The 144179-nt window shown below is 38.8% G+C and overlaps 5 protein-coding genes across 10 annotated transcripts in view; 4 read left to right on the plus strand and 1 right to left on the minus strand.

Annotated features, from left to right (window-relative positions):
* The first annotated feature begins 1967 nt into the window (after window positions 1-1967).
* tdrd12 (tudor domain containing 12) lies at window positions 1968-65628 on the plus strand. Its single transcript, XM_067380399.1, has 36 exons — window positions 1968-2012; window positions 13406-13506; window positions 13918-13964; window positions 15092-15256; window positions 22018-22154; window positions 29125-29244; window positions 29339-29394; window positions 29479-29564; window positions 29658-29889; window positions 31638-31732; window positions 31845-31930; window positions 35735-35774; window positions 35863-35906; window positions 36129-36209; window positions 36344-36404; window positions 36475-36582; window positions 36865-37050; window positions 37883-38036; window positions 38132-38259; window positions 40734-40925; window positions 41989-42117; window positions 44440-44557; window positions 45003-45142; window positions 45224-45441; window positions 45527-45608; window positions 56645-56826; window positions 57389-57596; window positions 57673-57765; window positions 57837-58012; window positions 58967-59152; window positions 61870-61919; window positions 62023-62116; window positions 62195-62308; window positions 62461-62614; window positions 62725-62785; window positions 65184-65628. The coding sequence occupies exons 3-36, from the start codon at window positions 13941-13943 to the stop codon at window positions 65255-65257; spliced, it is 4074 nt and encodes a 1357-aa protein (XP_067236500.1). The 5' UTR covers window positions 1968-2012; window positions 13406-13506; window positions 13918-13940; the 3' UTR covers window positions 65258-65628.
* A 1456-nt stretch (window positions 65629-67084) lies between these two features.
* Window positions 67085-83641, plus strand: afg3l1 (AFG3-like AAA ATPase 1). The gene is made up of 16 exons (XM_067379818.1): window positions 67085-67321; window positions 67932-68022; window positions 68097-68185; window positions 70501-70650; window positions 70787-70861; window positions 70938-71062; window positions 75430-75700; window positions 75779-75916; window positions 76000-76153; window positions 76316-76423; window positions 79770-79895; window positions 80117-80227; window positions 80614-80729; window positions 80850-81050; window positions 82421-82615; window positions 83020-83641. Exons 1-16 carry the CDS (start codon window positions 67211-67213, stop codon window positions 83242-83244), a joined length of 2286 nt encoding a protein of 761 aa, XP_067235919.1. The 5' UTR covers window positions 67085-67210; the 3' UTR covers window positions 83245-83641.
* Window positions 83642-86210: 2569 nt separating this feature from the next.
* On the minus strand, window positions 86211-99936 carry dbndd1 (dysbindin domain containing 1). Its single transcript, XM_067380580.1, has 4 exons — window positions 99881-99936; window positions 90491-90637; window positions 90078-90215; window positions 86211-86383 (listed from the first exon to the last, which is right to left on the minus strand). Exons 1-4 carry the CDS (start codon window positions 99909-99911, stop codon window positions 86211-86213), a joined length of 489 nt encoding a protein of 162 aa, XP_067236681.1. The 5' UTR covers window positions 99912-99936.
* Window positions 99937-112799: 12863 nt separating this feature from the next.
* On the plus strand, window positions 112800-133932 carry nfat5a (nuclear factor of activated T cells 5a). 4 transcript variants are annotated; one of them, XM_067379743.1, is made up of 13 exons: window positions 112800-112814; window positions 120357-120482; window positions 123478-124063; window positions 124176-124359; window positions 124455-124645; window positions 124743-124915; window positions 125016-125150; window positions 125411-125463; window positions 125565-125697; window positions 127607-127681; window positions 127835-127944; window positions 128093-130364; window positions 131109-133932. In XM_067379743.1, the coding sequence occupies exons 2-13, from the start codon at window positions 120425-120427 to the stop codon at window positions 131327-131329; spliced, it is 4191 nt and encodes a 1396-aa protein (XP_067235844.1). In that variant the 5' UTR covers window positions 112800-112814; window positions 120357-120424; the 3' UTR covers window positions 131330-133932. The 4 variants fall into 4 exon arrangements, with proteins under 4 accessions (XP_067235844.1, XP_067235843.1, XP_067235845.1 ...); XM_067379742.1 differs by having other exon boundaries at window positions 112808-113098; XM_067379744.1 differs by lacking the exons at window positions 112800-112814; window positions 120357-120482 and adding exons at window positions 122620-122645; window positions 122875-122937.
* Window positions 133933-142036: 8104 nt separating this feature from the next.
* hprt1l (hypoxanthine phosphoribosyltransferase 1, like) overlaps window positions 142037-144179 on the plus strand; it is a 9574-nt gene continuing 7431 nt past the window's right edge. For 2 of the 3 annotated variants that reach the window (XM_067379275.1, XM_067379277.1), the window contains exons 1-3: window positions 142037-142404; window positions 143634-143740; window positions 144072-144179. The exon at window positions 144072-144179 is cut by the window's right edge and continues 76 nt beyond it. In XM_067379275.1, the coding sequence (XP_067235376.1) occupies window positions 142387-142404; window positions 143634-143740; window positions 144072-144179 (233 nt within the window). In that variant the 5' untranslated portion in view covers window positions 142037-142386. The remainder of the gene's footprint in view (window positions 142405-143633; window positions 143741-144071) is intronic. The other variant, XM_067379276.1, reaches the window with a different exon arrangement.

The raw sequence follows: 144179 nt of genomic DNA on the forward strand, positions 1-144179 counted from the left end.
TAATTCATGAAAATGTCACAAAGATTATCAGGGGTACAATGAAATGTTTTTAATCATCATCATCTTAAATATCAAGTGTATTGTTTGTTCATCACTTAACATTTTGAGAAAATAGTTCGCCCAAAAGTCATGCCTTCTATGGAGTCTAAAAAGTGTTTTAAATAAAATGAAAGCATTTGACTAGAGAGCATTTTATTGGACAACAAATACAGCCAAAGATGATGTCACTAATATTCAGGGAAAGATTGTACATCTTAAATCTTAAATTTTTTTTTGGGTGGAGTACACTAGCATTACCTTTAGATTAGCTTAAAAACTAATAAACATAAAAGCCAAATAAACAATCAATATTTCGTATCTTTATATTAGTAAACATGACATCCTACCATCAGAATATACAAGGACATTTTGATTTTTATAATTAAACTAATATCCAAAAGCCAGGTCAATATACTGGACAGAGCACTTTTACAGATATTTATTATTTGAACACAAATCTGCTGCGTCATGTCGCGAAGACCCGCCCCCTTACTGCTGCTATTCCGACAGGCCACATCTCGAGCAAAGAGGACACTGACAACATGTCGACAGACAAGACAGAGCAGGTTACTTTTGATATGATACAAAGTCTTAAATATTTATCATTTTTAAAGAAATTTAAACAATAAATACCGTTTTGTGGGTCTTTAACGTGTCATGACATCGACTCCGCCGCTCGTGAACCTCTCATCTCTTCCTACTAACGTTAGTTCATTTATAGCATCAAATTAACATGAATGAACACCAGAAGAAATGTTGTTTCAAAACACGTCAGTAGACACCATTTCAAGTTCAAGTCCACTGACATTAATCCACTTGACTGTTTTTTAGGACATAACGACGGATTCTGCGTTATGATTGGTTAGATCGCCTGTCAATCATGCGCACACATCTATATTGTGTCATTTTTGTCACGCTGAACAACAATTAATTACTGTAATTAATTGCATTATTGTAAGGGTAGGTTTATGGTTGGGTTAGGTGTAAACGTTAATAAAACAATCTGATAAGTAGCTAAATTAATTGATTGTTATTTTATGGCGATATTTGGCGTCATTTCCGGCCGTAAACGCCTTGAGTCTGCAGCGGTCAGGTGGTACAGCGGCACACACAGGAGCTCTCAGAAAATCTCCATCTCACAAACTGTAATTACGAGCTCTACGAGGACGTGAACGCTTTTTACATGTTTAAACCTCGAAACGAAGTAATTTCAACCCATATGCTTAAAGAAGATCATTTATATAGGCCAATATCTGCTGCACCTGAATCTGTTCAAGTGATTGCGTCACTGATTGCACGTCACGCCAACGGCTCGAGCATTTCACAACAAGCCGTCGAGAGGTAAGAATCGTTTGCGTATTTTATGCATAAATGGGCATGTTTTTACACTACACGACAGTTATTAACACGATGATAGCCTACATACAGCCATATGTGTCGTTATAAAGCGGAACAGCAGACAAAACATACATCGTTAAGGCCCGTTCACACCATGAACGATAACTGTATCGTTCTTTTTATTATAGGTGCAAGAGTTTTATTTCTTTAAAGTAAGATGGATTCTGATTAGCTGTCAATGTTCGTATCGTTAATCAACAGGAAAAAATCAATCTGAAAGTGATTCCACTGATTAGTGATTTGAGAAACGAAGCTTTTCAAAGCTTCGAATCAATTGAACCAATTGCTTCGTAGAATGATTCACTGTTTCGAAGCGTTCGAAGCGCCACACGCTGGTGACCCCTGCTGGTCAGAGCAGTGTAAATACAACAAACTCGGGCCAAACATCCATAAAAACAGCTTTAACAAACCCACTGCAAATGTTTTATTGAAATGCAAATGCAATTAACTAATCATCTAATAAAATTAAATGTCAAGTGTATGTATGTGTTCTTTTATCAGTTTTTAGGGCTTGTTTTTGTTTGTTCCATGGACGGCTCATCTAAACAGACCAATAAGAGACTATAACTACTAGGGTAAGTGTACCTATTAAAGGAGTGGTTACGTGGTTTTTTTCTAGGCTTGATTGTGTTTTTTGGGCACAGTTTAACATGTCTTAATGCTTCATTTTTTTGAAAACGCTGTATTTTTCATATATTTTACCTTTATTCTACACCTCTGTTTCCACTGTCATATGAACGGCTCGTTTGACTTCCTGCTTCTATGAAGCCACTCCCTCCAAAATACGCAGTGTACTCAGATTAGTCAGCAGGTTGGTAACTGGCCCAGTCTATCGTGATTCGCTGAAGTGTCCAGAAATGCCACGCCCCTTACCATCCATTATTACGCGCTTAGACGGAATGTAAATAATAGCGCCTATATTGCTGTATCAAATTGAGCCGAATCAGACCCAGATGAAGAGGGTCAGGCAGAACCTCTCCAATCGCGGCTTTTAAAGGACGTTTATGAATGGTACTTCATTTAGTATTTGTGTCAAAGTGTTTAGATGCTGTCACTGCTGTTTGTTAGCTTTCAATATACAGTTTTATCCTGATTAAAGCTTTACTGTAGCCGAATACATGACTGAGTAGTCGCATTTTTGTAAAGGTATCTTTTAATTTATAGCATGAACAACTAGGGCTGCACGATTAATCGCATGTGTTTGTCATGCGTGTCTCATCAGTAAAGCCGGTTCTGTGATTAGCGGTAAATGTCCATCACCTGCTTTCAAATGGAGCGGCACTTAATATACAGAGCCGTAGTTCGCGGACAAGCTACGCAATATCGCGTTCATAATCGAAGGTGATTCATCTGCGATTATGAACGCGATATTGCGTAGCTTGTCTGCGAACTACGGCTCTGTATATTAAGTGCCGCTCTCAATAATTTAAATTTTTCCTGTGAAACAATTTCTTCATGGCTTAAAATAGCTTGAATGTAACTCTACACCCTTGCTTCATTTAGTATACGTGGATCTGTGAATATGCTAATTAGCCCCGCCTCCACTCACTCACACAAGCTCAGAGATCCAGTCTGTCGACTTACTGAGGTAAACGCTGCACAATGGTATTGCTCTTTACAACGTCGACACCGGTTAGGGCTGTGCAATTAATCGTGTTTTCGATTTTGATTTTGCCTTCCAACGATTATGAATACAAGATAATCAAGGTAAAACGATTACCGTACCACTGCCATCTTCCGTCCAGCGCAACTTTCTTTCTTTTACAGGGGTGCACTTTCATACCTTCCAAACTTAACATCCAAATCAAATGAATAAGAGTTATGTAAAATGCAGTCTGCTGTTGCTAAATTGTGGGACGTTCTTGAGATTAATCAGTGCAATTAAAGTACATTAAGGTGGAACGCAAAGTATACTATGGGCTTCAGACACGCGCATAAACAGTCAAATAGACTACGCACAAATGTAACAAAATGCCATTTCGGTAAATATCCTCGTAAATGCAGTCGGTTAGGTCTTAAAGTCCTTGTAAAGTCAATTCTGAGAATTCTTTCTAAATACTTTATAAATGTTACAAATCTATTGCTGAAACACATTACAAAGACTGTGAATTGTGTAATGCTTAATTGTGAAGTTAGAGCGTTAAACAGTTTTTCATCAAGTCTCTGCTCAGGATTTTTTGGGCGGAGTTAAAACAGGGGTCTGATGACGCACTTAGACCCCCGAGCATAGCCCGCCCCTACAACTATATAACTGTCGATGACGCATAAAGTGGCTGGGTGGTTAATAACACATTTTTCTACGGTGTGACAAACTCAGAACACATACTTTAAAATGACTTTACAGGGACTTTAAGTGAACACTGAGAGTGCGCGTGTGTAACGGTAGGTCTATATTGGATCCGTGCGGCTCTTAACCCTTTAAGACCTGAAGGCTTTTTTAGAGTTTTTTTTTTCTTTTTTTCCCCTGAGCGACACACAAAAGTAAAGACTCATAACTCCAAAACTCTAGCAAGGAGAGTCAAAAGGTAGGTATCATTTGATAGAAAACGCTTTTATTTTCTTAAAATTTAAAATTACATTACATTTGGACATTTTCTTCCTGAGAAACAGCTGATAAGACAAAAAATATATATAATTTTTATTAAAATTATTCTTTTTTTTTTTTTTTATTTGACATGGAATAACTCAGGAACACAAGATAGGGCTGTGACAGTGGCAAATTTTTACTACCGCGGTGGTAACACCAACAACCGCTGGTGTTGCGGTGGTGTGGTCCGAAGTGGGGGCGGGGTTTGTATTTTTATATATATATATAATAGAGAGAGGTTGCCTTAGACTTGCGTTTCGCTGTCATTTTGATGGACAGGATCGTAAAAAAAAAAAAATCCATCATGATCAATAATTACCTGACATTTTAATTTTTATATATTTTAATAAGACATTTAATTCACAAACTTACAAGATAAGCAAATAGGCATAGGCTTGCATTTATTTATACTATGAAAAGTTGATCAAAGACAAGCTGCGTCACTTTCAGTTTTCATCTTGAACTATTGTCAGGGATTGTGAGTGAATGCGATCATCCTCTACTACCGTACAGAATGAAATAAACATGAATGAAAATAAAAAAAATATGTTGAAAGATACAGTAGCTTACCAAAATCTGTATCACGTCAGTTCAATCCGTGTTGCAAACAATGTCACGTAACGTTATACCTCAAAGTCATTCGTTGACCATTAACTTATAGTCAGCAAGAAAAATAAAAAAACGTAAGCATGCATAAGTAACTTTATCATTATACAATTTACTTAAACTGGGTGCTCGTCTGTGTGTAATCAAGTGCATCGTTTTCATTTTATTCTGGACACAACTCACGCTCTGCTGCCACACTGGAGCACGCTCACAACCTACTGGACAGGCGTGGAAATTACAACAAGCTTGCATACAAACTACATAATCTGTCAAAATGAGAGATATAAATATATATATGAAGTCACACTACCGCTGGTGACACTCCACGACCGCGGTGGCACGGTTGTCATGCCTACCGTCACAGCCCTACAATAAGGTCGCTAAAAATTATTTTTTTGGTGATGCTCTCCTACATGTGAGCTGCATCTGGTTAAAATTTCGTGGTGATTGCATAAAGAATAGTTTGAAAAATTGTTCATTTTTTCCGCAGCCAGGTGGCGCTAATGGGCGGTAAACGCCGGTTTAGAGGTGCTTCTCAGCAATCTTTAGGAGTTTTTCAAAATGGTTAGATGCATTAAAAAGATGAGATTCTAAGCTTTAAAATGATATCTATTTTGTGTTATTCCACGTTGGAAAACGAACATGGATGGGTCCGGGAACATTGGATACATACTGCATCCCAGAGAGATGAGACATGTTTTTAGCCAAGTATGTTAAATCATTCCGTGAGTAATATCTTTGAATCCAAAATCAATATAATATATTGCGTTGATCACTTTTAATCCTGAGAATCTGCTTTAAATATTGATGTGCAATTTTTTTATGATTGTGCATATTTCATGAAGTTATGAGCACGTGAAATATACATACTTGTATTCAGTTAGCGGCTGTGCTATTTTTGTTGTAAACGCATATTACTCAGACTCATTAGAGGGTGAAAATAACGCAACAGATTGGTTAGCAGGTTGGTAGCTGGCCCAGTGTATCGTGATTCGCTGAAGCGTCCGGAAATGCCCCTTACCATTTGTAGTTAATTGTGCTCCAGTGGAAATGTAAATAATGGCGTCTTATGTTGCTGTATCAAATTGAGCCGAATCAGACCCAGATTAGTGTTGTCACGGTACCAAAATTCAAGTAGTCGGTACCGATACTATGAGAATTTTATGGTTCTCGGTACCAATTTCGGTACCACAGCAAAATCTGTTGGAACTATTTTAATATTTTATATAGCCTATTTTACAAACTAAAATTAAATATTTTTTGGAGTGTGTGTTTGTTTGTGTGTGCATATGCGACCTCAATGAAATAAATTTTGAAAAAATAAATAAAAAAATGCTCAAACATCCACATACTGTTGAAAAAAACAGCATATGCTGGAAGAGTTTGAAGATTTTGAAGCTGGTATGCTGGTCCAGGACCAGCATATGCTTTTTTTTCAACAGGGGTAAAAGACGTGCGTGTTTATTTTAACAACACATACAGCCTGTAAAACTATGAAATAAATATCGGTAAATAATGGTAACCTAAATAATAAAAAAGTTAAATATTATTTCAAAAAGCATTCGTTTTTTATTTCCACACAAATATGCGTCATATAGCCAAAGTTCCGTTATTATAGTCTTTGATAAAGCTGCGCTTTGAGGAAAGAGACCATTTCTCTTTAATAAAATTTTCATATTATCTCCTGAGGTAAAAGGTCTGAAGAGCGAGTTTTATCCTCAGCAGGGGCAAGACGTTCAGGCTATGTTCGATTTTATGCTGCCAGAGAAAACGAAACTAAAAATCACCAGCGTGTGTGAAACGCGCTATACAAATAAACTTGACGCGCATTATAAAGTCTAATTACAAGTACAAACTGTTATATAGAAATTGACGCACAAGCAAAAAGGTTTCTGTCCTACAGTGTTCAATGCGAATACAATAGGCCTAAATGCGAACGAAAGAAACGTTTATAATCCCCTGCGTGAATGAAGATTTGGGAAAAGAAAGATTCCATGTGGAATAAATAATGGAATATTGTTAAATTCTCTAATAATCATAAATCGCGATCGCAATTTGGAAAACAGAATATGAAGCTTAAATGTATGGACTCATGTAGGGATGTCCAGATCCGATCACGTGATCGGAAATCAGGCCTGATCATGTGGTTTCAGACTTGATCGGAATCGGACGTTACCTCCCGATCAGGACTCGGATATGTATAAGGAGTGCCACAGTTCTCCACTTACGGTTCGGTACGCCCTTGCACCGCGGTCAATCTCAAAATGAAGACGCATCTATTGGTTAATATGGTTTGTTTAAAATAGCAACGTGGAAAACAGACAGAGTTCAGATAATGTACGTTTCAGTCGATGGATGCACAAAACGTTACAACAACGATAATCAGAAAGCATGGATAAAACAGTCACTCTTTGTAAACTGTTGAGTGCGAGTGCCGTCTGCTCTCATGTCCAGTCATTTACGCCGTCATCACCCAGGTGTTGATACAGGTGAGACCTGAACCGCACACGTTGCTATCTGTGTTTAAACTAAACTCATTTAAGCCTTGCTGATTTAAACCTTCAAGAACAAGACGCGAAAGAGAGCTCGCGCGCTGTGAGAAGATTTGCGTGCGCTCATCCGAAGCGCACACGCGCTTATTCCAGTCAGCGCACAAATACTGAGTTCTCTTTCAAGTCTTGCGCTTCAGCGGAAAAATTCATACAAAAATTGTCAACATGACCGTCTTAGCGAGTATCCTAGCAAACATAGTCAGTTATGTCTTAAGTGAACGTATATAAGTCGAGCAAGACAGCGCATGTTAGTATATGTACTGGATCGTGCATGTCTTAAAGGGGAAAAAAAACTATTCCTGCTGCCTGTATTTAATGTTAAATAAAACAACAAATAACAAAGAAATCACTCACTGTTTTGTAACTTCAATGATTCATCTTTATTTATTTTATACAATAAAGATAATATGCAGTGATATTTTATATTTGATTACTTTATCCATTTTCTGTACGTGAAAATTACTGTAAGATACCTGAAAAACCTGAAAAGCACTGTTCCTGGATCTGTTTTTTCGCTGCTCTTTATTCTTTATGTATAATAGAAGTATCGGATCGAGACTCTGTATCGGTAGATACTCAAAATCAAATGACTCGGACTCAAGGGCAAAAAACGTGATCGGGACATCCCTAGACTCATGCGATATATCGTGCAGCCCTAATTCAGACTGCACGATTTTAGCCCCGATTTTGGCTCGCCGACAGGTTTTGAGAAATCGCCGACAAATGCCCGAAATCACAGGCAAATCGGAGCTCGTTCAAGCGAGTCACAATCACGCAGTGTGAATGAGCAAAGACGCGATCTGAATCGCAGACGAGTCGCCGACGCCCGTGAGATATTTGGCATGCTAAATATCTGGACCTGTCGGTGATTCTAAATCCTGCAGTGTGAAAAGTGTTCTGACTGAAAACTACATCGGCGATGACCAACGGCCAATGAGAGAGCAAGATACAGAGCAGCGGGGAGTTCGGGGAGAAGTTATAGACCACAATATCAGCAATATCAATATCACAGTGGGTCTCATTCATGAAACATTGGTAAATATACGAGTAAATATGCGAGTGATTTGCGCGTAAAGAGACCTTCCCGAAAACTCTTCTCCTGATTCACAAATACTTCGTAAACGTCAGAAGTGATGTGTGTGTGTGAAATGTGTGTGTGTTAATGAATTCCAATCAGTCGTAAATGGGGTGCACGCTCATTCTCAATTACCATAAATCCCGCCCATTAAATCCGACTGACAACTATATGGGCATCATATTATGACACCAAACGAAGGATGTTGGCCATTTTATAGGAAACAATTTCCATAACAAATAAAGCTGCAGTAGGTAACTTTTGTAAAAATGTATTTTTTACATATTTGTTAAACCTGTCATTATGTCCTGACAGTAGAATATGAGACGGATAATCTGTGAATAAATCAAGCTCCTCTGGCTCCTCCCAGTGGTCCTATTGCCATTTGCAGAAATACACCGCTCCCGGTAAGAACCAACCAATCAGAGCCAGGAGGAGTGTCTTAGCAGTGTCAATCAAGCTCGTGTGCGCGCTGATCACACTCCTATCATGCACACAGCCATAGTGCACAGCGTGTACAGGTGTTCAAATTCAAGATTACCGGTGTGCAGCAGCTTTGCTTATGGCGGACAAACAATCCAGTTTTGTACATATAATACCCCATAAAGTGCGTATCATATGCACGCGAAAAACTCATTTTGGCGTATATATTCTACGAGATTACAAACTCGTACTATTGATACGCATTTTCGTGTGATCGGGCTCTAAGTCATGATATGCAGTTTTAAGATTTTTTTCAGGCGAGAATGTGCTGGTTTAAAGCTGAAATTTGTGGTTAATTGATAAAGATAGCGCCTTTCTGACAATTTGATCTGACGTTGTCGTTGTTTTGAGATCCAGGCGATCACGGACTCTCAGCGCTCATGTGCCCAGCCGAGAGCAGCCTTTCCTCGGCTAATCCTTCTGACGTTTGCCGCTGGCTCCATTTTAGCTGAGGGCAACGTGACGTTTCATAAATTTATATATGGCTATTTAACTTTTGTATCATACTAAAGCGCTGATTTTGTACGCTTGACTGAATTGTTTGCTTTATTTCTTATTGTATATTTTTATACCTTTTATAATGACTATTATTGAACATTAAAAAAAACATTTAACAAAAAGAGAAGGTTGTGTTTTATGTTAAAGCCTATTTCATTTCATTCAATCGGAGTATGCACAAATAGTATTACATTTAATATGTTTGAAATGTAAACGAAAAGAGGCAGGGTTGTTTAATATTTCGTTTTGTTATAAATATAAGCAGACATTGCAGATAATTAATCACTCGTTGCCTGAGGCTATTAATGTTTTTGTTTGTTTCTCTAAATAAAATGAAAAGAGGCAGAGTGGTTTAATAACAAATTTTGTTTTATTCTTGGCTAAAATATACATACAGAGATAACCGGAGAAGCCAGTTATTTGCGTACTGTAACATTACCGTTATATTATCTTACCAGCTATTTATTACTTATAGAAATAGTGCATATACGTCATGTAGTTACATTACATGTATTGCAAAATACGTAATGTTTTGAGGACCAAGTTTGTAGTCAAAGTATGGGAAGGCCATAGTCAATTTAAATCATATTGTTGACGTTTTGTTCGTATCAGTGAATGTGCTATAACTGTTTATCCGCCGTCATCGGTCCTGCTTGCTTACCAGCCTGCGCGTTCACGGCAGGCTCCGTTGTGATGGGGGAGGAGCTGTGGAGGGAGGGCTGTAGCGCAGCAGAGAGCAAGGGGGAGTGACCTAAGTCAACGTTTTCTAAAAACTCCCTACTGCAGCTTTAAGGGGCCATTAGTTTGCCCAGCCCTATTGAAATCACTTATTTGATTAAAGTGCTCCGTTTGCAGATATTACTGGCTCTCACAATAAAAGTAAAAAGAAAAAATGTATGTAATTACTATATATAATATTTTTTCAAAATGCTGTGTAATGTACCTTATTAAGGTGAATTAAAATAGAGCCTTATTAATGAGCAAAACATTCGGATGTTAAACGCACTATTTACGTGTGGCTGGGAGCAGGTGTAGATTTCTTTCGTACCAACTAAAATTTGGAAAATACGAACATTTTAATGAATCCGAAAATTTACGCCAGAATCACTTTACACACGATTTACACAAAAATTCGTTCTGCTTTTGTTTCATGAATGAGACCCAATATCTCCCCAACCATTTCCTCTTCAATATTCCTCTTTTCTTTTTCTTGTTTTCGCTGCAAATCAGCACACAGGCAATTCGTACTGCAAGCTTCTTGCAGGCTACCATTTTTAATAATAAACCCAGTCTCACATGAGAACTCTGGTCTTGCATGCGTGATATTGTGTTGTTTCCTTGTCACATCTCGCGTGTGTTTGTGAAACGTAGTTTGCGTGGCAGAGTTGTCGGCCATTCTTCCTATCGTAAAGTCAGTGTGCAGTGTGACACCGTCTGTTGCCGATCCATCGTGCAGTGTGAACACAGCAGCGACTGAATGCTGGCCAACTTTTGTAGTTTTAATAAGGATTAATCCATATTTAATGTATACAGTGTTATTTTACATTTGATTACTTTATTCAATTTCTGTTGGGTATTACTAATCTGAATACCGCTGTTCTTCCTGAAAAAGCTAAAGCACTGTTGATTTCATTTGCATTTTTATTTTGATGTATTTGTATTAGTCAATATTAACTTAAGTGCTGTATAAAAGCAATCTCGCACATTTCGCCACTTCTTTGTCACCATCTCAGGAACGACACAAGTTGCCACGCAAAAACTAGCAATGACATTTTTGTATCAGTTCGGGCTGTGTGATATAACGATATTATCGTATATCGATGATATCTTGCAAGTATCGTGATGCTAATAATAAAAGTCAGTTGCCAGACGATAATTGCCAATATCGAGAAAAAAATTACAAATATATTTAACAGTCCCATAGTTACCACATTTATTCAGTTTGAGAAACAAAATGTGCGTAACAGCCAGAGGTCACGTTAGACTTTCGCACTGTTCGTCATTTTGACGGACCAGATAGTAAAAATTGTCACATTCAATTATTTCCCATAATTTTAATGTTTATATTTTAATAAGACGTTTAATAGTCTCTTTCGTCCACATCTTCATTTTTATTCACGATCTTACAGGATAAGCAAATAGGCCTAGGTTATGCATTTATATATATTATGAAAAGAAAGTTGAACAAAGACTGTGCGTCACATTTCATAAACTTGATAGTCAGCAAAACAAAATGAACTGGAATAGAAACTTAATTAAGTATAAGTATTATAACTTTATTATCACAAAATGGACTTGTTGTGTTTGTGTTCAGGGGACAGGCAGCTAGCAGATAGTGAGGAGATGTTTGCTGTATATGACAAAAAATGTTTTGGCCTAAAAACGTGTGACATCACTTAGAGTACCTTTTTAAGAGATTAACAAAATGAAAGAAAAAAATGGTGTGACAAGTAGTAGCCTATATGCTGAGTTTTGATTTTATTTTTGCGATGATGTCCACATAAACATGTTCAAGGAAAAGGAAAGTGAAATGGCTGAAAGTGGTACCTGTTTTCTTTATTTAAAAAAAACAAACTTTTTTTGTTTTTGTGAGTGTACACTGATAAAATTAGACTCTTTAAGTTTATGTATGAACATAAGTTGTATTTTAAGGTCACTGGTGTAAGGAAGCAGTTAAAGTGATCATGCCGGCGCCTCGGGCTCACACAAATCAATTCTAGCACTGCTCGACATCGTAGCCTGTTTCTTATCGAAATAAAGTGAAACATAACAACAAAGCTAATGTTTTATATTAAAGCACAAACTAAGAAAAGAAAAACAACCTTTAACCTGTGCTGTAATATCACACAAGGTAAATAAGAGGATGACTTCTAGTGGAAAGGACAATAATATGTTCAGTGTTTGTGGAAATAAATATGGGAAAAAGATTGATTCGTTGCTTTTGAGAATTGATATCCAGTGTTAATTTTGACAGCAAATTTTGATTTAGTTTTAGTCATAGTCTTTTGACTAAAATGCCGTTTAGTTTTAGTCATATTTTAGTCATCGGAAATTGTTTTAGTTTTAGTCTAGTTTTAGTTGACTAAATATCATAAGATTTTAGTTAAATTGTAATGCATAAAGCATTTCTCTAACAATACACAGATCCTATACACTGATAGAGGTACATCTGATATTCCCTAAACTGTTTGTTCACCCAACTGTACTTTGCTCGCCAGAGTGGACAGTTTTTGACCGTTCAAGTGCAAAAAGACACGAAAGAGCAAAATTCAGCATATGTCACACTTATCATTGAGGTACTATAGTTTTTGTTGAAAATTTGATTAGATTTGATTTTTAGTTTTAGATTTAGATTAATTTTTTTTGTTTGTCTTTTAGTTTTTGCTTTTAAATGTCTGTTTTTATTTAATTTAATACCTCAGGTTAAGGTAAAGCTTAGAAACTAGATGAAATAAAATAAGTTTACATACGTTTTAGCCTATTGTAGTAGCAGGCTACTAATGAGGGAGATAAATATGCATTCTTACAACCTACAGCACATTACCATATAAACATAGTGTAGTAAACATTGTCGTAATTCATCAATATTAATTTATAAGCAATCTCTTGGCATAAATGTGCGCTATTCATTAATTGTGAAGCAGTCACATGTGCTGCTGCACGAGCCTGTAGAGGGCGCAACAGTGCCGCGTTTCCCGCGGTTAGATCAGCACATTACACTTCAAATGTGCGCATCTTCCACACAGGACAGCGTTCCTGACTGGATATCTTCCCAAATCGTCCCTCTCTTTCATTTTCGTCTCGTTTTTATTCATTGACGAATATTAGAGTAGATTTTAGTCATAGTTTTAGTCATTCAAAACACATTTTTATTTAGTCATCGTCTCGTTTTCATCCGTGAAAAAATAACGTTGATGAAAATCGACAAATTATTCATCAACGAAATTAACACTGTTGATATCGAATCAACCACATTTAAAAAAAAAAAAAAAAAAAGATTAATCAAATTTATTTATTTATTTTTGCCCAGCCCTACAATCAATTCTCCATGGGCAAAGTCAAGTCCCGCCCTACATTTGTTCTTATTTTAGAAGCCGAAGTCACAACAGGGAAGAAAAGATGATCGCAACTTCTGTTTCTTGCTGACTTTTTTTTTTCTTCATACAGGTTTCCCAGACATTTCTTTAAACTGCCGTTGTTCAGCAAATAGATAGTCCAATCCCAAACTCACGGCACTGGTTGAATCAGAAGTTGACTACAAACAAGCAGTGAGTGCGAGGAAAAAGTGCAGTGAAAAATTTACTGCACCCCATGAAAAGTGTTTTTTCCTTCAAAACAATCCACAGAAACTATTCGAACCATATTCATGGGTGAACGTCATTTAATTTAATAAAGAGAATTTTTATTAAAAAAAATAATCTACAGAAATTGGCTTGTGGGGCACCCCTACATTCATTGCCCTCTTTTGCAGAATATTTTTTTTGTTTATTGTTTCATTCTTTTTCATCGACTAGAAGAAAGAATTTCATATTCTGTGTGAAGGGGGGGAAAAAAACCCTGCTTTTCATGTGATGTACTTAATATTTCACAGCACTGAACACCAGCTGTGCTTCATACACTGCCATTACATTTTCTGTCATGTTGATTAATTTTGTCTTATTTTTTTCACTCTGTTGCAGATTTTGCTGGGGAAATCAGAGAAATGTTAGAAATACAAATAATCAAGGTAGAGCACTACATGACAGCAGATGTTTCTGTCATACATATATTTACTATCATTGAAATACTATTATCATTTTTATTCATATGTTTTGTTTATATTTTTATATATCTTCTGATTTATTTTAATTTTAGCTAGATTTATTTTAGTACATGAATATAAATTAAATGAAAATGACAAATGTTTTATTTTTATTTTTTTTTTTGCATTTTATTTCAGATCAAGTTAATTTATGGTTTTATCAATAACCCTGATAGTTACACTCTTGCTGTGATGTGAAATATGTAACGCCGTAATTAATATGTAAGTGTAATAATTGTTACAAGAAGGACTGGGTGACCCCTTCAAAAAGAGTTTTGACAACATATGCATTTCTATTTATGTATTTGCACTGAAGTGGCTTACATTTTTCCAATTAGATCAAGTTGTTATTTGTGGGTAGAAAAAATTAAATGTATTATTGAAATAGTGCAGTATTATTGCTTATTTATATTGGCTTGTTTATAATAACTTATTTATAATTTAATTATTTATAATTACATTTTCTTTTTTCTTTTCTTAATAGGTTTTTATACATGAAAATATAGTCTTTATATTTTTGGAAGGACAGTCCCTTTCAAAGCAGTCATCACATTTGGGGTCCTTGGCATCACAAAAAAAGATGTTTTGTCCAAAAGAAAAAACCTCATGTACAAAAGACCCGATTTGACTCATTAAAATCATTGCATTAAACAAATGGGTTATCTGTAATGGCAACAAATGTATGTTCACATGCACTAATTTTCATCAATGCAATAATTAATTCAGTCTGATTTCAAATTATTTCAAATGAGTTATATCAACCCTAATCATTGCAATCCATTTGTTTACATGTGAAATGTATTCAGAACAAAACTTCAGCGTGTACGCAGTGCGTCAGTCAGTGTTTAGTCACCATGTCAGATTATTTCAGGTCTACAGCACACCTTCCACTCCAAACTACATTTATTTAAGGTCGAGCTCATACGGATTGATGCGCTTACATGAAGGCGTTTCTGTCTGATTGAGACATTAGTTCAAGAATTTTTTGCTTTGCATAAATGTAGCTATTGATGAACATGATGAAACTGAAAGCTGTCTGTGTTTTTTGTCAGATTGAAGACCCAGGATGTCTGTGGGCTCGAGTGCTGAAAGGACCAGGCATTCAACCGGACAATCCAGAGGAATATGAGCAGCTGAGGGTGAAAATGAACCTCTTCTACCATGAGGTCGACCTGGACATCCAAAAACTAAAGCCTGCTGAACTGAAGGAGGGGCTGGTATGTCATGTCAGATCATGAATATGTATTGATAATATCTATGATTCTTTTTTTGGAGGTTGACTTGTCCTGCGGTTTAAAATGCTGCTCTACCAGTCAAAAGTTGGGACATGACTACTCATTCTTTAATATTAGGGTTCCCACGAATTCAAGGCCTGGGAAGTCTGTGAAAACAAACATGGGTATTTGAAAGTTCTTGAATTAATCTAAAACTAAATTGTTATAATATGATGCTATTACAATAATTGGCCTTAAAGGTGCCCTTTAACCCTCTGGAGTCTGAGGCTGATTTGGGGCCTGGAGAACTTTTGACATGCCCTGACATTTGTGCTTTTTTCAGTTGTTCATAAACATATTAATGGAAAAAGTGTCATTACACTGTATTCAGCACAAACTAGGCTACAATAATATGTGAGGAACATGTATGTACATGTTTGTGTTTTTGAAGGAATAACATTTATGCGTGGTTGTTGAAAAAACAAAAAACTTAAGTCACTGAAATAAGGCCAAAAAAAGTATAATAAATCTGTGTTCATAAGACTTTAGGGTATTGGAGGTTGTAGACTAGAGTTTTTGCTTCAAAATTATGTAAAAATTATGCTGCCTACTCCTTCATATTTAACAATATATTGATTGTTTTTGTAAGACACTTTTTGCCAAGAAACACAGTATGCGAGGAGGCGTGAATCACCACTGAAAATGGGCCATTCTCACCTGAGAAGACAAAAGAATTGGATAGTAATGAGCTGAAATGACTTGCATATTAATGAGGCATTTCAGTCAGGTAGGCTGTGAAAAAAAACCTTCTGTGATGTCTCAAGCTCATTATGATATATGAAACATACAGAAAAATATTATTACAATATAAAGTAATGGTTTTATATTATACTTTAAAATATAATGTATTTCTGTGATGCAAAGAGTCTGAATATAGGCTTTTAGTTTAAAAGCATGCACATTTGGAGAAATATTGGATTCTCATATGCTTATGTCAATTTTCTATACAGAGGAGTTATATTTCTTTAATATTCATTGTCATTACTATGAGCACTGGTGTTTTCAATTCATCCTTGAAGTCGGAGGGCGCTCTGTGCATTTTAGTCCACAAATTCATCTAAAAGAAGAAGAGGCTATTCCATGAATGGAGTTTCCAATACATACAGCAGCAGGAGGGCGCTAAAGAAACAAAAACTCATCTAAACTTCATCTGTAGAAGACAAGTAAACAGGAAGTAACTGCATGTCTTCTAGAGATCGCTAACCATGACTTTTACATCCAGATAAACACTTTTCAAGACAATAAATACACGATTGAGATAATAAATGCATGTATTGACTGAATTAGCGTCTGAATAGCGCTGGCTCCGTGGGCGTGGCCGCATTAGCAGATAATGAGCTGAATCACGGATTTCTGACATGGCTCTCTTTTCATACAGATTACATAAACAAAGAAGGTTTGTTTTCGATTTGACTTACATGATTTAAAACCTGACATCTTAACGTTTTTTTAGACATAAGTGTAATTTTTTTGTCATTAGTATTCACTAAGTTACAGTTCATTTTCTGAGAACTATCAGATTGGAGTTCGTTCAGAGGGAGAGGAGAAATCACGCATCATGTTAGTTTTCTTTATTTTACAAAAAGCACAAAATTCTGTTTTTACTCTGAGTGTACACAAATGAAAGAAGATATTCCACAGATTAAAATGGTGTATAACTCTTAATTGTATGTGCAACATTGACGGAGTATTTTGAGTCTCTTTCACACTGATAAGAAAAAAACCACGGTGGTATCGCCGGCGATACCGTCAGACCTCAGAGTGTTAATATATATAGATGTATATAGATGTATTAATATATATATAGATGAAATATAAGTCCTAGGTGTCCCCTGAATGTGTCTGTGAAGTTTCAGCTCAAAATACCCCATAGATTTTTTTTTTTTTAATTCATTTTTTAAACTGCCTATTTTGGGGCATAATTAGAAATGAGCCGATTCAGGGTGTGTGGCCCTTTAAATCTCGTGCTCCACGCCCCAAGAGCTTGCGCTTGCCTTAAACAGCATAAACAAAGTTCACACAGCTAATATAACCATCACAATGGGTCTGCAAAGTGTTTGCCATGCAGCATGTCTAATCGCGTAAGTACAGTGTTTATTTTGATGTTTACATTGATTCTGAATGAGTTTGAGGCTGTGCTCCGTGGCTAACAGCTAATGCTACACTGTTGGAGAGATTTATAAAGAATGAAGTTGTGTTTATGAATTATACAGACTGCAAGTGTTTAAAAATGAAAATAACAACAGTCTTGTCTCCGTCAATACAGTAAGAAACGATGGTAACTTTAACCACATTTAACAGTACATTAGCAACATGCTAACGAAACGTTTAGAAAGAAAATTTACAAATATCACTAAAAATATCATGATATCATGAATCATGTCAGTTATTATTGCTCCATCTGCCATTTTTCGCTATTGTTCTTGCTGCTTACCTAGTCTGATGATTCAGCTGTGCACAGATCCAGACGTTCTGCCCTTGTCTAATGCCTTTCATAATGTTGGGAACATGGGCTGGCATACGCAAAAATTGGGGGCGTACACCCCGACTGTTACGTAACATTGGTGTTATGTTGAGATTCGCCTGTTCTTCGGAGGTCTTTTAAACAAATGAGATTTATATAAGAAGGAGGAAACAATGGAGTTTGAGACTCACTGTATGTTATTTCCATGTACTGAACTCTTGTTATTCAACTATGCCGAGGTAAATTCAATTTTTGAATCTAGGGCACCTTTAACCGCACTTCTGACTGGGGGGAGGAGTGTGAAAAAACTTGAAAAAAGTGGCTTGAGCAGATTGGGCTGTTTTTATCAGCGTTTTAGGTCGAGGTTTAGGTACCATTTGGTATGTTCTATGTTCAGGGGAAAATGGACTATTGTCGAATAAAAATATAGAAAATAAGAACCATTAAAGGTGCCCTAGATTCAAAAATTGAATTTACCTCGGCATAGTTGAATAACAAGAGTTCAGTACATGGAAATGACATACAGTGAGTCTCAAACTCCATTGCTTCCTCCTCCTTATATAAATCTCATTTGTTTAAAAGACCTCCGAAGAACAGGCAAATCTCAACATAACACTGAGTGTTACGTAACAGCCGGGATCATTAATATATACGCCCCCAATATTTGCATATGCCAGCTCATGTTCAAGGCATTACACAAGGGCAGCCAGTATTAACGTCTGGATCTGTGCACAGCTGGATCATCAGACTAGATAAGCAAGCAAGTACAATAGCGAAAAATGGCAGATGAAGCAATAATAACTGACATGATCCATGATAGCATGATATTTTTAGTGATATTTGTAAACTGTCTTTCTAAATGTTTCGTTAGCATGTTGCTAATGTACTGTTAAATGTGGTTAAAGTTACCATCGTTTCTTACTGTTTTCACGGAGACAAGACTCGTTATTTTCATTTTTAAACACTTGCAGTCTGTATAATTCATAAACACAACTTCATTCTTTATAAATCTCTCCAACAGTGTATAACGTTAGCTTTAGCCATGGAGCACTATCAAACTCATTCAGAATCAAATGTAAACATCAAAATAAACACTGTACTTGCGCAATTAGACATGCTGCATGACGAACACTTTGTAAAGATCCATTTTGAGGGTCATATTAGCTGTGTGAACTTTTTTTATGTTGTTTAAGGCAAGCGTGAGCTCTTGGGGCGTGGAGCACCAGATTTAAAGGGCCACACACCCTGAATCAGCGCATTTCTAATTATGCCCCAAAATAGGCAGTTAAAAAAATTATAAAAAAAAAATGTATGGGGTATTTTGAGCTGAAACTTCAGACACATTCAGGGTCTTTAAAAAAAAGTTCTAGGGCACCTTTAATCAAAATACAAGCAACAGCACAAATAAATACAGTAGAGCAAAGATTCACAGTTACACATGCGTTGTATTTCTCAAACTGTTTTAAGTTCAATTAAGACATAACTGATTATGCTTGCTAGAATACTCGCCAAGATGGGCATGTTGACATAATTTTTGTGTGAATTTGTCTGTTCAAGCCCAAGACTTGAAAGAAGTATTTGTGCGCTATCTGAGATGAGTGCAGAGATGCATCTTCTCACAGCACGCTCAAGTTCTCTTTTTTGTTTTGCTCTTAAATGTTTAAAGAGTTTAGTTTAAACACAGATAGCTGCATGTGCTGTTCAGGCCTCACTTATCAACACCCGGCTGATGATGGCAAAGTGACACTCGCAGTGTACCAAGTTTACAAAGAGTGACTGTTTAGTCCATGCTTTGTGATCATTGCTATTGTTGTAATGTATTGGGAAGCCAGAATACGTATCCATCGACTGAAACATACATTATCCAAACTCTGTCTGTTTTAACCGTTGCTATTTTCAAAAACAAATATTATAGATACTTCATCAGATCTGAGATAAACCGCGGTGCAAGTGCATGCCAAACCGTGGGTGGAGGACAGTACGATTCGATTTTATTTATAAATGAGAACCATTACACCCCTAGTGCCAGGGAAGTGCACATTCAATGATGCTTGGCTCAGTATTGAGCTGCATAAAAAATGGTTAAAGGTGCTACAGAGGATCTTTTCGTCAACTGAGAAACCAAAGACTGTTAGTGAGTTTTTTTTTAAATGAGCGTATGCGTAAGAACAAAACTCGTGCACGAGTATTGGAACACGAGTGTTTACCACCGACATTCACTGTGTCATGTTAGTGGATTCATTATGTCGGACTCACCGCAGGTAACTCATAATCTGCAGTTGTTACTCCTGTCTCTGGACAAAAACATTGCATGCAGCGCCTGTGGAGTGTGGAAAGTTACTGGAGCGCGCAGCCGCGCACGTCTCTCACAAGGAACGTCACGGCAGTGATTGACAAGCCAGAGGGCCAATTGTTGACGCGATGATCGCGTAAACGATTCGCTGATGTTTTTAAGGCCCTACCTCGTGCACAGATGATGTATATTATTATTCCTTTCAGTGCACCTAATAGTCTTTTAAGCATTTTTGCAATATTACTTGAAACTGTCTTTACTAACTGATAAAACAAAACATCCTCTTCAGCACCTTTAATCAAAGTTCCAACGAATAATGCTGTTATGTCAAAAATGATGGAAGACCAGGGCTGGGTGCAGTTCAGTCTTTAATGAATAAAGTAAATAGTCCTCACAGAGTAACAAGAACACAAATAACTGGCATTAAACAGAGCTAGAACTGAAATAGCCAGACGAATGGATCAAAGGAAATCTACAAACTTCCACGAGGACAGAGGCAGGGACCCCGAGATGCTTTCAGCCAGTCAGTAATAATGAAGACAGTAGTCAGGGTGAACAGCCAAGGGCGAGCGCAGAACGGGTACTCTGCAAACATGCACAGCTGGATAATACACAGTCCAATGGCAGTATAACTCACAGCAAAAAATGACTTCACTCTTCTAGGATAAGACAGGACAGGTAAACAAACGTATCTACACGAAAGGACATTGAATAATCCGACAACAAGACAGGGCAAGGAAGAGGGAATAAGAAGCAGAGACAATCAAGAGGGAAAAAGGGACAGGTGAAGAGAGGGGAACGAAAGGGGAACCAGCTGAAAGAGATAATGAGCGGAGAAGTGGAAGTGTGTGTGAGAGTGTGTGACCACAAGAGGGAGACAGAGACTGGAGAAAAGGCCAGGATCATGACAAATGCCTAATAAAGTAGTCTTTAGAAGCTGTTTACAGAGGTCACTGGGAAACCAATATATTTCTGCTGTTCCCTAAGTGCCATCTACTGTCAGAGATGGAAATTGCATTTTCATTCAACGAGTCTCCATTTTTTTTTTTTTGTTGAGACCAATGTGAAGTTCGACACATATTCAATTAATCCTATTTTAAATGAATGTTTATATCGTTAATCATTTTGAGTCATCCATTTTCTTAAAAAAAAATGGTTTTAAGGTTGAAATACTGTTGAAATCATCATTTTTACAGTCATTTTATGGTTAAAGTGAAAATGATTCCATGATTTACTCACCCTCAAGCCATCCTAGGTGTACATGACTATCTTCTTTCAGACGAACACAATCAGAGATATATTTAAAAATATCCTTAGTTCTCCAAGGTTTATAGTGGTTGTGAATGGGGGGGAACGTTTAAAACAAGGAAATGCATCCATCCATAATCGAAGTAATCCGTATTACTCCAGTGGGTTAAGAAAGGCCTTTTGAAGCGAAGCGAGGGGTAAGACATATTTCATATAATATATTGCTCTAAACATGACCCAACACCATGTATGCACACATTTCATCATGTCTTCAAATGAAATAGACATGCGCAAATAAGGAGACTGATTCAGCCTTACGTCTGATCATCATCACTTCGGGACACTTTAAGATCACGAGAAGGATAAAAAGTCAAGTATGTCTTTTTGACTAGTGGTGTTTACACAATTTAGCCAATTCTTTTATAATTCTGAATGCAAATTTTACTTCATTGTAAGTGGGAGGAACACATGAAATATTTGTAAATTTTAATATTTGTACTTTCAAAAGTCATTCGTCACACCACAAGACTGTTTACAAGATTTAAATGAAGCAGTGAAGAAAAATGGAATTAAAAAAAAAAGTGACACATTACATCTCCAAGTTATTTTTATTTATATGAATATAAATATAAAATGAAACTCCATTTGAAAGAAGGCTGTTTGATTTTCTAACGTTAGTCTCTCTCTGTGTCTCCTCAGGTGTGTGTGGTGTTCAGTCAGGCTCTGAAGAGCTGGTGTCGCGCCGTGGTCGAGTCTGTCATGGAGGGGACGCTGGACGCTCAGGCCTGGTGTTTGTTAGTAGACCATGGAGATCACATCATCGTCAGAGCGGATGAGTATGAAGCATTTTATACAGGGTCCTTGTGGGCACTTAAAATGCTTTAAACAGAGTTTTATCTAGTTTAAGGTCATAAAAATCTTATGATATAACAGGAGTCTTACCATTTTAAGGGGTCTTAAATTTGGGGACAGAAAAACAGGAGTCGTGAGATGGCCTAATATTATTATTAAGACAATGATTTAAAGGATTAGTTCATATATTAGTTCATATATTCATATACGGAAAAAACGGAACTGGTGCCACGTTCGTTCTGTAAGTTGAATAGGGAAGGTGTAAGGCATACAGCCCTAAGCTTTTTGAAGAATACGGAAGGCGGTTTTGGCAGAAGCACTTGCAAGGCAAGCATTTGTGTTTATAAAGCATATACAGTTGTATTTTTAGAAAATGGCCGATCGTTTTGCTAAATAAGACAATTAGTCCTCGTCTGGTAAACCTTAATTTCTTTTGACTGAAGAAATAAGGACATGGACATCTTGGGGGAATTATCATATGCAGTATAAGACAACAATACTTGAGCAATGTAAAAGGTTTTGACACAAACTCAATTGACTGGATTCCCTCCTGTATGATTTCATAAATATCTTACATGTACATCAGGGATGGGTCAAGTGCCGAGGGCCAACATTTTTTGTCCTTTAATACCAGGGGGCCAGATTATTAATCCACACTTGCTCCTTTTACACAATCTTACTTAATTTACTTTAAGGGAATTCAAGGGAAATCAATGTATAATTAATGTAATTTGTTTTTAAAGATTTTATTAACTGTAAAACTTGTGCAATTTTGCTAATACAAATGGTCAACTTTGTTTTCAGCTGACAAGCAATGCACGTCCTGATATTGCTGAGTTACATGTGTTCCTGGGTCAACATATTTTGTTGATCCTGGAACAACATTCTAGTCTGAATTTAGTTTTAACCCTATTCCTACCCCTAAACCTAACCCTACCCATAAGTTATCCCAAAAATCAGAGGGAAAAGATAGATGAATAACACTGATGTAGAAGCACCAATTCATGATTTTAAGCCTAAACTTGACATAATCTGTAAACTTGTCCCTCAAATCTAATCTTTTATTAAACCTATTTGCTTTTATTTATCCATGCTGATCTAATCCCACCAGTATGGTTTTGTTTTCCGTTGTGGGTCTGATCTTTGGTCGTTGTCTTAGTAATGCAAGAGTTTACACACGATATGCGATGGAAACGGTGACCGCGTTATGTAGGAAGATCAGTTATTTCTTTTAATTGTATGATTAATTTGTGTTTGCGTTGCTCAAATATCATGTTTAGCAAGGTATTTAGTTTAACAAGGGTTTAGTATTAACATTATAATCTGAACGCAATCTTTACATTACTTGCTTTTCAAAAGTTTTAAAATTGATCATCCCAGTGATCCAGCGGGTCATATTTAAAGGCATTGATGTACATGATTTATGAGCTTTTGATCATAGAAATAAAAACTGTAAATAAATAGTTTTCTTTTAGTCTTAAGTGCAACCATAATTAAAGTACTCTCTCAATATTCAAAGTGCAAATAGAGACCAAATTTTTCGTCAATCATGATACAGAGTTGAGAGATGGTTACAACTACACAGCCCAGTCTAACATAGCTTTCATATTGGGAGATATTTGCATGCATCAGGGAGCTGCTTTCAAAATGCAGAGTATTGAATGCAAGAACTGGAAACTGGGATGTTTTCAGCTTCCAAGAATTGTGTACAGATTCTTGCAACATGGGGCCTTGCATTATCATGCTGCAACATGAGGTGATGGTCGTGGATGAATGGCACAACAATGGGCCTCAGGATCTCGTCACGGTATCTCTGTGCATTCAAAATGCCATCAATAAAATGCACCTGTGTTCGTTATGCATAACATAAGCCTGCCCATACAATAACCCCACCGCCACCATGGGCCACTCGATCCACAACGCTGACATCAGCAAAACGCTCGCCCACACAATGCCATACATGCTGTCTGCCATCTGCCCTGTACAGTGAAAACCGGGATTCACCTGTGAAGAGAACGCCTCTCCAAAGTGCCAGACGCCATCAAATGTTAGCATTTGCCCACCTGACGAACTGCAGTCAGGTCGAGACCCCGATGAGGATGACGAGCAGATGAGCTTCCCTGAGACGGTTTCTGACAATTGGTTTGCGTAACCAAAAAATTTCTGCACAAACTGTTGCAGAAGCTGTCCGGGTGGCTGGTCTCAGACGATCTTGGAGGTGAAGATGCTGGATGTGGAGGTCCTGGGCTGATGTGGTTACACATGGTCTGCGGTTGTGAGGCCGGTTGGATGTACTGCCAAATTCTCTGAAACTCCTTTGGAGACGGCTTATGGTAGAGAAATGAACATTCAGTTCACGGGCAACAGCTCTGGTGGGCATTCCTGCAGTCAGCATGCCAATTACACGCTCCCTCAAAACTTGCAACATCTGTGGCATTGTGCTGTGTGATAAAACTGCACATTTTAGAGTGGCCTTTTATTGTGGCCAGCCTAAGGCACACCTGTGCAATAATCATGCTGTCTAATCAGCATCTTGATATACCACACCTGTGAGGTGGATGGATTATCTCAGCAAAGGAGAAGTGCTCACTAACACAGATTTGTGAACAATATTTGAGAGAAATAGGCCTTTTGTGTACATAGAAAGGCTTAGATCTTTGAGTACAGCTCATGAAAAATGGGGACAAAAACAAAAAGTGTTGCATATATTTATTTATTTATTTATATATAATATATTTATTTATTATATTTATTTATTATATATATATATATATATATATATATATATATATATATATATATTTATATATATATATATATATATATATATATATATATATATATTAGTATTCACAATAGAACATAGATAACAAATGTTTAAATTGAGAAATTTTACAATTTTATGCACAAAATGAGCTCATTTCAAATTTGCTGCCTGCTACAGGTCTCAAAATAGTTGGGACGGGGGCATGTTTACCATGGTGTAGCATCTCTTCTTTTCAAAAAAGTTTGAAGATGTCTGGGCAAAGAGGTTATGAGTTTCTGCAGTTTTGGTGTTGAAATTTGGTCCAATTCCTGCCTGATATAGGCTTCCAGCTGCTGAAGAGTTTGTGGTCGTCTTTGTATTTTTCGTTTAACCCCTTAAGCCCTGAGGGTTTTTTTTTTTTTTTCTCTCTGAGTGACACACAAGAAAGTAAAGACTCATGACTCCAAAACTGTAACAAGGAGAGTCAAAAGGTTGGTATCATTTGAAAGGAAACTATAAATTTAATAAAAAAAAAAATAAAAAAAAAATATATAACATATATAAAAAAAAATATATAAAAAATATATAACATATAATATATAATATATAACAAATACATTTAGGGCATTCTTATGCTGAGAAACTTAAAAAAAAGTGAGGGGGGGGGGTGGAATTAATTTACATCTTTCTGATTTAAAATTGAATATCTCATGAAGGAAATATGGTAGCAAGTTAATTCCTTTTTTTTTTTTTTTTTTTTTTTTTGGGGTTTTTTTTTTCCACTATGTGAGCTGTATCTAGATAAAATTTCACGGTAGTTGCATGAAGAAATCAAGAGTTATAGAATTTTGAACAAAGGTAGGCATTTTGAACGTTTTTGTTTTTCTGAGTGACATGCACAAAAATGATTCATAATTTCAAATCTCTAGCAAGGAGGCTCAAAAGGTTGGTATCGTTTTGAAAAATCTTTTTACATTTTTAAATAAAAATAAAATATAAATTTGGACATTTTCATGCTGAGAAACTGCTGAGAAATTCAAAAAAAGTTTGCTCGATTTTAAAAAATTGTACAAACATTTCATATTTGACATGCAATAACTCTGAGAGGAAATAAGGTAGGAAGACTTTTTTGGTGATGTTCACCTATATGTGAACTGTATCTGGTCATCGTTCATTGTGATCCGATAATGAAATCAAGAGTTAGAGCATTTGGAACCAAGGTAGCCTTTTTTGTTTATCCATTGGCGCCCCCTGATGGGCATTTTTAAAAACTCTTCTTTCATGTGAAGTAACTCATGCCAAACACATCGGCTTATTTTGATCTTGGGAGAATCTATTGTAAGTAATGATGTGCCATTTTCTACAATCTGTGCATGTTTCATCTAAGTTATAAGCTGAAATATCAAATGATAGCTACATTATAGCTTCAGTTAGCATCTGTGCGCCTGTGGGATTTTGTCAATATTGCATGATCAATATCTCGTGATCGGCTTATTGGATTATGATGTTGGATTCATTTTAATCGTGAGAATCTTTTGAAAAGTCCAATTTTCCACAATCGGAGCATGTTTCATGAAGTGATGAGAAACGTGAGAAATACAGCATCTGTTTATTTACATATGGGTCTTGCGGGGCTTTACATACAAAAACTCGCTCAAATTTAGTCAAAGCCCAAAACAATTATACTTGTATTCTACACCACATGACATGTAACACATGATTATCTGAGCTGTATGATGCTTTTGACACATTAGAGTACATAATGAAAGAAATATTTACTAAATTATGAATTGTTTTTCAGCAAATAACTCTGCAGTACTTGGGAGTTAATCATATTTGCTACATTCATTGTAAAAATTCAGACTAAGCTTTCAAATGTCACCTATTATTTTTTTTTTATTTTTTTTTTATAAGCTAGGTGGCACCCTCGGGTGGTACACTCTGTTTTCGAGTGATAACTCAGCACTGGTTAAGAGTTGAACAAAATGAGTTTCTAAGCTTTAAAATGGTACCTATTTTGTGTTATTCCTGTCAGTGGATGCACCAAATGTTCTCTACAGGTGAAAGATCTGGACTGCAGGCAAGCCAATTCAGCACCCGGACTCTTCTACGACGAAGCCATGCTGTTGTAATAGCTGCAGTATGTGGATTTGCATTGTCTTGCTGAAATACACCAGGCCTTCCCTGAAATGGGTGTTGTCTGGAGGGGAGCATATGTTGCTCTAAAACCTTTATACACCTTTCAGCATTCAGTGCCTTCCAAAACATGCAAGCTGCCCATACCATGTGTACTTATGCACCCCCATAAATTAGAGATGCTGGCTTTTGAACTGTACGCTGATAACGCACTCCCTCCTCTTCAGCCCGGAGGACATGGCATCCGTGATTTCCAACAAGAATGTCAAATTTGGACTTGTCTGACCATAGAATACTTTTCCACTTTGAAACAGTCCAATTTAAATGAGCCTTGGCCCACAGGACGCAACAGGGCTTCTGGACCATGTTCACATATGGCTTCCTTTTTGCATGATAGAGCTTTAGTTGGCATCTACAGATGGCACGACGGATTGTGTTTACCGGCAGTGGTTTCTGGAAGTATTTCTGGGCCCATTTAGTAATGTCATTGACACAATCATGCCAATGAGTGATGCAGTGTCATCTGAGGGCCCGAAGACCACGGGCATCCAATAAAGGTCTTCGGTCTTGTCCCTTACGCACAGAGATTTCTCCAGTTTCTCTGAATCTTTTGATGATGTTATGCACTGTATGATGACATTTGCAAAGCCTTTGCAATTTGACGTTGAGGAACATTGTTTTAAAGTATTCCACAATCTTTTTATGTACTGTTTCACTGCCCATCTTTACTTCTGAGAGAATCTGCCTCTCTAAGACATCTCTTTTATAGCTAGTCATGTTACAGACCTGATATCAATTAACTTAATTAGTTGCTAGACGTTCTTCCAGCTGAATCCTTTTTTTTTTTTTTTATTTTTTTTTTTTAGCCATTTGTTGCCCCCGTGCCAACTTTTGAGACCTGTAGCAGGCATCAAATTTGAAATGAGCTCATTTACTGGATAGAAGTGTAACATTTCTGTTTAAACATTTGTTATCTGTGTTCTAATGTGAATAAAATATTGGCTCATTTGATTTGAAAGTCTTCTAGTTTTCATTTTAAATTTAAAAATTTTAAAAACATCCCAATGGAATTCTGTGTGTGTAATTATATTGTTTTATATATAAGTATACAGTGTTAACTAGTATCAGCACAATCTGGTTATTGTCTTTCCTTGAACATGTTATGATTTGAGCCAAATTTAGTATCTGTTGACATCCAATTTGTATTAATATATTTGATTGCATATTGAATGCGCCAGAAATGCTCTTCCAAATCCTCATAAATTTCTCAGTCTTTTTTTTTTTTTGGGGGCCTGAGTGACATCAGAATGGTCAGAATTCCTTGTACGGGCACTTCTCCCGGAAGAGCGCACGCGCACACAACCATAAGGATCGGCACTTATGGTTTCATAAACAAGGCCCAGTTCTGCACTGGATTTACAGATCGTTTGAAACTGAAAGATATAGCGGTCACAGCGATAATGATCCCGGTCATGAGTCCGAGCCGCAGGTGTTGAGGAACGGGTGTTGTTGGCAATAGGCGCCTAAGTGCATATAATGCAAACATGAACGTAGTGAATGCATAAATTCATTATTCATCATTCACTATATGCTATATTCATTATAGTGGTTCATGAGTTCTCCATGGATAATGCGATGGTGTGCTGTGTGTGTTTAAATACATCTGTTTAGCTGACCATTGATAGCTTGCAGACGATCTCTACACAAAAGCTGCGCGTGCTCGTCACTCTTTAGCTCTGCTCACACGGCACGCCTCCAGGCGCATGGCTGTTTTCGGAAAGACTTGGTACAGCCCTTTTAATGGGTTTGTTCTGTTTTGACATATGGTATTAATTTTATTTCTGCAGGTCTTAAGTCTTACGGTCTAATTTTAAAAACTGCAGATACCCTGCTATAGTTTCATTTACATCCAGTCTTACAACTCGTGTTGTGAAACCTGGTTGCTTTCACTTAGTGTGAGGATGTGATGCATTTCATAACTCTCTGTAAAGCACTGTTGACAGAGTTTCATTTATGAATTACACTAGTTTAAATCTGTACTCTTCATAATATCCCTGAATGATTTTGCTCAGTGTAAGAACTCCTCTTGAGAAGTTCCTGCAGCTTCCCTTCAGAGTCAGATGCTTTAAACTGGCAGGAATCCGTCCCATGACTCTACAGGTGCCGATCTCTGAAGACATGGCCGAGCTTGTGTAAGTCAGCTGCCCTAAAGAAAGCTTTGGCATTAATGTATTGCACTCGCATGCATTCTGATGCTCTGTTTTTTTGTTTTGTGTCTGATCTCAGTCCATCTTCAACATGGGACAGCTCTGCCACAAAATACTTGCACAATCTATTACAAGGTAAGAGTGTGCTGTGGTTATTCAGCATTTCCTCCTGTTTAATGGGAGTATTGTGTGGTTTTCAAGTGCTCTGTCTGTTTCTAGTGTCGACTCTTGTCGAAGCCGTTCTGTGTGAAACGCATGCAGGCTGTTCTGCCGTTGAACTCTACTTGACTGTCAATGATACAAAGGTAAAATACAAAGTCGAAACATCCTCAAAACACAAACTCAGATTAATGAGGTGGACTGCAGCTGCTAAGTGCCAATCCACTGTCATTGAACAGATCTGTGTGAATCATGAGCTTGTGGCCAAGAAGTTTGCCTGCTTCATAAGTGAGAAGTCCAGTGTGCCGGAAGGGACCAGAAATGGAGATCGAGCTCCTGTCAGCCTGGCGTGGGACATTTACTCCAGCCCTCGTCAGCTCTTAGAGATGAAAGGCTGCTGCCCAGTCAAAGCACCGCCGCTGGATATTCTCCTCAGAAAAGAGCGGAAAGATGAGCTACATCCACAGACAGGTCAAGGGTTTTTTTTGTTGTTTTTTAAATACTGTTTTTGAAAAGTCTTCTGCTCACCAAGGCTGCATTTATTTGATCAATACAGTAAAAACAGTAATATTGTGAAATATCACAACCTAAAATAGCGGTTTTCTTAGTGAATATATATTAAAATGTAGTTTTATGCTTTTTTTTTTTTTCAGCATGATTACTCCAGTCTTCAGGGTCACATGATCCTTCAGAAATCATTTAATCATTTTTGTTCAGGGTCCTTTGAATAAAGTTAACAGAACAGCATCAATTTGAAATGAATCATTTGTAACAATATAAATGTCTATACTCTCTATTGATCAACTTAATGCATCCTTTACTTTATTATCCACGTAGTGGAAAATTGTCTCTGGCTTCACAGTACATCACCACATAAATACACAGAAGAAAAAACATGCAATACACAATTTATAGGGGGGAAAAATATCAGTCATTAATTTAAAACTATGACAGCACTGGGCATGAAGGATAATTGTTAAACTTTCCTTGTCACTTGTGGTTGCCTATAGCATTGTGTTACTTCTGGGGTGCAGCTTTGCTGCTGACCCAGTGATTCACTTGTGCATACTCATCTTTTTTTTGTGTGTGTGTGTGTGTGTGTTTTTGTGTTGTATTGTGTTACTTAGTAACTTAACGAATAGGAAAACAAAATACAATAAAAAAAACATGTTTATTATGAAAATGTCAAGTAAAAGGCTTTAAAGATAGTTGAGGATGAGTTTCACCCTCTTTTTGGCGAGTTTCAACTGTTGCCATCAGGGAAACCAATGCTATAGGCAACCATGAGTGACAAGGAAAGTTTACCAATTATCCTTCATGCCCAGTGCTGTCCTAGTTTTAAATGAATGACTGATGTTCTTTTTTTTTTTTCCCCTATAAATCCCTGATGGCAACAGTTGAAACTCGCCATAAAGAGGGTAAAGGTGGTTAAAGGGGGGTGTAATGCAATTTCACGTATTCTGACTGACTTACACTGTTAAAGAGTTGGATTCTCATGCTAAACATGGCCAAAGTTTCAAAACACGAGTTGGATGTATGACGGAGTATTTCTGTGCCAAATACAATCTTTCCGGATTCGGATAAGTTTGAGTTTTTCTCGAGTATGGCCTTGTATCATGTAAAAAAGGGAGGAATTCCTTGTATGGGCACTTCTCCCTGGTAAGTGTGCGCACATAGATCAACCAGAGCAAGAGCACGCGCAAGTGCGTATAAAGTTAAAAACAAACATTTTTATTCCCTTTTTATTTGTCGCAGCTTGCAGACGATTACTATGCAAAAGCTGCGCACACCCGTGACTCGTTAGCTTCGCCCACGGTACGCCTCCAGGAGCTCTGCGTTTTTCAGAAAGAGATGCAATACTACTCTATAGGAACTCAAGATTAACGTGATTGGTGGAAACGTGTGTTATGTACCCATTAAATTATTAGAAAATAATGCTACGCAAAGCGGAGTGGCCATTACACCTCATGTGTGCATGATTTTCTAACAATTCAACGTGGCCCGTCAATCATTATCTCTCTCTCGCTCTCTCTAGTGATATACAGTGTATACTTGAGTCCTAATATTAAATTGAATGAATTACTTTTATAAATAAAATTGATTAATTGCATAAGCATTGTTTTCTTTGTAATGAATCACACTAGAATCACGTTAATTTGGCAGCCCTGGTTAGTGAATGTCTTGAAAGGTGCTCATATTACTTTGTGTTTCTCCTTTAGAAACGGAGCAGAAGAAACCACCGGTGTCGGAGGAAATGCCGTCTCAGGTTAAACCTCGAGTCCATAAACTGACCCGCAATGCCGGATCTGATACTGTAAGTGTCCATTTATAACACTGTGAGCAATCAGATTCAGTTTTATAGTGGCACCAGTGGTGTCAAAATGACTAGAGCCCTGTTTAACCTTGACGTTTGTGGTTTGATTCAGATTGGCAGAGGATGGAGGATCAGAGTCGAGGCCACTGACATTATCACAGATGAAACGTCTGCGCCGGCCGACATGAACAAGTCTCAGTGAGATTGTCATCTGAATTTGGTTCCTTCTGACTTAATAGCTCATAACTCATATATAGTTTTAGATTGCATATTTGAGTTTGGATTGACACCTGACTTAACTAAATAGATCTGGGACCGTATGTATAAAACCTCAGAAATGCTCTTAAGAGCAATCTTAAGTTTTGATTTAAGTGTCAAAAAATTCTTAGTAAAGAGTAGGAGTTTTCTAAGAGTAGGAGACTTTTATAAAGAAGCTAAAAGCAACTTTACTAAAAGTGTAAGACGGATTCTTAAGTGCTGACTTAAGTGTTGTGAACTAAGGACTACAATAGCCGCGTTTCCACTGCCAGGCCAAAGGTGGGCGTGCTACTGCGCGCCAGGGCCGGTCGCGTTTCCACTGTCACTTCCGGGGCTTGATCGTGCCTCTTCGGTGCTTCCTCGGTGCCAAAAGCATGGGTTTTTCAGCCCGCCAAAAACCTTGGTCCAAAGCGGGCCAGCTGCTGGCCGCGGTTGAGGTGAAAGGCGGAGCTAATCGTTGTCAGGTGATGGTCTACACGCTGAAATGCGTTGGGTTGGGTTGTGTGATGTTTGATCAAGGGAGGTGTGTTTAAGGGCGGAGCTAGCGGACCGACAGTGGAAACGCAACTTGATTTTGGCCTCGGTGCCTAAGGTCTGTGGCCATAGGCCCAGCCCGGCACACTGTTAGCCCTGGCTCGCACTGGCCCGACAGTGGAAAAGAGGCTATTGATGTCAACTCAAAATGGCCACCCTCTACCTCCTGAATCAGCCAATAGTGAGCCTGGAAGGATGAAGTCACAGCAGCACAATACCAATCATTTAATATTATATAAAACGATAAAAAGAAAAACACAAACGTTTTAATATTTACATTTATTTAAAAGCAATAGTTTTGCATTGTGCAAAATTATCACAAATTAGTATTGATGGTGTGGAATATTTTTCTATTGGTATATGTCTCCTCATTTACAGTTAGTGCAATGATGTGTCATGAGTTCATCAACGGCTCCAACAACTGCAGGAAAACCCACAGTCAACATAAAAGTGGCTTGCTTTTGCCACATGGTTTGATGGTCAGATGGAAAGTCAATGAACTGCCATAGAGTAGTGGCCAAATGTGATGTCTAAGTCCAGCCATATGAAAACTGACATCTTCAACCTTAATTCAAATATTTTAAAAAATGTGTTAAAAGATGGAAGCATATCTTGTAGCTGTGCTTGGAGTCAATTGTTTCATGTGTGATAGTGAAATGAAATTTCAAATTATGTTTGGCCAGTCTGTCATACAAGGAAATTATGAACACATGCAAAAACAAAAGGACCAATGATATATTAAAAACTGATGATGTTGTAGTCAATGTCATATTTTAAAACATTTAAATAATATAAAAATAAAAATGTTTTCCTCATATTTTGATGGTTTAAGCAAAATTGTAGTGTCATTATGACTAGGCAAGCGCTTTAAGAAGCTTTGATTCCTTCTCATGTGAGTAACACTGGGTTTTGATTGTCTGGAGCTGCTGTGCTGTTAGCTATGAACAACGGACACTTTTTCTCACTTATTTACTCTTGTGTACTGTACGTTAATTTTTTTTTTTTGTGCTTTCTTGTCGTTCGTTCATCTGCGCTTTATTTTTCGTGAAGCATTTTGTTTCGCGTCAGCTGTGATAAACACACATCCACTCTCAATACATGTGTAACAGTGGCTAGATAGTGAGAGTTTTGCAGGTAAACTACAGCACACTGATGCCCGCTAGAGAATGAGGTGTTTAATGTTATTGCATTCGCCTCACATGACAGCAGTGATCGGGCCGGGGTTCGAGACCGACTCAGTGCAGGGTGGTTAGGATTGGAGTGTGAGTTTTGGAGGCGAAGCAATGAAGAGAGGGGTGGGTTTGTTTGGGTTGATTTCAAATATCAACAGTGTTCAACAACGAATTTGAGAAATCGCATACAACACCTTTAAATGTATTAATGCATTAAACACATTAATTACAGTTTAAGTAATATTTATTAAATTGAAAGTTATTACATTTCTTATTGGGTCAGTTACAAAAAGAATTGACAATCAAGTTTATATCATTTTATCAACTTCATGTTATCATATAACTTCATATCTTTATTGGAGAGCATGTATCTCCTCTTCGTTGCTGCAATCTTGATACTTCTAACTAGGTTAGGAGACCTCTGCAGCTTTCCTAAATAATTTAGGAGCTGAGACCTAGTCTTGACACTTGTGAATCTTTATGAATCACACTTATTCTTAAGCCTAAGAATAAGAGTAAAATTATGTCATTCTTAGAATTTTGACACACTTGAGACTAAAATTGTACTCTGAGTGGCTTTATACATATGGCCCAGATTTGTGTTGGCCCGGCCGCTGAGCCAGAGAGCCGTTGTCATGTATAGGTATGAAAGGCTTCACGAAGTCTTTTCAACCACACAGTATCGTCATTTAATATTGTCTGACAATCATTCATATTATCACAGAAGTACTGGGATAAAAGATTATAGTTCAGATATAAACACTGATGTCTACGGAGCTCCTAAAGGGATGTGATGGGATGGGAGAAAATTATTATTATTATTATTATTTTTAAATCTTTTGCGTTCCCTCGCAAAGATATTTGCATTGACTCGCAAAACTTTTGCGTTCCCAGAGCAGTAATGTATGAACTGAATTTGGTGACAGCACAGTGTTACAGTGAAGTTATTTAGTATTTTTCATAATATAAAATCAGCAAAAGGGTTTTGGGTTTTGCAGTTTTCAGACGGTCCCTTCAGACGTGTATCTCCGCCGCCTCATAGAGACCAATTTATTATAAAACACATTTGAGGAAAATTGGGTTGTTGTAGCTTGTTGTCTAGGTTACTATGATTGGAAGTAGCTGCATTTGTGTTTTAACAACGTTTAGCTCATGAGTTATTAATCCAGGAAGCTCAAATCTGTGAATATATTGCCAAATTTACTGAACTGCTTGACATAAGCACTCACTGACTGCATTTCTTTATATTTGAGTCCAACAAGTTCAAGCTCTAAGAGCTGCGCATTATTTGTGTGCATTATTAACGTATGGAGCTGACTGAAACACTACTGCCAGCCAGCGGGACATTAAAGAGGAAGTCTTTGTCCGAGCTCACAGCAAGGGAATGATAACAACTTTGCGTGGGAACGCAATAGATTTAAAAAAAAAAAAAAAAAAAATTCCTCCCATCCCAATTTTTTTTCCACCAGCACGTAAAATTTTCTCCCTTCCCAATTATTTTTTTTTCCACCACCACCTCCCTTTAGGGGCTCTGTAGATGTCTACAGTAGTGATCAAAATAAGTAAATCCACCTTTAGAAAGAAACTTGACCCTTTAAGTGATTGAATCAGGTACATCATTACACCAGTAGGTGGCGACAAGTTCATTAAAAATGTTTATTAAATTATTCATTCAAGAAATTTGCTTAATGCTGATTCATCCAGTGATGAAACGTGTTTTCAATGAGTCATTGAATCATTCATTCAAACCATTTTTTTTTAATAATTTATTCAAATAGAAACTTGGCTGCAGTAATTAAAATTCAGTCAGAATCTCTAGTAAATTACATGTTATTTTGTTTAGTTTTAGGTTCAGAATTTTCAAATAGAGAATCAATCTCTATTTGAAAAAACAAAACAAAAAAAAAACAACAAAACTTGATTCTCAATTTATCCAGAATCGTGCAGCTCTAATACAGTAATTTAATTAACTAGCCAATAAATAGTTTAGTTAATAATATAATGTCAAGTAATATCAAAAAATGTTTTCTTTTCACAGATACATGAAGTTTAAATTACATTCAAAGCTGGTTCCTGAAGTAAGCACTGATGTGTCCATTTCAATGTTTTGCATTTTGAGCGAATAAATGAGTGGTTGTAAAAGGAAATGCTTTTTAATACTTTCAGTCTGTTGAAGAAAAGCAGCACAGTCCTGATCAGACTGAAGAAAAAAACATCGCTTTGACACCAGCGGCGAGTCCAGAATCATGGTAAGACCAAACACACTTTTCTCTTCAGGTTTTTGAACACAAGAGCACGTCTGACTGGAGTCAAGTGAATCTGAAACCAGACGGATTATGCTGGGCTTTCTGGAGACAATTAGTCATTCTGCAGCTCACAAAGCTGATTTTAAAAATGTAGTTTTGCACATGTGTGTGTGTGTATCTTCATAGTGCCAGTGGCTCCTCAGAGGAGCAGAACATGGCAGCTCTCTCACAAGAGCCAAGTCTTGATGATCAGCTGGCCTCTGCAAGGTAGGCTTTACATTACTGATCTTACTAAACAAAACTTGTCTAGAACATGTCAGTCATTTTCTCTCAATCTAATTTATCTCTCCTTTTTCATGAAGAAATGTTTCCCTCATTTGTGTATATCCTATTTTGGACAGACTCATGCAGTTTCTGAACCCTGATCCACTCAATCCAGACCAAGAATCTCTTGATGCCAAAGTAAGAGCCTCATTGTTTTATCATGATCATATGTATTGTATTATGTAATCTGGCCTGTGCTTTTCCACAGGTTGCGCGCTGTGATCCGGGTCACTCTGGAGTTTTAGTGCACTCCCCACTTCGTATTACACCCTGCAGTAACCTGACACGAGCACCCATCACTGAGCAATTCAGAAAGGTCAGTCTGTGCCTTAATGCAATGGATAATCCAATACGAATGTTTGCAGTATTTGACACTTTTTTTTTTTCTTTTTTTTTTTTTTTTTACTGCAAAGTGCTATGGCCATAAGTCCAACTTATTTAACTTTGTTTTGTGAGTGTTGAAAAATGGAAAAATATGAAGTATATATGACTTTTAACATTTGTATTAGAGGATGTGGGACAGTATTAATGATTTTAATATGAGATACTTTTACCGGTTGTATCTGATTGTTACATTTGTTTTGTTTTTTCCTTTTAGTTCCTGCTGTGGAAGAAGTATAATGGGCCGAATGTAGCGGAGAGTTACTGTTGGCCCGCTGTGGCGCGGGGGTTTGACACAGTGCTGGTGTCGCACAGTGGTGACAATCCTCTGTCCTATATTCCTCCTCTGCTGATGCTGTTACAGATGGTTTCTGTCACCTCCAGTCTCGCTGCTCGCACTGGGGTGAGATTCACTGCTCTATTACTGCTCAGAGAAGAAAAACGTTTAGTTACGGGTTCATTGGTCCCTATGGAGCAGCTCTGTGTCTGGGCTCAGTGGGCCCTATGGTGAAGCTCCACCGTCAGTCTTGGCCCATCCAATCAAAGGTGGACACTGCAGTAAATACACATGTAAAATGTGCCCAATGCTGCTTGTGATTTTGTCACTCAAACCACTTTCAGAAGTGGTAATAAGCATCATTGTTGAGTAAGCAACATGGAATAATGCCAAAACAGAGGTTTTATATTTTGCTGACTTTGGCTTGAAGACAATAAGATTAGAGTGTAGTACATTTGGAAAAGCCCATATGCATAAGACTTCATCTTAGATCTCTTGTATGGTAGAGCTTCACGTCTGGGCTCACTGGTCCCTGTGGTGCAGCTCCATGTCTGGGCTCAACAGGCCCTGTGATCCACCATCAGTCTTGGGGTTTTTCATCTCAAGTGAAAACCGCCCAAAATAAATGTGTAAAGTGGCCAAAGCTTCTTGTGATTTAGTCACTCAAACCTCTTTCAGAGGTCGTCAGAAACATCAAATATGTAGGATAAACAAAATAGAATGATACCAAAATTAAGGTTTAAATTTGACTTAGGTCATATGGCTTGAGAAGAAAATAAGTTTGGCGTATTGTATTTGAAAAAACCCATGTATGTATTTTATTTTTATATATAATATAGAGAGAGAGAGATTTCCATCTCAGAGCACACAGTTCTAAACTCTCTATTCCTCTGATCCACTTGTCATGATCTGATCCCAGTTTTGCTGCTACATCTTCATTTTCTGTGTTTGTCTGCAGCCTGTAGCCGTGATTCTGTGTCCGGGCTGGGAGAAAGTTCAGACGGTGCTGGAGCTCCTGGAGGACAGTAGAGCAACTCAAAATCTCCATCCCACAAGTGTGCTGCTGGGCATGGACCAGGATGAGCCCAAGAAGTTCAAGATCCAGAGGAACTGTGAGTGTGTTTCTGAGAGATGTTGAGTGTGAGGCATCTGGATGAAAACCAAAAGTTTTGAGGCTATTGTGTCTGTGTTTGTGATGCTATTAAAGGTCAGTTGCTGGTGACAACACCGTTTACCATGATGAGACTGCTGGATGCTCAGTGCTTCCTTTTCCTGAGACTGTGTCACCTGGTGCTGGACGAGGCTGATGTCCTTTATTCACAAGCACCTGAGCAGGTGACACGAAAGAGAGTGCACATTTTTTTTCCATTGATTCAGACCAAATTGGTCCCACTTTATATTAGGTGTCTTTAGTGACTATGTATTTGCTTTTTGTGTTCATGTTGTATTGCAAAATATGGTTACACTTTACTTTGTTGTGCTTGTTACAGTGTAATTATACATTTATGGACTGAGTAATATTATTTACATACTTGCAGATTAGATTAACCCAGCTTAGGGGTTTGGTTTTGGCTTAGTCGCATGTAATTGTGCATAATTTGTTACTAGTTATTACTACAGGAAGTATCTGTTATGTGTAACAAGTACATTGTGTTAAAAAAAAAAAAAAAAAAGTGGGTAGCCATTTATTTTACAGTCCAGTTCTACATATATATACTATGTAATTAATATAGGAATGTTTATAGGAATGTACAGGTACTAAACCTAACTGTAACCCATGAAGTTACCTTATATTACCCAGTACTATCTTAGGTAAGTGTGCTGTAAGTACACATACTGTAAAATAAAGTGTAACCCAAATCACTTGTGCTGCTGTTAAGGTGGATACAGGTAAGGTTAGGACAGGTTTGGTAGTATGGGGAGTAGGGCTGCAACTAACGATTATTTCAATAATCGATTAATCTGTCGATTATTTTTGCGATTAATCGATGAATCGGAGGGGAAAAAACATTAATTTCCAACCTTTTATTCAAAAACAGAAATGACAGTGCAAATTCACAGTGCAAAAAAATCCTCAGAACGTGCAAAAACAGGTTGCTCTTTTAACATCCCTGAGCTGTTAAAGTAAAAAAACAACAAATGGACTAACACAAAAAACATACACATGAATGCTTTACATCTGCCAAATATATAGGGCTTTTTTTTTTTTTAAATAAATTGCACAAAAAGATGTATAATTTAGTTTAGCTTAAGATGGCCAAGTGCTATAAAAAACTTTAAAACGAAACTTAAAGTATAACAAACACAAATATATTTGTCAACAATAACCGATATAGGGCAAAGCACAGACTAAATACATGACAACAGATCAGTGTTAATTTTGACAGCAAATTTTGATTTAGTTTTAGTCATGGTCTTTTGGATTTTCACGTTCGCAATTGAAATGTATGCCACTGATAAGCATTGTAAATGTAGTATTACAGCAGGTCTCCTCTCGTGCGTCCTCCTCACTGGACGAGGCAATATCACTTTTGTTTCACTTTCAGATATCTATTTTATAGATGCCATCAATGCTTTTATCTTTCTAGATGTAATTACCAAAATCAAAGCAGTCCATAAACCTTAAATCCTCACGAAAACTTCGGTCAAGCCAGCTCGCGCGTCAACCTGAGAGATCAGCCTCCTTACCTTCAAGTGTCAAATTCTCGGTTTATGAATGGACGGTTTGACTTGATTGACATTCGGGCATGATTTATATACCATCGACCTGTCCTAAAACGTTAGCACGCTTTGATCGATTGTTTGGAGATCGCGTGTTTCTCCGTTCGAAGCGCATTTCCTGTTCTTCACATTCGCAACAAAACAGTTGATTATTTATGAACGAAAGCGTGAAAAAACGTGAAAATGGTCTCATTTGAAAGAAAATATCCAAAGCTAAAAGATGATATAGTGTGACTGATTGAAGCAGCCCGTATCAAAAGTGTGGGGGTCGATTTCTGTCTTTTCAAAACTGCGGGGGTCCTGACAACGGCACGCCTGCTCAGAACAACGTCACGGGTCTCTCCGATGGTCTTTCCTCTACCTCCGCTATTTATTTATTTTTGCTCTGCTCTGCTTCTCGCTCAACTGCGCGTTTTTATACTCAAACATCTCCGCGTCTCATTGAGAGGCTTAATAGTCGCGCGACACAACGAATCGATAATGAAATTCGTTGCCAACTCTTTTAATCGAATTTTATGGATTTTATCGATTCATTGTTGCAGCCCTTATGGGGAGGTTTAAGGGTGTATTAAATGGTAAAGGAAGGTCAACAGTGTAATTACATGAAGGCATTTTAAATGCAGTACAATGTAAAAAATATGTACACAATAATTGCATTGTAACCAATTAATTTAAGTGTTTTAGTACATAGTAGTTAAAGACACTAAGAAGATCTATTGTTTAACTTTCTTTAGTGTGTAATGTTGCTGTTTGAGCATGACAAAGTCCCTCCAGCAGGATTTATTCTCTATATCAGTGTCACTGTTTCTGAACTCTGAAACACCTCTATTGTAGCCTTGAGTTTTCTTCCGGGAACAAACGCATCACAATATTCCTCATTTAAATAATTAATAGGCAAAATAAAGGGGCAGAGTCTGGTTGAGTTATATTCTAGTTGAGAATGAGGAAATGAACATTCAAGCATGAAAACCTGTTCTAGTAGAGCCCAGAAATGAGACTTTGTTCAAAACAAAACTGAGGGTCCCACTTTATATTAAAGAGGACCTTCTGTGCCCTTTTACAATGTTTTTGTCTCATCTCTTGTGAAGATGTCCGTGATCCTGAAGCACTTCCAGAAGGTAGTGTCTGGGGAGGAGAGGTCCTCGTGCCCCAGGCAAATCGTCGCAGTGGGCAGCCGCTGGAGCGCCGGAATAGAGGCTCTGGTCCGAGAGCACATGATTTGCCCCTCCATCATCATCACCGTGATGGAGGAGGCTGCTCTGTACGGCAGGGTACATCAGGTCAGTCCTCACTAGACGTGCTGGTATACGGCAATACGATATATATGTATCGCGATAATGAATATGTGAATATGTATATTATTGTGGGCACTTCAAAATACCGTGAATAATTTATTAAAAATTTTTAGAATGCATTTTAAGAGTACTTTACCCATCTGTTTCAAATGCACAACAGTGCTCTGTTTAAATCAGTGCACGTGCCTCTTTGACAAACCAAATGTGCATGAGAAACACATGGTGAGTTGAGATGCGCTGAATGAAAACGCACTTTCACTCTCTGAAATGCAGCGGTTACCCCGGAAACCCCTTGAACAAAGCAACTGTGCTACAGCTACTACAGTATTTAAATTTTTTACAAGCCATTCCGATTTTTATATTCGCTATCGTGTTCATCACAGCACCAAATGCTTGAAGACTTAAGGCGATTTTTATTTTTTATTTTTAAACTTAAACATTTACTTTAATCTGGACTACAACATTATTTAACTTTAGTTAATTCATTAGTTAACATAAACTGACACTGAGAAATACTTCTAAAGAATGTATTAGTCTTTTAACATTTTAATAACACTTCATTAAAATAAAAAGTTGTAACTATTATTTACTGGACCTGAGCTTACATTAACTAACATTTGTATTTTTAACTAACTTTAACAAAGAATAATAACTTGTGTAACAAATGTAGTTATTGCTCATTGTTAATGTTAATGCGTTAACTAATGTTAACTAATGAGACTCTATTGTAAAGTGTTAACTATTGTTCTTTATAATTCTTTAGACTTAAAAAAAATTATAAAGTAAACAAATTTTTCAAATAGATTAGTGCATTGCTTTATTGTATTTGAGTTATTTTTGTTACAAGAAAGTTATTAAACCTGTTATAGTATGACAACTTTTTTTGCAGCTTCAATTTCAATATCGTGATAATACCGTATACCATGATAAAAGCTTCAGCAGTTATCACAACATGAAAATTTGATAGTCACATGCCTAGTCCTCACAAACAGAGGTATTTCTGTCCTGTCCTCTGTAAGCTCTGACGTCCGCTCTGTTTCACATTCAGAGGGTCCAGCTCTGTCTGGACTGTGATAAGATCTCCGTTCTGCTCGGATCTCTGGACTTCCACCCGCCCAAACCACAGAAAACCCTCATCATTACCAACTGTGCCGAGGAGACCGAGCATGTGTATAAGGTAAAGAATTCCACCATTCACAGTGAAGGATGTGTAAGAATCACAGGGCTTAAAGATTTCCGGCACCGTGCTGGACTCCTGCATGCAGCGTTTGGCTGCAGGAAAAAAAAAAAGATAGTCCTACATTAAAATATAAATAAATAAATAAAATGTTAATATCACGTTCGAGTTCATAAGTTCGCCCACCAATGGTATGAGAGGAGGAACAGCTTTCGCTCTCAACCAAACTAACATTACTAGCCAATCAGAAGTAGAATGGGGCGGGTCTTGGAAAATGTGTGGTTGACAGATCCAGCTGCAACCGAGTCCTACTAACTCAGGGGGAAGATTGAAGTGAAAAGCACAATAAACCTCGCAATAATCGAAAATTTGCTGCTTTTTCATAGACTGAAGTAAGACCATAGATGCCTCTCGAGCTGTGTCTCTTTCTTGGCACTCTGTGGTGTGACGGATCGTTGTAACGCTTCAGTTCTCGCTGAGAGCACATGAACCGATCATTTACTAGTTACAACACAAAATAAACATGAATGAGCATTTTGCACTATAGGCTATTGCATATTCATATATTCATTGTATTTGTACTTAACATGTGCTTCAGTATTGAATGTATAAATCTGTTTTATGACAGCCACCATTTAAATGTTTAGACGGGCACACATTTAACGACTAGCTAAAACATTATAAGACTGTGCTCAACATACAGTGATTGTTTCCTGCAACGGAAACAGATGCCCAATAACAAAGGTGCCCAATAACGTTCTTTAACAAGATGTAATATAAGTCTAAGGTGTCCCCTGAATGTGTCTGTGAAGTTTCAGCTCAAAATACCCCATAGATTTTTTTAAATTAATTTTTTTAACTGCCTATTTTGGGGCACCATTAACAATGCACTGATTTACACTCGGCGCCGCCCCTTTAAGACGCGTGCTCCCTGCCACACGAGCTGTCGACTATATTACAGCGCATTTACAAAGTTCACACAGCCAATATAACCCTCAAATGGATCTTTACAAGATGTCCGTCATGCATGCTGTAAATTATGTGAGTAAAGTATTTATTTGGATGTTAAAGTTTTATTCTGAATGAATTTGAGACTGTCCTCTGTGGCTAACGGCTAACACTACACTGTTGGAGAGATTTATAAAGAATGAAGTTGTGTTTATGAATTATACAGACTGCAAGTGTTTAATAATGAAAATAACAACAGTCTTGTCTCCGTGAATACAGTAAGAAACAATGGTAACTTTAACCACATTTAACAGTACATTAGCAACATGCTAACAAAACATTTAGAAAGACAATTTACAAATATCACTAAAAATATCATGTTATCATGGATCATGTCAGTTATTATTGCTCCATCTGCCATTTTTCGCTGTTGTTCTTGCTTACCTAGTCTGATGATTCAGCTGTGCACAGATCCAGACGTTAATACTGACTGCCCTTGTGTAATGCCTTGAACATGAGCTGGCATATGCAAATATTGGGTGCGTACATATTAATAATCCCGACTGTTACGTAACACTCAGTGTTATGTTGAGATTCGCCTGTTCTTCAGAGGTCGTTTAAACAAATGAGATTTATATAAGAAGGAGGAAACAATGGAGTTTGAGACTCACTGTATGTCATTTCCATGTACTGAACTCTTGTTATTCAACTATGCCAAGTTAAATTCAAATTTTGAATCTAGGGCACCTTTAAATACTTACACATGGAATTTGAACACAGACTGTAATCACAGACTGAACGCAACTGGCTCTGAGTGGACGCGTTTGAGTGCGATCAGTCATAAGTATCAATTTACATTCATAATCGGCCTTACAATCATTAAGTGTGTGCACGGCTTTAACGATACATTAAAAAACAATTTTTTTTTTTTTTTTTTTTTTTTTTTGCAAATGGTGTTTTTTTCCATTTATGTTCTTCATATTGTAGTGAGTAATCTTTCTTGGTATTGCTGTTTCAAATAGCCCACTATAATCTGGAGTCTGTCAAGGGTTAATGGCAATGGCAGATACATTACTATAGTGTCAAGGAAAATAATTTTCAAATAATGTGCTTATTTTTTATTTATTTTTTTTCTTTAACCTGTGCAATCAACCAATCAGATTACAGATATTGAATCATCCCTTTGTGGTGACAAAAATATAAATTTTGCTTTTATCCTCTACATTACAGATTGATTTCTTGAGAGGTTGTCCATCTTCTGGCAGTTTAAATGTTTGCTAGTTGAGATTATGGCAATATATTGAACCACCAATGTAATGCTGATTGGCTCTTGCATCTGATGTATTTTCCCATCATGCACCATCTGTCATTCAGGCTGTGGTCAACACTGCCGTATTCACACTGAAAGCTCATGAAGATGTGACGGACCAGTTCGAGTTTGTCATTGATCAGTGGAGGAAAGACATCGGCCATGGAACGCAAGTCATTCTGGGTAAGTATGTCATTTGACATTTAGCTGTCAAACTAAATGGCCTAAGATGTCACTGTTTTTCATCTGTTTTTCAATCTTGCATTCTCTGTAGCCAAGAAGGTTTTCATGACGTAAATAAAACATTCCCTCTGGCATCCTTTACCTGCTATAAATAGTCTATATATGTCCTATCCCTTGTTTATTGTTTGGTAAACATAAGCCATGAATCTCAGAAAAAAATTAAAATAAAATAATTGAATTATTTAAAAATATAAAAAATTGTAAGGAAAATGCATTAGGTTGTTACAAAAACCTGCCTGCAATGTTCTGGGAAGATTCGCTGATGGTTACAAAAAATAGAACCTACAGAAAATGTTCTTAGAACTTTTGTTCCAAACAGGACCATGTGCTGATAGTAGGAAACATTCAGTGTTTGCTTCATGTCTGACTCTCATTCCTCCTCCAGTTACCACCAACGACTGCCTCAAGGCTCTTGGTATCAGGGACGCCACGTGCGTTGTCCATTACGGATTTCCCAGTACCCCTAAGCTGTTCGGCAGCCGCCTCTTCTGCATGTCTGAGAATTTCAGAAGCCTTCCAGACGTGGTGCTTGCATTGGTTTGTCATTCCTGTATTTAATTTAGTGATAGGATGGTGATGTAACGATGGCTGTGACGTCCTGTGCAGGATCCCGGCGAGAGCTGGTCTCCTGCAGCTCAGTCCGTGCTGCTGCTGTCGGAGCAGAACGCCCGTCACGTGTGCGGTGTTCTGCGCTACCTGAGGAGAGCCGGGGCTCTCCTGCCGCCCGAGCTGCTACAGTTTGCTCTGGGCGTCCAGCAGGCCAAAGAGGAGCAGAAGACGGACAGACCCCTCTGCTGCTCGCTCAAGAGCTTCGGCTTCTGCAGGTCTCTGCATCAAACACCATGTTTACATCATCTGTGAGTGTGAACGTCTGCTGCTGATTTACAAATGTATTCTTCCTCTTTACAGGGACAGCACAGTTTGTCCAGATAGACACATGATCAACAAATCCCTGGATCATCCAAAGCACCCGGACACTGGCACTGTAATGGTCAGTTCAAAACAGAAAATCACAAATATATCTGGTTTTGGGCCATATGGTTTGAGACAATACATGGATGAAATCCTGTCATTTTCAATTTTATGTCGAATGTCATGGAATTTGGTAATTTTTGGCCCCGTTTACACTCGTGTATCTTTGTCGTTTACATTATGCCAGCATTTTCAAACCTTGTAGACGGAGAGTTTCAAAAACACTTCTGACCCCGTTTTAGTTTGAAAACACCAGCGTTGTTTCAGTATAAACGGACCAATGGAGAGTTTTGAAAATAATGGCGTAGCTGGTCACGTTCGCTCTGCGTATCCTTGATGACCTTGTAAACAATAACATGGAGACTGAACTGCAATCTTTGCAGGCTTTGTTGTCATTTTTAGCTGTGTACATGAGCAAGAGGCAACTGTTTACACTTATACACATGCCCAGTGTGCATGAATGGTCATGGGACGTGGGTTTTCAGTTATGTAGTGTAGACGGAGATCGTTTCTGAAAAGCTGTGGAAACGCCATTGTAGACGAGGATCGTTTTCATTTTAAAACACTGTTTTAAAACAAAAACGCACTAGTGTAACAGACGGGCTTCACTCCAGTAGTGCTCTCCAGCTCAGTCCCAGTGTCTCTCAGTCAGCAGTCCCTCTCTCTCTCACACACTCCTGCTTCTCCTGGTGTTTTATCCTGTCTCCGTGCCAATTACTGGAATTAGAAACGGGTGTTCGTTATTTACAATTAACAAATTAAGATATTTCTGTTGAAATCCGATGGCTCAGAAAGGCCTCCATAGCCAGCAATGACATTTCCTCTCTCAAGACCCATAAAAGGTACTAAAGACGTCGTTACAAAGTCCATCTCACTGCAGTGGTTCTACAATCATTTTATGAAGCGACGAGAATAGATTTTGTGCACAAAAAAACTAAATAACGTATATAGTGATGGGCCGATTTCAAAACCCTGCTTCCTGAAGCGTTATGAATCATTGTATCGACTGACAGGACTCTGTGAACTGCAGCGCAAACTAAGATGGCGGCGCCCATCTCGCGTTATAGATCAAGATAAAGATCATTTATAAAGGCTTTTAAACGACAAAACACACTCACTTACACATATTTGAGGATCGGAATATCAGATAGTTGATACATGGTAAGCAAGTTTGTGAATATTTTAAATAAACAAGGAAAAACAAAATAATAGCGATCCACCTGTCATACAGTGTTATTGTTGCTGCGCTCAGCGCTAGTGACACGCAAGACGCGCCGCTATGGAAACATTAAAGGCAAACGTTCTAAAATAACGGTTGCATTAAAAAAAAAAACTCACTCTGGGGGACAGTTAAAATATTTTAAACTCACGCTCGAAGGAGAGAAAGCAAAAACAGCTCCTTATAAAGAAATGAAAATGTTATATAGCTTACAGGGAATCCAAAGTGCACCCAAACACCAGACCTGTTGGTTATTTGGACGATCTTCTATTTCTGGTCTGTTAAACCTTTACAGTCTGTGTTAAACACATTAGCCATTTTGCAAAGAGCCTTCAGCACGTACTGAGTGAGTGAGCGCCTGCCTGAGTAGCCACATGTAAATCAGACGCTCCAGACGCCCCAGACGCGTTCGGTTTGAACGCAGCATAACAAACGTATAAGTTGGTGTTTTTTTTTCTTCGGGGGTGTCAGGGGCATTGCCTGTTACGTCGTTTGGGTTATTGGGCTACCTTGTTGAACGCATAACGTGAAGATGAACGAAGGTCTTATGGGTGTCAAACGACATGAGGGTAAGTAATTATTTAAAGAATTTTCATTTTTGGGTGAACTAACCCTTTAATTATTCTTAATGTTACATTACTAAAATCAAAAGAACTTATTTAATGGATCTGAGATAAAACTAACAATGATCAGTTGTATTTCTTAACTAACATTAACAAAAAATAGCACTTTCTGTAACAAATGTAGCTATTGCTCAATCTTAGTTAATGCATTAAATAATGAAACCTTATTGTAAAGTGTTACCTGTTCTTTATAGCCTAATTCTTTTGCACTTTAATATCTGTTTGAAAATTTTATTTCAAATTAGTGGTGGGCATAGATATATATATTTTTTTATCTAGATTAATTTCACTGTAATCTTGGACTTAATATAGATTAAAATGGCTGATTTGAATTCTGCCGAAGGCATTCAGAATATGTGTGCTACCCAAATAATGACTAAAAGTAAGTCTTTGAGAACGGGTTTGTAACAATCTTGAACTGTCACATTAGGTGCCCTGGTAAATGTAGATCCACTACCTGACACTAGGGGCAGTGTGGCCCTGATTGCTGTAGTATATCAGCAACGTAGAGGTAGAAGAAGTAAGATTGGTTTGGTGCTACAGCATGGTGGATGGTGTCTGCAACCCACTCTTATGAGTCCTGACTGGGAATCTTTGGGGATTTTCTGCTCAGTCAATGTAAGGTGTTGTTTTTGCTTTTGTGTTTTTATGTATAGTTGTTTGTTTTGTTTTCATTTATATATGAGCTGATGTCGATTTTGTTTGCTTATTTGTAGAAGGACTCTTTAGTCTTTATGAACAATACAAAGGTGGATTATTCACCAAAAAGGCCCCTTTACCTCAGGAATTGTTGCCTTCAACTTCCTTGTGATTTCATGAGGCGCTAGGGGAAATGTATGCTGGTATGCTTGGGCACTTGTTGGATTATACCTGACTGGTTCAACTCACATCACTTCAAGATTTTTACTCCCTGGACTTCAGCTGCAAGGACTTCAACATTGCGAACTATCCAGATAAGTTACCATGTCACTTGGGAAGGGTGTTTATTTACACATGATCCTTCCCAGTGGTTAAATGATCTGACTCCAGTGGTTACTTGCTTACGGGTGATTTCATAACCTGATATTGATGATTGAATGTGTTCATTGTTTTTCTCTTTTACAAATTATATATACTTTTGCATCTACTGGTTGCCTTACTGAGTATTTTTGATTTTCATGGATCTTTTGCTGATGGTCCCTCCCTCATATAAATCTTGTGACAGTTTAGCTTAAAATACTAGGCCAAGTGTTACAAAGTGGCGCCCGAACAGGGACCTGAAGGCGTTTATAATCTTTGGTGATCAGTGTATGCTTTGAATACGTCAGTATGGCAGGTGAGGCTGCTCTGGGAGAGGATGGATTTGGTCCTGAACCAGATTTCTCATTGGAGACATTTACTACTCGAAGAGACCCATTTGGTGAGATGATTCACACGTTCAGCAGCTTATACATTGATTCTGGTGAAGAGGAGGAAAAGATCTGTGATGATGTACAGGAAACATTTCCACCTCCACCACCGCTTGAGGTTGAAAGTGAGGATAAATCGGCTACACCCACAATGACGTCAATGACAGTAGAGAGGCTATCAGAACGACTAACTACACTCGAAGGCTGCTGGGAAGAGAGCAAACGGAGGATGATTGAGTGTGTTTCTCAAGAGATGTTGGATGCCAAGTTTCAAGCCTTGAGGGATAAAATTAACTATCGTTTTGATAGAGAGAGAGATAGAATGAAGGAACAGCTGGAACTAGCAGTAAGGGATTTGGGACAATCCATGATAGACTGTTTGAAACGGAGAGATGCACAAATTGACCAATAATTAAAATCTATCAATGCTAGCTTATCTAACTCCAGACAGACAGTTCCTAATTGCTCTACCCCATATTCAGCTTCTCAAAACCAAACTTATAGTGTACAGAACATTCCCTCAGTATGTCCAGAAAGTCATACTTCCTTGCAGTACAATCCTCCAGTAAAACTAGAGTTTCCCAGCTTTTGTGAAGCGCAGGAAGAGGATCCTGTAAACTTCATTGAGCGGTGCGAGGAGTACTTTGCAGTGCGACCTCTCAGTGATGCGGAAATTATGGCTGCGTTGACTGCTGTGCTCAAAGGCACTGCTAAGGACTGGTGGATGGTGGAACGGCAACATGTGAGGAGTTGGAAGCAGTTTCGAGAAGTCTTCTTACAGTCCTTCTTAAGTGAAGACTATGAAGAAGTAGCAATTAGAAGATTGCAAGAAAGGAAACAAAAGGGGAAGGAATGTATTCGAGACTTTGCTTACCAGTACCGAGCGCTGTGTATGAAATGGAAAAGTGAGATGAGTGAAAGAGACATTGTCCATGCTATATTAAGAAACTGTAACCCTCGGCTAGCTAGTCTGTTAAGAGGGACAGTGAAGGATGTTGGTGAACTGGTAAGAATTGGCACGCAAATTGAAAGAGATTTTGAAGAGTCAAAGAGATATTGGAGTCAAGTTAATACAGCTGATCAGAAAAAGAAAGTTCAGTCAACTCACTGTCTCCAAGTAGGACCTTCTCGTACCAATACCAGTATGTTACAACCTTTTCCTAACTTGGCTCTAACTGAAATCAAGACTGTCAACATCCCCATTATTCTCCAAGACCGGTACTGTTCAGCGATGATAGACACGGGTAGTACACTCTCCCTCATTCAAAAGTCAACTTGGGAACAGATCAGCAAGAATGAGCCATATCAGCCATGCGGTGGTCAGGCATTCCTTCTCGCCAATGGACAGCAGCAGACTGCAATTGGAAGGGTGACTTGGAAATGTGAGGTCCAGGGACGTAAGATGGAGCTAACGTTATACATAATGAATGATACAGATTTGACCGTGCCAATCATCCTAGGGATGGACTTCCTGATGGATTCTGGATTGACTTTGGACTTCCAGAGATCAAAGTACATCATACCTGCCAGTGAAGGAAGAACTGAAGAAGCGTTTCCTTTCTCTCCACATGGACCCCAAGCAACAGTAAATTTTTATATAGCCTTACCCATCCCTCTTACATCCAGTGAAACCCATCTATCCATCCGAAAACTGGTTCAACAGGCTAATACTAGTGGTCAGTTCAAAACCGAATTGGAGAAGTTAATGTTGCAATGGCCTGCAATATGCACACATGAAATAGGGCATTCCAACCTGGTAAAACACCAAATTCTCATAATTGATGAAGTTCCTGTCAGGAAACGCCCATATAAAGTGTCTGTAGACAAGCAGCAGTTCATTGAATCTGAAATAAATGATCTGCTGACTAAGAAGATTGTCAGGCCATCAACTTCTCCGTGGGCAGCACCTGTTGTAGTAGTGCCAAAGAAGGATGGTAGTTCAAGACTGTGTGTGGACTATCGTGGTTTGAACGCAAAAACCTACCTCGATGCCTACCCTATGCCCCAAATTCAAGATATTCTTGAATCTTTGCATGGTGCCGCAATATTTAGTACACTTGACCTGAAAAGTGGATACTGGCAAGTGGAAATGGCACCTGACAGCATCCAGAAAACTGCCTTCGTCACTTCATCTGGGCTATATGAATTTTGTCGTCTTCCGTTTGGGCTCAAAAATGCTGCTGCAACGTTCCAGAGACTGATGGAACAGGCTCTAAGAGAACTCAAAGGCAAGTGCTGTTTCATCTACATTGATGACGTTGTAGTGTTCTCCAAGAATGAGGAAGATCATCTCTGCCACCTACAGCAAGTTTTTCATTGTCTCCATAAAGCCGGTCTAACCCTCAACCTGAGTAAGTGTAACTTTATGCAGCAGACTCTCACCTTCTTAGGTCACATTGTGTCAAGCAGTGGGATAAAAACAGATCCAGCAAAAGTGGAGGCAGTCACTTCTTTCCCAACCCCTCAGTCACTCAAGGATGTACAGCGCTTTCTGGGGCTTGCTGGTTGGTATCACCACTATATTGCACATTTCTCTGAGAAAGCTGCCCCACTTCATGCACTGAAACAAAAAAAATCTACTTGGTTGTGGTCAGAACAATGCCAACATGCATTCAACACTATAAAACAGGATTTAACCCAAGCACCCGTGTTGAAACCCCTGATTTCAGTAAACCTTTCACAGTACAAACGGATGCTAGTGAGGTTGGGTTAGGTGCGGTACTCACTCAGGAGATGGCAGGTGAAGAAAAGGTCATTGCCTATGCTTCACGCTTACTACGAGGAGCAGAGAAAGCCTACTCTGTCTCTGAAAAAGAGTGTTTGGCTGTAATTTGGGCTGTGGAAAAGTGGAGGCCATATTTGGAGGGGCGTTCATTTACAGTTATTACAGACCATGCAGCACTGACATGGGTGTTCCAACACCCAAAGCCGTCATCACGTCTCACCCGTTGGACATTAAGGTTACAAGGGTTTCACTTTACAATAAAATATCGTAAAGGCCAATGCAATGTGGTGCCTGACATCTTGTCCAGAGTTCATAACCATACTCAGGAAATGATTGCAGTAATAAAACCCACCGACGTGTTACCAAATAACATGGAAGTGGATCTAGCACAAATTGCCAATGATCAACAAAGAGACCCAGAGTTACAAGAATTGATTCAAGAGACACAGTGCAAGGATGTTGCTGATCCTAACCGCATCCATTACGTGATGCAGAATGGTTTTCTCTTTCGTAGCCTACCAAAAGGACAAGGACAAAAACTCCAACTGATGATTCCATCCAGTCAACGTGAAGCTCTGTTACATTATGCACATGACAGTCCCCTTAGTGGACACCTGGGGAGATTGAAAACTCTTCTAAAACTACTCGACATAGCATATTGGCCGAACGTGAGAAATGATGTGTGGAAGTATTGCAAGGAATGTACCATCTGTCAAAAATACAAACCTGCAATAACCAAGTTGTCTGGTCATCTCCAATCAACGCCTGTCGTCGAACCTGGGCATATGTTAGGGGTGGACTTAATGGGACCTTTCCCTAAGAGCAGTAAACAAAATGAATACCTCCTTGTGGTTGTTGACTATTGCTCTAAATGGGTAGAAATGTTTCCATTACGGAAAGCCAAGACACCGCAAATAGCTCGGATTCTTGTGGAGGAGATTTTCACCAGGTGGGGCACGCCTACGTATTTGGTGTCGGATAGAGGAGTACAATTTACATCTCAACTACTCAGTGCAGTCTGCAAACAATGGGGGTTATCCAGAGATTGACAACTGCTTATCACCCCCAAACCAACCTTACAGAAAGGGTTAACCGCAATCTCAAAACAATGATTGCCTCTTATGTCGGTGACCAACATCGACTATGGGACAAGTGGCTTGCAGAATTTCGTTTTGCCCTCAATACAGCATGGCACGAGAGCACTGGGTTTACACCTGCAGAGGTTGCATTGGGGCGAAAATTGAAGGGACCCATAGAAAGAGCCATCCACAAACCACCTGATCCAGACAATCCTACTTACTCCCTTATCGACAGACAACAGCAGCTCCGCAACGTGGTGAAGGCAAATGTTGAAAGAGCCCAAGATAAACAGAGGAGATACTACAATCAACGGCATAAATCAGTTCAGTTTCAGGTGGGAGATGTGGTGTGGGTCCGAACCCATCCTCTTTCCAGAGCTAACGAAGGGTATATGGCTAAGTTGGCAGCAAAATGGAAAGGCCCGGCAAGAGTAGTAAAAGTACTTGGACCTGTTAATTGTTCTTTGAGGTACATTGATGATCCTAATGTTGTAGAAACTGTACATGTTCAAAATATGAAGCCATGTTATGGTTTTAGTCAACCTTCTTCTGAGGGGGAGGGTATGTAACAATCTTGAACTGTCACATTAGGTGCCCTGGTAAATGTAGATCCACTACCTGACACTAGGGGCAGTGTGGCCCTGATTGCTGTAGTATATCAGCAACGTAGAGGTAGAAGAAGTAAGATTGGTTTGGTGCTACAGCATGGTGGATGGTGTCTGCAACCCACTCTTATGAGTCCTGACTGGGAATCTTTGGGGATTTTCTGCTCAGTCAATGTAAGGTGTTGTTTTTGCTTTTGTGTTTTTATGTATAGTTGTTTGTTTTGTTTTCATTTATATATGAGCTGATGTCGATTTTGTTTGCTTATTTGTAGAAGGACTCTTTAGTCTTTATGAACAATACAAAGGTGGATTATTCACCAAAAAGGCCCCTTTACCTCAGGAATTGTTGCCTTCAACTTCCTTGTGATTTCATGAGGCGCTAGGGGAAATGTATGCTGGTATGCTTGGGCACTTGTTGGATTATACCTGACTGGTTCAACTCACATCACTTCAAGATTTTTACTCCCTGGACTTCAGCTGCAAGGACTTCAACATTGCGAACTATCCAGATAAGTTACCATGTCACTTGGGAAGGGTGTTTATTTACACATGATCCTTCCCAGTGGTTAAATGATCTGACTCCAGTGGTTACTTGCTTACGGGTGATTTCATAACCTGATATTGATGATTGAATGTGTTCATTGTTTTTCTCTTTTACAAATTATATATACTTTTGCATCTACTGGTTGCCTTACTGAGTATTTTTGATTTTCATGGATCTTTTGCTGATGGTCCCTCCCTCATATAAATCTTGTGACCGTTTAGCTTAAAATACTAGGCCAAGTGTTACAGGTTTCTCAAGCCAGGTGGTGCATTAAACCAGGATCAAACATAGTAGTTTGACGACGACTCTTCCCCTGCGCTACATCAGTGCTTGGCCCTGCATCTTCCGCATTAGCTAAGGGATGCTTTGCGTTTAGGTGGTACTTGAGACTGGAAGAACTCCTACAGTAAACTAATTCCGCATTGCACAAGGTGCAAACAACCTTAGTCTTGTTGAGGTTTCCATTGGGAAGCTTCTTAAAAATAAATTTTCCCTGAAGCAAACCCGGCGGCTTCATAGCTGCATCCATGTTAGCACGTCACGTTTGATGTGGTAATTTCACAGTAGGCATACACACAGGTTCGAAGACTCGTTCTCGCCCCCTACAGTGCAATTTGGCTAGGTATACATCTGCGCTAAAATATCAAGGTGAAAGTCATCATAGCTTGCGTAGTATAGACCCAGCTCCCAACCCAACTTTGAGATTAGATTAACGGCAATATTTTTTTTTTTTATCGCCCGATAAGAGTCTCGCGTTAACGCTGATAACGGCCCACCACTACTTCAAATACAATAATAAAATACACAAATATAGTCATTCAGTTTTTTTTGTTATAAAAAAAGAGTTCTTAAACCTGTTCTTCTGACAACACTTTTTTTTTTGCAACTTATTTCAATATCGTGATAAAAGCTTCAGTAATTAATCGCAAATTTGAAAATTTGATGCCGTCACATGCCTACTTGAAGGAATTGACAAGTATCCTTCTCAAAATCATAATCATTAATAATAAATACAATTTATTAAAGCATTATTTTAAAGGAATTTGTTTTCATCCATGTTTTAATTTAATTTATGTAGTAAACTTCTCTTGTACAGCTAGTTGGCAAATTAGTGAATTAGAATTGCTATATTTCCACTTCATTACATGTTAAGATTCAATTGTTTTGTTCTATTAATTATTAAATTATTAAATCAGGTTTTATGAAATAATTTGACTACCACAGGTTTTGAAACCTTTTTTTTTTTTTTTTGACAGGCAAGCAACTGTTAGAATACATTCATCGACCAAAAAAACGAATTGTTATAGCTCAGCACAGTCTTATTGTTTGAATCTCTTGTTTTCTTGATTTACTGCGAGTATAACATGTTTGTACATGCCTCAGAAACAATGCTGTTTTGTCACGCGGCTAACATAACCACAGTAACAGTAATACAGCATTTTCTCCTTCATATAATATATTTTAAAATGAATTGTATGCCATTTAGCAATAAGTCGTCCAGCTTTTATTAATAAAATTCTAATATCGATCTATCTTACTGTAGTGTGCAACAAGTGTCTCATTGCAAGTGAACACACAGAGTAACATTATAACATAACTTTCTACACATTCAAACATATTTTAGTATAATTATTTTGACCAAGTAAAACAGCACTGCATTACCCACAATTTTAACTGGTCAGATAAAGTGACTTGTATGAGTAGTAATTCAGCGCTCGCAGCCGTTTGTTAGAATGAAACAAAATTAAGTGAATTTAAGTGATTAAACGTAACTGTAACAAAGTTCAGGGAAGGAGGAAGACATTACACGTAATTTTAATAATGTACTTTTAATCATAAAAAACACTAGCAAAAGCGTCAGACTGCAGCATACAAGCATAATAAAACAGCAAGGTAAAATATCACAGTAACATTAATAAAACTTTAATACATTATCTCATCCATGAACATGATTTCTGCCCGAGTCACGTCAGATTCCTTTCCATCAGCTGTGGAGGTGAAGATATATTTACATGACATTACATTTACATTTATGCATTTGGCAGACGCTTTTATCCAAAGCGACTTACATTGCATTATACTATACATTTGTATCTGAGTATGTGCAATCCCTGGGATCGAACCCATGACCTTGGCATTGCTAGTGCCATGCTCTAACCACTGAGCTACAGTAAAGCTGTAGCTCAACTCCCATGATTCCACTCTCATTCATGCATCATCAAGCTACGCATTTGTTTTGAATGAGCAACCTCTAGTGGTGAAAATTACATATTGTGCCTTTAAAACAAACAAAAAAAATTAAATAAAATGGAAAACATTATTTAAAAAAAAATAATCCAAAAACTAAAAATTCAAGTCTTTTACCAGCACTGGAATGATTTGCACTGTTTATTTCACCGTTTGTCCATGTTTCAGAAGGGTGGTGTGTCCTGCTTTGGCTTTGTTTGGAAATATTTCTGTTGGCAAAACAAAAACAGAGCAGAAAAATTGTCTAAAATGATTTTTTTTTTTTTTTTACGCTAAAAGTCATGCTTTTATTCTGAGGATCAGCGCAGCTTCAATGTGTTTGCATTTATAGCTCCAAATGTGCTTTAAGTGAGCAATTGTAATGCATCTTGGGTGTTTACAGCTGCCTTTGAATGAGTTTAAGTGCCTCAGATCACTGAAAACACATTTACATCAGATATAAGGGCGTTTGCAAGAGTTTACAGTCTCTGTTCTTCTGACTCTGTCATGTTGAAAATTTTCAGCTCGTCATGTTTTTCAGTAGGAGTAATTATTTATTCTGGACTTTTTTTGATCGATTTCAACGTGTTACAGTTTCACTTCTGCCAGTGGTTCACAGCAAAATGTTTCTCCCAAATCTCAAAAGGTTTTGCCTCTGCTCATAAAGACGGCGAACGTGTATTCTGGCCGTATCGTGAGCCAGAAAGACGACAGTTACGAGGCTCTCGCTGCTCAAATGAATGCACACTATGCTGGAGAGAGACGCTGTGCTGTGGAAGTGCTGAAGGGACAACTGTACGCCATTCAGGAGGAGAGCGTCTATAACCGGTACTGACGCCCTCTGCTGGAACACTTGATGCGCACTCCTCATTCTGGAGACATTTACGCCATACTTCATCATATACTAATACTGCCATTCAGCAAGGATGCATTAGATTGATCAACAGTGACTGTAAAGACGTTTATAATGTTACAAAAGATCCTAAGAATCCTGAAAAATAAAATGCATCACGGTTTCCACAAAAATATGAATTGGCAAAAACTCTTTAACATTGAGGATTAAACAAACTGTTATTAATAACTGAGCAACTTGATGATCACATTAGTGTGATTTCTGAAGGATCATGTGACACTGAAGGCTGGAGTGATCAGCTTTGATCACTGGATATAAATTATTTATATATTTACATAGAAAACAGTTTTTACATTGTAATATTTCATTATTTTGCTGTATTTTTTTATCAAATGTATGCAACCTTAGTGAGCAGAAGGGACTTCCTTCCTACATTCCTTACCGACCCTCTTAACTTCTGAAGGGTGGTGTATGTAAATGAATAAATTCCATGAATGTTTATGGGAAATGATTGTTTGATTGTACATCCGGTTGCAGTGTGCGTGTGATTGAGGTGCCGGATAAAGGAGAGCAGCTGTTCAGCAGCGTCATTGCCTGCTTCATCGATGAGGGCCGCACACAGGAAGTGAAGTCACACCAGCTGCTCCAGCTTCCCGCTCCGTTCCAGGATCTGCCAGACCAGGCTGTAGAGATCATCCTGTGCAGGGTTCAGCCCATCGACGGGGAGGTGGACTGGAACCCCAAGGTCTCGACAGTCCCGCCAACATCTCTTCAGTTTGTACATGAACGACTGTTTAAAACAGAGCGATGTCTGTGTTCAGGTGACCAGAGCCGTGAGTCAGAAGATCAGAGGGAAGCTGCATCAGGCCAGGGTCGTGATGAGTGTGGGAAACACTGTCTGGGTTGATCCGATGGTAGGTGTTCATCAGGTTTGCTGGTCCACTCCAGTCCGAAAGTGTTTCTAGTGCTTGTTCTCTTCACGCAGGTGCGTATGACGCGAGTGCCGGGTCTGAAGACCTACATCAACGAGTATAACGTCCACACTGAGATCCTGGCCTCTGGGTTTGGCGTCAATAATCCTCAACACGTGGACCTGCTTAAGAGGGTTTTCCAAGGAGACCAGGACTACAACATGCTGGATCAGAACCTGACAGACAACAGGTGTACAGGATTTCCCTAAGTATTAAACACTAAACCCATGGAAACTGTACTTTAAATCTTTTCAGTAGGCCCCTCCCCCTAGTGGGTGTGTCATGTTTCTCATTTGACATTTTACTGCACTATTTTATATTCAAATCTTTTTCTAATCTTGACAAAACACAGATGTGCGACTCAAGCTTATTCTGTTCTGTGATAGAAGTGATATTGAGACAGAAATGTTGGCTAAACAAAATCATACAGGAACTTCAATTTTTGTGATAACTTTAGATTTGGAACACAACTTTATTAGACATGTCACTTTTTTTTCTCTCCAGAACCTTTCTTTAGTAGTAATCTACTACTGTAACTAACTCTTTGACGCTTCAAAAACTCCATAAAGAGATTGGAAAACTAATCCATATGAATGAGGCTTTTACTCCTGTAAACATTGATCAGCAAACATAAGATTCCAGAAGCTGCGTAACACATGAGAAAGAACATTAGTTACGCAGCATGCAGAGGTTTGTTCTTGTGCATTATTCAGGTTCAGTTCTGTATGTTCGCTGATCAATGTTTACATGCGAGTAAAAGCCTAAATTAAATCTGTTCATCATAACAAGCGATTGATTCTCTTCAGAAAATTTGGACTAAACGGCTCGATTCATATGGATAAGTTTAATAACCTCTTTATGAAGTTTTTGAAGCATCAAAGTGGTAGTTGCAAAGGCAGTCAATGGAAGGCAATTTAAAAGCATTCTGTCATCAAAAATATCTTAATTTGTGTTCTGAAGATGAAGTATAATAACAATAAAGTACGTTATATCAGTTACTACCACCAGTTACTACTATCTATTCTTTCAGTTTCTTGTACACACATATATTGTCATTATATTTTAAATATATATATATATATATGTATGTATATATGTGTGTTTAAAGTACCCACTTTAAAGTGCTATTGTTTTGCTCTGGCAGGTGTGAGAGCCATTCGTTATCCTCAGAGAAGAGTCTTGCGGTCACAGATGACCTGATGACCAGCAGGATGAAGGATGTAGTCAGCGCTCATAATTCCATGCGCTTCATCCAGAGCCCTCAGATCAGCAGTGCTGTCCTGAGCAACGGAGATAGGGAGCCTTCAGAGGACAGCAGCAGCGTCATCAGGCTAGTCTCTATTAGCCCAACATTGAGATTGACTTCTGCTAGCTGCTTTTCTTAGTTAAAACAATTAAATTGGCACAAATCTTTTGCTATGCGTTTGATAACGCACAGGCGAGTACCAGAAGCTATATATCACGGCACATTAAAGAGCACCAAAACGGTATTTATTGCTTGAATTTCTTAATGAAATGGCCAGAATTTGAAATCTGAGACTTTGTTCCATATCAAAAGTAACACAAAGCTTTAAGCCTATTGTGATTTATTGGGTGGGAGGCGCACTACTACTGTTTATTCATCAACAGCATATAGCCTACCAAAAGATCCACTGGGATTTACGAATCGATATTGGTCTGAATGTGACCAAAACAGCAAGGAGACATTTTAATTGTTTATTAATAAAGTAATGATTTCTGAATCAGTGTCGGCGGCAAAGATGAAGTTGACATTACTGACTCCTCATAGTGGACGTGCCTAGAGAGAGAATGCACATTTCATTCAGTTTATTCTATATATACAGAGTAGCCTATTTCTTTTAGTTTTTAATTTCATTTTCGTTAAAGTAGATATTTAAAGCTTTCTATAAATATTTTTCTCATGTCTCTGAGGCAAGTAGCCGCTGAGTTTCGGTTCATTTAGCCTGTAAGACGCCATGTCATGATTATATTGTCTGCTATATTTGCTTCTTATTTATTTCCAGGCAACTGGTTAAAGCTGCAGTCCGCAACTTTTTTTGGTTAAAAATGATCCAAAATCAACTTTTGAACAAGTACATAACCAGCCAGTGTTCAAAATTATCTCATTATCTTGTCTCGATTCACAACAGTAAGCTTGTAATAATGTTTTATAATAAGAGCGACATGGTGGATTTCGGTGGGAAATTCGAGCATGCAGCAGTTCATCTGTGCGTCATTACGTCACGTCCGTAAACAAAGGAAGGAGTCCAGGCTAATCTGTTTTATCACGTGAGGACGCTGCCGGTAGCGGCACATTTATATAGCCTGTTCTCACAGCAGCTGAAATAATTAAACTTATCATTTTGATGGCGGATTGTAATCCAGAAAGGTTCAAATGTCAATCATCAATGACAACTGGAGATTCACCCGTAGACAAAAAGCAAAAGACTTTGGACTGTGGAGTGGCTACAGAAATTGAAATCTACAGGTAACTCTAATACACACTAAATACACACAGTCACACAATGCTGATGATGTTAACAATAACAATTTGAGAACAGTATAACAGTAATAATAATTTGCACGGTTTGGCGTGATCCGAGCTAAGCGATCGTTAGGTTTAATCATCATTGGCAGCATGATTTATTGTAGGCCTAATGCTTTTTTCCTCAGTTGGTCAGAACAAAAGTGGCAGAAATGTTACTTACTTGTTCAGATGATATTTTCCAGTGAAAATTCTTATATTGGTAATACTTTCAAGTCATAGAATCTGTGATTCTGAAGTTCAGTATCCACACCGGTGCGGTGACCGTCAGCGCGGATGAATCTAATGTTTGCTGTCAAACTGTGCCGAAGCACAACTCACGCACAGATAACTGTTCAACATATGACTGCAATCACATGTTTCAAACAGGGATGGCGACAAAGAGGAAAAATTGCGGACAGCAGCTTTAATGAAACATTGATTAAAATTAAGATACAGTTTTTACAAAATGAAATTCACATTAAAGAAAGGCTTTCTACAAAACAAAACTTAATAAAGTGGTCAAAATCATGTCTGACACACTCCATGTCTCCCGACATACTGCGCATCTTATGATGCATCTTACTCATGCTCTTCACTTTTCATAATCAAATAGATGAATTTAAAACATAACATAGGACTATTTAAACATAAATATGAAACTATTATCTTTAATGGCTTCCAACACGTAGCCTAGTAGAGTACAGAGAAATTTTAATTTTCATATTTTAATTATAATAACACATTTAATTGTTTTTATTTTTGTTCACATATAAAAGCAATTAAATGTGTTGTTGTAATTAAAATATGAACATTAAAATGACGGGTAATAATAGATTGACTTTTTTCTGTATTTTATATGGATTTCTGTATTTTTTTTTCCGATCTTAACCCTCAGGTTGAGAGAGTCAGGTTTCCCCAAAAATGCTAGTTAACATTAAAGTCAGTCAGTTTTAGTCTGATGCAATACTCACCCAGGGTATAACTGCTTCCCCCATTTTTTTTTTTTTTTTTTTTTTTTGCCTACCATGTTACACTTGTGGTCTTCCTGGTCAAAAATGACCAGCCTACAAAAAAATGATTATAAATCTCATGCTATATTATCACCAAATATTGTATTCAATCTTTTTGTCAATTCATTTTCTTTCAGTTAGGACAGGTTTGTATTTGTTTTAAGCTGACTGATTGTGGGCCTCATTGATCTGAGCTCAAAAAATGAGCATCCATTGAAAAAGAAAAAAAATAAGAGAAACATTTAGTGTTCAGAAGCATGTCCATGTCTTCTGATTTAAGTCTCATGACTTGGACATGGAAAAAAAAACATTTTAGCCAATAACGTGAGTTCAAGACTGATTCATGAGTCTTTCTCATGCTGATTCATTAAAATCAGACTACACTGGTTACAAAAATTGTATTGTTCCAGTTTTTTTTAATGGAAATGGTTCTGAATATGAACTGACTCCCAGTTTTTGTTTTGTAATGACTCACTTTCTTCTTTTTTTTTCTTTTTTCCCCTCTTTCAGCCCCGATCTGAATGGATTCTCAACTCTGAAGGGGACCAGCTCTGAAACAGGCATGTTCATGTTCAGTCGGCTGTAAGCAGTGGTTTAAAGTGAACTAGTCTGTTCATTAGCATTTGTAGTAATACTTGGTTTTTGTCTACATTGATAATGCAGAAAAAGTTGAAGCCCTGAATGTCAACGAATTACAGACTGTTAATAAACTGCAGAGTTTCCATAATCCAGCCATTTTCTCATTCCAGCCTTCCAGGTGAGTCACATGTCCTGAAATGTGTGTGAACATTCAGCCACAGCATCTGTTTATTTCTCATATCAGTGTTTCCTGCAGTTTTCACCCGCAGATCAAGTGGTTTCAGAGGGGTGAGTTTGTGACCGTCTGCGTGAAGCTCATCAATCCAGTGATGCAGAAGTGTGAATTCAACTCTGACACCGTCATTTACAGGTCACATGATTACACTGTGTTCAGTCATTTTACTGTTGGAAGAAGCGTATTGACACAATGTCGTTTTACTGTCTGTAATGAAGAAACCAAATGTTTTTCTGACACCGTAGTATGGTGTGTTATGGGGATTTTTTGATGCATTTTGATCTCAGTGGGTACGTGAATGACCGCCATTACTACGCAAAGCTTGAGCTGTTCGGTGACATCATCGCAGAGAGATGCTCATGGGAAATCAAGTGCAATGAGCCCGTGATGAAGTTGATGAAAAAGGAAAAGCAGGACTGGAGGACGCTCCTCAAACATAAGGCATCTAGATCTCATTCAGAGCGTTTACAATACATTAATCATGCTGTATTATGTGGAATCAAACTGATGCCGATGACTTGCGATGAATAATTTTTAAACTCTCTCCACAGAGTGCCTTTGTCAGCTATGAGTTTGACTACATTGATGAGGCTCGTGTTTCTCCAGTAAACGGTGAGGAATACATACAGGTGCTGGTCATATAATTAGAATATCATCAAAAAGTTGATTTATTTCACTAATTCCATTCAGAAAGTGAAACTTGTATATTATATTCATTCATTACACACAGACTGATATATTTCAAATGTTTATTTATTTTCATTTTGATGATTATAACAAATAAGGAAAATCCTAAATTCAGTATCTCAGAAAATTAGAATATTACTTAAGACCAATACAAAGAAAGGATTTTTAGAAATCTTGGCCAACTGAAAAGTATGAACATGAAAAGTATGAGCATGTACAGCACTCAGTACTTAGTTGGGGCTCCTTTTGCCTGAATTACTGCAGCAATGCGGCGTGGCATGGAGTCGATCAGTCTGTGGCACTGCTCAGGTGTTATGAGAGCCCAGGTTGCTCTGATAGTGGCCTTCAGCTCTTCTGCATTGTTGGGTCTGGCATATCGCATCTTCCTCTTCACAATACCCTATAGATTTTCTATGGGGTTAAGGTCAGGTGAGTTTGCTGGCCAATTAAGAACAGGGATACCATGGTCCTTAAACCAGGTACTGGTAGCTTTGGCACTGTGTACAGGTGCCAAGTCCTGTTGGAAAATGAAATCTGCATCTCCATAAAGTTGGTCAGCAGCAGGAAGCATGAAGTGCTCTAAAACATAACTTTGGACCACTCAGCAGCAGTCCAGTCCTTTTTGTCTTTAGCCTAGGCGAGACGCTTCTGACACTGTCTGTTGTTCAAGAGTGGCTTGACACAAGGAATGCGACAGCTGAAACCCATGTCTTGCATACATCTGTGTGTAGTGGTTCTTGAAGCACTGACTCCAGCTGCAGTCCACACTTTGTGAATCTCCCCTACATTTTTTAATGGGTTTTGTTTCACAATCCTCTCCAGGGTGCGGTTATCCCTATTGCTTGTACACTTTTTTTCTACCACATCTTTTCCTTCCCTTCGCCTCTCTATTAATGTGCTTGGACACAGAGCTCTGTGAACAGCCAGCCTCTTTTGCAATGACCTTTTGTGTCTTTCCCTCCTTGTGCAAGGTGTCAATGGTCGCTTTTTGGACAACTGTCAAGTCAGCAGTCTTCCCCATGATTGTGTAGCCTACAGAACTAGACTGAGAGTCCATTTAAAGGCCTTTGCAGGGTTTTGAGTTAATTAGCTGATTAGAGTGTGGCACCAGGTGTCTTCAATATTGAACCTTTTCACAATATTCTAATTTTCTGAGATACTTAATTTGGGATTTTCCTTAGTTGTCAGTTATAATCATCAAAATTAAAAGAAATAAACATTTGAAATATATTAGTCTGTGTGTAATGAATGAATATAATATAAAAGTTTCACATTTTGAATGGAATTAATGAAATAAATCACCTTTTTGATGATATTCTAATTATATGACCAGCACCTGTATGTCTGATTGGTTTAACCCTCAATAGCTCAGTTTTGCCCAAGAGTTTTAAGTGTCACTTTTTTTTCTAGTTGTTTTAATGAAATATCACTGATGTCCCTGAAGTAGCTATGATAAAATGACACTTTATGAAGGGAATTTAGGTTATTTAGATCTTATTTCCCCCTGCTCTGTGTTTGGGTCTTTCTCATTCATTTCATGTTTTTTGTTTCAGATTGTAAAAAGTCACTAAGTTTTGAACCACTCAGATTGAGAAAAGCATTACAAAATTTCTGCTTCTATTTTGAAAGCGATGAGATTGCCCGCATCCGAGCTCACATTCTCCTCCTTCGTTATTTTACCGTCTGATTAACGTACTGTTTAAATTTATACAGAATTGTTAAAGGAAGTAAATGCTATACGAAAAAGTATCATAGCTTTTACTCAAAAGAAAGGCACACTCTATAATGTTTTCTAATCTACTGTCAGCATTCAGCAAATATGTCTTTATAACATTTATACAAATCTTTGAATTTCTAATAAACATTAGATTAGATATTCATTAGTCTCAGAACATCCAGCTGTGAGATCTTCTGAAATGTAGACCGCATATAAAAATATTACTGTGTGTAACAGTTTAAAATTAGCCCTAACTAGTCTTTATTTATATATAAAAAAAAAAAAAAGTGATGTCAAATCGATTAATCGCATCTAACATAAGCCATATATTAGATAATTGTATAAAATAATCCAGAAAACAGCACAAACACGGCAGAGATGTCAAATTTAGTGGCTGGAATTAGCTGAGGTGACGGCAGCAGCGGCAAACCTGTCACTCAGTGTTTTCTGGAGCCGTTAGATAAGTTAATCTTCCACTCCTCACTTCACACGCGTCACGTGACCAATCCTGAACGTTTGAATATGCAGAAGTGCAGATGAGGGTTGCTGTGCAGTAGTTCAGTGAACACCTGTGCAGTCATGTGAGCGGTGTTTGTTGTCCCTCAGGGCACTCGTTCCTGGCTGAGGTGGGAGAGGACGGCTGTTTCGTCAGCTCCGAGAGCGGCAGCGACAGCGACTGACACGACGGGCCTCAAATACTATACATTAACTGAGCACATCTGCCTCCACATCAGTTTGGAGCAAAACTACATCTATTTCCCTGTCTGTTGACCAATAATAATGATGATAATAATAATAATAATAATAGTTTTGTGTGTGTGTGTGTTATGAGTCCCACGGCTGTCTTCTGAAGGGCTTCTTTGAGTTACGCTAGTTTTGTTAACAGTATATCTACTTGAACATCAACATTGTTGTGAAGCGCTGCTTTGCTTGCAGTGCATAAAGTGTTTTTGTTTGTGTTCTTTGATATGGATATTTAAGTTTATTGTAAATTTTCATAAATTACTACACTGTCTAATAATATGCATGTTCTTTGATGCAATAAAGTCACACCAAGCATACGGTTTCTTTCATGGCTTGTGAACTTGGTCTCAATGAAACGGAAGTAGCCAAAAATCTTTTCTTTTTGTACATCTGAGTGAAACGGTTTATCAAAAAAATAAGTTAATAAAAATGTAGGGTGGGGCTTAGTTCTCTCAATCGGTTGTTGATTGGATGGAGGCAGATCTGATTGGTGAGGTAAGGGGGCGGGGTTTAAGCCGACTAAATGATTGGCTTCACCAGATTGAGTCGAAGTTTTGATTATGAGATAAATAAATTGCATGGTTGAATCATTCACTGCATACCCTAAAAATTCTGGGTTAAAAACAACCCAGTGGTTGGGTTAAATGTTTGTCCAACCTGCTGAGCAATTTTATTTAACTCAACTTAAAATGAACACAAAATATGTTGGAAAGTAAAAATCAGACACAATTACTAGAGACAACAATAACCAAAAGGTGAACATTTAAGCAATTTAATAAATGCTTAGTTTATTATTTATTAACACATTAATAAATGTTAATTTCCAACATATTTTGGGTTCATTTTAAGCCAGACATATAGTCATTTTAAACAGTAGTTGAGTTAAATAAAATTGCCCAGCAGGTTGGTCAAACATTTAACCCAACCACTGGGTTGTTTTTAACCCAGCATTTTTTTAGCGTGTAAGATCAATAAAATGTGCTTAGAAAAATGAATGGATAAATGGTTAAAGTATTGCTTCTGCACCCTGAAAGCTCTTGAACATAGTGGTTTATTACTATAATTGTTATTTTAACCTTTATTAAGCCTCTTAAAATAAGGAACAGGCACCGTCTTTAATCATATATTGAAAGGGGAATAATACAAAAAGAAAAACAAATACCGAGATATGTCAAAGGAAATTATAAAAAATAATTAAACATTGTCATTTACTTGAGTAATTTAGACATTTTTAACAATTTTATACATTTTTCGGCATTTTAAGGTAATTCCTTGTTTCATAAGAGGATGCGCTTTAATTTCATGTGACAGAATTGAAACGGACCAGTAGAAAAGCTGTTTTAAGAGTTCCTGATGGGGCGTGGCGTAACGTGCTCAAGTGGGCTCTGATTGGTCAGTTGGTACTCCTTTTGAAGCAGAACCATGGAGGAAGAGAAGATTTCCACGTGATTGACATGACCAATCAAATCTTTATGATCAGCTACGGGGCGGTGCTTGCTCTTGACCGGTCACGCCCTCACGGTATGTACTGCACACAAGGACCCCAAGTCGCCTTTTACTGCCTGTTCAAGAGTAAATTTATTTTATCCATGTGTACATATATATATATATATATATATATATATATATATATATATATCACTAAAATAATTATAACATTCAAAACCTATTTAATACGTGAACACAACTTATTTCTCCTAGAAAAAGTATTATTATTATTTTAATTTTTAGTAATACTCTGGAAATCTTTTTCAGGCGTCATGCAGAGGTGGCCCGTGGGGTCCTGCTGGTGGAAATGTCATTCAGTGTAGCAGTTACTCAACTCATGTCATGGAGAGCGAGCATCAGTTGAGCTGAGAGTGTGTCGTGATCGCTGAAGTGTGGCTCTCATGGCAGCGCTGCTCTCCGCTGCTGCTGCTGCTTCTGCGCGCTGCGGGTCCAGAGCGTTACTGCGCCTCAGCGCTCGAGCCGCGGGGAGAACCAGCGCCGCTCATCCGCGGGTCAGACTCACTCACACACACATGATTGTGCTTCATCACACTGATCTCAGATCAGATGTGCTGTTTGTTCTGTCTTCTGCATTATCTGATACCTATATATGAGACTTATTTTGTGTGTGATATATAATATGTAAGTGTGTGTGTATGTATAATATATATTATTACGTATAATATGTAATTGTGTGTGTGTGTGTGTGTGTGTGTGTGTGTGTGTGTGTGTACTTGTTTTTGTGAAATATCAGGACACAAATGTGTATAATGACATGGGTATGACATAGGTATTACAAAAAGAGGTGAAATATGAGGACATTCAGCATGTCCCCACTTTTCAAAAGGCTTATAAATCACACAGAATGAGTTTTTGTGAGAAAGTAAAAGTGTGCACAGTTTCCTGTGAGGGTTAGGTTTAGGGGTAGGGGTAGTGTAGGGGGATAGAAAATACGGTTTGTACAGTATAAAAACCATTACGCCTATGGAATGTCCCCACATTTCACAAAAACAAGTATGTGTGTGTGTGTGTGTGTGTATGATGTAACAAATAACTGTCAAGGTGAGGTAACTGCTAGGTATGTTTCATTGATTTATGACTCATAATTCCTTCTTTTCTTAGTTTTTAGCTCTGAACCACATTAGACCAGTCACATCCATAGGGATTCACTACATATTCCCATTCTTGCGTTACTCCACTGACGCTCCTAAAGGTAAGATAAGAGCAGGTGGCTGGACAGAGTCATTTTCTCCAGAATAATCATTCACAGAGCATCTTCTTCCTCAGATGGTAAAGCAAGCGGACCAGAGCCACGGCCGGGAGGAGGAGGAGGAAGGAAAGGAGGGAGGAAAGACTGGAAGAGTCGACTGCTACAGGTAAACCCTCAAACCTCCTTCTGAAGCTCACCAAAACTTTATTATTTTAAATGACTCTATTAAACTTACACACATGATCTGTAGATATTAGTGCTGTCAATCGGTTACAAAAAATCAACTAATTAACTGCACATTTTTTCTGTAATTAAAAACATTGGAGTTTGTAATATTTTTTTATATTGTAATAATTTCAGTTAATCTCCAAATTAATGTAGGAACACCTTAAAGTCAGTATATTTTAAATATTTGTTTGATGGCATCTTTTTATGAATGAAGGCCAGTTTCACTGATACTAATACTGTACTGATGTTTCAGTGAAACTGATATTTTTTAAAACATTAATTATAGACATTCAACATTACAGTACAACTGAAAGTTATTAATTTCAACATTTATTAGGCTTTAAAAACTAACTTTTAATTTAAGTGAACTTAAAACAATCTTCACATAAACCCATAATAATGTTATAATTACCTGTGGAAATATACAGCAGTTGAATAAAGTTATCAAACATTTTACAGTCTTCACTGCATAAATGATAAATTAAATATAGATTAATCCTCATTAAAGCTACAGTTTTCTTTGTTCTTTGATGACCATTAATGACAGACATCACACCAGCTGGTTTATTAGGCTGCTGTCACTTTAAGAGCTGTCGCTGCCGAACATGACGCGCATCTCATTTTCTCACAACTTATTTAAAACTGCTCTAATGAGGATACTCCACAAAACTGGCATTTTGGCATAATTCTGTGTTATTGTTTGCGTGAAAGAGAACTGGATACTGGCGCGCGTCTTTCTGTCACATGAGTTGTGTGTGTGTCACATGACACGACATTCACAGACAGCGCGTTCTCGTTTGTCTTGTGGCGCTTGAATGGTTTAAAATCATTAGCATTAATAAAAGTGTGATTATATAATGCAATGCTAGATTATGATGGAAAACATGGATGCTGCGTTAAATATTTTTAATGCGTTAAGGCCCGTTCACACCAAGAACGATAACTATAAAGATAACATTAAAGATATAGTTCTAAAAATTGTATAAAATAAATAAATAAATAAAACAAGAATAGTACTGTCCACACCACATATATAACACCATCATTGGGATCACTTTCAGAATGATTTTTTTCCAGCTGATGAACAATAAAACACTGACAGCCAATCCAAATCCATTCTAATTTAAAGACTCACACATTTAAAATGGCAGACGTCATTGCGGAGAAGTTAATCGCCGAGGTCTAGAAAAATCCACCACCGTTTGACGAGTCAAACCCCCTTTTCAAGGATACTTTAAAGAAAATGGATATATGGAAAACAATCGGTCGTACCCTCGGAATAAATTGCGAGAAATATTAAGGATGAGATCATAATGCCAGACTAGCAAACAGTGTAACATAAAATTCCCTCAGTTATCCAGCGCTAGTTTCGACAACATTGTCTTGTTTCTTTTGAAGTTGCAGTGAAAAGACTAGGTGTTGTTTTCATTCCACTATATTAACTTCGTCAGCTAAACTCACTGTTAGATTAGATCGATTACACTAGCTATTCACTCGAAACATAGCATGCTGAGGACATCTGCTGGTTAAAGCTGTGTAAATGCAACAAGAACTGCAAAAGCATGTTATACACACATTAAAACCGCAGTACGTGAGCTTAGAATAAACAGACCGTTATCATTCCTTGGTGTGGATATCGTTATACTTACCTTTATAGTTATCGTTATTGGTGTGAACAGGCCTTTAGACTGAAAGAATGAATCACATGCGTTAACACTAATTTTGACGCTGCCGTTCAAAAGTTTGGGATCGATAAGATTTTAGTGTTTTTGAAAGGAGTCTCTTCTGCTCATCAAAGCTGCATTTATTTGATTAAAAAAGTAAGAATGTGAAATATTATTAGTAATTTAAAATAACTTCAATTTGAGTATACAGAGCTGATTTTTGGAATCTTTTGTAACTATATAAAGTTCTTTACTGTCACTTTTGATCAATTGAATGCATCCTTGCTGAATAAAAGTAGTAATTTCTTCAATTCAAAAAATATTTTACTGATTTTTATGTTTTATATATTTATATATTTAAACTATTATGTGAAGTAATCTTGATGTTTTTTCATCACATTAATGAGAATTAAAATGTTCAACCTCTTGAAATAGTAATTGGTTTCTTTATACAAAGTATTATGTATTTGTTTTTGAGGGGGTGAATATGTTGACAAAATATATCCCATGAAAACAGTAGAATTGCACAGAAGACACATGAGCTGACTGGAAACGTGTGAGTTGAACATGTTTCTGCTCCATCATTCAGGGAGATGTGCCATGGGACGACAAGGACTTCCGCTATATCTTGATGACGATGGGAGGCGTTGCGTCCGTCCTGCTGTACCTCTACCTCAGAGATCCGGGCAGAGAGATCACCTGGAAGGATTTTGTCCATCGGTATCTGGACAGAGGACTGGTGAGAATGATTTAAGAGTCCGTTCTCAATAGCTGATAGAAGTGTGAAGAACGTTGGCAGTATATTGTGTGTTTTTCTCGATAATAAACTCATTTGACAGCACACACAGTGAAGTGTCATTGTCTGCTCTGCACAGGTTGAGCGTTTAGAGGTCGTGAACAAGCAGTTCGTCAGGGTCATCCTGGTCCCCGGGGCCGACTCGTCTGAAGCAGTAAGTGGTGATGATTTGCTGTACAGTAGCCTGTGTATTTGTGCTCTGGCACTGATGTGCACTTGTTTGCCTTCAGAGCTACGTGTGGTTTAACATTGGCAGCGTGGACACGTTTGAGAGGAATCTGGAAGCCGCTCACTATGAGTTGGGCCTGGAGCCGTCGCACAGAGCAGCGGTCATCTACACCTCTGAGAGTGACGGGTGAGTCACCGACCGCTCCTGCCTGCTGTTACAATCTGTGTGTGTGTCGGCGATGCTCGATTAATGGACTATATGCACGGAGCGTTCTTTAGAACTTCCGCATTAATATAAGCCAGCTGGAAAACTTCCGGTGAGATGTCATGTGCTGGTGTGTTGAGCATCAGTAGTGTAATACTTAGTTTATAATCAGAATATAGTCACTTAAATAGTGTGGCATAGCATTAATTTAGTTATTCAAACGCAAGACAGCATAAAAAATAAATAAATAAAGACGTACCTCATTGTTCCTCCTCGGGTAAATTCAATTCATCCATCAGTTTTCACAATTTTAAGTGGAAAAAAAGCTTCAAAAATTGAATATTTATTGTGCACTTTAGTTAGATTAATTGAATAAAATGTGTTTTTACAAGTGTGCTGAAATCATTGATCTTGTGCTGCACTGACTGACAGCTGCTGTGATTATCATTCACAAGAAAAGTTATTGTTTTTCATGAGATTTTTTGTGTATTTCATACTTCACATTGACAAATGTATTTTAAACCTAGTTATTTTATAATGTTTAATATTTAGTCAAAAACGAAGTGAAAAACGTTTAGAGGAAATGGCTGACATGTGCGCAAATAAATGCTACTTTGCCGCCATCTGCTGGTTATAGTGGTAATTATTGTCTTTTATATTTTTAAATGAGTGTTTTCTATCAAATGTTGAATTTCCTACATTTTTAAACGTTCGGTTTTACAATGGGGACAATCTCAGAAGGATGAACAAATAATGTTTGCGGTCATCACATTAAAAATAACATTTGAAGTGCTGGGGAAAAATAATGTGTGTGTGTGTCTAATTACAGACGCGGCGTTTTTAAACTTTCCCGATAGCTTCGTCTTTATTGAAATCAGTAAAACTGGTTTATTGGCAAACTAGTTAAATGTGATAACTGCATTAATACATGAATACAACATTAAAAAGTCAACCACTGATGGTTTTGTGTCGATGTACAGCGAGTACATAAAGAACAGCTAACAGTTCACCACAAATGCCCGAGCTGTCTTAACGACAACCAGGAAGTAACCGTGCATATAGTCCGTTGTTAAAAGATGGCGATCTTGATTCAAACTCTCATGTGATCTTATTCCTAAATGACAGCAATTCGGCTCTGACTATTAAACCTTTTGAAAAGTACGATCACAGTGAACATTCAGATCTGCGTTCTGATCCAGAGAGAGCAGTTGTCATGTAAGATATGAGACGGCTTCACAAAGAGTCAACCTCACAGTATCAGTATTTCTGTCTTACAATAATTCAGATTATCACAGAAGTACTGGAATAAAAGTTTATAGTTCGAATATAAACACTGATGTCTACGGCAGCGATAAAAATAGAGTAAATCACCTTGTGAAAGAAACTTGACCCTTTAAATAAAGATTGTATCGGGTACATTGTTACACCAGTAGGTGGTGACAAGTGACTGTTAGAAATGTATGTCATTGAATCAGTCATTCTGGAGATTCGTATAAAAATGCTGATTCATCCAGTAATGAAACAAGTGAAGTCTTTATGAGTGAGTGGATTTTTTTTTTTTTTCTGAATAATTCAAATTAATTAAACATTTTTAAATTGGCTGCAGCAATTAACATTTTGTCAGAACCTCTAGTAAATTACATGTTGTCTGCTCAGTAAGAATCGTGATCACTATATGTAGTGATTTTTACTTTGTCCATCCAAGGACGTGAAGTAAAATAGGGATTGGTGCTCACGTCACCGCTGATGTTGTGATTTTTGGATCACACGTCTCTTAAGGTGTGGTTATGAGTACATCAGATGACCACTTCACCCCTAGTTCAGGACACCAGTCAAGGTGTTTTACCCTGGCAGTATGAGAACACTCTCAACAGGGGCTTTCATTCATTTAGAATTAACGTAAAGTGGTCAGCTGATTTATCTGAAAGATTGGTGATATTGCTAACTTGTAGAGCCTCTTCTGTATTATCAGCACAAGGAAGACACAAGTGTAATAAAATACATTTTATTAACAAAAAGATAAACAAGAATAACTAACACAACTACTAAATGAATACCATGAATGATAAAGGAATAAAGTGCATAAGATACAAAGAATACAAGCGATTAAGTTGAGTGTGGCTATGGAAGAGTTACGTTATCTTATGGAAAGATAAACTGTTTCGCCGAAAATAATAAGGTGGAGAACCTTATTATGCGCTAAACAAATAAACGAGAGATTATTTGTTATTGACTAACATCAGCAATATTACATCTAATGGGAATTAGGAAATTATATACTGATAAAATACAACAATGCCGAGGTCTCTGAAAAGAGGTTTGGTTTAGTGATATTTACGTTCCACTTGGTCGAGTCTGATGACGTCTTCCACTGGTTGTGCGGGGTGACAATGCAGTGGGGAGAGGAGCCAGAATCTGTTTCAACAGTCTTGAACACGAAGCTCTGTGGGATGCTGATCTCCTGGAGCACCAAAGGGTCCTAAAATCTGGAACACGCAGATGAGGCGCTGGTGTAGGTGCAGAAGGTCCTTAATCTGGAACACGCAGACAAAGGTACCTTGGATTGAAGGTTTGCTCTCCTGAGCTTAACCTTGTTGCAGATGTCGTCACTGTCTCTCTGGACGGAAACTCTGAACGTAGTGTTTGTCTCTTTCCTCACAAGCTGGAGGCTCAGATCATGGGATCTGTTGTTGTCCCTCTGGATGGACCAGAGGCTCAGAACGGTGTTGTTATCTACTCTGTCTTTCACACAGTGTGGCCCACCCTTCTCTCTCCTGTGGAACTCATAAAGCACAAAGTTGGAAGTCTTTACAGTGTCTTTAAAGTTTACCAATGCATTTCTCACTTTCCAAACCACCATCAAAATACCTTTGGAAATATTCTAAACAAATGGAGACTAAACATAATGGAAAAAGATTGAACATTAACAGCTGAATTTGCGTCAGAGGTTGCACTACAAATGGCTGGAATGTGCTGTTCTCTTTGTGAGCTTTGGTTTGGAGTGGCTGAAATGCATCTTTATGCACAACTGCCTGCCTGCATGGAGAGCTTCTTGAGACTCCAGAGACATGGATAAATAAACAAACAAACATTTTCTTAGAAAAACTAAAATCTGAATGTTTATTGTACAGAAATCTTACTGATTTGTCTCTTGCATAATAATTTGGAATGCAGTGTACACACACACACACACACGTTCAAAGTTTTGGCGTCTGTAAGATTTTGTAATGTCTTTGAAAGTCAAGTCCTCTTTATTCTCATAGCTCTTTATACAATACAGATTGTTTTTAAAGCAGCTTCACTGCAATAAACAGGAAAATAACAGAATCAATGATGCAAACATCATCACATATGAGACATTCAAATTCTGCTGTAAAGCAGCTCAAACTTTTGAACAGCAGTATATAGTAATATATTTATAAAAAGTAATACTTTTTTAATTGCCTTTTCTTTATGATGCATTTGGCCAAAGGCCGCATATTAAATGTGTGTTTTTTTTTTTTTTTTGGTTTTTTTTAGAAGAAGAAGAATTTACTGTGAATAGAAACTGAAAGCAGTCCAAAACATAGCACATCAGATAATAGGCCTATATTTCTATAATTACATCACAACCGTTGTGATTTGACCACATTCTCACATCCATGCCTTGTAAAATTTAATGAAAAAACACCATTTCATTGCTAATTTTCCTCGCACTTCAAACTTTGTACCCTGGCTAAGGGTGTCCAGCAGATGCCACTGCAAGCTCATGCAGCGCTGGCAGTGCGTGTATTAGGAAATGTAACATTCTGCCATTTATTTAGCAATTGTTTAAGGCCATTTAGTGATTTCAGTCATCATACAGTAACCAGCAACAACCATGCCTTCCTTTTCTCATCAATGACACGAGACGCAGTGAATTTTCTTTTTTTTTTTTTAAATGCTTCTTTCTCTGACACACTGCTGGCATGTTTGCTGCCCTCTCACTCCACACTGGTTCATCAAAAACCATTGTTCATCAAAAGTCATTGTTCGGTAAAATGTAATCACTTAATGGGGCCAACACCGAAAGTGCTTTTATTTGGCTTTTTTTGGCCGAATAATTTCGGTGGCCAAACATCCCTAATAAAAACTCACCAACACATTCTCACCTGTGAAATATTATCTCATTTTGTCTGTAATTTTATATCTCAGCATTTTTATAATGTTATGGCGTTTTGGAAATTGTATTTGTTATTGTGAGTAATGAGCGGAGTCTGAAAATGTTGACCATTCCAAGATGGCGGAGGCTTTCAGCAGTCTAGAGCAGTAATAAATAAATAATATTAAACTTAGCTAATATATGGTAATATGTCTTCCTCTTTCACCAGATCTTTTCTGATGAGTTTCATTCCCACCTTGCTTTTAATTGGCTTCTTGCTTTTCACTCTGCGACGTGGGCCAATGGGAGGAGGGATGGGCGGAGGAAGGGGTGGGCCCTTCAGCATGAGCGAATCCACCGCCAAGATGATGAAGGACAGTATAGACATCAAATTTAAGGATGTGGCTGGATGTGAAGAAGCCAAGGTGGAGATCATGGAGTTTGTCAATTTCCTAAAGAACCCAAAACAATACCTGGATTTGGGTGCTAAGATCCCTAAGGTACGACCTGACCGGAGGAAAACAAGCCGGTTGTTGTTGGCACCCCGTCATTATTGATCCTCCTCTGTGTTTCTTCAGGGTGCTGTGTTGACCGGTCCTCCAGGAACAGGTAAAACGCTGCTGGCTAAAGCTACTGCCGGAGAAGCAAACGTTCCCTTCATTACAGTCAATGGCTCCGAGTTTCTCGAGATGTTCGTTGGCGTCGGTCCAGCCAGAGTAAGTCTGAGCAGTGAACTATTGATTTTTAAATGATTGTAGATTCCGGTACAGTACTTACTTTCATTTCTGTTTTTCTCTAGGTGAGAGACATGTTTGCGATGGCGAGGAAGAACGCCCCATGCATCCTCTTCATCGATGAGATTGATGCGGTGGGGAGGAAGAGGGGAGGTGGGAATTTCGGCGGGCAGAGTGAACAGGAGAACACACTCAATCAGCTTTTGGTGGAAATGGATGGTAAGCGGTCCAAAGATGAGAACTTTAATAAGAGCTGATTTTGAAATATTGGATATCTTATATTTAGTTTTTTATAAATTCTTTTGAGATCTTGACTTGTCTTTAACCTGAAAAATCCTTTAAAGATGCCAAATCAGCAGTGTAACTTATTTGTTTTTACAGGTTTCAATACAAGTACAAATGTTGTAGTTCTGGCTGGTACAAACAGACCTGATGTGCTTGACCCTGCATTGATGCGGCCAGGCAGGTTTGACAGACAGATTTTCTTGGGTAAGAACTTTTTCATTTACATTTTGTTCAGTGCCACAGAATGAAAAGTTTTATATACAGGGTATCCGCGGGGCATTAAAAACCATTAAAAGTCATTAAATGCATTTTGTTAAAAATAAGGCCTTAAATGGCATTAAAAAGCATTACATTTTTTAGATAGTTTTGAAGAAAAATAATACTACCAGTTTATATTGAATATAGCCTTCATGATTAATAACTTTGATTTGCTGTCGCAAAATATGTACATTGGTGTGATACGCACACGGAACCAGTTTGGTAATTGCCTCCGGCTGGTGCAAAATTGTTGTAACGCCGGTTTGGGCAGCGGCGGGCTGGGACCTGGAGACGGAAAGCTGCTTCAGTGTTTCCAATTTAGAGACTTTTCAGACACCTTTTACGACTTTTTTCCAAGAAAGCCATTGTGACGAATAGGGCTGGGCAATATATCGAATGCTTTTGTCACGCGCATTTCGTCAGTAAAGCCGGTTCCCTGATTGCCGCTAAATCGCCATCACCTGCTTTCAAATGGAGCGGCATTTAATAGACAGAGCCGTAGTTCACTGACAACTCATGCAATATCACGTTCAATATCGATATGAATCGCCGTCGATATTGAACGCGATATTGCTTGGCTTATCAGTGATCTACGGCTCTGTCTATTAAATAGCGCTCCATTTGAAAGCAGGTGATGGCGATTTAGCGGCAATCAGGGAACCGGCTTTACTGACGAAAGGCGCGTAACAAAAGCATTCGATACATCGCCCAGCCCTAGTGACGAATATACTTGTTCACCCAATCTAGCTTTCGAGACCCACAGGTACTGCCGCACGAGCGTGAGATTTTGCTCTCTCTGCATCTGTTATTCAGTGAGTGACTGAGGAGCAGCGCATTCAGTTGAGGGTGTGCGCTCTGTCAGAGAACAAATAAAAGAGATACTGTTGCTTCTAACCTGAGTGATCATTTTATGCGTACATATAGCCAAAATCACAGCAAATGTCTTTATCTTATGTGTATGGGGATTTTGTCAGACAACGTCTCGATTGTAAATCAGGATTTAGCGCTGGGCTCGACACCAATGCTTGTCAGTTAGTCCGGGATGTGTACTTTTTGAAGGGGCAAGTGAAAGAGAATTTTACTTGCCTGGCTGGACAAGGACTTGATTAAAACGTCAATTAAAAAAAAAAAAAAAAAAACGCACAAGTGACTGATTTTATTACATTTTTACATTTAGTGTTGGTGGCAAACCATAGTGGATAATAATAGGCTGTATAATGTAATGATGATAACAAGGTTACGCTGTTGAGGCTTGCGCACCATCTCAAGGAGAAATGGAAACATGAGCGAAGCACACACAAAAAGAAACTCGGTTGAACATACTGCGGTAAAAAGTTTTTATAACTTGATACAGTTAAGCAAAATCACAAGATCAGGAATGCTGTTTTCCTAAACAGCCTACCATCACGATTAAAAACGTGACACTGATTTCATACAGTTCAGTTAACAAATAGTTCATATTAAGTCACTTACATTTTAGAAGGAACATTGACTGTTTTTCAGAGTCAAAGTTTATTTATAAAGGACTTTTTTTAAAATGACAAGTGTTTATCAAAGTGCTGTACATACAAAAAAAAAAAAAGAAAAAAAGAAAAACATTCAATAATACAAACAGTCAGCACCATAAAAGAAAAGCACTAAGACTCTTACATAGCATCGAACGCCAGACTATAAAAATAAGTTTTTAGGCCAGATTTAAAGACCTCAAGTGTTTGAACCTGTCTGATGTAGAGAGGCAAACTGTTCCAGAGGTTCGGGGCTGCCACTCCAAAGGCTCTATCACGCCTGTACCCCTTTTTGTTCTATTTCAGCAGCAAAATAGTTTCAAACAAAGATCACAGCAGAACCATAGCAACACTCACCCTGGATCCCAATGTGCATACTATCCACCCTAAATAGTATTGAATATTACTAATGTCACATACTACTTAGGGAGGATAGAATGCACATTGAGACGCAGGCTCAGCCTCGTTTTAGTTACTGAATGATTCTGCGTTTTGAACGAATCGGTTGATTCAAAGACCCATTCATAAACAACTGCCTCATTCTTGAATGAATCAGCCATTGGAATGAATCGTTTGAATGAATGACTCAATGACTTGCTAATTAAGATGGTTACTTGACGCCACCTACTGGTGGTTTAATTAAATTTTTAAAAGAATCATTTCCACCCCAACATTTCTTACAATCTCATAACATTATATAATACAGCTGTAATTTTTTTTATTGTAAATTTGTAAATGATTTCATTTGATTGGTAACAGCCCTTAGTGTCTTATTCCAATTAAATTTATTGATCGAATTTAAGAATTTAAAAAGAAAAATGAATCATACATTTTACATGAATCATACAAGATAGGGGGGGGGGGGGTCACAAATCTATCACAAATATGCAATGTTCTGAAAGGATATTGCTTCATAATTTTAGATTTATATGTACACCACAAAAGCAACCTTTTTACTCGTACAAGTGAATGACAAGGCTTAATGTTGAGCCCTGTGTAATCTTAATGGGTTGTGTTTCAGTCATGTTGTCTGACAACAAAACCAGAAAAACATACAGATGAAACAATTTTATTTAGAATTTGACTGTATTAAAATATATTATGTGAGCAAAAAGGGTAGCAGCAGAGAAGCAAACAAATGTAAAGGGCTGACACTTGGCAGAATGCGAATACAACAATGACATGATGAATTTTCTAATTGCCGTATGACGTCATCTATCGACATTTAGCGACATATATATGGCATTAAAAAATAAAAAATTGGCATTAAAAAGCATTAAATTATATTTAATGAAACTTGCAGAAAACCTGATATAACAATTAGCGGTCAACTTCTATATCACCTCAGCTGTTTTTTGGCATTTTTTTATTATGTTTTTCTGTTGGAAGTGTCTGTCTTTTATTTTAACAGCACCTGAACCTTTTTTTTGAGAAAGCTAGCGTCTGACCTCTCATTCTCCATTATATTACAGTGTTTAATAGTTCTGTCTACTACATCATTAGAACTGTTAAACAAAGAAAATAAACAATACATTACAAAAAGTATTATATAATTTGCTATAACCATTGGCGTTTAAACTGTCTGCATTCAGCAAACATATTTATATCATTTTAAACAAGTCTTTGAGTTTCCAATAAATATTTACTTCTATGAACCTCACAAACTTCAGCAAATCCAGCTGTTGGATCCTTTGAAATGACCGCTAATAAAATTCTTGTGCAGTGGGCTTAGAACAAATAAGTTCCACTGAAGAGTGTCTAAGGCTTGTGTTCTGTCAATCCTTCAGGACCTCCTGATATTAAGGGTCGAGCATCCATATTCCGAGTGCACCTGCGGCCCCTCAAGCTGAACCCCAATCTGGACCGTGATGCAATTGCAAGGAAGATGGCAGCTGCCACACCTGGGTTCACTGGTGAGTGAGTGACGATTTAGTTCGATGCTAATTTTCCTATTCTTTTCAATAACTGTGCATGCCAAAGCAGGAAAATTATACGTTGTATGGTAATTATATATTTGAAATTCATGTTTGGGAGTAGGCTGATGGGGTTGATATGATAATTAAGTAATCACAAGTGTTGCCATAATATTGCTGTGTTATTGCTACGTAAAGGCACTGAATTTTCTCTCCTCCAGGTGCTGATATTGCAAATGTCTGTAATGAAGCAGCTCTCATTGCTGCTAGACATCTGAATGAATTCATCAATGTTAAGCATTTTGAGCAGGCCATCGACCGAGTCATCGGAGGTAAAGAAATGCAGAATATCCTTCATACATCCTACTAACTGATACTTGTGATCTACATGTTCAGATCTGTTGCCAAAATAACAGCACAGGATATAAGAAAAAAACTGCTCTAACTGCAGTCATATAATTCCTTAGACAGATTAGTGACGTCTGCAGTGGTGTACCTCAGGGTTCAGTCCTGGGTCCCATTCATTTTTTTTTTTTAATCTCCATGCTTCCTTCCATCAGACAACGCAAAGTAGGGATATGAACTTACTTGAATAATTCTCTCCTCTTTAGTGGAGCTGTAGCTGAAGCTTTGCGTATATCATTTCTTGAATCGGCTTATGCAGCTTTAACTAAAGTTTCAAATCAAATTTTTGAAATTTTGTGCTCTCATCTTTCAGGGCTGGAGAAGAAGACTCAGGTGTTACAACCCACTGAGAAAAAGACAGTAGCCTATCATGAAGCAGGACATGCTGTAGTGGGCTGGTTTCTGCAACATGCTGACCCTTTGCTCAAGGTGAGGACCCTAAATGTAGTTTTATAGTTCAGTATAAATTCAGTCATTCGTCTGTACATTGTTTTATTGAAATGTATTGGATTCGTTCACTTCTTGTTATCCCCTAAATGTGTGTTCCAGGTTTCCATAATTCCAAGAGGTAAAGGCCTGGGCTATGCACAGTACCTTCCGAAAGAGCAGTATTTATATACACGGGAGCAGCTATTTGACAGGATGTGTATGATGCTGGGTGGGCGCGTCGCCGAGCAGGTGTTTTTTGGTAAGATCACGACTGGGGCTCAAGACGACCTTAAGAAGATCACGCAGTCAGCGTATGCTCAGGTAGAGAGATTGTGCTTTCTTTGTGTGCTACAGAATTTGCTATAGAGTCATTATGCAATGATTTTCTAATGTTTTCTATTTAGCAGAAGCTTTCATCCAAAGCAATGTACAATACACTTACAGAACAGTCCATTTTTAATAGAGCTGAAACAAACTGCCAGAAGTATGAATCACTCGATGAATTGATGAATCACTTTAACAATCATTAAAATTGTTAGCAGATTAAAGGTGCAATATGTAATATTTTTGCAGTAAAATATCCAAAAACCACTAGGACAGTGTTATATATTTTGTTCACTTGAGTACTTACAATATCCCAAAAGTTTGCAACTATTTGTAAATCATGAGGGAAAAAAAGCAATTTTAACCAAGGCTCCGGGACGTGTGGGGAGTCGCCTGTCAATGTCGTCATACCCGCGTTACCCTCGGTTTCGCTTTAATGCTTTACATGTTTTAATAGACAAGGTAACAACTGTTTTGATATATTTATATTTATAGACAGAAAACTAATTGTTGTTATACAGTTCAACACATTTAGTGTTTTTTAGTAATTTTCTTGATTTTTTTTTTTTTTTTTTTTTTTTTTTTTTTTTGTGAGTACCATGCTTTACCATGCCTCAGAGAAAAACACTATTTTGTGAAGTAGTTGCATGCCATTTATCAACACAAGCCATCCAGTATTTAATATGATATTGTATTGCTATGATATTGTATCATATTAAATGATTAAATTATATCATAATATATATTGTATATGATATTGTAAAATCGATCTAGCAGTGTGTAACAGTGTCTCACAGCAGCCGCCGAGCGAACGCACAGAGTAACGTTATAACATCATTTTCAACACACTCAAATGTATCTAATATGATAAACAGAGCTGTGTTTCCTCATACTCATGACCGGAAAAGCAGAAGCGACGACTGTGTCATAATAAAAGTCCCGCTGCTCGTGAGGCGTGTGTTGATCAATCGCTCCAGCTCCTCGTTCAGCTCCACAACACTCGCTCCTGTTCTGCTTCATACTACAGTAACGTTAATAATCACATCCATGAACATGATTTCTTCCCGAGTCATATCCCGATTCTTTTGCACCGTCCATTGATGTGAAGACCACATGTCCCAAGATTCCTCACTCAAACTTGGCATCATCAAGCTACGCCTTTGTTTTGAATAGGCCTCTAGCGACCTCTAGCAGACAGAAAATATTACATATTGCATCTTTAACAAAACCATTGTTAATGCAATCATTAAACAACACAGTGGTGATAGCTCATTGATTGCTTCTTGCAGGTTTCAACCTACTTTTTGGTTACTAGCCAAATCACACTACCTTTATTTGACAATTTTCTTCCGCTACTTTTCTCACAGATTGTGCAGTTTGGCATGAGTGAGAAAGTAGGGCAGGTGTCATTTGACCTGCCCCGGCAAGGTGAGATGGTTCTGGAGAAGCCTTACAGCGAGGCTACGGCAGAACTCATTGATAAGGAGGTCAGAGATCTGGTCGACCGGGCCTTTAACAGAACACTGGAACTCGTCACTGAGAAACGAGAGCAGGTGGATATGGTGAGAACAACTTGCCGCCTGATGTTATTTTATCCTGGAAAACAGTTGTGCTTCAACCTACGCTTGGATTTATAACTTTAAATGGAGAGAAAGCATATCTAGTGGCCATTACAAAAGTTTGATATCAGAGATATCACAACTTCTGACCTGCGGAGTGCCTCAGGGTTCAGTCCTTGGTCCTACTATTTTTCTCATTTACTTGCTTTCTTCCTTTAAATAATGCAACATGGCAGTGTAATCTTTAACAGTTAAGTTGAGGTCACTTAGCTGTACCACAAAGCAGAGTTTTTAGTTCATACGAAGAGATTTATAGCCGTCATTTGAGTGAAGCTAAGCTTTCAAAGTGACATTCTGTTTAAAATTGTATTGATTGAATGCAAATATGCGTTTGTTTTTGTGAATAGGTTGGTAAGCGTTTGCTGGAAAAAGAAGTTCTAGACAAAGCTGATATGATAGAGTTGCTGGGACCCAGGCCATTTGAGGAGAAGTCCACATATGAGGAGTTTGTGGAGGGCACTGGCAGCTTTGAGGAAGATACAAGTCTTCCGGAAGGGTTGAAGGACTGGAACCAAGAGAGAGAAGAAATACAGGAGGAGCCTCCAGCTTCACAGGAAAAACAGGCTGCTTAAAATAAACACAGCCCTCAAAATACTTTCCACCTGCCTCTGATACTTGCCTTACTATAGAAAATTGGTGGGAAAGTCTTCTTGGCTTGATAAAAGATTTGTGAATTTTGTTGGTATTTTCACTTTCCTTGTTAATTAAAATCAGGGGGATTTTATTGAATTTGAAAATTCCTTTAACTATGCCGGGTAAACTTTAACACCCAACACCACGAGCTCTTTATGGCACATCTGCAACTCAGAATTGTATTAGGTATTTCTTTTATCCTTCGATTTCTGCCATTATATCATAAACTATATTCTATCCTTTTATGTACTCTTCCTCTTAATAGAAGTGGAAGAAACTGTATATTTGTACAATTTTCATTTGTGTGTTCTAAGAAAAAAAAATGTTTTGAAAAAGAAATTATTTAATTAAATTAAAGGATTCCTTTCATAAATTTTTTTCCCTTGAGGTCCATGTTAGTCAAGGTTTCTCACCAACAACAGTCCTTATATTTTCACCTTTTTTCTGACCCTTAGAATTATTTAGGTAATTTATGCAGCTTGTATCTTAGTGCATCCTTGTATACATATTTATGATATATTTATATTCATGTCTATTTTTACAGCATCTAATCTACAGAAAGGTTTCAGCATTTAAAAGAGTTTTGTTATATTGTATTTCTAGGCCCTATACTGACACCAGCAGAAGTAGGGCATAGCTAGATGATTTATCACAATTCCCCTTCCAAGCATTCTGTTCATCAGGGACACTCCCATTTTAGATGGGTGAGATTTAGCCAAGATTCTTAGCCCAGAATCAGTGCTATCTAAAATATGTTTTGAGCTACAAATCTTATTACTATTTGAGGTTGTTAAAGAATATCCACAAACTTAAGTTGGGCTTTTATTCTCTGTCATACTTTATGACAGGCTTCTACTCAGACAAAAGCTCTATTTGTTGCACCATTCTTTAGACCGAAAGGCGAACCTTTTAATCTGCAGATCACGTGCAGGCTTCTGTATCCTGCTTTAGTGTCTGCATGACCAGTGCTGTCCATATAATGTCTGTTAAAGTAAATTGTACCACACTGCCTCCATTTAGAGCTAATTGGCAGGTTGTTGTGTCACAAGATCTGCTTTCTACAGTACATAGATACAGTAAAGTAGATCGGGGAAAGAAAGGGAAGAAAAACAGCCTGATCTTTGACATTTTTCACATTTATTCCTGTTAGATTTTTGTCCTCGAATTGTCAAACTGTTAATGGTTCTGGTAGTTTGTACATTTCTTCTCCAATGTGACCCTGTGTATAGATCATGCTTGACATCATTGAACCCTGTAATAACCCTGGTAACATATACAGTACAGCTTTTTGATAGGTGCATGAGTCCAGCAGTTTCCAACAAACTTTTACTTTTGATGATTTTCATTTGAACTGCCCACCCAATGGCTTCCTTCTCTTTTAGGATTATTTGTGAATCAGGTATATTTTAAGACACAATTTTTTGCTGTGCACCAGTGATCACAAATGAGGCCTTTGATGATGTCTTGATGTAAAATTGTTAAATTAATGACATTTAATGATACAGAGCTGTTAAAAACATATTGCTAAAAGATTATTATCCCTTACATCCATTCAAATGCAACTTTTTCAATTGCTATACTCTAAGTTAGGCCAGAAACATACTACGCAAGTATGCAAACTCAGAATTCTTGTGTGGTTCTGTTGTGCATAATGTGTGTTCTTGTTACTTTGGCTGTGACAAACCTCAGTACTCAATGGGGAGAAGGTTACTTTCAGAAAGTTGGTCGAAATGAAAATAACATGTTCAGCAGTATTCTCTTAAACTGCTGCACATTGATGTAGGTAATGATTCTCAACCCTATTCACATTTTGGATAACGTGTAAATAAAAGTAATGTGGTTATATTAGATGTGTATTTTTTCCTGATAAAGTACGCATCTAGTATAGCCAAATTATTATTTTTGGATTTACATTGAGCAACAGATATTTGTGAGTGCCAGGACCGGAATTGAGAACCACTGACCTAACTGAAGTCTTCAGGATTACTAGAAAACTCCAGGTAGTTGTGGATATTTTTAATATAGGCTTTTTAAAAGATAAAAATCAATGTGAGTTCCTGGATGTGGGATTTTATTTCTTCTATGCAATAGGATCCACCTACAATTGTTTAGGTGTGAAGCAGGTTGGTTCTAAAGTCGGCTAGAAGGTGTCCCTACAGAAGCAGGACCGGACGCTTTTGCTTTATGCTAATACCCATCCCAAACCACCTTGCTTCAATGTTGAGAATGCAACACATAATTGTACTGGAATATGATTTGCGTTCTGACAAATTTTGAAACTGAATGATGCATGAAATTGAGATGATGAAGCTTGTCTGTGTTCATGTACTTGCGTAGAGTATGTTTTAGGCCTTTGTTTCTGGGTCTCACACTTTCATGCAGAATCTCCTCAAAGGACACTTCTGTTGGAAATCCTTGTAACTGCTCTCTGTTCCTTCACACAGACATGTCCTGAACTACACTGTAGGTTCTCTGAATGCGTCTCATCACAGTTGCTTCCTCAACACATTGCTTTGTTCCTTAAACAGTTCCTTGATGATTCAAATCAGTTGCTCCTTAGATTCACATTGCTGGAGCTGGTGTGGTCCATAAATGCTACATCTTGCTTCAAGTTCTCCATATGCAGTAGTCACATGGAGAAGATTGAAAGTGACTAGGTCCCAAAGAGGCATCCCAAAATCCTGGTTGGATGAAGTCTGTTCCATCTGGAGGAAGAGCCTACACTTATCCCAGCTTATTGGAGCTGTCTTCTTGCCCATAATGAACAAGGGGATTGCATTATCTTTAATTGGGATCACCATGTCCTTTGATCCCAAAGGTTCCCCGTCTCCTTGCTTGAGAAGGAACCTCCACTCTCCAGACAAGGGCTTTGTTCTCTACCTAAGCCCCTGTAGCTGCCCCTGACTCAAGGCTGCTGGGATTGCGAACGCTCTATCTTCAGCATTGGCTCTGTGTTTTCGGAGTCACTGTGGTGCTTTCGATCTCTCGGCTGTTGTTCCCCTTTTCCACCGCGGGTCCAGGAGGGCGAACGGACGTAACCGGTGTGTGGAAATCTAGGCAACGGCGGCTGATGGCGATCTGTGGGGTGAACTTACAAAACCAACCAATGAAAAACAACTTCATAACCACTCACAACAATGATGTGGCTATAATTCTGTTCCAAAACCTAGTATGCTGCTTACCTAGGTGGCATTTTAATGCACCATATGTCCATTCATGACATGGAGGCTGCTCCAACTGTTAAGCAGCAAGGGTTATAACAGGGGTGACCAGTCCTGTTCCTGTAGATCTGCCTAACTGCAGGGCTTAGATCTAACCCTGATCAAACAGACCTTTCTGTAATTATCAAGTGCTTCTGAAGATCTTAATTAGCTGGTTCCGTTGTGTTTGATAAGGGCTGGCGCTGAACTTTGCAGGAAGTTTGATCTCCAGCAAAAGGATTGGGCACCTCTGGTTTATATGTTGTCTTCCAAGTTGCCTTGTTTTGGCCTAATACTTAAGTACTTTACACGTTCACATAAGCATTTCAACCCACCCTTTGACACAAATGTCTTGCACTGATTTGACCTCCATATGAAAAGCACTAGTACAGGGCTAGCAAAACGGCTTCTGTAGGGTTACCATGCTGCAGAGTTTAGCTCCAACCCTAAGCAAACACATCTGAACAAGCTAATCATGTTCAGGATTACTTGAGAATTACAGGCAGGTGTGTCGAGCAGGTTTGGAACTGAAGTCTGCAGGAAGGTAGCCCTGCAGAAGCAGGGATGGCTACCCCTGCATTAGTGGGTAGCATCATAAAAGGGTGGTTAAGGCACCCTTTCATGGAAGGCCAGAGTCCAGTTTAATTCCAGACCCAATTAAACACCTGAACCAGCAAATCAAGGTCTTCAGGATCACTAGAAACTTCCAAGGAAGTGTTCAAGGCAGGTTGAAGCTGAACTTTGCAAGACGTTGACCCTCCAGTAGCAGGATTGATCACCCCTGGTTTTAGGGAAAGGGCATACATAACATTTCCATTTTAATTTCATCATATGTCTTTGCTTTGTTGTGTACAACTTGAAAGGTTATTGGCAACATTGAAACTGTTTGACCTGTAGACAGTGTTGTCAGGGGTAGGAGGATCAGTGATCAGTCACAGGGTTGCTGCCTATGAAGAGCTCTTTAAACCAGTCACTTATGAGGTTACATGATGGTTAGGCTGCTGCTTTAGGCGGTAGACAGCAAAGCAGCTCACTAGATTTTGGAATAGAGTTCATATGATTCACGTCTATTTGACTTCTTACTGAAAAGGATTTGCAGTAGCAAAGCAACCATTTTCAATGAGATCTGTCAATCTGAGGCAACATGAGCAACAGATTCTTTTGGTGTTCATTTAAAGTTCATTACCATGCAAATGCATAATGATACAGTGAGGCAACTACTAATATAGTTGGATACAACAGTTAATTCGGAATGCCAACTAACAACCACACATAAAAATATGAGGTGACCTTTGGTTTATTCGCTGTCATTGTGAACACCTCTCGGCATCCATTTTAAACACTGGCAACACTTAAATGGGCCAAGACAAATGTTAATCACATAACTTGGAGACCAGACAGCATAAAATGTAAGGGTTCTAGGTAATGCTAATATGAATTGAAGTGGAGAGTGGTGCTGACATTGCCTCATAGTTAATATTTAATATGTACACATTTGTGCACTTCAGCTCAGAACTTAATCAAATAATAATGTGCTCACTGTAGAATTCCATGGAACTGACTGTACATGTAGCCAAGTATTCAACATTCTCTACTGAAAATATTATCCATCTGTTTTTTTGTCTTGTGAACATCCAGTGAACATTCTGTCATAGACAATAGAGTGCTGCTGGAATGAGTCCTAAAACAGAAAATGGCTAGCATTTTTATACATCCGGTTCCCTTGTCCCAAAGTCAATGGATTTTGAGGGAGGGGTTCTAGCAGACCAATCACAGCGCTTGTGATCCGTGTAAAATTGACGCGTTGTTACATTTTTGGAGCTACATGCTACATATAGCATGTGATATAACAACAGCGTAAGTTCAACACTGAAGTATAAATCAGCCTTTAAGCACATTCAGTCATCATCGGACCGGTTGAATTCTTGGGGATTTCTGGGAGACGTGTGTGTTGCTATCTTTAATGGTCCCCCTGGAAACAAAGTCGTCATGACACCCAACCCCCTCATGGAAGCTGTTGTGTTTACAACTGTGACAATGAGCGCTTATCAGGATCAACTAAATGCTGGGTTTTCAAAAGTATGTGAAGTTCACAGCATAGGGCAATAGCCCTGCAGAGTTTTAACCCTGCTTCAACACATAGCCTATTCACTATTTTCCCTACATTATTTCATTAATATACAAGTGAGTGAATTCAGACACTGAGTGTGCTGGAGAGGCAGCCATTTGCATATGCTTTCTGTTTAATAAACATTTGAATCTAAACAAACTGGCAGCTCCAGTAGTAATGAAAAGATGTGTCTTGAACACGTTCATTATCGAAGGCGTTTCATCTGCGATAATGAACGCGATATTGCGTAGCATGTCGGTGAACTACGGTTCTGTCTATTAAATGCCGCTCCATTTGAAAGCAGGTGATGCCGATTTAGCGGTAATCAGGAAACGGGCTTTACTGACGAAATGCGCGTGACAATCTCATATGCGATATATCGCCCAGCCCTACATTGTGCGTACATCAGTTGTACACTCATTGTTGCGATGAATTATGGGATTGAAAGAGTGCAATCGATAACGTCCACTTTGTTTTTGGACACCACTACAAATGGCTGTCCCCTCAAATAGTGCCCTATTTAAGGGTATAGGGGCGATTTCCGACACAGCCCTGTCATTTTCAAATAAGGATTTGATTAGCTGAATCAGGTGTGTTTAATTACGGTTGAAGCTAAACTCTGGAAGGCTGTGGCCCTCCAGGAACTGAGTTTTGTACCAGTGGCATAAACCTTTTAAAATGTGTCCGAGAGTTTTACACGGTGGACTGTTATTGCAGGGACTAGTGTTGTGAAAAGAACCGACTTCGGTACCAAGTCGATACTGAAATTTTAAAAATGTGAGGCTTTGAGCGCTTTTGAATGGATTTGTAAACACCTCTGATTGGTCATTGTGTTTACGCGCTCATCTGATGTATATGTGATTGGCTTCAATGATCGACGCTTCAAAAACATGTTGTAAATACACAAAAATGACGCTCTTTGCCGAGCGCTTGCACAGATACACATGGGAACGTTTGAAAGCAGGCATCTTCCGTGTGCTTTCAAACGCTCTTGTGCGTTGATCATTGTAGCCAATCACAGACATATCAGATGAGTGTGTGAACATAACAGCCAATCAGAGGTGTTTACAAATCCGCTCAACAGCGTACAAAGCATCACATTTTTAAAATTCCAGTACTGGGTGGCAAAATCTGTACTTTTGACAACACTAGCAGGGACATTGACTTTACATTTTCATGCCCCTAAACATGACACTGAACAAAATGGACTATGATTGGTTGCTTTACATGTCGATTAGATGGCCTCTGGGCGGTCCTTGGTCAATAGAGTCCAGACCTTCTGCCGCCAGTCTGAAGTTCTGGCTATGTGAGACTAGGGTGATGTTAACTTCCAGGTTGGTGTTATCCCTGCAGCACTCTATTTCTCTTTTGAGGACTGGAATGATTTAGCATTGACTTACTAAATAATTATTTAATTTTAAACCTCCTGATAAAAAATCTGTGACTCGCTGGGGAAACTCACTCGCTGGGGATTCTGTATGATTCTCCTCATCTGAGTCAGCAAACACCTCTCCCAGCTCCTGGTCAGACATGTCTGTGAGCTCCGTCAGGTCCAGGAGGTCAAAGTGTACCTCCAGAGAGGACACACTGCTGAGAGGCTCTGAGATCAAGCAGAGGACATCAGAATGTAACTACATCACTAAGAGCAATGAGACTTTTACCATCATAAATTGACGTGTACTATTGGTCGAATCTAAAGCAAATATGTCTGGCTCATATATCTAGGTCAATGTTAATGTTAAGGTCAATTGTAGTGAAAATGCTGTGAAAAAAATCATAATGGTCTTATAATTTCTGTTGCACAAAATCAAATTATTTTGATTAGGAGTGGAATTTGACCCAGATGTGTTCTTGAGAGGTCACCATTTTACTCACGTCGTTTCTCTGTGATCAGCACCTGGCTGCCATGATGGGCCGGGGTACCAACATGCTCTCCTGAGGCATTGTGGGATGCCTCACTGGTGAGACTGGCAGAGCTGGAAGACTTCAGAAGCTTCTGGAACTCTCGGTCTCGAAGTGGCTCTAAAGATATTTTTTAAATATAGAACAGAAAGGTTTTATAACCTTACTGTACAATGCATATCTAATGTACAGTAAATATACACATAGAAATATATAAAAGAAAAAGAAATTTATAATGCATCTGTTTTGCTGAGAAAAAAAAATGTAGTAGTGTTTGCCCATTGCCACAATATTAGTGTATTCTAGGTGGTAACCAGGTCATTGCTATGCAGTTGCTAGGGTGTTCTGAGTGGTTGTTACTGCACTGCTATGGAATTGCAGAGGGTTTTGGGTACTTGTGAACACAATATTTGCAAGGGTGTTCTGCTTTGTGGTAGTCTGAGCATTGCTATGTGGTTGCTAGGGTGTTCTCCATGTCTCGTTCTCTAATGGGGTTTGCCAGTGGTTGCCAAAGAAGTGAAACAGAAGATGCTTGTGTTTCACTGACTGTTTAAAGAGCTTGCAGCCATCTATTGATTTCTTGCCGCAGTAGTCAAAGCAGACAAGCATTTTATGGTTGAAGGCAGTTCAATTACACACATGGGACATGAAAACAAGTGGACAATATGATCTACCTCTGTATTTTTGGAGCACAAACATTTTACCCTCCATTAATTTTAATAAAACATATTAACCAAATTATTTGGGGTAAAATATTTTTTCTTTTTGTATTAATTATTTATTCAAGGGGTCATATGATGCCACTTTTACAAGATGTAAAATAAGTCTCTGATGTCCCCAGAGTGTGTATGTGAAGTTTAAGCTCAAAATACCCCACAGATAATTTTTTATAGCATGTTAAATTTGTCACTTTTTGAGGGTATCCCTTTAAATGCAAATGAGCTGCTGCTCACAAGAAGAGGGCGGAGTTTCAAGAGCTCAAGGTAGCAGCTCTGATTACCTCAGACAGACTCACTGAAAATGTCAGAAAGTTTCAAACCGGAGTCGGACAATTATGGAGAGACTCAAGAAGTAGTGACAACATGTAGAATGCATCAGGACATTTCTGAAAGATTAGTTGATGAATTTATGTAGCTTTTGTGGAGTTAACTATCTTAAAGTCATTGATTAGCATATTTTGTCATGATAATCTATAAACCGCTCATGTGGGAACTGTTGTAAGATCCTACAGAGCTAGAGAATATATGCTGCATGAAGATAGAACAAGTATAGTTTAGTTTAAAGGTGCCCTAGATTGTTTTTTTAAAAGATGTAATATAAGTCCTAGGTGTCCCCTGAATGTGTCTGTGAAGTTTCAGCTCAAAATACCCCATAGATTTTTTTTTAATTAATTTTTTTAACTGCCTATATTGGGGCATCATTAACTATGCACTGATTTTTTCAGCACGGCCCCTTTAAGAGATGTGTTCACTCTGCCCCACGAGCTCTCGACTATACATTGAATAAACAAAGTTCACACAGCTAATATAACCCTCAAATGGATCTTTACAAGATGTTCGTCATGCATGCTGTATGCATGCTTCGAATTATGTGAGTAAAGTATTTATTTAGATGGTTACGTTTGATTCTGTGTGAGTTTGAGGCTATGCTCTGTGGCTAACGGCTATTGCTACACTGTTGGAGAGATTTATAAAGAATGAAGTTGTGTTTATGAATTATACAGACTGCAAGTGTTTAATAATGAAAATAGCAACGACTCTCGTCTCCGTGAATACGGTAAGAAACAATGGTAACTAACCACATTTAACAGTACATTAGCAACATGCTAACAAAACATTTAGAAAGACAATTTACAAAAATCACTAAAAATATCATGTTATCATGAATCATGTCAGTTATTATTGCTCCATCTGCCATTTTTTACTATTGTTCTTGCTTGCTTACCTAGTCTGATGATTCAGCTGTGCACAGATCCAGGCGTTAATACTGACTTTCCTTGTGTAATGATTCCAATTATGCAAATATTTGGGTCATACATATTAATGATCCCGACTGTTACATAACAGTCGGTGTTATGTTGAGATCCGAGTGTTTTCCGGAAGTCTTTTAAACAAATGAGATTTACATAAGAAGGAGGAAACAATGGAGTTTGAGACTCACTGTATGTCATTCCCATGTACTGAACTCTTGTTATTCAACTATGCTGAGGTAAATTCAAATTCTGATTCTAGGGCACCTTTAATTACGGTTATAACTTATGATATCATCTTGCTTTTATGACATGCTATTGCATTTGTGTTACATACTGCAATAACATGGTCTCACCCCCTTTGTTGCATGTTCTCGGGGGCGGGTTTATGTACATTTTAGTGTTAGTGATGTCACTTACCTGGGAAGAAGCTTGTTGTAGTCCCTACCAGCCGTTTATTGTAGTCCTTAAACAGAAATATCTCCCTCTGTAAAAGAAAATATCTCCCTTTGCATTGAAATTGAGCGCTGTAACTTTGCAGATACTCTTTATGCTCAAACAGCAACATTACACACTAACTAAAGTTAAAAAAGTGAAATCATAAACAACCCCCCCTTTAAAATTTGTATTAATTATTTTTGCTCTTAAAGGTGCCCTAGAATTAAAAAAAATTAATTTACCTTGGCATAGTTAAATAACAAGAGTTCAGTACATGGAAAAGACATACAGTGAGTCTCAAACTCCATTGTTTCCTCCTTCTTATATAAATCTCAACATAACACCGACTGTTACGTAACTGTCATGATCACCGTCTGTTCCTGTCAGTTCCCGGACTACATCTCCCATCATCCTCTCTGCCACTCACCTGCACACACTTCACACTAATCACCAATCACCACATCCAGCTGCAGCTCATTACACGGACTATAAAAGACTCATACACACACCACCTCACTGCTAGGTCTTGTTTTCCCTGTGTTGCATTACCAAGCGTTATATCCTGTCTGCCTGTCCTGTGTTACCGTTCCTGCCTGTTTCCTGTTTGTTGACCCGTTGCTGCCTGTCCTGACCATCGCCTGCACCCTGACTACGATTCTGCCTGTTCCTTGTTGTTCCCGTTTGCTCCCGTTTGACCCTGCCTGTATGACAACGCTCACTGTAAATAAAGCTTTGCATTTGGATCCCTACCTGAGTCCCGCATTCGTTACAGAAGACCTAGCCCTACCCAGGTCCAGCAAGCTTTGTGAGCGTTCCCGTCTCGGCAATATGAATCCATCTGCTCAGTTGATGTGTCTCCGTCAAGGAGACAGAGCATTAGAGGATTATGTCAAGGAGTTTATCGGACTGGCACAGTTAACGTGTTTTGATGAGGTATGTCTCATGATCTTTTTCCGAGGAGGACTGTCTCATCCGCTGTGTTCCGTCATGCCGTTTCACGATCCCAGGTGGTCGTTGGAGCAATATATTGTCCTCGCATTGCAGCTGAGTGGTTCTAGTTTTACCGTGGGTGTCGCGGAGGAACACGACACCACGTTGCATCACGTAATGGCTGCCGCTAAAGAGGACATTCACAAGATGGCGTCAACAACAACAACGCCAGTTCATACCCCCGCTGATCGCCCAGAGTCAAGTCACGTCTTCGCTGATCACCCAGAGCAATGTCACGCCTTCGTTGATCGCCCAGAGCAATGTCACGTCGCCGCTGATCGCCCAGAGCACCGTCATGCCTTCGCAGATCGCCCAGAGCAATGTCACGCCTTCGCAGATCGCCCAGAGCAACGTCACGCCTTCGCTGATCGCCCAGAGCAACGTCACGCCTTCGCTGATCGCCCAGAGCAATGTCACGTCGCCGCTGATCGCTCAGAGCCACGTCACGTCTCTAGATCAGTCAGAGAACGTCAAGGATTACGTTCCAGTGTGGTTGACCCACCGCTGGTTTCAGCACGGGCGGCTGGTATTCCCAAGCATACACCAGCCGTCTCATTCTCAATCCCGCCGGCCGCGCCGCTCTCAATCCCGCCGGCCGCATCGCAATCAAGCCCGCCTGTTTCAACGCACTCAAGCCCGTCTGTTTCAACGCACTCAAGCCCGTCTGTTTCAACGCACTCAAGCCCGTCTGTTTCAACGCACTCAAGCCCGTCTGTTTCAACGCACTCAAGCCCGTCTGTTTCAACGCACTCAAGCCCGTCTGTTTCAACGCACTCAAGCCCGTCTGTTTCAACGCACTCAAGCTCGTCTGTTTCAACGCACTCAAGCTCGTCTGTTTCAACGCACTCAAGCTCGTCTGTTTCAACGCACTCAAGCTCGTCTGTTTCAACGCACTCAAGCTCGTCTGTTTCAACGCACTCAAGCTCGTCTGTTTCAACGCACTCAAGCTCGTCTGTTTCAACGCACTCAAGCTCGTCTGTTTCAACGCACTCAAGCTCGTCTGTTTCAACGCACTCAAGCTCGTCTGTTTCAACGCACTCAAGCTCGTCTGTTTCAACGCACTCAAGCTCGTCTGTTTCAACGCACTCAAGCTCGTCTGTTTCAACGCACTCAAGCTCGTCTGTTTCAACGCACTCAAGCTCGTCTGTTTCAACGCACTCAAGTTCGAGTCCGCCGGTTGCTACGCACTCAAACTCTCTGGATGCGATGGACGAGATGGCCATTTCGCCAGTGCCCACGGGCAAGATGGCCGCCCTTTCGGTGTCTGGAATAGAAGGGGTTGTTCCAGCCATTGAGTCCGCTCCAGCCAGTGAGTCTGCTCCAGCACAGCCTGCTCTCCTGGTCTGTCCTGTCTTGGCCCAGAGGGCTGTGCTCACTTTTTATGTCTTGGCTGTCCTGCGTGCATTGATGAACTCAAGCTCTATGGACTTTGGAACAGTCTGCCAGCCCGAGCAGCCCGCTGTTGTCTCAGAGCCATCCGCTGTCGTGCCAGAGCAGCCCGAGTCGCCAGCTGTCGTCCCAGAGCAGCTCCAGCCTGAGCCTGCTGCCATCGCTGAGCTGTCCACTCTTCTTGATACGGCCATGGAGGCCGTCACCGAGCTGTCCGCTCTCCCTGATATGACCACTGAGCACCCTTGGTCAGCCCTGCTGCCGCCGCCCAGGCCGCCTGCACTGCCGCTGCCACCGCCCAAGCATTCTGCCCTGCTGGTGCCATCCAGGCCTTCGGTCCACGAACCTGCGACGGGCCCCGCTGAAATCCCCAAGAACTTTTTGGGGGGGGGCAGTATACCTAGGGGTGGGGAGCTTGTGGGTGGGGACCCTGCTCAACCATGGCCATTAAGGGCCTCTGAACTGTTATGGCCATCTTTGAACTGCAAATTATTATGGCCTTTAATGGACTCTGACCCGCTGGGGTCACCGATAGACCCTGACCTGCCGTGGCCGCCCGAGCCACCTGACCTGCCGTGGCCGCCCGAGCCTCCTGACCCGCCGTGGCCGCCCGAGGCTCCTGGACCTGCATTGGGGACCCCGTTTCTGTCTGCATGCAGGTCTCCAATGCACCCACCCTCCCTCCCTCCCTAGCTGTTCCTTTTACGCCGCGAGGACGCGCCTTCCGGGAGGGGGGCGTTATGTCATGATCACCGTCTGTTCCTGTCAGTTCCCGGACTACATCTCCCATCATCCTCTCTGCCACTCACCTGCACACACTTCACACTAATCACCAATCACCACATCCAGCTGCAGCTCATTACACGGACTATAAAAGACTCATACACACACCACCTCACTGCTAGGTCTTGTTTTCCCTGTGTTGCATTACCAAGCGTTATATCCTGTCTGCCTGTCCTGTGTTACCGTTCCTGCCTGTTTCCTGTTTGTTGACCCGTTGCTGCCTGTCCTGACCATCGCCTGCACCCTGACTACGATTCTGCCTGTTCCTTGTTGTTCCCGTTTGCTCCCGTTTGACCCTGCCTGTATGACAACGCTCACTGTAAATAAAGCTTTGCATTTGGATCCCTACCTGAGTCCCGCATTCGTTACAGTAACAGTCGGGATCATTAATATATACGCCCCCAATATTTGCATATGCCAGCTCATATTCAAGGCATTACACAAGGGCAGCCAGTATTAACGTCTGGATCTGTGCACAGCTGAATCATCAGACTAGGTAAGCAAGCAAGAACAATAGCGAAAAATGGCAGATGGAGCAATAATAACTGACATGATTCATGATATCATGATATTTTTACTGATATTTGTAAATTGTCTTTCTAAATGTTTCGTTAGCATGTTGCTAATGTACTGTTAAATGTGGTTAAATTTACTATCGTTTCTTACTGTATTCACGGAGACAAGAGCCGTCGCTATTTTCATTTTTAAACACTTGCAGTCTGTATAATTCATAAACACAACTTCATTCTTTATAAATCTCTCCAACAGTGTAGCATTAGCTGTTAGCCACGGAGCATAGCCTCAAATTCATTCAGAATCAAATGTAAACATCCAAATAAACACTGTACTTACGCGATTAGACATGCTGCATGACGAACACTTTGTAAAGATCCATTTTGAGGGTTATATTAGCTGTGTGAACTTTGTTTATGCTGTTTAAGGCAAGCGCAAGCTCCGGGGGCGGGGGAGCATGAGAATTTAAAGGGACCGCAGCCTGAATCAGCGCATATTTAATGATGCCCCAAAATAGGCAGTTAAAAAAATGAATAAAAAAAAAATCTATGGGGTATTTTGAGCTGAAACTTCACAGACACATTCAGGGGACACCTTAAACTTATATTACATCTTTTGAAAACACGTTCGGCATCTTTAATACTATTTTATTTTATTGTGTATTTTTATAAAATTATAGAACTTATTACTCCAAAACTGTCTATATCTCAATACATAATGTAGATAAATATTTAAAGTTCTCCTATATTATGCTTTTCTGAATATTACCTTTCATGCAGTATAATATAGCTGTGAGTGTCAAAGGTCTGCAAAGATCAAAGTGCAGATGAATGGAGTTAACGTTGCTAAAAAAGAGAACCGATTCTGAACTGCTGAAACGAGTTGCCAGTAACTTCAGTGTCACTTCCTGCTCAAACCTACATAAGTTTGTAAAAATTTGCATAATGCCAGCATATGGTCTTAATTGGCTGCCAGTAAACAACATCTATTTTACTCCTCCCCCAAAACCCTGTAGTTGTAGCTGAGACTGGAAGAGTTTCGTTCGTGTAGTTCATGTCGAGAAGATGCTGTTTTCTGAGCTGCGAGTCCAATTTGTACGCACTTCAAAAGGAAAAGGACTCGCACTAGAATAAAACAACACCATCGTTCATATCACTGTTTATTAAGTGCTGAGGAAGATCCAGTGCTAAAATTCAGATGGTAATAGACATTTGGTTTCTGATGAACGCTGTAAGGCATAGACCAATCACAACAGATTGAACCATCTGACCAATCAGAGCAGAGTAGGATCTCAGAAAGGAGGGTTTAGAGAGACTAAATCTTTGATCTAACCGTTTCAGTCACTGTGAGAAAAGAGCGGATGCTGCAATGTATAGTGTTTTTTGATCTTGGATGCACATAAGCCTATAGTAGAAGACTACAAAACAAAATTAGGAACCTTTAAGATAGTATAATGAGTGCATAACCTTAAAGGGTTAGTTCACCCAAAAACTCGCCCTCATGCCATGCCACACCCGTAAGACCTTCGTTAATCTTCTGAACACAAATTAAGATATTTTTGTTGAAATCTGATGGCTCCGTGAGGTCTGCATAGCCAGCAATGACATTTCCTCTCTCAAGATCCATTAATGTACTAAAAACATATTTAAATCAGTTCATGTGAGTACAGTGGTTCAATATTAATATTATAAAGCGACAAGAATATTTTTGGTGCGCCAAAAAAAAAACAAAATAACGACTTATTTAGTGATGGCCGATTTTAAAACACTGCTTCAGAAAGATTCGGATCATAATTAATTAGCGTATCAAATCAGCGGTTCGGAGCGCCAAAGTCAAATGATTTCAGCGGTTTGACATGCAATCCAAATCATGATTCGATACACTGATTCATAACGCTCCGAATCTTTCTGAAGCAGTGTTTTGAAATTGGCCATCACTATATAAGTCGATATTTTATTTTTTTGGTGCACCAAAAATATTCTCGTCGCTTTATAATATTAATATTGAACCACTGTACTCACATGAACTGATTTAAATATGTTTTTAGTACATTAATGGATCTTGAAAGAGGAAATGTCATTGCTGGCTATTAAGGCCTCACTGAGCCATCGAATTTCATCTAAAATATCTTAATTTGTGTTCAGAAGATTAACAAAGGTCTTATGGGTGTGGAACGACATGAGGGTGAGAAATTAATGACAGAATTTTCATTTTTGGGTGAACTAACCCTTTAAAGGCTGCTATCACAAAGCTTGTGTTCTTGTATTCTGTCTGTGCTCCAAGAACGTGGCATTTTGTGTGGTTTGGCGAGGCTCTTTTCCTGTAGTAGTAGCTGGAGCTGTGCTGAATGTGGACTTGCAAAAACATAAGGGTGAAAAAAAGGAAATGACATAAAAAAATTTGCATACAAGTCAGAATGCATGACTAATTGTATGAATTATTTCACATTATTTTTTAAAATAATGAATCACACAAAATTAACATTAAATTGACAGACCTAAAAAAAACTCTCCTCTTTGTGAGAAGACAGAAGCAGCAGAAGATTACATCCAGGTGGATACCTCAGAACATATTTAACAGATTCATCCAATTTCTCAGTACATAAACTTTTTTTATCAGTTCCATAACATGTTTTATCCCACATCTGAAGAATCTATTATGTGATGATACAGAGTTTTCCAGCTGCGGCTGTTCTCCGCAGTCTGCGGGTCATCCCTCCCTACCGCACACCTCTCATTAGCCCACACACAGCAGATTCCACTGGCTTGTTCTCTTTTTGTGTTTGCCAGGCATGCAAATATTGGTGCAGGGACTGCTATATATTAGTGTATTCCAAAAAGCTCTCAATCTAAACCATACATGCCAAAATGAACTATATTTTTAGCATCACCCAGTGGTACCCAAGTCCCATTGTCCCTAAGTAACCGCTGCAAAGATGCAACTCAATGTCAAATTCTCAAAAAGGGTCGCATCCAAAAATCCCTCTCGTTCATGACCTTTGCTGTTTATTCAGATTTCATCTTTAGTAATCATTTGACAATTCTGCTATAATTCATAAGCCACCACCCTAAATGCATCCAAGTTACTGTGCCTTTTCCCATGTGCATAAATGCAAGCTGCCCGCGCCAAGCACTACCGGCTTCTTTGACTGCCTGCTTTGTCTGTGCGTTCAAGAAAAAAAAAAGACATGGTGGCAGCTCTTACAGTGGGCTATTGAATGCAATGGGTGTGCGTGTTTAAATGCGTCGCAGCTAGCCGGCTGAAGAAATGTTTGCTCTTACCTGCAGCACTAGAGTCTGCCTGAGCCTCCATTAAGTCTATTGTAGCAGCCGGTGCAATGCTGTTAGGCGTCGCAGCCAGGATTAGAGGGAGCGCCTCCTGTCTCGTGTACGCTCTCTATCTCTTTCTAGCTCCTCGCTCTCTCTCTCTCTCTCTCTCCCTCTCTCTTCCCCACCCCTTCATGCACAGTCACACATTCACTCCTATTGTCACTGCAGCGCACACAACAGTGACACAGAAAGAGTCCTACTAGAGAGAAACGCAGTCAGCCACTACACAACTGCCACACTGCATGACACACCAAAACGGGGAAGAGAGCGAGGGAGGGTGGCGCCCATAGACAATAAAAATGTTTTAGATAGAAAGGCAGAGGTCTACTGATCCAGCACAGGTTTGGAAATAAGATAGGAATAACTGTGTTTAGATGATTATCATTCACTTTTGTTCATTTAATAAAAAAATTATAATTTTGAAAGATTTTATGCATTAAACAGTCACTGGCTAATAGTCGTAGTAGTTGAAGGCCAGAAAAATAGGCAGAGATGCTTAGCCAACACATTGTTAGCACACGGTTCTATTAAAATTCAGTCGGGTAGTAACAACCCCAGTACTCGAGGGGCCATAATGTTACTTTCAAATGTCTGTGCCATAATTCTGTAAGCTAGTCCTATAAACATCGACTTCATCTAAAATTTTCAACATCCTGTTCCTTAGTGATGGGAGAAACTACAATTTTCGAAACTTTTAATCAATTGAACCAATTTCTTCGCAAAATAATTCACTGTTTCGAAGCACTCGATATGCCATAAACTGGTAACGCCTGTGTAAATGCGGTGACAAACCAAATTCAAATGTTTTATTGAAGGCGTAATCTATTAAATGCAAATGACAAACCATCTAATACCATTAAATATAAAGTGTTTTTGTAATTTTATTAAAGCTGCAGTCCGTAAGTTTTGCCTCTTTGTCGCCATCTCTGTTTGAAACCTGCAATTGCAGTTATTTGCGGAATTAACATCTTTACGTGGGTTGTGCATCGGCACGGCTCCTCAGCGTGGATGAATCTAATGTTTGCTGTCAGTCACCACATCGGTGTGGATACTGTACTTCATAATCACAGATTGTAGTTTTGGAAGGATGACCAAAGTAAGAATTTTCACTGGAAAATGTCATCTGAACAAGTAATAACATGCCTTCCACTTTTGTTCTCACCAACTGAGAAAAAAAGCATTACAATAAATCGTGCTGCCAAACAATCGCTTAGCTCGGATCACGTCAAACCATGCAAATTATTATTATTGTTATACTTTGTTCTCAGATTGTTAATGTTAACAACATCATCATTGCATAACTATGTGTATTTAGTGTGTATTAGTGTTAGCTGTAGATTTCAATTTCTGTACAGTCTAATCTCTAACAATAATTTGTCATACCATGCAATCCGCCATCAAAATAAGTTTAATTTTTGCAGCTGCTGTGAGAAAAGGCTATAAATGATCCTACTCACATGTGATATAGCCTAGTTAGCTGGGACTCCTTCTTTATGTAAACATACGTGATGTAATGACGCAAAGAGAAACGGTGATATGCTCGAATTTCCTGCGAAAACCCACCAGTACCTCCTGAATTATAAAACATTTTTACAAGCTTACCGCTATGAATTGGGCTAAGGTAAGGAGATAGTTTTGAACACTGGCTGGTTATGTACATGCTCAATAATTGATTTTGGATCATTTTTAACCAAAAAAAGTTACAGACAGCAGCTTTAAATTTGTAGGGCTTCATCGCTCCCTATCATTTCAAAACAGTTATGATGTAACGAAATCATGTGACCTTGTCAGTTTGATACAAGCTCTGAATCACTGGTTCAAAACAAATGATTTGCAAAGGTTTCAAAGTTTTTGGGATTGCACACAGACAGTGTATGCAAACATTGGTGGATTGTGCTGATGATGAAAATTACATGTCACATTGACTGCAAACCAGAGTGGAATGTGGACAAGGGATTTATACTTCCTGCTTAATTTCCTTGGCAAGATCAGAGATTATATCTGAGAAGGTCAGCAGACCACTGATTTCAAATAGGAGAAATTGTGCCAAATATGGCAGCTCCAGTAAAACAAGTCCCGCCTTGTTTGATGACAGCATCATGCAGCTGCTGTTGGACTTGCTTGACTGAAGTAATTGAGTGCACTCCCAAGATGGCCAGGAAAAACTTCTCTTCGAATGGCCGCTCCGCCATGATGGTAGTTGGCCTAAAAGAGAAATCTGACCATTAAGGACGTTTTATGCCAACAATTTCCCCCTTGTGGCAATGCTGAGAATGCAACGTGTACTTGCGTTGCATTGTGAAATGTGCTCTGACACATTTCGGAATGGAACACTGCAAAAACATTGAGCTAATCTGGCTATACACATTATCATACACATACTTGTGTTGACATGTTACGGGCTTATGTTTCAATGTTGGATGATTAACTAGTGTTTAATGATTGAACACATTCATACACAAATAAATGGATGCAGTCTAATGAATGTGAAGGTCAGTGTTGGACTTACTGTAGCTATAATACAATTAAAGATATCCCATTTAATGTTAGTTGATTGAGACATCTATTCTGGGCTCGGTTTTGGGACACCAGGTCGAATAAGGTACGCCAAGGCTGATGCTCACAGGTATGTGGTGCCAAATTGGATTAACATCAGCAGATTCCACATCTGAGCAGGGAAACTCTTCCATCTGTTGATAGGCAATACAGAATTGTCACCATGTTTGTCACAAAAAGCATGTTGCCATTAATAGCATACACTGTCATTAAAGCCAAGTACTCTACATAATGTTAACCCTTATTTTCTAACATTCCCAAATGTGTGAGAAAAATGTATGAGATTGTCACATAAGAGTAAAATCTGAGCAGTCCTGTTAATATCGAAAAAATTACACACTTAAACTTTGAGTGTTACAAAACCTTGTTCTGTTGTAAAGCCCCTGTTGGTGTCTTACAGACTGCATTAAGAGCCTCATGGCCACCTTCATGACTTGTCATAGCTCTCTGAACATCCTAGGTTTCAGTTGTTTTCACTATGCCTGAACCAAAAACCATTGGCTAGGCTGTAAAGATTTGCTGACCAAAGAATCCCTGTACAGAATACAATATGTTAGTTATACACATGGCTCTATTTTGTCGATATAAGCTGTAAAATCACTTACACTGTCAGTAAAAAACTGCCCGCTCAAGTCCATTTAAATCTTTTCAAGTCAACATGAAACAGAATTCACAAGCCATTTTTTCTTCCATAATATGACATATTTCATAGTGAGACAGGATATTCAATGAGTATTGTGTTTGAAAATTAGGACTGGGCACTGACACAAATTTCACAAGCTTGCAATTCAATTCGATATCGATTGACTGGGGCCTATGAGATACAGTACATAGCAGATTTTCTCAAGGAAAATGTATTTTTATTTATTTATTATTTTAAAAAGTGACAATGTACATTAATCAACATTCAGAGAGATGTAAATATACCCAAGTTAGCTCAAAGGCTAATATAATGCAGTAAACTATACAGGGGACCCCAGTTAAAATTAACTGGGCTACTTGCAGTTAAATTACACATTTTTATAATAATAACTGTAACAAGTTATTAAGCAACATGCACAATTAAGGAATACTCTTTTATTATAAATGCAGGAGATCTTTAGAACAACACAGGAGTAAACAACACATTAAGCATTGACAATAACCAACAAAGGTCTAAATTGAACAGGGAGTATATAGACAGGGGATAACAAAAACTAAATACAAACCTGGGTCCCACTTTATATTAAGTGGCCTTAACTACTATGTACTTACATCAAAAATAAGTACAATGTACTTATTGGGTTCATATTGAATTGCAAAACACTTTTGCTGCTATTGAGGTGGGATACGGGTAAGGTTAGGGAAAGCTTTGGTGGTATGGGTAGGTTTAAAGGTAGGGGTAAGGTGTAAGGAATGGGTCAACAGTGTAATTATAAATGTAAGTACAGAAATTAATTACAGATGTAATTACATGCAGGTGTTTTTAAAATATAACAATGTAGAAACATGTATGTACACAATAAGTGCATTGTATCAAATGATTCATTTAAATGCAAGTACATAGTAGCTAAGGCCGCTTAATATGAAGTGGGACCCAAACCTGATTCCAAAAAAGTTGGGACACTGTACAAATTGTTAATACAAAAGGAATTCAATAATTTACAAATCTCATAAACTTATATTTTATTCACAATAGAATATAAATAACATATCAAATGTTGAAAGTGAGACATTTTGAAATGTCATGCCAAATATTGGCTCATTTTGAATTTCATGAGAGCTACACATTCCAAAAAAGTTGGGACAGGTAGCAATAAGAGGCTGGAAAAGTTAAATGTACATATAAGGAACAGCTGGAGGACCAATTTGCAATTTATTAGGTCAGTTGGCAACATGATTGGGTATAAAAAGAGCCTCTCAGAGTGGCAGTGTCTCTCAGAAGTCAAGATGGGCAGAGGATCACCGATTCCCCCAATGCTGCGGCAAAAAATAGTGGAGCAATATCAGAAAGGAGTTTCTCAGAGAAAAAAATGCAAAGAGTTTGAAGTTATCATCATTTACAGTGCATAATATCATCCAAAGATTCAGAGAATCTGGAACAATCTCTGTGCGTAAGGGTCAAGGCCGGAAAACCATACTGGATGCCCGTGATCTTTGGGCCCTTAGAAGGCACTGCATCACATACAGGAATGCTACTGTAATGGAAATCACAACATGGGCTCAGGAATACATTGTCGGTGAACACAATCCACCGTGCCATTCAACGTTGCTGGCTAAAACTCTATAGGTCAAAAAAGAAGCCATATCTAAACATGATCCAGAAGCACAGGCATTTTCTCTGGGCCAAGGCTCATTTAAAATGGACTGTGGCAAAGTGGAAAACTGTTCTGTGGTCAGACGAATCAAAATTTTAAGTTCTTTTTGGAAAACTGGGATGCCATGTCATCCGGACTAAAGAGGACAAGGACAACCCAAGTTGTTATCAGCGCTCAGTTCAGAAGCCTGCATCTCTGATGGTATGGGGTTGCATGAGTGCATGGGGCATGGGCAGCTTGCACATCTGGAAAGGCACCATCAATGCTGAAAGGTATATCCAAGTTCTAGAACAACATATGCTCCCATCCAGACGTTGTCTTTTTCAGGGAAGACCTTGCATTTTCCAACTTGTCAATGCCAGATCACATACTGCATCAATTACAACATCATGGCTGCGTAGAAGAAGGATCCGGGTACTGACATGGCCAGCCTGCAGTCCAGATCTTTCACCCATAGAAAACATTTGGCGCATCATAAAGAGGAAGATGCGACAAAGAAGACTTAAGACAGTTGAGCAACTAGAAGCCTGTATTAGACAAGAATGGGATAACATTCCTATTCCTAAACTTGAGCAACTTGTCTCCTCAGTCCCCAGACGTTTGCAGACTGTTATAAAAAGAAGAGGGGATGCCACACAGTGGTAAACATGGCCTTGTCCCAACTTTTTTGAGATGTGTTGATGCCATGAAATTTAAAATCAACTAATTTTTCCCTTAAAATTATATTTTTTTGATATTGATATTTTTTTTATATGATCTAGATATTTGATGTCATCTATGTTGTATTCTGAATAAAATATTGAAATTTGAAACTTCCACATCATTGCATTCTGTTTTTATTCACAATTTGTAGTGTCCCAACTTTTTTGGAATCGGGTTTGTAAGAAACATATGATAATTGAAGCTGCAAGCAGCGATGAAAGGGCCCTCACACCTGGGCTCACTGTGAACAGTGATAGTCATTTAAGTGGATAAATAGAGGGGAAACATGGCAAAGTCATTTTGATGCACCACAGTTCCTGCTGCCAGCAGGTGGCACTTTGACTATAACTGAATATTGCCATGTAGATGTCTTCAGGCCAGGACTATCATCAAACATGTGAAGTTTGGATCAGACTGGACATTGTATGCCTGATTTACAACAACTTCCTGTTTTGTGGTGTTAATCGCCTACATTAGTGTGGTGTGGCATCCTTTAATGTCGGCTGTTATCCAATTTAAGGGAAAAAATCATAGTGTAGAGGTTACAGTTTACCGCTCCTCTGACATCTGCTAATTCTGGGAACTAATTGGCCTGCTTTTAGTTATATTGGGATGCTTATGTGATGTCTCTTGTGAAACGAAAAAGCAGGAAAGGTGTGCAGTTGGGAGAGGCTGAACGGGGACCACTGAGATCTGATCCAGGGGAACAGAGTGACATCGAGAGGCTGATCCTCTCAGAGCGCGATGATTGTCCTCTGGAACAATCTCAGAATGAGTCATTAAAACATGCTTTTGAACTCGGTTGTATCGAGTGACACAAGACACTATGACAAAGGAAGATACAACGCAGTTATTGGTAGCAAAAAATGGTAAATCCACCGGCCTCCCCAAAAGCGCCATTGCACCCTCTTCCATTAATGCAGGACCCCTTCAAAAGAATTGGAATGGACCTCATCGGGCCATTGGAACGATCAGCAAGAGGACATCGTTTTGCATTAGTGCTGTCGGACTATACAACACGATATCCTGAGGCAGTGGTGCTCCGCAGCATCTCAGCAAAGAGTGCTGTGGACGCGCTGTTTCGTTTAATCTCCTGAGTGGGGATTCCGAAAGAGATCCTCACTGATCAGGGCACAAAGTTTATGTCACAAACGTTACGCAAGCTATACGAAGTGAGCACTAAAACTCAATCTCTCGCTCTGGCCCCCGGGAGGAGATCATCTCTCGCCCTCTCAGCTCACTGATGTGGCCAAGTTGCAGGCAGAATTAGCCGATGTGTTCTCGTCCCTACCTTGTTGAACGAATCTCATTCAGTACCAGTGTTGGGGAAAGTTAGTTAAAAGTAATGCATTACAATATTGCGTTACTGCCTGAAAAAGTAACTAAAGCATTACTTAGTTACTTTTTATGAAAAGCAATGCGTTACATTACTTTTGCGTTACTTTTTCTCACCGGGGCTGGGCTGGGCTTGCTTGTTTGTTTTTTAATAATAACAAAAAAGTTCTATTTTTGGTAAAAAGGCCCTTTCACACCAAAAGTAAAATGAATAAGCCTCAGGCTAGAGGTCTGCGCGGGCCGGTTTTTTCGCCCCGCTCCCACAATGGTTCTATTTCGCACCAACCCGCTCCCGCTTAAAATTCACTCTGTGTTTACCCGCTATCCGCATATAGCGATTTTCTTCCCAACCTGATGGGTCCTGCTAAAGATCGTTTCCAGAATCTCGCATTTAAACTTCCCCTAAAGAAAGAGAGTGATTGGGGATAACAAATATAAAATGTTGCATATATACAAGATTTGTAGGCTATTTGTTATTTGTCTATGATGCTGTCAACACCCTATGTCAGAGAAAAAAATGTCACAAAGAATAATAGGCTAAATATCACAGAGAAAAATAAGCTAAATTACATGGCCTACATCACTCAAAACTTTAGGCTAAGCCAAAATTAGAAAAACGAAACTGTTGGCTTACTAGCTATACTGCAAAATGAAATATTTTTTAACATCCACGCAAAAACACAGTGACACTGACTGACGACCGTTTCAGAACGTCTCTAATGCAAAGAACATATCTTGCCAGGTTTCTCAGGACAGGGAACTGGTGACTGTGTGAATGCCACCACTGCAGAAAGTTTTGTTCACTTCAAGATGTCAAAGCATCTCGGGAGCGACCGGGTTATGCCTGCTCCTGCCTAATGTACACTATAGTTACCGACCGCAATCCGCCTTTCATTCAAAATTTAATCCTGCGCAGCGCAGCATGAAATCTTATCGGGTCCCGCGGTTCCCGTGGGAGAACCGTGGGGATGCAGACCTCTACCTCAGGCTGAAGGAAATGCATATTTACACCTGTACAGTAGAGGGCGCAGCTCAAACAAACCTTTCAGGTTTCAACATTCTGGATTAAAGAAGAATAGGATACAGAAGAAGGAAGTTCTAGTTCTTATTTCTAAATCTAATCTAAAGTATTTTTTGCTTATTAGTATGGTTGAATTAGGTATATTGAAGGTCAGCAGCAAAGACATTGGTTAATAATTGAGATTAAATACATAAAGTAAATTTGTGTCATTTAATATAGTTAATTATTACAGTTTTGCAAACATTCTGAGATTCCATTTCACTGTTTTTATTCATTTTGAGGAATACTGAATATTTTCGTGCAAGTGAGATGAGTACATACATGTTCACATTTAGTCTAAAACTACAATAACCATCATGCTTACACAGCGTACACAATACCCTCTGCACTTTATTCCTCTCAACATGGGACAACATGTCAGTCAATAAATGTGAAAAAGTAACTTGCCTTACTTATTTGAAAAAGTAATTTTTTTACTAGTTTTACTTACTTTTTACTTTTTACCTTTACTAGTTACTTGAAAAAGTAATCTGATTACGTAAGTTACTTGTAATGCGTTACCCCCAACACTGTTCAGCACCATATCGAGACTGAGCCAGGTGTGGTTATACGCAGTCGGACGTATCATTTACCTGAACACAAGAAAAAAGTGGTTCAGACAGAATTAGAAGCGATGCTCGAAATGGGGTAATAGAAGAATCCAACAGTGATTGGGCGAGCCCGATAGTTTTAGTGCCTAAAACAGATGGCTCGATTGATTCTGTGTGGATTACCGCAAAGTAAATGCTGTGTCAAAATTTGACGGATATCCCATGCCACAGGTTGACGAATTGCTTGATTGGCTAGGTACAGCTCGCTTTTATTCGACACTGGATTTAACGAAAGGATATTGGCAGATCACCTTATTCCCTGTATCCAAAGAAAAGACAGCCTTCAGGACACCGTTTGGATTACACCAATTTGTTACACTTCCGTTCGGGTTGTTTGGGGCACCGGCCACTTTTCAGCGACTCATAGACAGTATTCTCTGGCCCCATGCTGCATATGCCGCTGCCTATCTAGATGACATTATCATCTATACTAATGACTGGTAGTGGCATATGGAGCATTTGAGGGCTGTCCTGAGAGCGCTGAGAATGGCCGGACTCATGGTCAACCCGAAAAAGTGTGCGGTTGGGCGCGTGGAGGTCAGGTATCTGGGTTTTCACTTGGGTCACGGACAAGTGCGTCCCCAAATTAATAAGACGGCAGCAGTTGCAACTTGCCTGAGACCTAAGACCAAAAATGGACAGTTCCTAGGGCTGGCGGGATATTATAGAAGGTTTGTGCCTAATTATTCTGACCTCACCAGCCCGCTGTCTGAGCTCACTAAAAAGGAAGGACCAGATCCGGTCAAGGCCATTAGATTAGACTGACCAAATATGATGTTGATCTGATTAAAGCTCTTGGAGGAGTTCGTTAAAGTACAACGTCTGGAAATGTCAAAAACTGCAAACATTTTTGCAGAGAAAATTCAAAATATCTCACTTCCTGTTGGGTTTTCAGATTTTGGACCCAGGGACTTTTTGTAGGTATTGGGCTGTTATATGTGTCTACCAAATTTCATACCTGTACGTGAAATTTGCCACACCCATTTCAGGCGTAAATTTTCACCACTTCTGACGCGTGTGCAGTTTGAGTTTTCAGAGATAGTTTTCGAGCATGTTTGCAATTAATTTTGGAGAAGAATAAAAATTGACTGAGCAATTACAATAGGGTCCTCACACCATCGGTGCTCGAGCCCTAATAATTAACCATGGAAACAAACAAACAAACACACATGAACCAAGGAAACAGAAGCTAAACAGAGCAGGGAAACAGGAACTAAGGAAAACACATCAGAATATCAAAGTAAGAGTCCAAGACTGTGACAGTAGTCCCCCCTCCTGGAAGGCACGTCCTTATGCCATAACTGAACATCCAACTGTGGTGGGAGGGAGGGGGCTTTGGGGTTTGGACGTAACCAATAGAGGAGATGGGACTAGGAAGCTGGGTGGGAACATGGTAGGAGGAAGATCTCCGGACGGGACCGGGAGAAGGCATTGATTTGATGCTGGGGACTTGGGAGGGAACTGGATCCACGGATCACTGATCTATAAGGCAGTGGTCCACTCCTGGCTCTGGGATAAATTGGACAGTGTACTTCGACTCTGGGATGACCCAGGTGACAGGCTCTAGTGCTAGGTCTGAGGAAGGCACAGGCTCTGGCTCCTTCTCTGTCTAACAGATGGTGATTGAGGATTCACTGTGCCTGTGCACCCAACCTAGGTACTCCACCAAAGTCCTCTGCTCACGGAGGAGGAGTCAGTGCTGTTAAGTCCATTTGTTTTTCTCTTTTTAGGTTGGTTATTCTGTAAAGAGTTACTAAGCAACACACACATGAAATGAGGAATAATACAGTCTTATTATAAATGCAGGAGATCGTTAGAACAACACAGGAGTCAACAACACATTATGGTTAGACAATAGCTGACAAGGACTAAACTGTACAGGGAGAATATGCAGGGGATAACAAGGAACTAACTAACATTATCCCAATAGCACAATGAGGCAGCTGAACATCATTTTGGACCAAGTGTACCCATTCATGGCAATTGCCTTTCCTGCTGGTAATGGCCATTGCCATCAGGATAATGCGCCATGCCACACTGCCAGAATCATCAAGGAGTGGTTCGAGGAACATGATGGAGAATTTCTGTTAATGCCTTGGTCTGACATGAACCCAATCGAACATTTGTGGTTCGACTTGGAAAAGCTGGTTTGTGCTACATCACCACCACCCCGACTGGAGGACCAAAAAAGGAGGACCTGCTGTTGACATTATGGTACCAGATACCCCAGGAGACCTATTGCCTCCTCATCTAATCAATGCCTCACCGCGTGGTTGCTGTTTTGCAGGCTAAAGGAGGTCCTACAAGTTATTAGATAGGTGGTCATAAAGTAATGGCTCATCTGTGTATTTAATGATTGTTTTAACCATGTAAAACAGTGCTGCGTTACCCCACATAAACAACGTAAAGAGTGGAAGCGGCCGACTGCAGCATTAGCATAATAAAAGCTCCGCTAGACTCTAGATCGGTGTGTAACGCAGGTGTCTTTAATTAGCATTTGCTCCAGTGGCCTCATTCCGCTCCCACGGCTCTCGACCCATCCTGATTCATAACATAACATTAATAAAACTTTATTACATTACCTCATCCATGAACATGGAAGACGACAACTCACATGATTCCTCGCTCATTCACGGCATCATCAACCTAAAAATTTGTTTTGAATAAGTGACCTCTAGTGACGAAAATTACATATTGTGCCTTTAAGCTGCGACAACAAGCAAATCCTGCATATCATCATCTTCCATCATTAAAAGATGAATTCCAGGAGTATCAAATGACTGGTTGATGTTAATTTAAGTGCCTCAAGTAGCTCCAGTGCCAACACCGGTTAAGCTAAAGTCAGCATGAAACAGAAATTGTGATTGTCTTTCCTTCGCTATTGTTACATATAGCCGAGTGAAACAGCTTTTAAGCAAATGTAGGGTGGGGCTTGATTTTGTTAATGGGGAATTGATTGGATGATTGTGGTTTGCTATTGGTGGATCTCATGTGAGTGACAGGTTGCCCCGCCCTCTTCATCAGAGAAGAGAAGAGAAGTCGCTGAAAGAGGAAGGGTAAGTTATTTTTATTCAAGATTACAAGGCACATTAATTTAACAAAATAATGTGCATGTATAAATCATTTATAACAAATACTGCAATATTATATTTTAATTTCATGATGCCTTTAAAGGTATGCCAAGAAAAAAGAAAAAAGAAGAAGAAGAAAGAAAATGCAATTCAGTGCAAATCATACATTTCCTAAATCAACACATTTTTAATGTAAGACCGGGTGCAGCCATTTTCTTGAATGTGCAAGGCTTCATTCGATTCCGACTAAGGTTATTTTTAGCTGTATAAAACTGCTACACTTTGAAGTGCAAACAGATTTACCATTTACTGCACTTTATTATTCTTCGGCTAATGAATCGTAAGTCTCGCTCAATCACAGAAAGTATTTCCGAATCGAAAAATAAGGTGGAGAGGATCGTTGAATCTGGTCAGAACATCACTGCGGTTTGACTAAAAACACAAGGATAATACAATTAAATTTTTTTGAGAACTTATAGATAAATAATTATTCATAAAATAATTTATTCAAAAATGTATAATCACTTTTAAAAACAGCTGTTTAAAATCAACAACCACTGGGGAATGAAAACATTTTAATCTTTGACCTAAACCATACATTTTCTGATATACACTTTCATACTCCTACATATTTCTTGTCCTCACCGTTGAAATGACTATTCCCAGAGCAGCTCATTATTCAGCTGTCGCAGCTACTGCTTTAAAGTTTTCTGAAAGACCTCCCACGACTTTCTCTAACTGTGTCTCCTTGTGTGAGCTTTTTCTGAAAGATTCAAGAGAATATTTGCGTTTCATCTTTCTGTTTGGTATTTCGCTCGATTACAGCGGCAGACAGCTGACCTCATTACTGACCGCGTCACGGGGAGGGACTGACATCATCAGCAGCAAAGAGCCCAGAAAATGATCCATAAAACTGATGGCATTAGTCAGTTCAGTTCATTTCTCAAAGGAAATGTTTTATACATTGTATGAGATACACACTTGAACATTTCTTTGCATTAATTAAAATGCATTGTATAATTGTATTAAACTGTAGTGAATTGGTAAAAAAAAAAGTAAATACAGGAACTATGGTAAAATGTTATAGAAGAAGTAATCACTGTAACTAACGACCAAATAATAAGTCAGACACACTCAGTAATATGATAGACACAGTCTAACGCACATAGTTACAGTCGAACAATAACAATCTGTCAGATATAGTCGGAAACCGTGCGCATGCGCAGAAAGGGGGGAGGAGTCGCTGAAAAAAAGGTGAATGGCTCTTATGGCTGGCTAGCTAATCAGATGGAGAAAAAAGCACATTAAAATGTTCCTGAGTGTGAATTTCACTACTGTACATGTGCTGTAAACCCTTGATAAGGATTTTATGATTGGAAACATCTCTCTTTCTGTATACATTGCTCTTTAAGCCGAGAGTGATAGAGTCGTTTCCTCTGATCTCATGAGGCTTTAGCATGCTAGCATGCCCTCTGATTTTATATCTCTCCTGAGCGCCGATATCGACCCCAGTTCTCCCAAATCACTCTATTCCAAAGGTAAGAACGCGTTTTTATGATACTAGGTCCTTTCTTCATTCATTTAGTTTTGCATTCGTCTTTACGGAGACGTTTAGCTGTGCATAAATATGAAGAATTGCTAACGTTACTTAGCACGAGAGGAGAGCACGCGCTAGCTGTGTGTATTTATAAATGTGTGTATATGTGTGAGTGAATGTGAGTCTATATGTATTCGTGTGTGTGAGGGTCTATATATAAATGCGTGTGCGTGCGTGCGTGCGCGCGCGTGTGTGAGATAGAGTGGGTGTGTGTTTGTTTACCTTTACACACATTTTAAGTGACTCGTGGCTCCGAGACAACCATGGTTTGTTGTCGAAACAACCTAGGATTTTTACACACACACTGTTGTTGTTGTGGTGTTTTATGTACAGTGACTGACTTTGAAGTACTACAAAAGTTGGACTCATGCCAGCATGGTAGATGATCCTCGCCCATCATAATTAATATTTCATCTGCCAATAGCAACACATTCAGCTTGACAGCTAACATGTTGCTGAATATAGCTGGCAGTGTTTGTCATAACAGATCTGACTTAAACATGTGATGTTCATATGTTGATATGATGAGAATACACTGGTTAGCCACTAACTTTCAGTCATTTGTAATGTGGATGAAGATTGATACAGTCACAGATACATACTTATCCTGTGGTAAGCCAATGGGAAGTGAATAACATCCCCTTTTTAGGGTTTATGTGCTGATAATGATGCAGATTTAAATGTAAACAATGTTTTTATAGACTCAACCATTAATTCAGCACATTACAAAGAGTTTTTAAAACATCACTATTGTTTCTCATCCACCACAGTTTGTGCTACCGACATGAATGAAAGTCATTATGAAATGTTTCCTTGTTTTTCCTGCAGCAGGGGCTGTATATGTATCACAAGTGCCTAATACTTGAATTTTGTTCATGTTTTTTTAGTCTTTCTTCTTTGGAGATGGAAAATTGACAGGTCTGCTGCAGTTCTATGGATGTTTTGTGCGTCAGGTCTCTGCATCAGTCACATGACTGAGAACTATGAATAGCAAACCACAACGATCCAATCAATTCCCTGTGGGCAAAATCAAGCCCCGCCTTACATTTGTTCTTGTTCCAGAAGTCATTTCAGAAAAGATTATCGCAACTTCCCTTTCGTGGTGACTTTAAATCATGCGCCTGGATTTTTTGCCTGTGGGTGGCAATGCAGACGAATAAGAACACCTTTGCAGCTGCAAAGCAACATGTTAAAACAGATTTAAGACCTGTTCACACCAAGAATAATAACTTAAACAATAACTATATTAGCATCCACACCAATGGATGATAATGTCCTGCTTATTCTGTCTGTCATATTAAATGCTTAAGCTCTTTAAAGTTGTGGATTCTGATTAGCTGTCAATGTTTTTATTTTTATCATTCATCAGCTGGAAAAGACCAATATCTTTCCTTTGTGTCGTTAGCATTGTAGTTGTGGTGTGGATTTTATTGTTCTCATAGACTTATAATGATTACTAAAACTTTATCGTTATCGTTCTTGGTAAAGCCCGTTCACACCAAGACGAATGTTCATCACGAAAATTTGACAAACCCATGCAATTTGTCTGTCCAGATTAATGTGGAAAATAAGGCAGAAGCCAGACGGGCTGAAAAGGAAAATTCAAATTCACTGTTTGACAGTAGGTGGCGTTTAAAGGCAGGAACACACCAAGCCGACGGTCAGCCGCCGGGCAGTTTTCGTTCGTTGACCGACTAAGTTTTCTCAGTGTGTTCCGCACTGTCGGCTGAAGTTGGTCCTTGTCTGCTTTTTTTCGTCCGATTCGACATGTTGAATCGGCGTCGTTCCGTCAGGCCATCTGATCATTCTGATTGGCTGTTCAGCTACTGCCACCTGCTGGTTCGGAAAGGCATTTCATTTTACGCAGGCGCAGAACAGCCGTGTTACTTGCCCGTCGGCTGTCGAGTGTCAGTTTGGTGTGTCAGACCAACTTTGGACTGCCGACATGAGCCAACCCAGCCACTAGTTTGTCGGCTTGGTGTGTTCCTGCCTTAAAGCAGTAATAGGCATGAGTATATGTCGTTTTGCACATTCTGCTCTGCCTCGCGCACCGTTAAACGTGTAATCCTTTCCAAGTATACTCCATTGACCATGCAGATGGATACGTTCGGCACATGTGCGCTACCTAGTACGGTTGCACAGTGTAACAGTACTACTTTTAGTATCGCTATACTAAAGCTTTGAAATACTGGAAATGCCACTGCATTTTTTAAACGGTACTGTCGTCAATTTGGTAGTACCGTAAGTAATGTTGTATGTGCGACAGATACATTATTTCAAATGTTCAAATCTTCTCTGAGCCATTCATAAAAACAGGTGTTTTAAATGAATCATTGAATAAATGATTCAGAGAATCAATCGTTAAGACTTGCTGCCACCTACTGGCGGATTTAGTTTCCTATTTAAAAGTACACCTTTTAATTTTTTCCAACATTTCATATTTATATATTCAGAGAAAGGCTGTGCTCGAAGCCTAAATACGAATTTGTAAGGTACGTAAAATGAATAATACATTCTACGGAGCGCCTAAAGGGACATGGTTAGGCTTGCTGCAGTAGTCGGTTACATTACAGTGCATCAGATTTAACTTATCATCACATGAAGGAAGTAAGGAGAAATGACTGACAAGACGATGGCGGAGGATTTGGTCAGTACCGCCACTCCCTATACACAGAGTACGCGTGAACGTGAATTCAAAAGGAAAAGTGAAAGCGCGCGTTCAAAAGCGATTTCAATACCCTGCATAATTGATAGTGGCTCCCTGATGCCTACAATATAATTACCCAACTATATAATTGTGAGAGAAGATAAAATCATTGAAAAAAGGGTTTTGGAATTTTTATCATGTTAATTAAAAACAAAATCGTATATTATTACTTGCTGTGATTGTTTGTTTGCTTGGCTTTTATTGTATTTATGTGATATTTGTAATTGAATTTTTGCCATGAAAATAGCCTCTGATGCTGACATGGCATTAAATAAAATTATACAGTACTAAATGCATTGAAATATATTTTTCCCATCATGTCCCTTTAGGGGCTCCATAGAATGCGTAGAATTGATTTTAAGATGGATTTTGTTTGCACTGTTTTAATTTGATTGGTAACTATTGCCAATTATTCAGAGACAAATCTGGTCTATTTTCGTTTACATATTTGTTTTATTTTCTAGATTTGAATAATGAATAATACTGCATGAACCATGATGCTTCAGCTAGTAAAGACAAGACATGTTTATGGTGTTGTGAAATCAACTGGCACATGCACTGTTTTTCATGCATAAGTCTGTGCGGACACAAAATCTTCATCTTTTTTCTTTTTTTGCACGGTCAGTTTTCTTCACAGCTTGATGGAAAAGAGTTTAGACCCCCCGTGCGTAAATGAAATTGACAGCACATGACTGTTCATGTCGGGTTTTAACAGATTTATTAATTTCGCCGTTAATTTCAATTAAATTATTTAGCGTTCGAATTGCATAGCAGCACCCTGGAAACCAACCACAATGTCTTTAGCACACACACTTTTCTTCAGAAAATGACACAATCTTGTATATTTATAGCTCTCAAGCTGTTTGATCTGGGTCACATGGTCATGCTTGGCTTTTGTGTCTGATTCACTTGACCCAACTTTGTAGTGACAGACATGTTTAACAGTTCCTACTAGGAATTGCCTTGCAGATGATTGTTTCCATTATCTGGTGCCACCTGCGTTCAGTGGAGGTTTTACAAAGCCAGCGTTCACAAAGATGAACTGTGTAATTATTGTGACACTTTGGCCTCCTTTCCAGCTTCAAGAGCTGTTTTTCTGTCCTTTCGGATTCCTTTGAACAGATTTAATCCCTACAATATAAAACGTTGCCTTGGCCGAGGAGAATCGGACGATCCCATTATCTTTTTGTTGTCCAGGGATGCATAGTGTTAAAATAGCAGGAATGCAGAACATGTGGTATTCAGACCTGCTGACCGTGGCTTCAGCTTCACTACAGGCACCAGGGCTTTTATTTACAAAGCATTTCTGTAGGGGAGTGTTGATTCAGGGTCCCATTTCCATCTCTGTGCTTGTCCACTTTGTTTCTCTGTGCCAGAATGCTATGCTGATCCTCAGATTGTGCTGCCACGTTTTATGAATAGGCTACAAAATAGTGCTTCAAACTCTTAAAAACAGTCAAACTTTTGATTTTCAAATGTTGTTTGTACACCAAGAACTAGGCACATAGGATTTTGGATTAATCACAAATGTGAATTTATATCTCACAGTCTGACTTTTCACTTTATCTATCAATGAGACTACTTTTATTTAAAACTTCAATATTTTTTTTTTACTTGGGCTTTATAACAGACACTGCTGGATCAGTTATAGCTTCAATAAACTAGCCTAGGCGGTTAGTGTTTTTTTTCCCCTAAACACATTTTAAAACCTTGACTTTGATGTTTTATAGCAACATTTTTAAACATAGGAACATATAAAATATAAAACTTTAAATAAAAAATAAATGACAGAACAAGTAACAGTATTGCGGATTTAAAGGGGACATATCACGAAATTAGATTTTTCTATGTTTAAGTGCTATAATCGGGTCCCCGGTGCATCTACCAACCCAGAAAACATGAAAAAGGACAGCCGAGTAAGTTTGTTTTGGCAAGCCTTTCTCTGCAAGCGCGTGAAGCGAGCCGCTCAGATTTCGCTCCCCTTGTGATTTAGGAAGGGGATCTTATTGTAATATTAACTGCCCCTTAATCTGCACATTTCCACCCACGGCGCTGCCATTTTGTTTTCAAAAGTGAGGCAAAGCTGCAGATGAAGAAATGTAAGTATTTTTAAGTAATGCAATGTGTTTCTTCGGTTCAGACAGCTCCACTTTCCGTGTGCTTTTCCTTAGCCTCCATACGCTCTAAACTATGCTAGCACAAACTGAAGTTGTGTTTGACAGAAATGTATCGGTGTTACTTAGGACTTACCCACAAAACAGCTTATACTACTAATGTGATGTCATTTTAGGCCAGACTGCTTCACAAACGAGGGTCAATTCAACGCTGGATTTGCACAAAAGATGAACGTGACGGCACATGCTAGTGGATGAGTTGAATCAACTCCACAGCAACTACATCAATTTATCCACTAACCATTCAGAAACGTCTAAAAGTTGTAACTTCTTCCTGAGTCTCTCCATCAGTGTCGACTCCGGTTTGAACAATGTAAGGCTGAACACCGTTACTGACAATCCTCATTTTGGCTGCGTGAGATTCTCCAGCTTTGTTGTTGTTGAGCTGTTAAAGCTCCGCCCTCTTCTGGAAAGCAGCAGCTCATTTGCATTTAAAGGGACACACACAAAAACGGCGTGTTTTTGCTCACAACCAAATAGGGGCAAATTTGACAAGTTATAATAAATGATCTGTGGGGGATTTTGAGCTGAAACTTCACAGACAGATTCTGAGACACCAGAGACTTATATTACATCTTGTGAAAGAGGCATTATAGGTCCCCTTTAACACTTTAGGAGTTATTTGGTTTGGCAGAAAACTTTGATTCGTAGTTATTCATTAACTTAAAAAGTGAGATGTAATGTAATGGGACACCAATTTGTACCCTGTGAAGCAAATAAACATTCATTTTCTTTTATGAAGTATGAGAAAAATTCTTTATTTAATAAAGCTTGATAATTATTATTATTTAAAAACAATCATAGTGAGTACAGTGTACTCAAACAGAAATATGCCATTGGCAGTAAAAACCAAGTATTTTGTTATAGGAAGTAACTGTTGTTATGTTTAGCAAAGGTTTACAGGTAATGCGAGAGAAGCTTTCATGGTAGTGTTGCTTCAGTGCTTCCCTATCAACAGCACTGTAATCATCAACATGCTGAACGAAGCACAAGGGCACCATGGGACGTAGTGTCCTGAGATGGAGCTCTGGGAATCATAAACACCTCCTCCTCTGCTTATTAAATATCTGCTGCTCATCAAAGAAGCGGTGCCCAGTATTAATGGTACAACTATGTATAGAGAGCGTTCCACTTTTCTTATTATGAAGCATATGAGATGAGGCAAATTTCTCTTTGTATCTACTAATCTTTTTGTGAAATTTGGCTGGATAATATGGCATTGCTCTTGGACTCTATACTGACACCTGTTGTCACCAAAAGCAAATGCTTACCAGTTACAGATGGCATTGTAGTAAATTATATCATGCATATGTTATGATTCAGTACATCAGTATCATTATTGCATCATGTTATGTATTGCACATAATATTCTGCATTTTGTTTATTGTAAAATTTCCATAATTTGCTCTTTTTGGGATCTTTGTAAATGTCTGTGACAGTAGTTCAAAGTCTGTTATGGGCTGCTAATAAACAACGCATGTGGGAAAGGAACTTGTTTACTGCTTATAAACTCGCCTACATGCTTCACAGGCTATAATTTAGTAGCACACACCAATATTTTTGGTGCAGTTGTCTTATCATGCATATTTATTATACCTGAATTTAGGGTGTGCTCACTGTTCACACTTGTAGTTTGGTTCACTTGGTTCTTTTGGTCCAGAAATGATACATGTAGTCCTGGTTCGCTTAGTGGTCACACTGTCATTTAAAAAAAAAAATTTTTAAAGTTATATTTATGGTCTTTTTTTGTGCCTTTATTTGGAGAGGACAGTAGAGAGCAGAGAGGAAAGCATTGGGCAGAGAGATGGGGGCAGGATCGGCAAAGGACCTTGAACTCAGGACGCCGTGAACACATTTGAGCCATATGTCAGCGCACTAACCACTACGCTGTCATTTTTAACACTGAACTTAAAGATAAAAAATGCTGTATATTTTGCGACAGAATTTACCGAACATCCAAAAATCTGCTGTCTAAATGCGCTCATTGGATGTGCGTACATATGATGGTATTTTTACCAGCTGAGGTCTCATGAAGAGTCTATAAAATGTTTAAAGTCAAAGTCAAAACAGAGGCAGGAATTCCTCCATCACACACAAACGAAGATCTGCTGCAAGGAGACGCAGTTCTGACGCCTGTACTGAACCAAACCTGGTCCGTGTAAAATCTGTAGCACTGCATGATGCAAGATTATTCATTATTGCTCAAAATTTGATTGTTCTTTGCCTTTGACAGCAAGTTGTAACATCTACTCGTAACATCTACTCCTCACTCTGACTCTCTCTCACACACACAGTACTTGACTTTCTCTCTGTTTCAGAGTCAGTGTATGACCTGCTCCCTAAAGAGCTGCAGTTGCCCTCGGCCGTACAGCAGGACAACCCCACCATGAGCCAGAAGAGCGGTGGAGAGGCTGGACCTCCTCCTGCTGCTGCCCTGGCCTCAGGTAGCACACTTCTCACATCGCTGCTTTTGTCCTCCCTGTCGTGTTTTAGTCATCTTTTTGTTCAAGCTGAAAGACTCTCCTAATCGGTTTGGTTCACTTCTCCTCGGTTTGTGTACGTGATGTTGAAATGACTTCCTGTGAAGCTAAACATCCTTTGATTCTTTGGTGTCTTTGGATCTTTACTATACTTTTCTCTTTGGCGTTATGGTGTTATCTTTTTTATTATTTTTATTTGTTTGTTTTGTTTATTTTTTTTGTCTCAGCATATGAGTTTGTGCACATTACTTTCTAGTGCTTCTGACCTGTGCTTCCTGTTTCACTTGATGTCACACTTGATTCACTTTTTTACAACCCATCTGCACATCCTGACCTTTTTAGTTTTTTTTTTTTTCTTTTTCTTCATGTCACATGTTTTTTTTCTCTCTCCTTTTTGGCTGTTTAGATCATTTCAACTCATTTCGAGTGTTTTCCTTGACATGTTAAAAAGAGCTTCCTGTTATTGCTGTCAGTGAGGTTGAGTGATTTCCTGATTTTCCCCAGACCCTGTTCTGGAGTCTCTGCCTATATGGTTGAAGCCAGCCAATGGAATATAAACAGCACTTACTGGCTGACAGCGGTCTTAGCGCATTAAATGACACCTAAAATATTTCATTAGAAGTCATTTTTCATCTTTGTCTACAAATATATTGGCATTAGGCCTAATTTGGGGCTTTTCTCTTAACCTTTTTACTTCTTTTTTGAAAGGCCTTTACTCAACTAATGATAAAATGGATTGTAATCAGAGTAGGGCTGGGCAATATAGCATAAAAAAGAAACCCAATATTTACAATCTTGTGTATGCATGCATTTGCTCTGAAAAAGCTTTTTGTTTTTTGTCGACAGCCATTGTTGTCAAGTCAATTTAAATCTTTTTAATGCAAGAAACAAAATACAGTAAAATGCACCAATATAACAGTACCTATTAACAGCATAATGTTTAATATAATATTAAATAGTCTGGATGAAATCAAAATTGATTGTTTTATTTCTTATTGATTCACTCACTTGTTCTTCCTGTGATATGCTCACTTCTCGTTGCTGACAAATGAAAGACTGCTGCAGTTAAGCCAATTATTTTTTAAAGCTCAGTCAAATACCATCAAGTCCCGTCCTACGTATTTTGTTTTGTTCAATAGCCGTTTCACTTGGAAATACACATTTGTATTAAAGGGGACCTATTACGCAAAATTCACTTTTATGTGGTGTTTGAACTTAAATGTCAGTAGTGTGTACACAACCACCCTATAATGGTAAAAATAATGGTAAATCATAAACAGTGAGTTTATTTTCTATACATTATTTCATCACAGTGTAATAGGCCCCGCCCACGACTGGTGATGCAATCTGCCCTGTTAGCTTAGCTCCTCCCCTGAGTGAACGTTTATCTCCTCACTAGAGCAGCTAGTGGAAACACAAGAATGTGTTTCATGTTGCTGAGACAATCTAATTATTCTGATGTTGGCTGTATCAATGAACACAGAACGCGTTTTTCCATTGCTTTTTTAATGTAAATGCACACAGGAAATGGTGTTCTAAAAACGCAGTGCTCAAGTTAAAAGAACTTAAAAAAAAATGCTTGTCTCAACACCTTGCGTTTTCCACTGAATGGCCCCCGAACAGTGCAGTGGAATGCAAAAACACATTCTTTGGAAATTGCCTCATACTACTACTTCTGTTTTGTTGTTGCCGAGTATCTTAGGCTGTAAAGGCTCTGCCCTCTCATTTGCATTTAAAGGGTTAGTTTACCTAAAAATTTAAATTCTGACATTAATTGGAAAAATCCAATGCCACGCAAGGATGTCTGTGAACCTTCTAGACTGATGTAAACAAGTACTTTTGGTTAATTTAATTCATTTGCAGAAATTAATCAAAATTCTGGTACTCATCTTTTTTAAATGATAGATGTGTTTAAAATCATTTTGATATTCACAACTTTGGCTTCATCAACAAAATAATACAAAATATATCGCCCAGTCCTAATTAAAAGGCAATACTCTGATTGCAGATATGTTTGCAAGTAGCCAGGTTAATGTTACACTACCTCCTGTTTTGACAGGAAGCTGAGGGATCTTTAAGCAAAGCAGCCCAGACAAATATCAGTGTTTTTGCAGCAATTTATTTGAGGTAAAACAATCAACCAAAACCAAATCCAGCACCAAACTAGGACAGTGAGAAAAATATTTTTTTATTCTGTTCAAAAACTGGCCCAAAAAAAATTGTAATTTAAAACAAAAACATGTTTTTATGAAAATGGTGATTTTTGCTCAAATGATTCTGACCAAATTTGCAGATATCTATATTGGATGACCAGCACTTATTGTTTATTCGCTGTCATTTGTCGTTTTTATTCCAGGGAGTTCCCTCTGAATCAGGGAGAGTCTGCATATAAAATGGTCTGCAGTTCTCTGCTTCGTAGGTCAGAAGCTTGTTTATTCTGTCTCCATGGCTACGTTCAGTCCCAACCAAATTGTCCAATTGGCATGCATTAGTCAACACCTCAGAATTTTCATTGTCCAATATTATGTGTTATGAGAGGCTGTTTTGAATAGATCAGCTCTGAGTACCAAACCAGTTCGCCCAATTGGCATGCATTAGTCTCAGAGTTATCATTGGCCAATATAATTTGTCTGTGAAAGTCTTGAATAGATCAGCACTGGGTTATGCAGAAGTGTCAACAAATGCTCTGTATACCCCTTATGCATGTTTATTTTTTGCTTTTTTATGGTAGTTATTGGGCCATTATTGAGATTATACAAAATAATATGAAAGAAAGGGATTGGACAATGCATCAGCTTAATTAGGCCTACTTTAATTAGCAATTTATTATCAACAAGACATTCAAAACAGATGAAGGGCATTGACCAGATACCATGTCGAGTTTCACTGCTTGATCGGGACTGCTAGCCAGATTTAAAGGACCAGTTTTTTTAAACATTCTGCATTGTGCACACTACAGATGCTGCTGCCACTTGCGCCGCTGCCTCCTCCCCTGGAGGACTCAGCAGTACGCTTCCTTCCTGTCCCAGCATGCTCTCTGCTACCTCAGCCCAAGAGCAGGCTTCCAGGCTCCACAGTGGTCCCACCACAGAGGGGATGCCAGAGAGAATGGGCGTGGAGCCTGGTTCAGTGGTGGCTATCAGTGCGGCAGCTGTGGGTGATGCTGTCGGAGCCACACAGAGCCAGGCGACCCCCTCGAAGCGACGGACCGTCCTGAGCATCTCTCCGCCTCCGGAGGATTTGCTGGATGACAGCCGTATGTCCTGCCAGGATGATCTTCTTCCCAACCCGGACTCGGAGCAGAGCAGCAGCATGTGGATGGACGACTCTGTGTCCAACTTTAGCATGGGCAGTAGCAGTTCGTACAACGACAATACTGAAGTGCCCAGAAAATCTCGAAAGAGAACTCCTCGCCAGCGGCCGGGGCCGAAACCTGCGGCCCGGGAGGAAGCCGGCATGGATGTGTTTGATGCAGACAGTGCTAAAGCGCCGCACTTTGTTCTTTCACAACTGGGTTCAGACACCAAAGTCACACCCAAAGTGAGGTTGGTTTCTCATTTTGCGCCTCAAAATAATTCAGTATAAATTTAAAAGACGTTGTAGAAGAGGTGTATCAAGGATTTTTTTTTAAATGGCTTTCTTTTATTTTACCTTTAGCTCCCTGGAAGTTTCAAACAATCAGAAAGGGGGGATTCTTTCCATTCAGTACCCGCAGAAGAGTGAAGGGAAGGAGCTGAAGATTTTGATTCAGCCAGAGACACAGCATAGAGCACGATACCTCACAGAGGGAAGTAGAGGATCCGTCAAAGACCGTACCCAGCAAGGATTCCCTACAATCAAAGTAAGAATTTAAAAAACATTATATTATCTGGACAAATGTGCATTTATGGAAGTAATACAGTTTATATGGTAATGTTTCTAAATATGGTACATCAGTTAGAGGGAGTCAGTGAACCAGTGGTGCTCCAAGTATTTGTGGCTAATGACGCTGGACGTGTGAAGCCTCATGGGTTTTATCAAGCCTGCAGAGTGACGGGCCGCAACACAACGGCATGTAAGGAAGTGGATATCGAGGGGACCACAGTTATTGAAGTGAACCTTGAGCCGACCAACTCTATGACCCTAGCGTAAGGATCATTCCATCTGTTGTTTCTGATGGAAATTACATCTCCTTTAGTTAATGTGCTTTGTATTGTTAAAGTGTAATGTGATGTGCCCTGACAGCGTGGACTGTGTGGGAATCTTGAAGCTGAGGAATGCCGATGTTGAAGCTCGTATAGGGGTTGCTGGCTCCAAAAAGAAGAGCACTCGAGCTCGTTTGGCCTTCAGAGTCAACATCCCAAGACCTGACGGATCTGTTCTTACCCTCCAGACTCTCTCCTCTCCTATCTTATGTAGTAAGTATAAAGGGTAGCGGGTTATAGATTTTATATTAAGGGATTTTATTTTCCACATCTGTCAGTGCTTTTAACTGTACTCTTTGTGTCACATTTTCAGCTCAACCTGCTGGAGTGCCAGAAATCCTTAAGAAGAGTCTTCACAGTTGTTCTGTCGCAGGAGGAGAGGAGGTCTTTATCATTGGCAAGAACTTTCTCAAAGGAACTAAAGTTCTTTTTCAGGAAAATTCTACAGGTACTGCAAGGATGGACATCTTATACCATAAAAAAACAATGACTTTATACTGGGTATTAGCATAATGCCTTACACGGCAGTGATGGCAGAGAATTGCATACTTGTTGCACTGTCACCTTTCAGAATGCAATGACACATGAAATATTTTCAAAATGCAATGGCACATGAAAACTTGCATAGCTAGTATGATGAACATACTCCTATCTGTCCAATGTGTGTCTAACATCTTTTTCCTTTCATGTTTTTATTTTTCTTTTCAGATGAGAGTGGCTGGCAAGCTGAAGCAGAAATTGACATGGAACTTTTTCATCAGGCAAGTGCAAGACATGGCTTTACAGTTTTTAGTTCTAGTGATAATGTTTATCATTCAAAAATATCTTGTCTAAAGCATCTTCTCAACATAATTTGATCCAGAATCATCTAGTGGTGAAGGTTCCCCCATATCATGACCAGACAGTGGCCTCACCAGTGTCTATTGGGATTGCAGTAGTGACAAACGCAGGGAGAACACATGATCTACAGCCTTTTACCTACACTCCTCTAACAGGTTGGTGAAGAGAGGATGCATTTATAATAACAACAGGTATCCAGCTCAGAAGGTCATGAGGACAAATTGTAAAGATGTGTTGACTATAAGCAAGCGGTGTCATTTTCTTCATTGGAAAGTCCCAGACATACAGTTGGAACCTGTCATATTTTAGAGTTGGAAACTCATATTTTAGAGGAAATGGCTGGGGTTAGGTCAAGTCACTTTTATTTATATAGCGCTTTTTTACAATGCAGATTGTGTCAAAGCAGCTTTACAGTAATAACAGGAAAATAATGTTGGGTGCACAGCAGCTCTAGAAGAAAATGGTGTCATTGTCCAGCTTAAGAAAGTTCAGTATTGATTCATTCCATTGTAAAAATCATTAGTTATTAATTTTGTTCATTTATCTATACAGCAGTTCTGGAGAAACCAGTGATGCTATCGTCCAGCTCAGATCAATTTGCATAGAATGGTGTCAATGCAGGCAGATCAAAAATATTAGGCATTTAAACAACTTTTGTGTCTACAGGTAATTTTGGGGGTGGGGCTACAGTTTTGGTGGTAGGGATACTGTTTAGTCTTTGAAAAGAATGTTTTGCAGGACCAACAAAGGATCATGAGCCATGCATATCCTAATTGGGTAAAGTATACTTGGATACATCAAGTTACTTTGGTCAAACAGGTATGGAATTGTGAATCTTTGTATAGTTGAGACTCACAAATATTAATTTGGTCATGCTGATGGTGCTTTATAACTCTCCCGGAGTGTCCAGATGTATAGTATTGGTACATTTGCATCTAAGGCCGCATTTACACTGCAAGTCTTAATGCACAGATCCGATCTTTTGACCATATCCGATTTTTTTTGGACGACGTGCTTACATTTCTTTTAAAAGTGACCTGTATCGGATGTGTCCTTTTTACACTGCACTTGGCGAAACGTACCAAAAATAGCCTATTTGACATCACAAATCAATTTCAATGGTACATTGAGCTTAATTTATTGACATGAATTCATATAGAAACCCTTTTAATGCAATAGTTACATCCCTGCATAAAAATAATACAAATTCTTCACGACACTATACGTACGCAGCTCCGCTGGAAGCGTGCGAGTTGAAAGATTTTTTTTTTATCATTAAAACAAATGCATTCATCAGTGATTGTATATCAAGGGCAGTTGCAAGTTTGTGTGCTTTTTATTTTGTGGTTTCAATGGAACGAATAGGGACTGAAGCGCGCGTCTGTGCACGAGCCGTCGTCACTGACAACAGCGACAACCAACACTCAGTGTGATTTCAAGAGTCAGATCGCCTTTTATTTAACACAAACAAATGCAATTAATAATCTGCCAGTCAACTAGAGATGTTCCGTTTGTTATAGGTATTTCTGTACTGCGAAATATTAAAAAACCCTCACTTTTCAATGACGCAGGAGTCGCATTTACAGGGGAATATCCGATCTGCCCGCTTACACTGCAGGCGCAAACGCACATATCTGATTCATATCTGATTTATAACCACATATGAATGAGGCCTGAAACCGATCTGTGAAAATCGGAATCCATGCGCTTTTTTCCTGCTTACACGGTCGTGACTCATATTTGATCTGTGCCACATGGGAGGAAAAAATCGGAATTGGGTCACTTGAGCCGTGCAGTGTAAATGGGGCCTAAATGCTATCTGACGGAGCAGGCAACAAAAATGCAGGTTAGTGCTGCAGCTGCTAGTTGAAAAGAAAAACAACAAGAATGTCTAAGTAGCTTTGGGTAAAAATTACAGGCTATTATTTTTGTCAATATTGCTATAAAGTACTGTCAATTTTCAAATTTTTTTGGCAACACCCTTTAATGGGACAAAGTATAAGATTGCACTTATGCACTAGTAAATGATGCCATCATTTAATTATTTTAACTCTTTTCATACAGAGAAAGTTGAAATACCAGTGAAGTCAGAACTGCCAGCTACAGTCAAGACTTGTACCTTTGAAGAGCAGATAAAAGGTGTGGCATTAAAAAATAAAAATAATAAAAATAATATTAAATAAATAAATAATCATGCTATGATAATCATTAAAATATTAAAATATAAAATAATCATTTGCTGCCAAACAGCTTTAAATTTTAAGCACAAATGTTTCATGACTTTGTTTACAGCAATGCAGACTGAGACCAGTTGTCTAAACAACGTCTTAATGTTACCTATGGTCAAACGAGAAGAACCCATGGAAGTCTCCTGCAATGCAACACCTTCAGATATTTTCAAGGTACTATAATTTTTGAAGCACATCCATTTTGAGTTAATGTTCAAGTTTTAACCTTGAAATCCTTTAGATGAAGAAGCAAAGTATTGTTTTATGAATGGGGCATGAAAATTAACACTTTTTTTTTCTTCTTCTTATTTTCACAATGCAGCCTGTAGAGGCCCTTAGTTCAACCCAACAAATCTTGGAGATAAGTACTGTCCTTCCCTCTGCCACTAAGTCTTTTCCAAGCCCTGTGGCTCTCCAACCCGTTGACTCACAACAGTCATCGGCTCAAATATTTACGACTCAAGAAACCTTGTCCACCATTCAGAAGCAGGACATTCCTTCACCTGCATCGTTCCAAGTGTCCTTGTCAGAAGACACAACAGTTCTCCAGCCAGTTCCCCCTCAGGTCCCTCAGCAGTTCTTGCGGGAAACCCCAGAAACTTTGTCTCCAGAAGACAACAGTGCCGATGGAAGTGGAATGGTATTGGTGGGCATAGACTCTCGGAATCCTCCATCCCAGCAGCCACAGGTTCAGGCGCTTTTGCCCCAGGATGGGGTTGCACAGCTAGAGAGAGCAGTAAGAGAGCTGCAAGCACAACAACAGCTAAATTCTGTACTTTATAGCCCAGCTCCATCTGCAGAGAGCCTTCAGCAACACGTCCAGGAAAACATGAACAGTTTAAGGTTGGGTGGAAATGAGACAACTCTAACCAACCAGCAACAGCAGCAGCAAGAGCAGAATATATTAGAGAATCTGCATCAACAGCAACAGAAAGCACTTGTGGATCTACAACATCAACAAACAGTCCTTGAAAATTTACAGCAACATCAGAAGGTCTTGGAAAACCTCCAGCAACAGGCTCTTGGCAACATCCAGCAGCAGCAGCAAACACACAAAGTTTTGGAGAATCTACAGCATCAACAACAGCACCAGAAAGTTCTTGAGAACATTCAGCAACAAAGTTCTATAGTGACTCTGCAGCATCAGAAAGTCATTGATAATCTTCAACAGCAGCAACAGCATCAGATAAATTTAGAAACTCTTCAGCATCAAGAAGTATTAGAGAGCCTAAAGCAGCAGTTGCAGTCAGAGCTCTTGCAGACCCAGATTCCAATGCAGTGCACACCTAGCTTCACTAGTGAACAGCAAAGCTCCACACAGACTAATAATCTATCACAGCCCTCTGAAGGCTTCCTCCAGAACCCACCCCAGCAGCAGTTACAACAGCAGACTGCACTTTTCCAACAGACTGGAGGTCTTATGACCATTCAGACATCTAGCTTCCTGCAGCAGCCATCCTCCCAACCCTCACCACCTCAGCCACTTTTTCAGAGTCATAACCCCTTGACTGAAACTCAAGACTCACAGACAGTGCTCTTTGGATCCACAAAGTCACCACAGGTTCAAGCAGCCTTATTTCCTGGTACCATGACAATGCTAACTAGCACCAATATACCAACAGAACAGCAGGCTCCTTCAGCTAGCCTGTTTATTACTCAAAGTGTGTTGCCTAGTCAGCTACCATCGGATAATAACCAGAACCAGCAGCAGCAACAAATAACTTTTCTCACACCCATGCAGACCTCTGGAACAGATGCCCAGACTGTCTCACTTTTTCAGGGACAAACACAGTTGTCCACCCCAATGGAACAACAGTCTCCCCAACAACAACAGATGGCAACACCCCAACAAGCCCCTCTTTTCCCAAATATTGCCACAATATCCCCAAATCAGCAGCAAACACAGACAGGCATATTGTTCTGTACCACAACCATTAATCCCCATGATCTGCCCCAGGCCCTGTTATTCAGTGGGCAGAACCAAGCTACACTAGGAAGTGACCGCCTCCCAGAAAATATCTTTCAGGAACAGCAACCCATGCAAGTTGTTCCCAGCTCTGAAAATGTTACTGTGAACAACCCTTCAAACCAACCCACAGTCCCAGCAGCCCAGCCAACTCAAAATCCATCAATTATTTTTCCACAAGCCACTGTCGTGAGTGTTACCCAACAAGACTCTGCAGAGCCTATGTCTTTTCAAGACCAGAGCACCGTTGTGAGTGGCTCATCTGCCAGTATGCCTTCAACACGGACAGAACTTTTTCAGGACCAGCAACCTATGCAGGTTGTCCCCAGCGCCACCAGCGTAACCCCTGTCTCTCCTACGGACCAACCTTCTGTCAACAATTTTTTGCCTCAGTCAGCAATTTTATCCCTGCAAGGTGGTGTAAGTTCTCAAGACTTACCTCCAGCTGCCACAGCAGCCACCATTTTTAGTGGACAGAGTGGTGTGGCAGTGAGCGGTCTACAGAACTCCACACCTACCACCCCTCAGCAACCTCCCAGCCAACTCTTTACGACAGCTATTGGGGGAACTCTCAGCCAGCCTGGACAGCCAGGGCAAGCAGGCCTTTTTCTCTTTGAGATTCCCAGTGGTAAGTTCAATTAAGTCAGCATGAAATTAGAGTTGCAGTCATAGTAAATAACAATAGATTTGAGGGGGGAAAAGTGGATACCATTGGGACATGCTTTATATCATTCCTTTCTTGTCCCACTACTGCAAATTTTTATGTCTCCCTCATTGGACACGCCTAGTTTAAGTCTTGCAGTCTCTATTAAGTGAGCTGGTGGGTTGAATTAGGTGTGTTGGATGAGTTTTTTTTCTTCACAATTCACAATGGCCAATGCTATTAAATCAAGTTCAAATCTTAGCAAATGAATGCAGAATAAATATGCCATTGGGTCATGTTTAGATGTTCTGGAAGGTGATTCTGTCCTTGACCCAGTCCAGGGGAGTCCAGATCCGCTCACTGTCCATCAGAGTTTAGCTCAACTTGCCTCAACATACCTGCCTGGTAGTTTCTAGTATGACCTTCATTAGCTGGTTTAGGTGTGTTTAATTGAGGTTGGAGCTAAACTCTGCAGGAGCAAAATTGGACACCCCTGACCTAGTCCCTATCAAAAAGTTGGTTCTGGCATTGGAGTAGTCCTTCACTGTGGAATGCCCACATATAATGATCCAGTAAATTCCTGATAGGTAAAACCATATCTGTCCTGTGTTTATTTCTCATGAATCAATGTGCAGGCCTTCAGATATTGCATTAACTTTCTAAATTGGCTTTATTGGAGAATGTGCCTTTCAGGGCCTCAAAAAGCTTAATCTTTCTCTCTTTTATTAGAATGTGGACAGCTAATAAATTCTCCTGGTCCGGCATTGTCAGATCAGCTTGTCACCATGGGTCATCCTGGTTCGGATCAGAATCAGACCCAGCTTCAGACTAATGCGCAGATTCAGACCTTACTGGACCAGACCAACAACCTTGATGACAAGATAGACGAACTTCTGGAAAGTTTTCAGGAGCAGGGAAAGACGCTTCCTAGGGATTTCTTGGACCATTAAAGATAAGTAGTTTGAAGCCTCACTTCAGTAGACCACCGTCCACACAGCTTGTCGTGTTCCTTTACATCTTGTGTTTTATGTCGGCGTTATCTAAACTTATCTGAGGGTTGTCTCAGTTGGGGGTCTTCACTTATATCTATGTTTCTGAAAGCTTGTAATGTGTTGTTTTGGCAGGACATGTTAGCTATGGATCTTGTCACAGCTCCTTTTCTTGATGGACATATAAGGGTCCACTTTATTGAAGCCACTGTTTGGCATGTCAACATATCATGTGACCCATTAAGTATATTGGCACTTTGCTACTTTGTATTGTGTTCTTGACTTCCAGTTGAATCTTCTCCATTAATTGCCATCATTAATCTGTTTTCCAGTAGAAACCAACCTAGTACAATATAAAATCAAAAACTCTGTTGCCGTTGAGATACTAATACATTGTGAATGAATTTGAAATATATTTAGCACTTTAGGGAGTTTCTATCTGAGATTCTCCCTTTTAGCTTTGTAACCCATACGTGTCTACTTGGCTGTCAAAGCTTTTCATGTTTTGATAGTCATAATGCTTTTCTAAAAAAATGTGTTTGTTTCATTACTTTTCAGTGTCTCTTTTCTGAATATAGCCTATTTTATGAGCCATTTTTTTTTTTTGTGTGTGTTTGAATGTTTGACGTCCATCTAATCTCTCCGTTTTCAAGTGACATTTAAAGTCAAGATGCTCTATGTAAATCACTCCTACTCTTCTCCTCTGTTTTAGTTTTATTTAATTTTATTTTATTTAAATGAACAAGAGGTCCAACTTGTAGACATTAATTCCTATCAGGGATTTGAAAATGTGCACCATTGCCATTGAGATATGTGAACTGATTGTATTATCATCAAGCAGAGGGTCTACAATTTGTGTTTGTTTGTGTGCTCAGCAGAAAGATACGGAGCACATTGCTGTTTGTACTATATAAGATGCAGCTACGTTCTTGATTTTGACTTGTGAAATATGTGGTTCATGGAGATTCTTCAAATAAGCACAAGCTTGGAAGAGGATTTGTTGTGGTGGTGCATAATGTTGTTACATACAACTCGTATGACCTTCTTTCGTCTGTGGTACTCAAAAAAACAAACAACAACAAAATAAATTGAAGATATTTTGCTTTATGAGGAATGCATGAATGAGATTTGAGAGTTACCATGGAAATTTTGGTCTGTTCCTCACACAGAGCCTCTGAAGACTTGGATTTTTTTTTTGAGTTTGATAGTTTTTTGATAGTTGCATTTTTTTTTTTTCTTTGTGTTCCACAGAAGAAAGATCATACAGATTTTGAAAGACACGAGTGTGAGAAAATAATGACAGGATATTTATTGTTGATGTGAACTATCACAGCTATGAGTGTTTTTGGGCAGCTTAAAATGGCAGTTAGGTCCATATTTCCTTGAGGGTTTAAGAAGGGATTGGATTGTATTCAACCTCCCAAAGTTACAATAAACCCCGTCTATGATCAGATAGAGTCAAGTTCTTAGAGGAGAAAATCAGATAAAATCCCAAGTTTTAAAACAAGCTATGATGAAGACTGCTTCATACCATCACTGCACGACAATCTCGTCATACACGTTTTAAAAACGAAATCATTTATTTCATGCAAACTGGAAGATTTGTCTACACATGCAGTCATGAGAGAGGCACTAGATAATGAACTCCTACAGGGTCTAATATATTGACAGAATGCTGCTACATTTTGTCATGACTAATACTAATGGGTTGTTTACATCAGTCTTCAGTTTTTAAACGGTTTGAGTTGCTCTATTTACATTTTGGAGCATTGTAGTTTCACACTCTCACTGAGGAGATCTTTTAGTGGTAGGACATTGCTCAGATGTTTTATGAAATCACATTTATTTGACAGTTTACTTGTTCATAGACATGCAGTCTTTTTAAAAGCTTTTTTAAGACTTACATATTTTCAATGTACTCTATTCTAAGAAGCAGCTTTTGCATTGACAATATTCTCATGCAAACATAATGTGAGGCAGTTCTTTTTAAAATCTTCATAAACACCTTTTTATTTTGATTTTTACATCATACCTTTTCTTGTCTTTATATTCTTTTCTTTCTTTCTTTTTTTTTTTAAATATGCTTTATGTAAAATTTGCATAACAAATTGTAAATAGTAGTTTGGCTGTTTCACGTGTGCTGTTCCTTTGTGAGGTAGCAGTTTGTTAAAAGCGTGCTCTCTTTGTAGTAAAACATAATATCTCGCCTGCAGGTGAGGCATACATACAGTATTTTTGTAAGACTCAATTTCCAAATGTACTATGTACATTTTAAACATTTAAAAGTGAATTGTCCCTTCTGCAGTACTGTACTTCATATGTCAATATTCAGAGCGGTGGAAATGATAGTCTTTGTCCCCATCACTGTGTTACAAAATGGAGATTGTTATTTGTTAAGTGAAATGAAATATTGTCAATTTGTAAACTAATAAAAAAGACTGGTTTTGGCTGTGGGTGACTCTCACACAGACAGTAATTCTTTTGTCATATTCCACCCCAAAATCAAAAGAGAAAAATCTGAAAAATCTTATTGAAAATAAAAAAAAAAAAACTGTAAAAACCAACTGAACCTGTACTTTACGATATATATATATATATATATATATATATATATATATATATATATATATATATATATATATATATATATATATATATATATATATATATATATATATATATATATATATATATATATATATATATATATATATATATATATATATATATATATATATATATATATATATATATATATATATATATATATATCTGCAGTACATATTGGTACCATTTGTTGTACTGAATCAAATTGATTTATTTATTTTTTTTTTTATAAATTAGTTATGACAATAGAGTTTTTACTTTGATTTTGGGGTGAAATATGACCTGGATATTTCTTTGTTAGATATATAGGCTAATGTTCTGGAACTTGGGTTCCATGCAAAGCCATAAAACAAGAAAACCGGGACTGGAAGAATGTGTTTTACCTCATGGTGTAGGACATATAGATTCACTCTACATCTAACCCGAGGACCAATTAAGAAGAATATTTTCTCAAAACAAGGCAGCAAAATCAACATCTTTTGGTTAAAGTAATCATTTGTCCATTCATCTGCTCCAGCTTATGTCAAAATCATACTTCTGCACAAATTCATCATTAACATTTTAAGAGGTTGATTTCTTTTCTTTACTTTCCATCATATTGTGCTTTTTGATTGAAAGTACTTTGTGCCTTTGCAAGCCTTTCCTCTTACTTCTAAAGGACCTTTGTATATAATTAAATACTTAGATGTAGTAATTACTAGTTCTTAATCCACAAGTAAAAGACTACAGTGTTTTTTTTTTTTTTTTTTAAATTATGTCTGGTCAAATTGTCTTTAACCAGTCTGTATGTGTAGTCTCAAATACATCTGAACATTTATATCATGAAACTGCTATGCAGCCTCAACACACTTTTATTTTTACTTTATTTAATATGTTGACATTCTCATCCACTGGTGGTTATTGCCTCTTGAAATGTGTAAGATCAAGGTTAAAGAGTGTTATTGTTCTCAACGATTACAGATTTTCTGTTTGCTTGGGCAGCAGGTGTTTGAAGAATTTCTGTTAGTAAATGTTAAATTAAAAGAGGTTTGAAGAGTGCTTACCCCAATCACCAGCTCTGTGTGTGTGTGTGCGTGTGTGTGTGAGAGAGAGAGGGGCGCATTTTAAATGCACTCTTTTTACACAGTTTTGAATTTTGTTTGCTTTTGTTTGATGTGATTAACGTCCATTGCTTTTAAAGTTGTAATAGGACAGTGGTTCTCAACCCTCTCTCTTACACTAGGAGTGTTGGTAGATTAAAATCAATAATTGTGTTTAATTGTGTGATTTCAGAATTTAAGAAATGTATGTATTAACAACAATTGTTAATGGGATAAATTTTAAATTGGTGAGTTCTGTTTGCCAGAGTGTCACCGGCACAGTGGTAAGCTTGGACCAAATTTCTACATTGTTGTTTGGTGTTCAAGTGATGCACTTTCACCAGAGTGACAAATAGGGTTGAACATCCTATTTTCAGACTGAAATGACATTTATTAGAACTTATTTTAAATAAGCCATCTTTCTGCCCCTGTGTAAGTTGGCTGATGCCCCCTACTGGCCTCCTGGTTCAGAACCACTGTTATATAGATTCAACCGTTCACTCATGAGTGTGTAAGAATGACGTTCAGTATCGTGAAGAAACGTCAACTAAAGACATCTGTCGTTTTTTTTTTTTTTTTTTTTTGCTTTAATCAGTACATTTGTATACTCCTGCAGTTATATTTCTGTAAGATGTGCTGCTATATGAATAAAGATAGATATGAAGTTCTTTCCCTTGTGTCTTGTATGTTTTGGTATAGGTGTCAATTATACAAAATTTTGTGTATTGGGTAGAAAAAATACACTACGGTTAAGGTATTAAAATGACAAAATTATTTGGCAAGAAAGGCAAACTTCAGCATATAATTAAATATGAGTTTTGTTGTAGTATTCAAAAAAGGCATAGAAAAACAAAAAGCTCACTGGAAATAAAGCACACTTTTGCTACAATGGAATCAGTTATTAATGATTTGTTGGTTCTCCCTTGTTTCCTATAGCAAACATTTGGATGTTTAATGTCCCTCCGACACGTCCTGTCATGGTTGAAAAAAATAGTTCCAAATCGAAATCTCAATGGATATTATCTTACTAAATTAATTAATATATACTACACATACCTAAAAGTCATAGTTATACATGCAACCCCAGAGAATTGTAGACAAACGTACCTGAAAGCATTTTTAGGAACTATTCTGTTACATATTTTTACTGAATTTTGCCGTCCTACCGCGACTATTTTTGGCCAGGGACAATATATCGCCATGGGTTTTGATTACAGCAGGGCATTGACCCAGTAAACTTTGTGCATGTGTCATGCTTAACTTCTTTCCAGTCCTCCTTGAGTTCTTCCCAAAGTTGAGCTTCATTGGAAGACCTGCATGACTTCTCACAATTCAAATGTATAATTTCCCAAAGGTTTTTAAATGGCTTTAAGTTCAGGGGACTGAGGAAGCCTTCAAAATGCTGAGCACGAACACTTTCATTCCATGAGTGGTGTGTTTGAGATCATTATCATGTTTGATCTCCAAACAGATCGTCCATACTTGGCCCCAAAGTGTTCAGCAGGATTCCAAAGCTTTGGTCCATTTTTGCACTTTATAGATCCTTCCAACACCTGCTGCAGACATGTGTCCCCAATACCACTGTTTCCCCTGAAGTGCTTAATGGCACCACACATGCATTTGGTATTAAAACAGTTCAGTTGTCTCCTACGAACATACCTGATTGCTTGATTGTTAAATTTTGACTTCAGAATGTGGTTCCAATCATCCTTATGTTCTTTGCAAATGCAAGGTGTTTTTTGCAGTAGATACAACTGATAAATGGTTTCTTTACTGGTACACAACCTCTCAATCCAGACTCTTATAGTCGTTGGCTTACAGTTCAAGGTAAAATTGGAGGTTTCATCCAGGTCTTTAGAAGGTGTTTTGAGGTGGTCCCACATTCAGATGATTTTTCATTCCCTAATCTTCCTTGACCAGCCACAGCACTTTCCTTTCAGAATGACAGTGCTCTCACTGTGCTTTGAAATCATTCTGTGGACATTGGGACCATTCACATCCAGCACATGAGCAATATCCTATACACCAAATGACCAGATTTAGCCATTTCAACAATATCCTCTTTGATTGCAGAAGATGGCTCATTCCTTCTGGCCATTTTCACTAAAACCTACAAAATGTCATCTAATAATATTGCTAATACCTGCACATAGTGATTTATTGAATTATAGGCAAGGAATAATGAGTTCAGGCTTAAAATCAGCAAGATTTAAAGGTGCCCTTGAATGAAAAATTTAATTTATCTCAGCATAGTTGAGTAACAAGAGTTCAGTACATGGAAATGACATACAGTGAGTCTCAAACTCCATTGTTTCCTCCTTATATAAATCTCATTTGTTTAAGGGTGCTTTCACATTAGCACTTTTGGTGCACACCCGGGTTCGATTGACGTCAGAGTTCGGTACGTTTGGATGATGTGAACACGGTCTTCTGAACTCGGGTGCGCACCCGCGAACCGTACCCGAGTCCGCTTAAAAAGGGTGGTCTGGGGTGCGGTTCAAGTGAACTCCGGTATGGTTCGCTTCAGATATGAATGCAAACGTACCAAATTGCGGAAGTGAACCGCTATTAACGCCGTATAATTTGATAAAAATGTGTGTTTCACTCACTTTCCCAACGAGAGTGACTGACGTGCTGCAAACAGAGAGCTGTAGTAGCTTTTCTCATTTCTGCTCGCCTTCAGCATTGTACATTCGCGGCAGATAGACGCAAGAGCCGTTATGAACAAAACCAACGGTTCAAAAACAAAAATATAAAAGTGAGGAGAGCAACGTAATGCATTTTGCCGCCTTCTCCTGTGCCACCGTTACTAAGCAACGTAGTAAACAGCTGCTGTTTTGATGACGCAACCGAACCACGGGTCGGAACAAATAATATAATGTGAACACAGTCCAGTGGGGGCAGGGGGAGGGGGGAGTAATCGAACTCGGGTTCGGTACAGACAATCGAACCAAGTGTGAAAGCACCCTTGAGACCTCCGAAGAACAGGCGGATCTCAACATAGCATTAATATGTACGCCCCCAATATTTGCATATGCCAGCCCATGTTCCCAACATCATGAAAGGCATTACACAAGGGCAGCCAGTATTAACATCTGGATCTGTGCACAGCTGAATCATCAGACTAGGTAAGCAAACAAGAACAATAGCGAAAAATGGCAGATGGAGCGATAATAACTGACATGATCCATGATATTTTTAGTGATATTTGTAAATTGTCTTTCTAAATGTTTTGTTAGCATGTTTCTAATGTACTGTTAAATGTGGTTAAAGTTACCATCGTTTCTTACTGTATTCACGGAGACAAGAGCCATCGCTATTTTCATTATTAAACACTTGCAGTCTGTACACTCTAAAAAATGCTGGGTTAAAAACAACCCAAGTTGGGTTGAAAATGGACAAACCCAGCGATTGGGTTGTTTTAACCCAGCGGTAGGGTTAAATGTTTGCCCAACCTGCTGGGTAGTTTTATTTAAACCAACTATTATTTAAAAATTGCTATATGGCTAGCTTAAAATGAACCCAAAATAAGGCCAACAATAATAGACAAAAGGTGAATGTTTATTAATAAGCTTTAATATTTTATTAATATAAATTTAATAGTTTAATAGTTTATTAATATAAATTTATTAATAAGCAATTTAATAAATGTTTATTGTTTAATAATTATTCATTGAACATTAATAAATGTTAATTTCCAACATACTTTGGGTTAATTTTAAAGCAGAACTAAGTAACTTTTTTTACCTTCATAAATAGTTTTCTAAGTCCTTACGATGGTAAATTGCCTTGTAGTGGTGTGTTTGAGGCGAGCACTAACCCCCTCTGGCACGTCTATGCCAGAATACAGCACTTGCAACTTGAGCTGCACCGACCCGACACAATCTCGCCTCATGTTCACGCGAGAGTGACAAAATGCTTTGCGGTAATTCAAAAACAATGTATATATTATGTCTTTATAAGACAATTTCGAAAATTACCCACCTCCATCGAGTGTACTGTATTTGCAAATTACCCACCTCCTCTTTCTTGTACTGTATTTGCAAAACTACTGCGCTGGCGAGTGTTGTAGTCGTTGTAGTCCAGAGCTGCGCTTGGAGTATTTATGACAGTGTGATTCACTGAAGGAACCTGTAGGGGGAGCTTTGCGAATCTTGCTTAGTTCTGCTTTAATTAAGCAATACAGTAATTTTTAAACAATAGTTCAGTTAAATAAAACTACCCCCCAGCAGGTTGGGCAAACATTTAACCCTACCGCTGGGTTAAAACAACCCAATTGCTGGGTTTGTCCATTTTCAACCCAACTTGGGTTGTTTTTAACCCAGCATTTTTTAGAGTGTATAATTCATAAACACAACTTCATTCTTTATAAATCTCTCCAACAGATACATCAAATGTAAACAATATAACAGTAATCAATACTCACATAATCCGCCGCATGCATGAAGAACACTTTGTGAAGATCCATTGAAGCCATTAACATGTGGAACAACACTGACTCTTCCTAAAGGATTAATTCACTTTAAAATGAAAGTTAGCCCAGGCTTTACTCGCCCTCAAGCCATCCTATTTGTATATGACTTTCTTCTTTCTGATGAACACAGAGTTATATTAATAAATATCCTGACTCATCCGAGCTTTATAATTACAGTGAACGGGATCAACGGATATGAAGCTGAAGAAAGTGTCTTCATCCACATCCATCCATCATAAACATACACGGCTCCGGGGGGTTAAAGGAATAGTTCACCCAAAAATGAAAATTTGATGTTTATCTGCTTACCCCCAGCGCATCCAAGACGAAGGTGACTTTGTTTCTTCAGTAGAACACAAATGATGATTTTTAACTCCAATCATTGCCGTCTGTCAGCTGTAAGGGAACTCCATCTTTAAGAGTAAAAAAAAAACATGCACAGACAAATCCAAATTAAACCCTGCGGATTGTGACGACACATTGATGTCCTAAGACACGACATGGTTTGTGTGAGAAACCGAACAGTATTTATATCATTTTTACCTCTAAAACACCACAATGTCCAACTGCCTTGAGCATCCGGTTGGTGCATCGCGCTCTGACAACGGAAATGATCTCTCGCGTGTATATCTCAATGAGTGCGAGCGATCACTTCTGGCGTCAGAGTGCATTCAGACCTCACTAAATGAGTGCTGAACGAGTTTCTCGCACAAACCGATCGTTTCGTGTCTTAGGACATCAATGTGTCGTCACGAGCCGCAGGGTTTAATTTGGATTTGTCTGTGCATGTTTTGTTTTTTTTACTCTTATAGATGGAGTTCCCATTGACGCACTTATACAGCTGACAGACGGCAACGGTTGGAGTTAAAAATCATCATTTGTGTTCTACTGAAGAAAAAAAGTCACCTACATCTTGGATGCCCTGGGGGTAAGCAGATAAACATCACATTTCATTTTTGGGTGAACTATCCTTTTAGTAAAGGCATTCTGAAGCAAAGTGATGTGTTTGTGTAAGAAAAATATCCATATTTAACAAGTTATAAAGTAAAATATTTCGCTTCTGCCAGACCCCTTCCTGATTCAAATTACGGAAAAAATGGAACTGGCATTGCGTCATTTACACTTTTTCTGTAATAGGGAAGGTGTAGAAAGTAGCTTAAAGGGATAGTTCACCCCAAAATGAAAATTTGATGTTTATCTGCTTACCCCCAGTGCATCCAAGATGTAGGTGACTTTTTTTCTTCAGTCAAACGCAAATTATGATTTTTAACTGCAACCGCTGCCGTCTGTCAGTCAAATAATAGCAGTAGATGGGAACTTCAACTATAACAGTAAATAAAACTTGCTTAGACAAATCAAAATTAAAACCTGCAGCTCGTGACGACACATTAATGTCCTAAGACACGAAACGATCGGTTTGTGCGAGAAACCGAACATTATTTATATAATTTTTACCTCTAATACACCACTATGTCCAACTTCGTTCAGCTTCCTGTTAGTGAGGTCAAAAAACGCGTTCTGATGACGGAAGTGATGTCTCGCCCATATACTTCAATGAGCGCGAGACATCACTTCCGCTGTCAGAGCGCGATCAGACCTCACTAACCGGAAGCTGAACGAAGTTTGACATGGTGTATTAGGGGTAAAACATAATATAAATACTGTTCGGTTTCTCGCACAAACCGATCGTTTCGTGTCTTAGGACATCAATGTGTCGTCACGAGCCACAGGGTTTAATTTGGATTTGTCTATGGAAGTTTTTTCGACTCTTATTGTTCAAGTTCCCAATCACTGCTATTATTTGACTGACAGACGGCAGCGGTTGCAGTTAAAAATCATCATTTGCGTTCGACTGAAGAAAAAAAAGTCACCTACATCTTGGATGTACTGGGGGTAAGCAGATAAACATCACATTTTCATTTTTGGGTGAACTATCTCTTTAAGCTTTTTGAACTGCAAGAGTTTTACACTTTCTTCGTGAGTTGAGTTGCTCCTGCAGAAGCTAGATATTTTACTTCTTAGTTTGTTAAATATGGATTTTTTTTACACAAATGCATCGCTTTGCTTCAGAAGGACTTTATTAACCCCTGGAGCTGTGTGGAGTATGTTTATGATGGATGGATGGAGACATTTTCTTCAGCTCATACTTGTTGATCCTGTTCACTTCCATTATAAAGATCGGATGCATCAGGATATTAATATAAAAAAGTCATGTACACCTAAGACGGGGTAAGGTGGGGGGTACTTTTTCAATTGGATGATTATGGAAAAGTTTACTTATTTTGGATGGGTAGTTTTATGCAAGTAAAAACCATCATTCATTGGTTACATCGGGTCATGTGAACTGATAGCTAATTAAGCACAGGTGAGTCTTATTTGTTCGTTTTTGTTAGAGGAACTTATTTAAATTCATCAAAAGAGTGCTATCATTCTGCCCAGGATTGTTTGTTTGTGTGTGTAGTTCAGACAAGAGAAGAGGTTGGGCTACATTAGTTTGACAGAGCCCTATCTCTCAGTTAGTCCACCCTCCACTGCCTGTGATATGCTCCGTCTGACGTCACGCGGCGTTATCAGCATCCCGTCAGACTAATGCACTGAAGAGTCCTGCTCAAAACCGACCCGTTCAATGCTGGGACGCAAATGCGCTGACTCCATTTCTCTGGTGTTAAAGCACAGGTTGACCGCAGGTCAATCAGATTATTGGGTAAAATGGATTGTGACGTCAGGGTTTAGAAAGCGTCGCGTTGACTTCACGCACAGCATACGAGCGCTTTATCCTGACGCGAACAGACTCTCCTGCTGCAGACAGACACCAGCATGAGTCCGAAAACAGCGACCTGAAGGACAAACACAGCAGAATGGCCGCGTATCTGGAGGTAAGAGGACCCAGCGCACCTTGTTGCTGCATTTAACACGCCTTTTGTGAGACGCGCGTCAGATGAAGACTCAGCATTTCGACAGGTTCATGAGGTGTGGTTCGGCACGGTGTGTCTACAAACTAGTAAATAATTCACATTCATCATGAGGTTTAATGCGTACGTTTGAATTGATATGCGATGAAAGCCTGAAATAATGTAAACACATAGAGTGTCAACGCGAAATCCGTAATTCATCGTCTTCTAAACCGGTTTGTACGCACAAGCGGGTATGTTGCCAAGGCGACGCCATTGGTTAGATCGGTTCGAAGTAGTAATTTACAGGATATATATATATATATATATATATATATATATATATATATATATATATAATCACACACATATGTATATATATCACACACATATGTATATATATCACACACATATGTATATATATCACACACATATGTATATATATCACCCACATATGTATATATATCACACACATATGTATATATATCACACACATATGTATATGTGTATATATGTATATGTGTGTTTATATGTTTATATGGCATCATTTACTCACCCACAAGTCTTCTGTAGAACAAAAAAAAATGAAGTTTTGCTCTTCAATACAGTGCTTATAAGCAAATGACTACAGCTGTCAAGCTCCAAAAAGGATAAAATGACCATATAAGTAGTTTATAAGACTGATGCGCTATATTGTAATTCTGCCTTTACTTATAGGCCTACTATCTGAATGATCATAAATGCATGTTTACTTGGAAATTGTACATGAACACCCCTTTCAAATCATAATTTAGATGTCTAACAAGCACGTGAAGGCAATTTCAAATGACAGTAGCTTTGTGTGGACGTTCTGCTCGCTAAAGTTGTGGTTACATTAGCTCCATTGTCTATCATTATTAGTGTAGCGATATAGCTCATCTCACACAGAAGATCTGTTCATGTAGCTTTCTGTTGGTCAATGCAGCAAATGTGAAAACTGCATGATGAACTCTTTCACCCTCATGTGAAATTCCTGATCTAGTGGATTCCTACACTCTTAAAAATAAAGGTTCTTTATCAGTATCAATGGTTCCATGAAGAGCCTTTAACATCCATGTAATCTTCACACACACACAAAATGGTTCTTTTAAGAACTGCTGACTGGTTCGTTGTGGAACCATAATTGGTTCTGTGTAATAAAAGATGCTACAATAGATTTCTTTTTGTTCTTGCAGATAGCTGATGACAGCAAAGGGCACGAACTGAGTCTTTTCTGTGTGCCGAAACACTATGAGGAGGATTTGGACAGTGTCATAATACCCAACGGCCTCATTAAGGACAGGTACGTTTAATCAGTAGTAGGCCTACTGAGTTGCATCTGGTTGTTGTGGTGAGATTGGGAAGTGCTCATTTGTGAAATGATACAGTTGTGGTATTGACGTGGCCGTGGATTGCCCTCGATGGTAAAAGAGCCCTGTGTTCCCCCTGTAGATTTAGTTAATGATGTTAGCGCAATAGGAGAGGCATGTGATTTGAATTGGCTTTCCCATGTATTTGTTTAACAAATTTCCCCTAGGATCTCTTGACTGTCATTATTGGCATGACTTCAGCCAGTTTTAATGAGAGCCTTCATGTCAAAATACTCTACCCTTCAACTTTGATCTTCTCTCCAGGACTGAGAGGTTGGCCAGAGATATCGTTCGGGACATGGGAGGACATCATATCGTGGCTCTTTGCGTTCTGAAAGGAGGGTATAAGTTCTTTGCAGACCTGATGGATTA

The sequence above is a fragment of the Chanodichthys erythropterus genome, chromosome 24 (assembly GCF_024489055.1).
Source record: "Chanodichthys erythropterus isolate Z2021 chromosome 24, ASM2448905v1, whole genome shotgun sequence".
NCBI lineage: Eukaryota > Metazoa > Chordata > Actinopteri > Cypriniformes > Xenocyprididae > Chanodichthys > Chanodichthys erythropterus.

Excerpts from the sequence above, each read along its gene's own strand:
- dbndd1 (XM_067380580.1), bottom strand. The coding sequence starts at position 99,911 with ATGGAGGCTCAGGCAGACTCTAGTGCTGCAG. Across the intron at positions 90,638-99,880 it reads GGCAGACTCTAGTGCTGCAG|AGCCACTTCGAGACCGAGAG; the intron begins GTAAGAGCAAAC and ends AAATATCTTTAG. Across the intron at positions 90,216-90,490 it reads GCTGATCACAGAGAAACGAC|AGCCTCTCAGCAGTGTGTCC; the intron begins GTGAGTAAAATG and ends GCTTGATCTCAG.
- nfat5a (XM_067379742.1), top strand. The coding sequence starts at position 113,026 with ATGCCCTCTGATTTTATATCTCTCCTGAGCGCCGATATCGACCCCAGT. Across the intron at positions 120,483-123,477 it reads TGCTGCTGCCCTGGCCTCAG|ATGCTGCTGCCACTTGCGCC; the intron begins GTAGCACACTTC and ends TGCACACTACAG. Across the intron at positions 124,916-125,015 it reads CTCCTCTCCTATCTTATGTA|CTCAACCTGCTGGAGTGCCA; the intron begins GTAAGTATAAAG and ends TCACATTTTCAG.
- tdrd12 (XM_067380399.1), top strand. The coding sequence starts at position 13,941 with ATGTTAGAAATACAAATAATCAAG. Across the intron at positions 35,907-36,128 it reads CCTGATCAGACTGAAGAAAA|TGCCAGTGGCTCCTCAGAGG; the intron begins AAACATCGCTTT and ends GTATCTTCATAG. Across the intron at positions 57,597-57,672 it reads AGGTGGACTGGAACCCCAAG|GTGACCAGAGCCGTGAGTCA; the intron begins GTCTCGACAGTC and ends GTCTGTGTTCAG.
- afg3l1 (XM_067379818.1), top strand. The coding sequence starts at position 67,211 with ATGGCAGCGCTGCTCTCCGCTGCTGCTGCTGCTTCTGCGCGCTGCGGG. Across the intron at positions 70,651-70,786 it reads GGTATCTGGACAGAGGACTG|GTTGAGCGTTTAGAGGTCGT; the intron begins GTGAGAATGATT and ends TGCTCTGCACAG. Across the intron at positions 80,730-80,849 it reads ATGCTGACCCTTTGCTCAAG|GTTTCCATAATTCCAAGAGG; the intron begins GTGAGGACCCTA and ends TGTGTGTTCCAG.